The sequence below is a fragment of the Sesamum indicum genome, linkage group LG3 (assembly GCF_026168435.1).
Source record: "Sesamum indicum cultivar Baizhima isolate 11 linkage group LG3, ASM2616843v1, whole genome shotgun sequence".
In the NCBI taxonomy this organism is placed as follows: domain Eukaryota; kingdom Viridiplantae; phylum Streptophyta; class Magnoliopsida; order Lamiales; family Pedaliaceae; genus Sesamum; species Sesamum indicum.
Genome location: NC_142659.1, coordinates 5,845,541 through 5,977,685, shown reverse-complemented (window position 1 = coordinate 5,977,685; position 132,145 = coordinate 5,845,541). Strand labels below are relative to the sequence as shown.

Here is a 132,145-nt window from a genome sequence, read left to right as displayed (position 1 = left end):
AAATGATGTTTTTCTTTTTTTTTTTTTTAATAAAAAAATAACAATAAATTATAATTTGAAAATAGGGTTGCATACATACACGAATGTGTGTGACATTAAGGTGTAGAAGTCGCATTTTACTTTCATGCTTTTGTTAGTTAGCCTATTACGTTTTATATTAGTAGGCCAATTAGTTGAGTTAGTTAGTATACAGTTATTTTGCTGAGATATTGGAGCACTCCTACTCGCTATATTTAATTATCACTGTTTCATTCTTTCTTTAATTAGAACTCTTTCTATAAGAAATTTCTTTTCAACCCGTAAAATAAATTCTAATTTATTAATGTATTATATATATCACAAAAGATAATATATACTACCAAAAGTTTATATTACCCACACTAGATATCTTCATGTACATAACCTCAAGGAAAATAGTATCACAATTTTAACTACAACCGGATAAAAGATTAGAATACCTAACAACCAAACCGCCAAAACTCTGACTTCAGATATCACGGCTGACCCACCTTATAAAGACGACGACACCGCTAAAAATCCAATGTGGCTAATCAGTGTGACTTATTCCCTGAAAAGTACGTGGCAAGGAATGTGTTGCCTACTCAATAAGTATAGCTAATCAGTCTATATATATATATATACACAGGCAACGATTTACGTACATGCAGTCACATCGACAAACAGTCATTCGTCATATAGCAACATCAGATATAAGTAGTAATACATACTCACAACTGTAAATCAATCCACGACATAATATTTGACGTTATTGTTTATTAGCTAACGGCCCTACTTACTGTAATTGGAGTAGTCATTAGTTAATGGTTTTGGCGGCCATCATCTTCTCATCGTCATATCATATACAACACAGGATACCCGTTGTATGTGATATCCCCACACTCTTTTACTTCAGCTGTGTAGCAATATCAGCAAAGGACATCACAACAAACATGGTACCCCCACACCACCCCAGTGTGTAGCTAACAGCACAGGATATTTCCCGCTGCCCGAAATACCCCAGTACCCTACACGCCATGGTACCTAGCTTAATTCAGATATTTTTCATATCACATCATCATCAAGCACATTTTCATAAACCATTGACTGCGTTCCCAACTAGGTAAGCATCATCTTTTATCTCAATCATGATCATCATTCTGTTCTTTATAATAATTACTCCCAATTTGATTTCATACAATAATCAATTATACAATCATCACATAATCATATCTCCTTACTTTACAATCATATAACACATAGTAACAATTTCATCAATGTTATGGTAATCTAACAAATAATTCACAACTAATTATATAAACAATCAATATAAGAAACCCACGTATATAAGTATAAAGCCAAGTTGACGATCACATCCAAGAACCAATATATAAATACAATACTACACATATAGCTATATATATAAATCCAATTAACTATACTTACCTTAAATTCCCAAAATGCTTCGATTTCACGAGGGACTGCTCAACCCTCTATTTTGTCGCCACGCCTATAATAGAATATTATACGTATAATCAATATATCTAGAATATCATAAACTCTAAATAAAATATTATATAATGTTCGTACATTTTATACCAATCTTTTAGTATTCCACTTATATTAAAGCCCAACCCCTGTTCCATTTCTTTTAAATAACTACCTTTTTAAGCTTCTCAAACATATATTTAATTTATCAACTAATTCATAAGAATTTATTTAATCAAACACCTTATATATTTATAACAGTCGTTAATAACATCCATAAAGGAGATTATCATTAAAACCTCATCTTCTCTTTTTGATAACATTATTCTTTAAATATAATTTTCGAAATATTTCTATGAATTTTCTATCAATTTATCGTTGCTGTATAATTTAATTAAATAATAATACATAAAATTAGATATTTGGTTAATCATTCCGATGGAATTGTGGAAATTAGCCATAATAATAGTTAAATCTAACAAATCTAATAATTTAATTAACCAACTATATCATTTTTATATCAAATGTGATATTTAATTCGACACTAATTTAAATAGCCAAAATCGTAAAGTATTCCGATTAAATAGTTCACCGTTCAATATAAACTATATTTAATAAAAGAACTAATTAAATAATAATTAAAATAAATTAATTAAAAATTAAAATATAAATTCTTACCTTTCTGTTTCTTCTTCGCCCGCAAGAAATTGCAAGTTTTTTTTTAAATTAAGAATTTACATATGTATAATGTTATATATGTGTAATGAGAGAGAGGAGAGAGAAGTGAGCTGGCCGCCACTCTCATCCACTCTCGTCTTCTCTCATCATTATATATACTATTATATATATGTATATATACATTATTATATATATATAATATTATTACTATTTTATTAATTTAATTTAATTTATCTCAAAATACCCATTACGTCCTTCCTAATATTCTTAATTAATATAATTTGTCCCTAAATATTATAAAAAACTCCAATTAATCCGTTCAAGTTTTATTATATCCCAAATTCAGTCTATAATTTATTTACTAATTAATTTAAATTTTCAACAATTATCAATTAGTCTCCCAATTACATAAAAACTCTACGGATGTCACAGATATAAATTCGTCCTCTGTACATTTGACCCACTTGATTTTTGCAATACAATCAGAGAAGATGAATTCTCCCTGTCACTCTCTAATGGATTTAGCAATTGTTTCAACAGAAAGCCAAGTTTGTATTTGGTATTAGAGCATATCGTGGCCGTTAAGGAGATACATTACAAGCAGTGTATCTGAAAATCTCGATAATAGCTACAATAGTGGATGCAATAGAAAGTAGTCGCCGACCACGCCAACGAGAACAAAGGAAGGTAATGAAAATCAATAGCAGATACCAAAAACCTTGTAATTGCACGGTTCAGATCACATTGCTATGATTCTTGTTAGTAGACTCTTAACTAAGCACAACTACCTTACTTAGAGCTATGCCATTAAGCGAGCCTTGCGTGTCAAGATGAAACTAGGATTTATCGACGGCACAACTTTGAAACTGAATGTAACTAATGCATATTTTGAATAATGGATCTGTGTTGATAGTGTGGTCACAACATGGATTTTGAATTGCATATCGAAGGAGATAGTTAGTGGATATATGTACGCGAAGTCAGCTAGAACTTTTTGGTTAGATCTGGAAGAACGATACGGACAATGTAATGACCTAATGTTGTATCAATTACAACGGGAGTTTGCCTCGCTTGAGCAAGGGAACATATCAGTCGTGGAATACTTCTCGCGATTACGCACAGTATGTGATGAATTAGATGTATTGTCTCTTACACCACAATGTACTTGTGGAGGCTATACCTGTAGAGTCTCTAAGGACATTGTAGAACAAACTGCTTTTACCAAGTTAATACAATTTCTTATGGGCTTAAGTGAGAGTTTTGATCATATGAGAGACCAATTATTAGTAATTGATCCAATCCCCTCAGTTAACAGAGCATATTCTATGATGTTGCGAGTTGAGAACCAAAAGTTAACATGGAAGGAACTGAAAATGTAGACAGTATGCATTGCAGGTTCAGGCAGGGGGAAAGAGAGATTGTGCATTAAAAGGAGGCAGCCAATGCAAGGGGTACATAGACAAGAGAGGACAACACTGCGATAATTGTGATAAATCAGGCCACACAAGGGAAACGTGCTTCAAGCTTCATGACCTGATCAATTCAATCAGCCACTCGCCATCTATTTTCATTGTTCAACTTTTTACAAACATGAAAAAACCAAAAGCTCTGCCCTCCCTCTCTATCTATCCATGGGATGGAAAGGCGGAGGCTTTTGCTGTCCCTTCCAGTCAATTATTGGAACCTCATAATCACTATCCAATATGTCTTTTCTTTTTCTCACAAGCCTTTCTTCGTTCATGGTTCGTATTCCTTCTATTAGTAGGGCTGCGTATCTGTAGTTTGAATCCACGTCTCAGCGGTCGACCCTTTCCCTTTTGATGTTTGATCAAATTATATAAATCTTGGATGCAGATCTGAAATTGTCAACTTTATTTTTGTAAAAAAGACTATCAACTTAGTTCCTAATTTTTTTTCAAAAAATTTTAAAAAATAAGTAAAATTATAATTTATAATATACAAGGCATTTTGGTCTATTTTAAAAAAAAAAAAAGAATGAAAATCATATTGAGTTAATTGTTAGATGAATATTAAAATTAAAAGAGTATTGATAGTTTTCTAAACAATAAAAGGGTATTTGTAATTATATCAAATATCAGGGGAGCTAATTATAATTTATCCTAAAAAAATAATGTTAGCAGAATAAAATTAATGTCCTTGAAAATTTACATATTTTTATGTTTTTTAATTTTAATTTTTATTTAAGGATAAAAGTCTGAAATTTACTTATTATTTATTTTTAAATTTTAATTTTAATTTATGGATAAAAGTCTGAAAATGGGTTCAAATAGAAAAGGGGGAAATTATTTAAAAAATATGAAAAAAAAAGAAAATTAAAAATTTAGTGGTGTTGTGAAAAGTTTAAAAATTTAAGTGGCACTGCGTTTACAAAACGCCGTGCCACAAATTTTGTTTAAAAAAAAAAAAAATTATTATGTCATCGCGGTGACACATTTTATAAAAAAAAAAAGGTAATGAGCCACCACGGTGGCCTATTATATTAAAAAAATAATAATAATATCATGAGCCACCGGGCGACCGCGGTGGCTCCTATATATAAAAAAAAGAAATTAATTTGACGTTAATTGCAATTCACAAATTGTGAATTGCAATTAACATTTGTGAATTGGGCCAGTTTGGCCCAATTCACAAATTATATATGTTTTTATTTTTTATAAATTAATTATATTTAATTATTTTTTAAAATTATATTAATTTTAAAAATACAATGAAACATACAAATGTAATAGTGTATATTTTTCTATACAATTCTGAAAAAATACAATGAACCATACTGATAAGTTTGCGACAGTGTTGGAACCAATCGATTAAAACCCGAGGCCAAATTCAAAATTTAGAAAAAAATACAAGTAATTCTTGTAATCTTACAAAAGTATAAATTATTATCTTATATAAACAAATTAGTAATTTACTTTTATTTATTTTTTAAAATATAATAATAAATAACGTAATTTATTTTATATATAAAAAATAAATTATTTTATTTTAAAAAATACCAAGAGATAAATTTCTATTTTATAAATAATAAATTTATTTATTTTAAATATAAAATAAATTGCTTCATTAATTATTGTATTTTAAAAAATAAATAAAAGTAAATTACTAATTTTTTTATAAGATAATAGTTTATACATTTATAGTATTACAAGAATTACTTGTATTTTTTTCTAAATTTTGAATCTAACCTCGGGTTTCAATCGAAGGGTTCCAACACTGTCGCAAACTTACCAGTATGGTTAATTGCATTTTTTAGAATTGTATAGAAAAATATACACTATTACATTTGTATGTTTTATTATATTTTTAAAATTAATATAATTTTAAAAAGTAATTAAATATAATTAATTTATAAAAAATTAAAAAAAATATAATTTGTGAATTGGGCCAAATTGGCCCACTTCACAAATGTTAATTGCAATTAACATCAAATTAATTTTTTTTTATATATATAGGAGCCACCGTGGCCCACGGTCAGTCACCGCGGTGGCTCATGATATTATTTTTTTTTTAAATATAATGGGCCACCGCAGTTAGCCACCGCGGTGGCTCATTATAAATTTTTTTTTTTTATAAAATGTGTCACCGTGGTGACACAATAAAAAAAAAATTTTAAAACAAAATTTCTGACACCGCATTTTGTAAACACGGTGCCACTTAAATCTTTAAACTTTTCATAACAACATTAAATTTCTAATTTTCTTTTTTTTTCATATTTTTTAAATAATTTCCCTATAGAAAAGGGCTCTGATGTTAGTGTGGAAAATTGCTGTCAGATTGCATATTTAAATGAACTGGGCCAACTTAGCCCAATTTGAATGTGGCCCAATACGACAACCAAACACAAGTTTTTTAGTTTCAACTAACTTATATAGTATAAAAAATTAATTTTACAATTTTAATGTTGGATTAAAACTTTTAGATCTTTTGACATTATTAAACAACCTTTTAGAAAAGAATATTAAATCATCATATTTTATTGTAGAAGGAAAATTAACATTGAGTGGCCCATGTCGCTAACAAAACTTCTTTTTTAAATATATAATAGTCGTGTTACGTTGTTTCTGCGTACATATTAAATAATATTTTATATTTTAAAATATATTAAGAATAAAAATAAAATATATAAATTAAAAAATTAAGTCTGAAAAAAATAGAGAAACTCATAAAATAATTTAACAATATTATGGACACAGTAAAAGAATTGGTGTAGTAACGTTAAAATAAGGTGGAGTTACTTTTGTAGAACACACAAAAAAAAAAATTATATCTAACATCAAATAAATTTTAAGTAGGATCAACTACAATTTTGGTCCTTGTATAACTACTTATTCGCTTTTGATCACTAATATTTACAAATATATGCAAATTTGGTTCAACTGTTAAATTGGGAGTTGAAACTAATAGAGCACTAGCACTAGAACACGATCATGTTGTGTAACTTACATGGTGTCAAGGGCCGCCCGCGTGCTCGGCACCCTTGACGTGCACTTCGACCATTCAACCGTTCTACATGGCCGACTAATCAACCTTCACCGACAGACGATGGACATTCGCAGTCTTAGAGTCATAGGCGTTGGTTTTACTGTTTTGTTATTTGCTTTCTGTTGTTTAGATTGCTCAGGGGGATGTTACGACTCCAGAGGTGCATTTTTCAGCTTTTTCAATATCTAGTGCTTACAGTAGGATTTATTTTTTTTAAACCTATTATAGGGGAAATGAGTTCAAGAAGCTTAGTTTAGTGACGTGTTAGAGTCCTCCTCAAGGCGATCCCCTTGCTCTAGCATCGTTGTCTACTGTATACGCACTTTTCAGCATTAATAAAAGCTCCTTTCTGAAATTGGGTGTGCAATTTGCTGTTGTGTGATTGTTCCTCCCTATTGTGATTCCTGTCGGCGCGCTGCGTTGGTGCCGAGCGAGAGTGTGTGTGGAGATTGGCGGACGTAGTCAGCGGACTACTAGCCACACGTTGCGCTTTGCGAAAGGCACCTCGTGAGACATGGCCACACCGTGTGATGTTTATTTTTATTTATTTATTTATTTTGAAATAAGAGCAATAAACTATCATTAATTGAAATAAACCGATTACGATTATAATTATTTATGTTGACATCAATATCTTTGATATCTAAAATTATGAGACCTCAAATTCGCGATGTGATGCTTAGATTGAAAGATAAAATTATAACACAGAAATATTGATTGACAATATATACAAAAGTTCCCACAAAAAGGAGATTCCACAAAAGTTGATTGTGAAAATAATCAATATGTGATGGAGATGTGCATGTGAACTGAAAATCCACCGACACCACGTTTTAAATTGTAATGGAAATTTTATATTTCACCCACATATTTATTCAAATTACAAAATTGGCCCTGCTGATTGTTATTTATTTTTTCCAATGAAAATCTCACCGGAAATTGTGCCAAGAATTCTGTATCTTGAAAATGCAAACTGCCAAGGTTTCGATTATTTTTCATTATTAAGTTGGATGAGTTATTCAATATATATTTACAAAGTATTTTTTTGTATTATAAATTTTGATTTTTATCGTCAATCCAATATAAATTACTATTTCTCTTAAATAAGGAATCGTTTTATTTTAATAATTAAAAAAAATGATCGATAGATCTCGATCGAATAAGATAATTGCGAAATTTTTTTTGAATTTCTGTAACTTTTATATGGTGTGTGGAAGTGTACAAAAATAATTTATAATTTTAAAATAATAGTTAATAAAATCTATTTTATATTCGATGAGGGATATAATAATCAAAATTACTGAGGATGCCATAATTGAGTAAGCAAGATAACTTCTCTTACCCTTTCTAGGCTTGGTAAGTTATCTTGATTTATCAATAGCTCAACAGAGTTTGATGAATGTAAAATCGTTCATGCTAAAAGACAATGCGAGATATTGTTAGATAAGAGATCTAATTCAATAATATTCAGCTGTATTTATTAAAATAATAGAGTTTGATGAATTCAAAATCGGTCATGGTCCTGAAAAAACAATGCGAGATATTGTTAGATAAGAGATTTAATTTAATAATATTCAATTGTATTTATTAAAATAAACGACGATTAATTCAACCATTTATTTAGGCGGATCGAATCATTCAATCCAAACAATTTAAATAAATATAATACAATTAATCAAATAACTCATATTATAAAATAAAGGACATTAAAGTAGAATTTTGAGGTGGGAAGAGTGAAATGAGCATAGTATGTGAATTAGGGTGTGAAAATTGCAGGAAGAAATGGGGCGGGGGCCATATCTATACCCATCACAACCCACAATTATTGATGAGGTGTGAGCATGTTGCAGGAGAAGTTACTATACATAGTAATTTCTTCCATCACCCGCGCTGCCGCTCACACTCCAACCATTTAACCAACAATTCAAGATCAAGAAACACACAGCGAAAATGGGGTCTCTTTCTCTCCCCTTTCCAGCCCCTGAAGACGAAGAAACGAATCTATCCAAAGCCAAATTGGATCAGACCCATTTGCTCAATCTCTTCAAATGCCAGCAGAAGTACCTCAACCATTTCTTCCAAAACCTCGATCTCTCCCAAACCCTAACGTTCACGCAGACCCTCTTGAATGCCAGGGGAACCATTTTCTTTTCTGGGGTCGGGAAATCCGGATTTGTGGCGCAGAAGATCTCGCAGACGCTGGTGTCGCTTGGTGTGAAGTCCGGGTTTTTATCCCCTGTCGACGCGCTTCATGGGGACATCGGCATTTTGTCGTCTAAGGATTTGTTGGTTCTGTTCAGCAAGAGTGGGAATTCGGAGGAATTGTTGAGGCTTGTGCCTTGCGCCAAGGCCAAGGGGGTTTATTTGATATCTGTGACGTCGGTGAAACCTAATGGGTTGGCGGGGTTGTGTGATCTGAATGTGCATTTGCCGCTGGAGCGAGAATTGTGTCCCTTTGATCTGGCGCCGGTGACCTCCACAGCGATCCAGATGGTTTTTGGGGATACGGTTGCCATCGCGCTTATGGGCGCTAGGAATTTGAGCAAGGAAGAGTATGCGGCGAACCACCCTGCTGGGAGGATCGGAAAGAGTTTGATTTTCAAGGTGAATTTCTGGGTTTTGGTTTTATTCTTCCTTTTTTCAAATCTTTACAATTTTATGCCATTATGGTTGCAGGTGAAGGATCTTATGAAAAAGAAAGAAGAGCTTCCAGTTTGCATGGAACATGATCTCATCATGGATCAGCTGGTCGAGCTGACAAGTAAAGGCTGTGGATGCCTTCTCGTTATAGACGACGATTATCATCTGCTAGGTACATTTACTGATGGTGATTTACGGCGCACACTGAAGGCCAGCGGTGAGGGAATTTTCAAGCTAACGGTTGGGAATATGTGTAATAGGTATATTTCTCTGCTCATTGTCCCTGAAACAATAGTTACAGCTCATTAAAGTATGCCTTTTCGTTACCGTGTTTGCATCTTCATTTAGGAAGATCAGATGAAGACAAGCCCTTGTCATGTCCTTTTGTGCGCACTAGTTCGAGTTTCCTCTGCTCTCTGTGCATTTATGAGAAGAATTACGGAGTTTTAAGTCAGCAGAATTGCCTTACTGAAGGATTAATCCGCGTAAACACTTTCTGAGTCTATGAACACCACTTAATTAACTGATTTCCAACTAGATTCTGAGACTCAAACAAGCCCCTTTTGTGCTACCTCAATGTGTATATGTAGCTTAACTACCATTTCTTCATGAAGCTGAAGTCCGCTATTTAATTGAGTGCATAATCATGATATGTAAGCAGGCGACCTATAATCACTTCTAAGCAATGGAGGGATCTTATATTTTCTTATGCTCTGGCGAGAACCGCAATTTGTTTGCCCCTTCTATTGACAAACTGGCTTTCTTTGTTCTAAGTTGAGTTGTAGTCCTGATTGGGCACAGAGCACTGGGGATTGCAATTAAGCTGCTTAATGGCATGATGAAGCAATTTTGGGTTAGAACCGGACTTTCATACAACACAATTTATGGTTTTTGGAGTCTATTGACCAAGCATGGCCAATTTCCATCACAAATCACTTTTTTTTTTCTTTTGCACCACATATATGTGCCTCTTCGAAATTGTTCAAGTAGATTCTGGAATGAGTTTCCACTCTGCTGATAATGATTTGTTGGTTTTCTATATTTTGTTGTCATGTCTTCTTTCCAAGTTTGTTTGTTGTATCTAATCTAAGTTCCTATAGATTTAATTTTACTTGATGTGTGGCTTGACACCCCAGACCGAATACCCAGATTGCTATTTGTCACTAGTCATATTTTTCCTATTTTCAATTTCACTCTACAGTTATAAGCAATAATTCCTCCTCCCTAATTAAAGAATCGTTAAGCCATTATCTTACTCCAAGCAACAGATACTGTTGCTTTATGGTTGGGTTTCTGATTGGACTTCTCCTCATTTATTGGCAACTCACTCTGATTTCATTGTTACAGATGTTCAGATTACTGTCTGAAAGATCAGTGATCTTAGTCAATTGTGTCTGCTGCATGTTGGGTGGGACTTGACTGGGAGACCAATCACATTGATCATATAGGATTTTTTTGGATAAGTAGGATTCACTTTTGAGTATGGGAAACAAGTGCATGTCCATGGAAGGAGAGTGTTCTGTTAAAGAGGCCTGGAAGAATGGAGAAGAGGGTGATGGTGGGTGGTGTTCGTTTTATGAAGCATGCTGGTTTTGCAGATCCTGTTCAAATGATACTAATTTCTGACAACATATTTTGTTGTTTATGAACTTGACAAACTTGTGTTGAATTATTGGAGAAGTCTTGTTAGTCTTCGTCCTTCATGGTCCCACATACATGCACATTTAGGTTTGATTTGAAACATGCAACATTCAATCACCTGCTGGAGACAAAATAGGCTTTCAAATTGTTTTAGCTGTGTGGTCATGGTCATCCAGCCTGTCATCAGTATTTGCTTGTCTCTTTGGAAAGAAAGTTAAAAAACTTTATACTATGTTCCAGGAAGCCAAGGACAATCGGTCCAGATGCAATGGCAGTGGAAGCAATGCAGAAGATGGAGTCTCCGCCATCACCGGTGCAGTTCTTGCCTGTCATTAATGATGATAATGTCTTGATTGGTATTGTAACGTTGCATGGGCTGGTCTCTGCCGGCTTGTGATGCTGCAGCAGGCATGCTGCACTCTGGCCTTCACGTCTGTTACATTTATTATTCTTTGTATTATTTCCATCTACCATATCTACATGATTCATTTGTTGGCACCGAAGAGAAAGCAAAATAGACTTGATGAGTAGACCTGAGTCATGCTTGGGTTTTCCAAGGTCGGATGTATTGTATGAAGATTTATGCATAGTATTGTGTATGGTTCAATCGTTAAGTAAAAGATGTTGTAAGGTTACAATATTTGATAGTCCTTCGACCCCATGGAATAGTATTAGTATTAGTAGATTTGCATTTGCATGTTATGTATCAGCAGTACTGCTCCTTGTGCCTAAGTAATGACACAACTCTTATTTCATAGTATCACATCACTGGTGGCAATCCAATTAATATTTCAATATTACCAAAAATAATAAATATATTATAATAATGTGATAAATATCTCCATATTTGCTGTTATTCATGAAATCCTGGCTTGAACTACTCGAAAAAAAATGCGCATTCAGATAGATTTTGGTTAAATACATAATATTTATCATGTGATTAGTTGTTTATATAAGAAAAATTAATTGACAGTAAAATAAAAAAAAGAGAAATTTCCCAGAATTTTTAAAAATCTCCTTTTCGGATAAACTTGTTGAAAATTAATATAAAAAGATAGATAATTTTTACACCAATAAATTCAAATTTATGTCTATTTTCATATTATAATAAATTGTAACTGCCAAAGTTTTTTGCACAAAAATCTGAGCAAGCCCACAATTATTCTTGTTTAATTTTAATTAGATTTAGGCCCGGCCCTGCACTGCCTTATGACTGCGTTAGACCGAACTCAGAGTGAGTGAGTGGTTTAGCTGCAAGCGCCGCCCACCACCACCCATGTCTCTGCCGGCAACTCCCACTGCGCCACCACTCTATTCTCTCTATCCCGCCTGTCAAACCCCTTTCTTCCACCATCACCACTCCCGATCACTTTCCCTCTCTCACACTCTTCCGGTAAGTATTCCATAAGATTTTAACTCCCACATTTACTACTCTGTATGTTAATTTGGGATTTTTTTTTTCTGCAGTTGTTTTTTAGTTCAAGTAGGATTAATTTGAATCATGGTGCATCCTCAACCTCAAGGCTCTTGTTAATTCCGCCTCTTGTTTCAATTTCAAGACACTCCAACGGTGATTATCACAGTGCTGCTAATAGTTTCTAAAGTCTTTTTCTTTTTTTACATTGAATAAGCTTTTGATTGGAAATTCTTCTGAGAAAAAAAAGGGTCTTTTTCGACTATTAATATCGTCTTCCTTTCTTGGTTTTGCTGCCAGAGGGCAGTGGAAGCAGTTCGTACGATCCGGAGCTTCGATCAGTGCTTGAACTTGCCACTGATTCCGAATTATATGAGCTTGAAAGAATTTTATTTGGGCCAAGGTGCTTCACTCTGTTCTTTAAATGGGTTACAAAAATGGATTCTTTTGGATTTTGTAGAGCAATTTTCTTGAAGAAGTAGGTTGACTATTTGGAAATTCACACATTTTACTTTTTGATGCTTGTAGATTTACGTTTTCCTCTCTCTCTTCCATTAGTTCGGACCTTTCTTTGATCATGTGTGTTTTACATATGATAAGTGTGCATTGAGTTTTTGAGATCTTCTTTTGCAGTATGAGTTCTTTTTCTATGCGGAATTATCTCCCTCTATATTGATTTTTCAGTTACTTCAGTCCAATGTTGAAATCAATAACGAAAAGGGCTGATGTTGATCACATTATGATCGGAGAAGACCCAGAGGAGAGGGACTATTTTATTTCAATGCTTGAATCTCGATTTTTGTACCTAGCAGCTGATGCACGGTCGACATTGAGGTTATTCTATAACTTTGCTAAGTGTAGTTGCTATGGTTTTATGCCGTCAATATAAAATGCTCAGAGAGACAGGTATATTTGGATATGTTACTGAAAAAGTATTGTCTTTATTGGTAAATAATTCTTTCCATACTTACAATGTATATATGTTAAAATTTTTCAATGTATCGGACAAAATTGAAAAATATTTGAACCAGTTACGATCTTTACCATATTGATTGATCATTTGTACATGAATATTAGATGTGTGCATATACCTGTTTCTCTTTTATAATTGAACCCCTTTAAAGACTTTCCAAAACGATAAGCATATAAGTTAATAATAGTATCACATTGATGGTCCTAAATGAACTTAGGCGCTAAAAGGACTTCTCATCGTCACGGCATCAATTAAGTAAATAGTTGTTTCTGAATCAGTGGCAATGCAATGCTTCAGTTGCTCAGGGATTGGTGTTGGCACATAGTATTATCTTTTCCCTTCTTTGGGAAGTCAAAGCTTTTCAGAATCTTCTTTCTAATCTGACATAGAAAATATATGGCGGTGACGAATCTGGAGCGAAAAAGGTCAAGTTGTTGTCTTGTTTCTTGCCAGGGGTTGGAGACCATCATACAGAAATGTGTTGCTTGGGATAAGGAAAAAGTTAAATGTATCTTGTTCAGCCAAATTGTCTGCTGAAGATCTAGAAGTAGAGATTTTCCTTCATCTCTTGCAAGAATACTCAAGGTAAAGAATTTCTCTTGATTCCTTTTCTTTCCCTATTAATCTCCAGCGCGATGAGTAATGCATTATCAAGAGAAGTATTCTGTAGAACCAGTGCCAGATAAAGATCGAAATGTGTTTTTCTTGTTTTAAATGTTATTCTGAGTGCCTGAATATGCACATCAGAAGTAAGACAAGCCATTGCTTAGTATACTCAAGAATATGTTTTCTTGATGTTTACTGTTATTACTTTCCATAGTGAAGAACCAGGAAGTTCTTCAAGCTCTAAGGGCAACTCAAAGAATTCTGATGGGTCCAATAACCTAGAACTGGGACTCAGCCAGTGGAAGGTACAAAAGCTTGCAGCTCTAGGGATTGGAGCGGCGGATCTACGCTCAATGGTTTTGAAGGTTTTGTGGTTTTCATTTGAGAACCTTTTCCTTTCTTCCTCTCTGTTGGGTTCACTTGAGTTATTTATTAACTGACTCTTTGTACTTAAGGGAGGTGGGATGCTTACATTGGAGAAATTGTTGGAATCGGTAAGAGATAATCCTTGATTTATCTTGAAATCTGGTTTTTAATTTTCATGCTGATGCAGTCCCCAAGTTGTTTCAGTTAGGAGGGAGATTATCAGGAAAGATGATTACAGAAGCTGCAAAATATCAGATGAAGAAAGAACTTATTAGGAAGGTCCTCAATCATATTCTTGTACTTAGATCGTAATTTTTAAAGGCTAGAACATAAAACTGTAACTTGGCATGGCTTTCCTCATGTGGGCCTTCTGAAATCTAGTATTTTCATTTCCAGGGTGGACAGTTAGCAACTATCAACCTGGAATCGGGAGTGGCATTGCTGGCTGCTAGACAGGTCTTTTTGTTGGGTCCTTCTATTTTATTTCCTTAAACGATATGGTTGCTTCAATATCAGTTTTGTCTTTCAGTTTATTGGTGCATATCTTTCAGAACAATGATGTTCACCATGCTCATATTTTTATACAAGCAGCCGCTATTCTTAATTTTTGAAGACATTTTGTTCCTTAAATTTCTTCACTCGCCCTCCATACACATATACAGGAGCATCCTTTTGTGCTTATTAACTATATCTAACTCGACACTTCCCAACTCAACATCCAAAAATAATACTAGGAGAAAAGAATTGAGATGCCTGAGCAGGCCATCAGAAAAGCAGCTTCCGTTCTCCTACTTATAACTTTAGTTTCAGTGTGAAGAACATTTCAAGTTTGGATTTGGAAGATAGTTACTTCCATATGGTTCATAGCTGCTGAATTTGTTCAAATGTTGCTATGAAGGTTTTCCTCACACCAAATACACTTGACAGGGTCTAAAAGCTGCTGCCACTCGGTATCTGGGGCTTAGGAGCGTGACTCAGTTACTTGGTCCAATGTAAGGACTCTGCTTTGCTTTGAAGTCAACGTTTATTGATGTTCATGTGTCAGAGGTGTCAATACTCTGCATCGTCTTGTCTATTCTCTCAGAGTAGTGAACTTCACCATCTCTGATCTTGTCTTATGCAGGATGTGGGGTACCTTGTTAGCAGATGTTGTCATTCAAATGCTTGGAACAGATTACGCCAGGATCTTGCGAGCCATATATGCTTTTGCTCAGGTAATGGAATGATATACAGTTCTGTAATTCACTAGCTGTTTGTTTTTGAGTCACCTACCTTATCAATTTTTGCACGATGGTCATAGTAATGCACTTGAATATCATCTCTCTTCTTTCAAGTTAAAATTTACAAACTTGAATCAATCCCATATAATCACTCTTCTCCTAATTTTCTCTAAAATATGTTTCCTTTTTGTCATTGCAACTTCATTTGCCTCAGATTCGAATCTATCGCTCTCACAAAACAGCATCAGATATTATGTGAGAAGATCGGTGTTCTCAACTTGATTAGAGGCATTTCTTGTTAGCGATTGATTATTTGTGGAAAAGAATCACGTCAATGGAAACTCTGTAAAGATAACCTCTGATTGTACATAAACTTTTTGAACCTCTATATGAAAGTGTCAGCATACAGATTTCGCGAGTTGCTGTTCTTGGTTTTGAAAGTTGATTGTTTCTGGAAATATAACATACTCAATCTCCGTGGATGTTCAGCCGTTCCACCAATACTTTTCCTTATCAAAATCTGATTTAGATTGGACCAAGAGCAAGAAAACTTGTACAGAAAGTGATATTCTTGCTATATTTCTCCATCCCAGAGTTGTTCCAGTGATTTGTATTGCCCCTCTGGGAAAACAAATCTTTCTCCTCTAAACCCTTTAGCCTGAGGAACCTTCTGAATCTTGCAGAGTTCATCAACAGTGAGTTCCCAGTCGAAAATTTGAAGGTTTTGTTTCATCCTCTCCTTGTTGAAACTCTTTACTATAGGAGTTCCTCCCTGCTCATGTATCCATCTCAATGCCACCTTCCACAGAGTTAAAACAAGTCATCAAGAAACTTGTCTTATATCAAGGTTGTAATGAAGTAATCGATGCAAGAACACACAGATTTTATGTGGTTTCTACACCAATTTTTCCCTATGTTCATAATTTTTTGACATACTAGGATAAGGTCATCCGCATATACGTGATGAAATATATCACCTGAGCTATGGTCTTGTTTTTAGCAGCTGCAATTTCTTTGAGAATTGGACTGTCCATGACAGCAAGGGAACCCCAAATAGCACCATTTGCTGCAAGAGGCGACCATGCACATACATGAATCCTCTTCTCCTTGCAATACTCCAACATTTTCTGTTGTTGCCATCCCACATTCATCTCAACCTATAATAAAATTCATTACACACACACATTTGATCTAGTACAACAATAATGTTAGTTATCACCCATTGTCTCTACACAGACACACACACACACACACACACACCTGGTTGACTGCTGGTGGGATGGAGGCAAACTCCAAGAGCTTTGAGAGTTTTGCACAGCTGAAGTTGCTCACACCAATTGACTTAACCAAACCCAATCTGCAACACTCTTCCATCCCCTCCCAAACTCCCTTTGCATCAAATTCAAGCATGTCTTCTTCTCTCAGATTGAAAGGGTCAGCACTTTGCTTTATCCTTATTGGCCAGTGCACAAGGTACAGATCCACGTAATCCATCCCCAGCTTCCTACAAATCACACATACAACACTTCCATGTCAAACAAACCTAGTCTCCGTTTGGTTTCATTTTTTAGTTGTTCAAACGACAACCAAAAACATCACGAACGGCATTCTCATACGATTCCTTCCGACTTGAACGTACAATGATCACTTGGTCATTTTTGTAACAACAGCACATGTGTAATTGTACAGTTCAGACATATTTATAAATACTAGCCCTTCATACCCAAGTATAATTTTGGCTATCTTAATTACTTTTACAAGCACACATTATTTTCCTTACGGCTTCACTAACTTAAACATTTAACACCCTAAAACCTTACCATATTCAGAGATATACACAACAAAATCAAACATGCATATTTATTCTTATATTCCTATCTAAAAAAAATTTTTAAAAAAAAAATCAAACAAAGCAATAGTTACCGAAGTGTTTCCTTAAGGGCAGGCAAGACGAGGTCACGATGAGTGTCTTTTGTTGACAACTTTGACGTAACAAAAACCTCATTGCGGCTACCAATGAGGCCACGCTCCACTGCAGCTGCCACGGCCTGTCCAACGGTCTCCTCAGTGCCGTAGGAGGCAGCGGTGTCAATGTGGCGGTAGCCGGCGGCGATGGCGTCAATGAGGATGGAGGTGAGCTGGTGGGGTGTTGGCATGGGATATGTCGCAGTTCCTAAAGCTAGAGATGGCATTTTGTGGCCGGAATTCAAGAGTATTTCGGGGGCCAGCAATGATTTCTCCATCAAAATACTGAATTCTTGTATGTTTCTTGTAATAATCAGCAACGTTTATGTCTATATATAGAGACATAATTAATTCTTGAAAATAAATTAGGTTGATTTTATGGACATCTATTATCATGTACTCCATTGTGTCCGAATACCATATACACTTTCTTAGGACAGGTTCTTTTGAAAATTTCGAAGCTTGAATTTAGCCGGCTAGCTTACTACCCTACCAATTGAATTTTTTATTTCAAATTATACTATATATTTTACTTTATTAAATATGTATACGTATGATGTGTATGATTTTTTCTTTTTAAATTGTAATAAATAGCGGCATTGTTATGTATGTATATGTTAAATAAATTAGAAGATACAATGAAATTTAAAAGGGCGAATAGCAATTTATCCTCCTGTGATATTGAAAATGAGCACATTACCCCTTTATGAAAAAAATATAGCAATTTACCCCCTATACTTTTTAAAATGAAGCAATTTACCTCCTTATATAGGGAGGTAAATTGTTTCATTTTTAAAAATCATAGAGGGTAAATTGTTGTAATTTAAAAAATACAGGGAAGTAAATCGCTATTTATTTTTTCATAAGGGGGTAATTTGCTCATTTGCAATATCACAAGGGAGTTGCTTGTATTTTTTCTAAATTTAAAATAAAAAATGCAATTCGAATTTTGGTGAAAATCATATTTATATATATGTATAATATTGAAATAAATTTTTATTATTTTAAATATTATATTAGCTTTTTATCATGTTGTTATCGTTCTGCATCTTGCACTTAGAATTCAAGTTTATTTTTCAATGGCTCTCATAAAAGAGGGTTTGTAAGTACTTAAAATGGTGAATTAATTGGTTAAGTGCGACAAACACTTTGTTCCACACTTGCAAGAAGCAACAGAAGTAGTATAATTTAACAATGATGAATCCTAGATAGTATATAAATATTTGTCAATGAACTGTCGCGAAGGGTATTATGATCGTTAATTTGATAGGATAGAAACTAATTTAAAAGAATAAAAAAGATTTAAAATAAAAATTAAAAAAAAAATCATCGAGTATCCGACCAATAATATTTGAATCGGGATCGAACAGCTAAAATAGCTACTCAAAAATTCAGATAGCCTACTGAACTATCTTATTTATGGCTAAAAAGGTAATATCACCTCCAAATCTTTATGGTTATTATATTCTAGTAAACAAATTTAACTCTAAACAATATGATTATGAATATCTAAGTAAACATCATATTGTTGTTGCAATCCAAAATTCACCATTTTATGAACCCACAAATATGTATTATGAGCTAATTATGATGGAATCCACTAGAAAAAAATATCATTATTGACTATAATATTAATGGTTATGACTGAAAATTATAATTAAATATAATTGATTAAAAAAAATTCTCTTTTTCACTTTGAAAAAATTATTTGTCACAACTGAGAGCCATGAAAAAATTATTTGTCACAACAATTGTGCGGTCATGATCAATAGTTATTTGCTATGAGTCTATTACTATTTAATAATTAACTATATTAATTAATTATAGTTAAATATTATATATATATATATTTATTGTAATTTCATTAAAAACATACAACTTGTGATTTTATATCTAAGTGTATCATGGACTGACGCTAATCCAACCCGCCAAAAGTCTCATCACTTTGATCCATGTGTATTGTTGGGAATTTATCCCACAGTGACGAGTCCAAATCAAAGCCCTAAAAAACTATTATAGAGATAATGGTGGGTTTAAAAAATCCTTATACAATAATTTACAGATTAATGGATAAAGAAATATTAACATATAAAAATACACAATATGAAAAGCGGTAAAGTAAGTCAAATTCGCCAAAAGGAGGCCCAACCGCCAGCACCGGCCAGCAACCCTCACGATTGCAAAACCTACAAAGCCACCAAAACACAAAGACCCACAAAGCACAATTTAAGCTTAACTTAGAATTACTCAGAAATCCACTAAAAAATTTCTTTCCACATAGAAAATATTCTTACAAAGTATTTCACAAAAAAAGATTTTTATTATTGTCGTTCTGTATATAATACAGAAACCATAGGAAACCAAAATATATAAATAGAAGACAGAGATCAGAGAGACAAAGAGGTGAGATAGTGAGAGATTTCCAAGAACATCGAAAACGCGAGGAGAATAAAACCAGAGAGAGAAAAGAGGGAGATGAAGAGACACCGGCTAAAAAAAATAGAAGAATAGGGTTAAGTAGAAGAAGGGTCGGGTTTGTGGGCCGTGTTGGATAATGTGTCGGATAGCAAGTGGGCTGCCATCCAAGTAAGGGCTTTTGGTGGGTTGGGGCATAGGCCAAAAAAATCCAACATATATATTATGATATAATGATGATAATCCATCTGTAATGAAATGAAAATTTTGACTTAACATACATAATTTCTTGAAATCCTATATAAAATATGGTACACAGTCACATGGGATGAAATGATTGCTATACTAATTAATTAATTAATTAATTGTACGCAAATTTGCTTAGGTAGGTTGCGTGGAATCTTTGAATTGCCTCTCTATTTATGTACGGTGTATTAATATTTTGGGTTGACCAAAAAATGCCTTCAATCTCTTTAAATGTTCATCATGTGTTACTATTTTTTATTTATTTATTTATTTATTGTGTTTGTTTGACATTATATTATTACTTTTAATTCAATTCTATATGATAAATTTATTGAAATTCGAAACCCTATTTTGATTGTCATTCAATTTGATGTGTTTGCAAAAATATTAAAAATTTATAAATAATTAATATTTTTATTGATAAGTTCATTATTAATCGTGGATTAATGACTTCAAAATTGTAAAAGTGTCGGAAGTTGAAGAAGTTTGAGGGGTATTTTAGTAAATTCATTAAAAAAATTTAATCACTGTTATGACCAAATTTTATTGAAGATTATGAATGAGTTAAAAGATAAATTTAAATATTTAAAAATTGATACAATAACATAATTTTCTTTTATAACAGTATAAATACCTCAAAATTTCAACACAAAAACCCTAACATTTTGATAAGGTGGCAAAGTATATTAAATCAATTGTTTAAGGACAAGAAGTAGATGTTGCTAATTTGCTCATTTAGGGGATATTAGCAAAAACTACTGCTTTTCTAGAGAGAATAAATTGAAAAAAATAATTATAAGTTAAACAATAATGTAAAACTGAAAGTTGAGGATATTTGAAACTAAAAGAAAAAAAGTGCAAAACAAATCGAAGTTAGAATCATTTAAAAAATGACTTAGTATTTAAATTATATTCCATCTCATAGTTTTTCTAATATATAAATTATTAATATAAAATCAACCTTTGATCCTGCTTGAATTAAGCGACCTAGGTTGATCTTTCGGCTAATTGCTAACTCCGCCAAGATCGAGTATCGGGTTCTTGAGAATGAAACAAGAATGTGAAGCTCGTCGGGTGTGTTTCTGAAAACGACCCTCCGATGCTCAAGTTAGTGTGATCAAGGTAAAAATGTGCGATTAGAAGTAGTAGGTCGAAAAGTCAATGATTCAGTTACCTCGAAATATGACGTCTTGCGATATTTATAGGGCCCATGTGGATACTATTGCATGGGCCACATGGCGTTATCTTACTAGCCCTCGTCCTCAATCGGACGGTTCTTGTGTGGGGGTCTTCAAGTAGGATTCGGGTCCGGGTCTGGGTTAGTTCGACCCGCCTTATTATGGAGACGCAGATCTAAGGTGTATAATTGACTAAATTGCCCTTCATTAAGGGTATTTTAGATATCTCGTGCATAAAGTGGGTTTTACCCATCAACCTTAATTATCTATGTTCTTGATGCCGGTCAACCATTTTTCAAGATCCCAGAAATACTGGAAATGAGTCAATCTAATAGGTCTGACATTATTAGCCCATGAGCAAGGTAACACGCCTATAATATTTATATTTGTACTAACCTAGCACGCCTAAGAATAAATCCAACACAACATAATAACTCAATAGACAACATAGATATTACGTCATACATATTCCTGATACTTTGGGTAAGATTTATAACAGTCAACCTGGCAACAACAGGTAAAACAGAATCCGCAGAATCCAAACTAACTAGACATGACTCATTCAAACAGTCATATCTCCATCAAGATAACTAAGAATTTCAATTCATTTTTTTTGTTTGTTTACCTAACTCACGCAGCTTTCAAACGATGTATATATTAAATTGCAATCAGTTCTGAGTTTTGCTCTCAACTAGCCTATAAATAGAGGTCATCACGCATACATATATAGGGGTAACTAGTAACACTCAATCCCACATACTCTTTTCTCTCGATTTTTAGCAAGTTCTTTGTATATTTTCGCACTTCAAATGATCGTCAATTCATTCCACTTCAATTACTGCACCATTGTTCTTAAGCTATTCTAAGTTTTTCCATTATTTATTCGGTGATCAACTTATTGACTTCAGTATAAGATGCTGACTCTTGTTTTGTAAATTAGTCCTCTCTTGATTTTAAAATACTTCTAAAGATCCTTCGACTATTCTGATGCTGTTGGACTCCGATAAACATTAATACTTAAAAAAAAAATTACATATATAATGCTTGTGTACCAAATAAAATACAAAATAAACATCAATTTATAATAAAAGATTCCAATTATTAAAAGTTAGACTTGGTGTGTGAATATGGTGGACTTGGGAAAAAAAGCAGAAAATGTGGCAGACAAACAAGTTCCAAACCAGATAATATAATGGATTTGGATAAACTGATATATATATTTATCTAAATAAAATACTAAAATGAAATCGAATTAAATAAAAAAAATATTAAAATATCAGAACGAGCGGCACGTACGAAGCCTAAAGAAGAATTCCACGCAAGAAGTGACGCCAGAGTTCTGTGGTTCAAAATATAATAATCACAAAATTTTGGGGCCCTACTTTCGCTGGCCGAGAATGGGGACCAATTCTGCAATTCTTTTATTTATTTATTTAATTTTTGATCCTCCAATCACATGCCTTCTTATCTTTTTCTCCCACATGCACGTCCCTCTCACCCTTTCAATATTGCCTTGTTTGCATCAATTTATACCTTTCAAAATTGATGTATTCATTTAATAACATTATTGTTTATTTCATCCCCATGAATTATAGCATTTTATTACCATTATTATTAAAAAAATTTAAAATAAGTGGATAAATCGTAGAAAAAAGATTGCGATAGGTAATTTTTTAAGTACGTCGACATATAATTTGATCATAATGGAGATCGAAGTCTGCTTATGAATATTATATTATTGAAATTACGTGCATGCATCTTGCCTATGCTTATTGAAAATTAATTATGTAAACCTAATAGTGGAATCTTACAAAGTTTAATTAGGGAATTATTATTTTGTTTAAATAAATCTACAATTATTAAATTTTTAATTTGTCCCTTGTGAGGCATTAGATTCGCGAGGTGTATAAAAAAGTGTATTAAAAAGTTGAACCTAATAATATTTTAATTTTCTTTTTATAAAAATATTTAATTTTATTATACCTAATATTTGATATTTGTTATGTATTAATGTAATTGAGCCACCCATGTTTAGATAAAGATGTTAAAAAAACCAATATTAATATAAATAAGTATAATAATAATAATATATATTTAATATGACTATATATGTATTTTATTTTAAATAAAGGTGATGTATCTTTTTGACTAATTAAAGTCCACTATTTTAAAAACTTGGAGGACCACTAAATTGGACCCTTTTTAATTAGTTCATATTTTATGATATCCACATCATGCTTCACATGACTTTATATATATATATATATATACTTTAATTCATATTATTAATTTGGATTATTTATTTAATTTAATCAAATAAATATAATAAAAATTTAAATTATTCACAATCGATTGTGTATTATTTAGAGAAAATTACAACGAGCTTCTCTGAGATTTACTATAATTATAAATACTCCTCACAATTCGATAAATTACAAATACTTTTCTGAAAATTATAAAATATTTTAATTTTTAAAATAATAAAAAATATTTATAATTAATGCAAGTAGCAGAAGAGGCGTTCCATTGTGTATGTGATAATTAAAGGTGGGGCCACCCCACCATTGTCCGTTTTCATTAATAATACTTGTATTGCTTTACTATTAAGCTAAAGCAGGGGATGCAGTGCTAAAGCGTTTATTTTACGTCAAGGTCGAATAGTCATGCGCCACGTAGAAGATATTTGGGGAGTTTTCTGCGCACGTGGGCGTGACGCTATCAGGCCTCAGTATATTTTAAGGTGCGGCAGATAATCAGATGAATCTCGTGAGCTAAATTTGCACGAGAACTGTCACGTGTTTTGCCACGTAGCAGGCGAAGGAATCTGTCGGCTCCCCTGCATTTACTGCCTTAACCGGTTACCTGTTTCTTCCCTGATTTAATTACAAGATGCATCATACATCAGACTCGTGAGCTTTTTCTATTTTTTTATTTTTAAAATTTTATATATTTAATTTTATATTCAATAATTTATCAATTTTATACTCAAAATTGACCGTATATTATAATTATTAATCAATATCATATATTTTATTTTGAAATTATGGTACTTCTATTTATATATTTAATTTTTATACAAAAATAAATTTAATCAACAACTTAGTAAATTATAATATTTTTAATAAAATAATTATTTAATATCACACATATAAACTTTATGTTATATTTTAAATTGACAAGTAATTCACTTATGATTTTTTTTATATATTTATGAGTTTTATATTTATGTCAAGTTACATGCTTGCATTATGCAATCTTTTTTATTGCTTATAAATTTATGTCGAAACTTAGTGATTCCTATAAATTAATCTAAAAATAATGATAGTAATAATAATAATGATGATGGTTGAATAATTTTAATTATTTTTATTATATATATAATGAGATCAAAAAGTTTAATCAATAATTACAATATCTTAAAATTCGGGTACGCGATTCATACCAAATTCAAATATATATAAGACTGTACCCATTAAATCATATCAAACGATATGATTGAAAATCACATGGTCGATTCAATGATACACCATCTTGAATGATTACTCTGATATTTCGAGTAAGATATCTCGACATTTGTATATCCAGTAAGTTTAAAACTTTACCAAATATATTTTTTTGTAAGTTTGATCATATTTTAACGATTTGATCTGAATTTTGATGACCCAATTAACCCATGTTGTTCAACAATATAAGATGATAGTTACATCAATGTAATACTAACATTTATAAATATATAAACTTAGGCAAAATATCACTTTTGGTCCCACTAGATATGGCCCTTCTCACTTTTGGTCTCACGCTTTACGTGTTCAATATTTTTAGTCCCAAAATCCTATTTTTTTAGCAGTAATGATCCTGTTTTGTTAACAACTAACGGAAACAGTCACGTGCCGTTAGTCAGCTGGTAAATAGCAGGATAAGTCAACTGGTAAGTCACATTGGGCATTTTCAGAGGGGGGGGGGGGGGAACCTTTTCCCCCTTTTCCCCAAATACACAAAATAAAATCCCTAAATCCTTAATCCCCCAAATCCCTTTTCTCCAAATCCACAAAATAAAATCATCCCAGTTTTTGGAGCAAGAGCGGTAGAAGGAACATGAGATTGAGGCACCAAGTGCTCGTCGATTTTTCAGACCCTAAGTACGAGAAATATAGTTAGTAAACTTGCGAATTGTTTTACGAGAAATAAGATTTTCCAGTTTGGGTTTGTTTTTTTGTCAACTTGCAGTTGTTTGTATTGTTGTTTTGTAAAAAAATGGGTTTGTTTTTGTTTATATGTTGTTGTGTATGTTGTTTCTGAGACATACTTTTGGTTTCTGAGAATGTTGTTGTTTTCAGTTTTATCCTCAGAAATAGAAAGCAATGTTGTTTTTTGTGTGTTGCGTATGTTGTCCCTCGATGTTGTTGTGTTCGATTTCTGAGAACAAAGGCATGTGGTCCATGTTGCAACTTCTCAGTCAAATACCATTGGAATGGTAAAAATTATTTGATGTTCATCTCATCAAACTCATTTTTCTTAATCCATATTCATCTCATTATGCTGATTTTTTGTAGACAAGTGAACACATGCTCCACAACTTTACACAATGCTCAAAGGTGAGCCAATCTTCAGTTAGTGGAGTCCCTTGTCTCACAAAAGGAGGAAAGAATTTTGTCACAATGACAAACTTAAGTGCCGCATTGGACACAACTATAAAGAAGAAGAAGAAAATAGCTAAGAAGGCAAAATGAGATGCATTGGCAGTAAGTCTTTTGGCTTGTATAGCAACAGATTTTTGAATTCTGTTGGCGGCAGTTTTTAGCTTGTATAGCAGCAGGTTTTTGGCTTGCATTGGCAAGGAAAATTTGTGAAGTTTTAAGGAACAAAATGTTGTTAGTTACTGTAAAACTTTTGGCACATTTTTTGGGTTTGTAAAGTAGTAGTATTTGGCAGATTTTAAGCATGCAAAGTTGCACTTTACAACACATTTCATTAATGATCAAAATAAGTGCATTTGAGTATATTTCTGTCTTTTTGCAATTTAGTGCTTTTGTGCAATTTTAGTTTTCATTTTTATTATTTTCAGAATTTATGCTTACACATTTAAACACAACATAAACTACAATTACTTGTAAAAAAGGCATATCCATTAGTCCTTTTACACATAATTGACCATTGCTAAAAGGTCATCTAGTAATATATAAGAATATCAAATGAGCAGCTTTGTGACAATATCATTTAATATTTGAAGATTTTTGAGATGTTTGTGACATCTTTTGGTCTACGAGAAAAAAGATGAAAATGTTATGTGGTGTTTGTAGGTTATTTAGATGTATAAATAGCAAAAAAAAATATTTTTGGCGCCTTTATTTTCCTCCAAATCTGAACACAAGCCTAGTAGACTGTTTTCTTGGCCAGCAAGTCACGTGCCGTTTTCGTTAGTTGTTAACAGAACAGGACCATTACTGTTAAAAAAATAGGATTTTGAGACTAAAGGTATTGAACACGTAAAGCGTGAGACTAAAAGTGAGAAGGACCCTCTAGTGGGACCAAAAGTGATATTTTGCCATAAACTTATTGCAGATTGTGAACATATATTAATTTCAATTATAAATTATTTTTATGTATTTCAATTGCATTATTCCCAAACAATGGATACTTCTCTATAATTTTAAATTATTTAGTATGAATTTTTTTGTTATATTTTACTAATTATATTACTAATGAACTAATTAGTAGTTTATATTTATAACAATAAATTAAAATATCATACTATATTTTAGTATATTTATAACACAGTTGTATTATACAATCTATTTTATTACTTATAAATTTATGTAAAAATTTGGTGATTCTCGTTATTTAATATAATAATAACAAAAATAACAATAATAATGATAAAATTTAGCTCTAGCTCGAACTCGAGCCATACCAATAAAAGTCGAGCTCGACTCAATTACACCTCTAGGTGTAACTATCACTTACTTTTTCTTTTGATTTTTGAGGTTTAGATAATTTATTTATTTATTTATTCTTAATGCATATTAGCAATAAAATAATTATTTGAGGTAATTAAAAAATTATAATTTTTTATTTTGCCACAATAACGATTGTTATAGTTTAATAGTGACAATACCTATATAAAATTGTTTTTATTAAGAAACCAAAAAATATAATTATTAGGTTTCAATGGGGATGACCGGAACAGCCGGTTGCAAATTCCCACGAGAATAACAAAAGAAGAGAAAAATTGTAAAAAAGAATATGAAGAAGAGAAAAGTCATATCATGCACCTGTTTGTAGTACAGTTATTACATGTAATCTAAGTCCACACATTTTCTCTCTCTTCCATTTGAGTTTTTTGTCTCCTCAAATTCCCATTTCTCTCTCATCACCATCCATCCTCAACACCAGACAGGCACCTGTTTCCCTCCACTGCTCATCACCAAACTTGGATTTTTCACCCTTTATCTTTTTTCTTGATTTTTACATTTGTTTTCAAGAAAACACAGTTACACACTAGAATTTCTTGTTTCCTTTGCAGAAACTGCAGTACTTTTTACCCTCCTGAAAAAAGATTTGAGATTTTCTTGAGTTCTTTTTGAGCTGAAGATGGAGAGAGATTTCATGGGCTTGGCTGTGAAGCAGGAGACTACTGATGAAACCATGGATGCTGGTAATGATGCTTGCAAAACTTCTGTGTGTTTGTTAGTGTTTTTCTGTTTCTTGAATTCTTGGTGTTAATATGAGGAGGAAGATGAACTAAAGCATGAGTTATTATTGTGATTTTCTGGTTTCTTCCACACTTATTCTGACCAGAAGTTATGAATCTGTGTAAAAATGGTAACTTTATTATAGATTTGGGAAACTGAAGATGGGCTTTTAGATTTTCTTTTCATCTACTTATTTGGCAGCTGAGAGAACAGAAAAGGAAACTGGGGTTTCAAGAATTTTTGCTTTTTCGGTAATTTTTTGGGTTTTTGAAGGCTGAAAAGAACCAGAATAGAGCATATAATTTAAGTTTTTGCATACCAACAGCTGTCAACTAGAGCTTTAATGCATATGCTTCTCCTATTTAAATTGATTATATTGTACTGCACTTCATTATTTTTTCTTAGTAAATGATGGGTGAGGTGGATTCTACACGTTTTGTGAGAAACTTTCAAATGGGGTGTAAAATAATGTATTCTTTTTATTTACGATAATTCTTAAATAATGCATTCTCATTGGTTGTAGTGTCAGTTGTACAAGCATGAAGTTTGGTGTACTTTAAAGTCTTCCAACCCTTATTTTTTCAAATCTATGGCTTATGCTAGAACAATGGTTTGAATTTTATATTCCCTTTTCATGTTTCTTGTGTGCGTTAGTTTGTGCATGCTACCATGCACCTCCCATGAGTTCTTTTTTATATATATAGATATATATATGTATTTTCTAGTGTTTGTTAAAGGCAGCATTTTTAAATTGAAATGATTTGTGCCTTTCAAGCAGTCACCCGTCACCACCTCCACATTTTAGTCTTTTTTATTGCTGCCACCATCAAGAAAGAGGAATAAATTAGTGTGATGCCTTGTTTATATAAAATTAAGGATGTCCTGAAAATCCAAATAGTTTAATGCTATGCTTTAAACTGTTTTGACCAGATGGGCTTTCTATATTCTTCTTCTGCATTGATGAGTGCAATAATTATATATTATAATGTGCATGAGATGCTCGAGATTTAGTTTTTTAAAGTTTATTAACATGTTCACCCCTTTTTACAGCTAAACTATGAGGTCCCTTTGAGTTATTTTATTCAATTCTCTTGTGAAACTTGTCTGTAATTCATATTAAAGAAGTTGTATATTCTGATCTTTTTCTGCAGCTTTGTGAAACTAAACTTTACCAAATTACTGCCTAGTTGTTAATCATTAGGTAAATAGCCTTTAAATGAGCTTCTTTGGTAGTTGTAGTTGGAAATTTCTTGGCATTGATATTGTGACTAATTAGTCTGTCGTTTTTGAATCCTATTTTGATTCTGTAGCTCCGTTGAGAAGTTCAGCAATGCAGTGGTCATTCTCAAACAGTGGTTCAGCTCCTCAGCTGTTGTCTTTTCAGGCTGCTCAAGAAGAAAAGCCTAAGACTGGTTTTGATTCCCTCACGTCGACTGGATTGGTGACTGTAACTACGACAGAAGCTGCGCAGGTTGATTAGCGCTTCTTTTAGCATCTTTAGCACTTGTTTGGAAGAGTTATTGCACTACACAACTTATTTTTTTGTACAAATAACGATGAAACTTTATGGTCTAGAAGTAGCATTTTAAGTCTTGTGTAATAGATGTGATTGTTCTATATGTTCTCTTTCTTTATTTTTGCACTGAATCATTTGTTTTTCCCATTTGGGTATTCAGAAAAGCATTGTTCCTGAAAAGCAAGGTGGGGTTCGCTACATGGTTACGACTCACTCGGTTGCCAATCAAGCAAACCTGACAATTTCACCTGCTGTGACCACTGCTGTTCGCCAATTGTTCGTTGCTGGTTCGGGCCAAAATCTGATTGGTTCTGTCAGCTCACAACCTGTTGATGCAGTTACAGTGGCAAATCCTGTCCCGGCTATGCCTTCAAGCAGCCCCGTTGTTGGAACCACTGATTTAAGGTGTGTTTGTGTTTAGGAAACTGTATTTGGAATAAATGATAACTAAAGGCTGAATCAAAATGGATCTCATCTCATGTGCAGAAACACTTCCAAGGTCTCAGGAACTCCTGCTCAGCTGACCATCTTTTACAATGGTTCCGTGTGTGTCTACGACAACATTTCTCCAGAGAAGGTAGCCATCTGATTGCTTACGAGCTAGCCCCTACATTTTTTTTTTTATTTGTATTATTGGTTGTAATTTTATTCATCAATCCATATAGGCTCAGGCTATTATGTTATTGGCCGGAAATGGCCCTCCTCTGACTTCTAATGCAACACCGGCTGCAGCTCCAGTCCAGGCCTCCGTGCCGAGATCTTCTGTTCTCGACGGGTTTGTTATAAGCCAGCCTTACGGCACAACACCACACCATCCAAGCCCCGTTCCTGTGACCTCTATTAATGTATCTCAGTCTGCTGTCCGGTCCGGTAACAATAATGACGCAGCTGCTGCAAAACCAGCTGGGGTTATCATATCCTCATCAACCATTGCTCAGCCTCTGAAAGCAGCTAATTCGCTAGGATCTGTTTCTGCCACCTTTCTTTCATCAGGTATTTTCTGGCTCATTTCCAAATCATTTCGATTTCACACCATAGGCATCACATTTTTCATCTAATCTATGCATTTTTGTCATCTTTCAGACACTGTCCCTCAGTTTCGCAGAAAATCTTTGGCCCGATTTTTGGAGAAGCGCAAGGAAAGGTAATTTACGGTTGACTTAGTCTTCATTTACCATCCTTAACTAACAGTGGGCAACATGCTTATTTGAATTTAGTTCGAGTGTCGCAATAATTATGCTTTGAAAATATCATAAATTTCATGTCTTTGGTCCTCTTGGATTACCATGGCCGACAGGAGTCACCATCCTTGTAATAGTGGAGACCTAGGAGTTCTGCTGCTAATTTATGAGTCCTTTTTATGCTCTTTGACATGCATTTTCTGCTCGAAAACTCCATTAAAAGAAGCAAGAACTTTAGGCATCCGACACAGCACATCTATCTGTTTCCTTCACGTGATCGTTCTATTCTCATTCTAGTCAAGTATACATTCACAATGGCCTTCAACGCACTCTAAATGTCACTTTTCCAACTAGAGCGACCAGTATTTTAAAGCAGTGTGGTTCAATTCAGAGTAAAGTTACATTATTTCCTCAGAGATTGTCCATGATGTATGATCTCCATCTCAACAATTTCTAAGTAAAACTTGAACCAATGAACCTTTATAGGCATCAAACACCACCGACAACCCGTACTAACGGCTTGCTATTCTTGAGTGCAGGGTAATCACTGCATCACCATATGCTGACAAGCAGTCTCCAGACTGCAGCAATCCCAGAGGCGGCAGCGCTGGCTTATCTGTGAACTCCTCAGGCTCCTGCGCTGTTCCAGCAGTCAACTAATGGTGGATTTCAGCTAAGTTTGCACATGCGCAAATAGAGATTAGCTGTAGAGGCAAATCTCCTGATCTAAAATTGCAGTATACATTTGTGTTGTGACTTGCTACGTTTTAATCGTTTGGTAGACGTGGGGTGTAGTCTATTTTTGTCTTAATTCGTGATGGAAAGCCTCTTCTATAGATCAGACCAAGATTGTAGTATGCTTATAATCCCAAATTATTACACTGTATCATAAATATTAAGTTCTTATACATTAAGAACAGCAGTATTTACTATTTACTTCTTTTGTTCACCTCTGCATTCTGTAAGAAGAGAGCATTATGAGCTTAGTAATCTGGATATTCGATTCGAGATTGATAAATTAAAGCCCATTTTAGTTTAATTCTGTAACTCGGACATAATTTTTCTAAGACAAGTCTGAAAGTTTGACTTGAGTCTGATTCGATTAGTAAGGGAATAATTAAGCATATAAAAAAGAATGAAGCTGCTCGAGTTTGGATTAGTTTGAAACTTGTTTGAGTTTGAGTTTATTAATAATCAGACTAAGTTTCAATATTATTTGTAAAGTTAGATACATGAGCTTGAATATTAATGTACTCCACTCTGTTGGATTTATTTTTACATGTTGATATTTATTGTGTTTTCTTTTAAGGAGTAAGGAAAAAGAAATAAATATACTTTTTGGAGTAATAACATTAAATAAAGTTGCACTAACTCATCTACATACATTGAGTAGTACTTTTGATATATATACAGATGGGTTAGTCGAAAAGAGGCCCAAGTGAACCAAAAAGAAGAAAGGAATGCAAGCCAATGGTGCTTCCTAGGAGGCCTAGTTCGACTGTGGGCCCAAAATGCCCACAGGAAGCCTAGTCTAGATAGAGCATTCAAGGAGTCCGACATGCTCCTTCAAAAAATAAATTAACCAAAAGAAGCCCAATTGACCCAAATTCGAGAGAGTCCTAACCGAAGAAAGTCTCACATGCTTACAAAAGGTTTAGGGACTTAACCAAAGTCAAAACTCATCTCACATGGCATTCACGGTTGATTTAGGTGGCATCCACATGGGATCTTTGGAGGCATGCCTTACAGAATGGGATAAAGACCAACAGCCCTTTCGGGAACACGTTCGCTTCTTGAGAGAATTAATTTATGAATCATAAAAGGTTGGACTCCAGTAAGGAGAAGGAGTCTCCTCAACCACCTTCCCGAAATTCGAGAAGACATCCTTATCCCCAAATGATAATTTCGGCTATAGCAAACTCCAATTGCCTCCAAAGAATCATGGGTCTTCAACCTCCAAAAGATAAATCTCCACTGAATCCATGGAATCCTCCAACTGCTTGGGATTCTCATACGAATCCGATTGGATTCAATATCATCTAACAATTTTGAGATGATGCTTCCAAAATTTGTGATATTCTCCAATCAACTTAGAGTTGTTTATAAATAGAGAGCTCTCTTAGCGGGAGAAGATGTGTTTGTACACTTTGAGCATGTGGATTACCATTTTCACCTTCCTGCTACTACTTTGGTTCAAAGAAAATTTGTCCTTTTGTACTAAGATATTTTCTTTATATCAATATCTCATTTGTATACATAAAATGAGGAATAACACTCTCAATTCACTTATACAGATTCTTTCATCTTCTAGCATTTATTTTACTACTTATTGCTCCAAGTGGACCAAGCACCACTATTTTTTACTTGCATAAATTTCTATTAAACTAATATATTAATATGACTAACAACGATAAATAAATTATGATAACTTATATAAAATAAGATAAATGTCTATACATCTAATAAGAATCGTATCCATAAACTCAAATATAAATATAATCCTACCACTAAAAGACAAATATAATCAAACGTATCATGGAATTACATTCGGACAAACATTATTCATAGTATAGTTTTTCCAAGAATTAAAACAAAAAGAACAGTTTGTTACAAGAATTTCCTCAAGAGGCCCAACCCCAGTTGTTCAAGAGTTAATTATTTTTTTATTATAAAAAAAAATTATTTTATCATAATTATTTTTAAAATAATAACACAAATATGACGAGTCGCGATTTGAAATCGCGACTCGTCATTAAATAAAGGGGGAAAAATGCAGAATTCCCCAAGTCGGGAAACAAAATCCCGACTTGAAGTCGGGATTTTGAATCCCGACTTGGGAATTCTCCTTTTTTTTCTTTTCGTTTAAATTATTATTATATAATTTAATTTATATATAATTAATTTTAACAATATACTAAAATCCAAAATTAATAAAATTAACATTGCATTAACTTAAAAAATTAAAATTAAGGGTACAAATGTAATAGTTATTTATTTTGTACAATTGTAAAAAATTACATTAAATATATAAATGTAAAAGTGCATATTTTTGTACAATTGTAAAAAATACAAAAAATATACAATTAATCCTGGCTACCCGGTACTGGCACATCCAATTGTGTTGAAGAATTTCTTTGTTGTGCTTGTTGTCATGCACGCCTTTGCGCCCAATCCATCTCGTTGTGAATACGTGTTGTTTGATTTCGACCAGGGCGCGAAGAGATGCGAATAGTAGGATCGTGGACCAACTCAAATCCCGGTACATCCCAATAATCTTCGGAATGTACAGGTTCAAATGACTTAGAATATGTATTCTTATAAGTCATTATATCGTAATAATCCTTCACCATTGATGCAGCATTAATCATGAATGCAACGCATACCTTTTGAGCGTGACTGCAAGGTATACCAAATTGAGTCCATTTGCCGCAAGAACATTCTCGGTTCGCAATTTTGACAACATGGGTGTTGACTCCATGTCCACCGTGACGTCTTGTAACAACCGAGGCGGACTGTTGGAACTGATGGTATTTGGTGACGGTATGTTCAACAGAATTTTGATGCCAACGTGTGAACATCTTATATGCAAAATCCGTCCACAGTTGGTTGTTGGTCAACATTACAGTACTTCTTGCTAACCTCTCACAAAAATAATGGACACTTCGCTGAAACGTCATCTCAGCAATTGCTGTCAATGGTAGGCGGCGAGCCCCTTTCAATACTCCATTTATGCATTCCGACATATTTGTCGTCAGAATTCCGCATCGCCATCCACCGTCATGTGATGCTGTCCATTTTATCCTTGTCGATCCTATCTAACCACTGAAACGCCTCGAGGGACTGTTTCTTTATCTCCTCCATAGTGCGATTGAATTTTCTGATCTGATATTCAGAGCCAGCTCTCCAACAAAGATCATTCAATACAATATTTTTGTATTTACTGTTGAAATTGGAACACACGTGCCGCTAGCAATATCGGTGCACGCCGTTAGGTGGCACGAAATTCGGACATTCACGTACAGCTCTTGTGATACCAGCATGGCGGTCAGAAATAAGGCAGATACCCCGTCGCCCTCGTATAATGTGTCTGCTCAATTGTCTAAGAAACCACTTCCAAGATAAAAGTGATTCTTCATCGACAACAGCAAAAGCAAGAGGAAGTACCTGTTGATTTCCATCCATGGCAGCAGCAATCAACATCTTGTGCTTGTACTTTGTGTATAGATGGGTCCCATCTACACTGATAAGGTTGCGACAGTGTTGGAACCCTTCAATGCACGGCTTGAACGCCCAGAATACGTACCCTATCACATATGCACCGGTTGATGTGTCGCGGGCTTTATGTTGCCATTCAACAATCGTTCCTGGATTATATTTTTGGAGAGCTCCCAAGTATTTGGGTAGCTTTTGAACGGAGCTCTCCCATGTGCCATAAACCATCTCACGTGCCATTTTCAAACTGTACCATGCCTTTTGATATGCTATATCGTATCCGGTATGGTCTTTCACAGTCTGGATGACATGCTTGATTCCGTACGACGGGTTGCATTTTACATGTCCTAACAATAAAAAAGCAACATATACTCTATCTAAATTACCGTGTTCGAGGGACATTTGATTCAATATACATGTATGGTCCCCTCCGTATTTTGTTATTGTCCACCTTCCATTTTTGGTTTGTAAATGCCTCGCAGCTCCCATCTACACCGCATAGCTGCAAAAAATAAACACGAATCAGTCGAATAATTTTGTATGTTTAGACATATACGACAAATATATATATATATATACCTTCGGTGGTATGCCTACACAAAACTTTCCACTTGGTCTTTGAACTCTCAGGTACCCAATACTCGCGTCGGGCATATCGCATTGAGTGATCTTTCACCGCCTCGATTAAAGCTTCTTGATTTTTGAAAAGCATTCCCACATCAAGTCTGCCTTCGTTTTTGTTATAAAATTTTGCATACCTTAAGTTCGGTACATCAATGGAATCCACTGGTACCTCCGGGAATGTTTGTTCAAAAAATGGTATGGAGCGGTAAAATGTTTTCTGAGAAGTTCGTTGTGCCGTAACCGGCTGAGAGGATGTTGACGTACCTTGTGCAACATTTTCGGCGACAACATTTATGTCAACATCTTCTATTCCATCCTCAGGTGGAATTGGGTAATCCACTTCATCCGGTTCGGAACCTGCATCTGATTCATTAGCCAGGCTATCCGCAATAGGGTCTTCTGGCTCGGCAATATGTTGTGCAGAAGTTGGTATAAAATGGGAGGTGGATGGAGTATGTCAGTGGGTCGACTCTGTGTAATTAAGTTCAATATTATCGAGCCCTTGTGTGACAGACACCACATTCGGAGTATAACAATCTGTATCATAATTTGATGTGCCTGCACCAAAATCGGGGTTAGAAGTACCTGCATCGAAATTAGAGTTATAGGTACTTGTGAAATTTTTGTAGTTGGAGGATGACGGAAATCCTTGGCTCGATAACATCGCCATGTATTCCCCCAACTGTTGACTCATTTGTGAGTTGTTATCCACCAACTGCCGGGAATCGAAAGCTCTCCAACCTCGGCCAATTTGTGGAGCATCGTCGTGCTGGATTTCCACCGTTTCGACGAATATTTCCATTAGTGGAAATCCAGCTGTAGGATCAGTAAAGAATGACAATGTATCGTCATCCTTTATTGGTATCAGTGTTTCCTAAATTCGCCCTAGGTATTGGCACGAATGTTTTGCAGAAACATTCAATGAAAATTAGGAGCTATCAACACCAATTTTTTTGTAGATTTTTGACAAAAATTGATCATAACTGGATGAACGGGGGATCCTCATCGCTGCAATGGGCGTCTGATCATATGTAACAGACCATCCATCACTCGATAATTCACCACCAAAATACAAAAAAATCTCAATGCGAGAAGATGAAGTTGACATTTTTTTTTGCAAGTTTCTACGTAAAATTACTCTTCGTATTTGATATGGGATGAATTGGACGGATGAAGGTGGGTGGAAACTCACTTCATCCACCAGCAAAAATTTTCACCCACCTTCATCTTAGTCTTCAATTTTTTTTCCACACAAATGGATAGACGATCAGTCTACGGTCCTCGTGATAGTACTGTATTATCTCAACAAGCCTAACATAGGTCTGACGATATTCCAGATGGTGACCTAGACGCCGTACTCATTTCACGGCGTGCGGATGGTACCTTTTGGAGCTACTTTAACCAAAATAATATGTCCGAGCGTGTACAAGAAATCCTACACCAAATAGAATTTTATGGAGTTTACAGGTGCGGACGCCTTCAATTAAATCAACACCTCATCACTGCATTAGTGGGGAGGTGGCGATCGGAGACGCACACTTTTCATTTTCGTGTAGGGGAAGCCACAATTACCCTACAAGATGTACAAATAATTTGGGCACTCCCAATAGACGGCGAGCCGGTGATTGTAATTGATTTCGACCGCACAACACAACAATGGCAAGAATATTGCCTTACTTACATAGGCTTTAGCCCGGATGCAAATGTGTTGAAGGGCTCGAGATTACAGACATCGGCAATTACATCTCATTTGGCGGCGGTCGAAATTACTTATAATACTCCCCAGGCTGTCGTTGTCCAGTACGCACGTGCCGTTGCATTACTTTTATTTGGGGGATTGATGTGCCCAGATTCCTCAGGTAACTATGTCTCATTACTATATCTTTCAAAATTAGAAGATATAGAAACCGCGAGGAACTATAGTTGGGGGAGTGTTGTGCTGGCATTTTTATATCGCGAATTGTGCAATGCCAGCACAAAAGGCAAAGCGGCAATTGGTGGAGCGCTGCAATTGCTACAGGTAAAATTGACTTAAAAAGTCTTACACATTTTTTTTTTTGCTTTTGATATTCATTAATAACACATATTTGTATTGTTCGTGTAGATTTGGGCGTGGTCACGGATTACGCCACTTTGTCCTGGACTTGGTGCCCAACGGCTATTTATGGGCCAAGTGCAAATGGACAACAATCGCTGGCTCCCAGCAGCACCATATGGTGCTACTTGGAATTGTCAGCACACTTTCACCACTACAGTTCGGGGAACTGTACGAGTCGTACGAGAAATTTTGGATGAGATGCAGGCGGATCAGGTAACTAAATTTTAATATTATTCGTATATTTAGCCCGTGAATTAAATTCATATTAATTTACATTTTTGTTTTTATTACAGTTCATATGGCAGCCGTATGACATGGACTCGGATGTCATTATGGCTTACGCCGATGAATTGAACCCCCAGTTGTGGAGGTCATCTGTTCCGTTGATATTCTACGCAATAGTTGAAATGCATCGTCCCGAACGAGTTGTTCGCCAATTCGGGATGAGGCAGAATGTACCAGAATCGACGGATACCCGTGATATGAGCCTCCATCAGATTTCCCGTAAAAATCACGCGGGCGCAGATTGGTCTCTGCAACACATACAATACATCAATAGATGGCAAAGACGATATGACACGGTTGTACATAGGCCACTCATTTCTAATAGAAGGGAAACAGAACGAGGTTATTGGGAGTGGTACTACAACATAACAAGAAATTTCGTGTCGTCATCTACTGATAGACGTGTGGAAAGCGGGTACCAACCTGGAGAAGCACCTATATTGCAAGTTGTGGTACGTTATTATATAATATTATATGTTTTATTTTATATATATTTTTAACAACACAAGGCTAATTATTTTTCTACACTTTTCAGGCAAATGAGGTGAATGCCCTTGAAACTTTATGTCGATCTAGACCACCAAATATCGAAGGATATAGTCAATTGGTGGATAGATTTGAACATGGGTTACATATTATTAGGGAGGCTATAACCCAACAGCCACAACAAATTGCTTCTCCATCCGATGATGCTCCCACAACATCCCACAGGCAAAGAAGAAGTTCTAGCCGAATGTCAACTGGTTCAGTTGAACGTCGTGATTTTGGGGTGGATATAGCTGGTCCTTCTACAGTATATCCACCTCAAGATTATTACGTACCTCAACCGCCTCAAGATTATTATATGCCTCAACCATCTCAAGGTGATTGGTTTCAATCGACTCCATATATGTCAAATCAAACACAAGATTTTTTTTCTTGACCTTGGTCTTGGTTTTAATCAACCATATACACAAGGATATAATATTTCACCAATTTCATTTCCATCATTTGGTGCATATCGTGACAATGTGGAGTCAAGTTCTGAAACATCAAGTCGGTTTGTTGGTGAAGAAAATGAGGCGCAAAATGAGCCAGTTCAAAATGTGGGCGAGGAAATTAGAAGACCTCGACGTCAACGCCACAGACGACATTGTGGAACGGGTGGACATTTTTTATATTTGTAATTGTATAATTTAATGTAATTTTTTACAATTGTACAAAATAAATAACTATTACATTTGTACACTTAATTGTAATTTTTTAAGTTAATGCAATGTTAATTTTATTAATTTTGGATTTTAGTATATTGTTAAATTTGATTATATATAAATTAAATTATATAATAATAATTTAAACGAAAAAAAAAAAAAAGCAAATTTCCCAAGTCGGGAAACAAAATCCCGACTGCAAGTCGGGATCCAGGATCCCGACTTGCAGTCGGGATTTTGTTTCCCGACTTGGGGACTTTTGCATTATTTGCCATTAATTTAATGACAAAATAATTAATTTCGTCATGTTTTTATTATATATTTAAAAATAATTATGATAAAATAATTATTTTTTTTTTTATAATAAAAAAATAATTAACTCAGTTGTTCAACATCTATGAGCCAGCCTGGTTTTATCAACCCGTTTATGCCAACTATATGGGCCAACTCGGACTATCCGATTATCAGTAACCTCATTACGCGAATATTTCTAGAACTCGAATAATTGTTCTGGAAGTTGGACAAATACTCTACTTCATTTGACAAGAAAGTGATGCTCGGGAAAACGAGGTCGAGAAATGGATGCGGACAAGATTGAAGAACTGAAGGGCTTCGTGGAGCATTGCAAGCAAAACCCTTCTGTTTTGCACACTCCGTCTCTTGCTTTTTTCAAGAATTTTCTCCAAAGGTTGACTTCCTCAGTTTTCCTGTAGTCTGATTCTTTGGACATTGTTTTTTTGTCCTTAATTATGCCGTAAAAGTGATTCCTTCGATTGTTTTTTTTTTACCGGGTTGTTTTTGTTGCTGCAGCCTGGGTGCTCAAATTCCACCACCATCTGGAAAATCGGTGAGCAGCCCTTTTGATTTTCTCTACTGGCTGTGCTGGAGTTGATTAAGCACACGAGCGATAGTTGCCTCTTTGAGAAAAGAAATATATATATGTATATATATATATATATATATGTATATTTTAATGTTGTTCTCGCTATGGTTTGGTGATTGTTTGATTTAGTTTAAAGATAGAAATTTGTTGGTGGGTTCTGGCCATCTGGGGTAAGTTATGTGGTTTGTTCTTGGACTGAATCTGTTTTGATTGGATTTGAGCTTTGCAGCGGATTGTTTGAACTCTTTTTTGTCTGGCCTTGAAAAGATCTTAATTGTGCTGGCTCTGCTAGTTGCTTTATAGATGTAAAATCAAAATTGCTCAGGAATGTGAGGAAGCAGAGTGGGATTTTGATATTTCATTGGCGGGGCTACAGATTATAGTTTTTAGGGCGGGGGAAGTCTATCAATTTGTTACCCAGAATGATTCTTGAGGTTCGAGGTGGGACTGGGGATGGTCTGTTCCCTGTCGATACTCCATTATGAAGTTCATATGGATTATTTATGCGCTTGATTACGCCAAAAGTTTAGGAAAATGGGATTGTTTTAATTTGAATTGTTCTGAGGAAATGCTCAGTGTGTTTGGAAATTTTCTTTACTGTGACCATGCTTATGGTTTGAGAGCATTAGAGTTTGGTTGTGGAATGAAAGATCTTCAATGATTGAAGTTTTCTGGAAGGTAATGTCTACCAGAAAACTTTGACTGAAAAAAAAAATCTTCAATTTTCTTGTTTCTTTGGGTGATTTTTATTCCTTGAAGGTAATGTCTCTGAGTGGCCAGTTGCCGTGTTGCAAATGGCAGTTGAAGAATTGCATATCATTGACCACCTGCTGATCTCACAAGAACTTCATTAGAATATGAATGATTTTCTATCTAGAAACTTCGGTACTTGGCATAATTTTTTTTGTTATGCACTTTTGATCTTTCAAAACCATCTTCTTTATGTCGTAGAAAAATTAACTGGCAATGGCATTGGAGAGGAATACTTTTCCATTTCCAACTTCCAATTCGCTCTCTTTAATTATGTTTATCCAATAATTCCAAAAAGAGAATAATCCATGACAGGCGTGACATAGTTTACGAGTCTTAATTGTAACATTGTAATATAGGTTGCATTTGAAACGCAGAACTACTAGGCTATTTGTTTCATACTGATGACCAAAACTCTAATGCAGGGTAGAGACGGCGAGGAACATCAAGATGAGAAGCATTTTGAATCTAAAAACACTTACGTGTCAAGTGACGACATTTCAAATGAGGACATTGTCAAATCTGATGTTGAGTTGGATAATTCCGATGTTGTGGAGCCTGATAACGATCCTCCTGTAAAGGTGGGTTTCTGGAAAAAAGTTGATGAAAAACTGTATCTTGTTATGTGTCTTTTACTGTTTGTTTACTCTGGTATTGCAGATGGGGGATCCTTCCACTGAAGTAACTGAGGAAAATCAAGAAGCTGCTCAATTATCAAAAGCGAAAGCTATGGATGCAATGGCTGATGGTACTACTTCTTGGAATTTCTTGTAGCTAATATTTACATGCATTCTGTTCTTTGGAAAAATAACATGGGCAACCACAATTCTATGAGCTTCAGGTAAGTTAGATGAAGCCATAGATCTTCTAACGGAAGCAATCCTGTTGAATCCAAAGTCGGCAATATTATATGCAAATAGAGGTAATTACCTCGATTCATTTAGAATGTTGCCAACCTTGATGGTTAATATGTCACAGTTGTGGTGTTCAACTGAAAAGTTCTTTTGCAGCAAGTGTCTTTCTTAAACTGAAGAAACCAAATGCTGCAATCCGAGATGCTGATGTTGCTTTACAGGTAAATTGAGGAAACCTGACTACTGATGCTTGTATGAGTGATAGATCTTTTTGACCAAAATGACGATTAACTCAACGACATATTAGATCAACCCGGACTCGGCAAAAGGATATAAAGCACGAGGGATGGCAAGAGCAATGTTGGGCTTATGGGAAGAGGCGGCTAGTGATTTGCATGTGGCATCAAAATTGGATTTTGATGGGGAGATTCATTTGATGCTAAAAAAGGTTTCACTTCATATCTAGATGCCATTGTTACCTACTTTGTGGGCTTCATTTTTCATCTTTTGGTTGCTTTAAAAGAGATACCATAGCAGATTTTGCTAAAACTTTTCAGGTTGAACCCAATGCTAACAGAATAGAAGAGCATCGCCGAAAATATGAACGTCTGCGAAAAGAAAGGGAACTGAGAAAAATTGAGCTTGAAAAGCAGAGACGTCAAGCTAAATCCCAGGTATCTTCTAATTGTTGCCTTCAATTATTTATCATCAATGGCTTCCCTTTACTATAGACTAGGCTTCTCTTGTCGTTGTGTCCTTTTTTTTTTATGTTCTATCTAATCAGAAGTCTCAAGATTTATAATTCCATTTATAAAGCTTGTAATTCTGTATGTGGCTTACTTCCCTGGTTCCATTTACCCATTTTCTCGAGTTCAACTTGAGCAATCACTTCCTTTCGATTTTATTGCAGGATGCTGAAGCTGCTTATGTTTTAAAAGATGGTACTTTCATCCCTTCTTTCGAATTTTGTCCGCAGTCAATTTCATTTATTCAAATCCCTTGTCATAGCGGCTTAATAGCTCCTATCAGAGCTAGATAAGCAACATTGCACATGCTGGCACATGTAGCAGCACACATAATGCCTTTTTCATGCTGAAGTATGACTTGTGATGGTTTTTCTCTGTTTATTTTCATTCGGTTTACAGGAGAAGTAATCGGAATTCACTCTGCTAGCGAGCTGAAAACTAAGCTGAACGCCGCTTCAAAGACATCACGGCTTGCACTCATCTACTTCACTGCAACATGGTGTGGCCCGTGTCGTGTCATTTCTCCAGTGATCTCAAGCCTTGCAGGAAAGTACCCGAAAGTCGTGTTTCTGAAAGTTGATATAGACGAGGCAAGAGATGCAGCTGCTGAGTGGAATATCAGCAGTGTCCCAAGTTTCTTCTTTGTGAAAAATGGCAGAGAGGTTGATAAAATGGTTGGTGCTGACAAAAGTACACTTGAAAGGAAGATTGCCCAGCATGCTAACTAAGTCTTTTCACAGTGTAATAACAGAGACTTCCTCATGTAATCGAGCCATAGAATTCGTGTCCTAACTCTCATGAACTAAATCTATTTATATATCCCAAATGTGAATGTATTGTTCGGGGCGTATCTGCCCTTGTTTGGACTCTGAATTATATCTTAACTGTTTATGAATTACATAAATTACTTGACAAGTGGAATATATTTTTTTAATTAAAATTTCAAAAAAGGAATCTTAAAGATTAATTGATATTTTTTGGCAGTCGAGGATACATGTCTCGCCTTGGCTGGCACACGAATCTGTATCAGCCTGTTGATCAAGAAAGCTTGAAAATAATTTATAAACGTTCATGTTTACTAGTATTTTACGTTCTGTTACCATCTGAATATTTTTTTTCCTTCAGCTAGTGTCTTCGTAAAACTGAAGAAACCAAATGCTGCAATCCGAGATGCTGATGCTGCTTTACAGGTGCCTTTTTATATATGGGCTATTAACTGAATCCAACGCTCAATTGATGCATGGAAGATACTATATGTTATATATATTATCTTTTAAGCCAAAAATGTAATTTATGTGATGGCATGTTAGATCAACCCATGCTTAGCTAAAGGATTTAAAGCATGTGGAATGGCAAAGGCATTGTTGGGCTCATGGGAAGCTGCAAGAATTGATCTCCATGTAGCATCAGAGTTAGATTTTGATGTGGAGACCAGTATGATGCTCAAAGGGTAAGCTTAATCAGGTTTATTCATCAAAAGGAAAAAGAAAAAAAGGAAAAACGCCATCACTATTGCCAACTTACATGGGTTTAATTGTCATACTTGTTTTCTAGTTTTGGCAAGGTTTTCAATTTCCGTAGTTGAGATAATGTAATAGATGTTGCTTCAAACTCTTTAGGTTGAGCCTTTTGCTAACAAGATTGAAGAGCATAGGCAAAAATATGAACGCCTTCGCAAAGAAAGGGAGCTGCGGAAAATTGAGCTTGAAAAGCTGAGGCTGGCCCAGGTATCATTCTAATTTTAGCGTGCAGTTGCTTTATGGTCAATATATTATGTAGTGAAGATCTTTCGGCACTTTGAGATTGCTCTTCTAGTGAAAGAACTGGAAGTTTTCATGTTAGTAATTTGAATTATGATCTGGCCAAATTATGGTTGTTTCTTCCTCAATCATACTTATTTTTGTTCTGATTTTAATTTCCCATGCCTTAAGTGTTTCTAGTTGAGTAAAATTACTTTCTTTTCATATTTCAACAGAAAGCTGAAAATGCTGGCTTGTTGATGCACTGTACGTTTATCGGATTTCTCTTCTGACCAGTATGATATGATAAATCATTTCCATAGTTACAAATTCAATTATGCTGTCTAAAGTTAAAGCTTTGTAGTTGAAGCCTTTCACATAAAAAAGAACAGATAAAGGAGTAGAAATATATTGAAATAGTGCATGTCTTTGCAAGATCAAGTTCTTTTGTTTCGTTCTATGTTTGTGACCTATACGAGTGGAATCTTTCTACAGGAAAGGTAATTGAGATTAAGTCTTCAAGTGAAATTGGAATCAAGTTGAGGGCTGCTTCAAATTTGTCCCCACTTGCAGTTGTTTATTTTACTGCAACATGGTCCGGCCCCTGTCATTACATGGCTCCACTATGCAAGCTTGGCTGCAAAATATCCAAAAGTCGTGTTTCTGAAAGTTGATACCGACAAGGCAAAGTATGTAGCTATTGAGTGGAATGTCTACAGCATTCCAAGTTTCTTCTTGATTAACAGTAGCAGAGAAGCTGATATAATAATTGATGTCGATATGGCCCATGCGAACCTTGTTAAGAAAATGGGGATAAAGCAAATATTTTGCATTTGAAGAACTGAAGCATTATCACATGGCATCTGCACAATTGTTGCTTTATTCATGTTAGAGATCATGATCTTTCTGTGTAATTCACATTCTTTGCAGTTTTGCAAACTGAAGGGATTAAATGATTGACTTTCTGATAACATGCAGCGGTCTTGTTTTCTTCATGCTTTCCCTTGTGTGTTTGTTGTAGTATTATAGAATTTGTTCTCAAAGGCAACAATACAATGAAGTAGTGGATTAACCAAATTTTGTACTTATGAAGAATTTTATGCACTTCTACTTAAAAGTTGAGGGGGTAAGAGTATTGAAAATTGTTAAATAACTAACGACAAAACATGGAGATGGAGGACACACTGTGTCGAGCTTTTGTTGATTTGTAGTATTTCTGAGGGCTCCTTGATCTCTGCCCTTAGACATTGTGAAATGAAAGATTATGAGCATTTGTTGCCTGTCTGAAATCTTCAGTTCTGTTTAAGTACTTGAGTCAAACAAAATATGTTAGGATATGACATGGTTTAACCCTTGAAGTTTGTAGTGTGATGGATGCTCTAGAATAGAGCGAACACAAAAATCAAACATAATCTGAACTACTGCTACAAGATTACTCCTTTTGGGTACAAGAAAATTTTCATTTCCAAGCTGACGAAGATTATACCTCCTTCCGAGAATGCAATCTTCATACCTTGAGAAACTATGCTTTTAGATCTAAAATATTGGAATGAAGTCATTGTGGTACAATCTTTTATGTGCTTCCTGTCATAGAAATCTGAATTTTGGGAGATCTTCAAGTTAAAAGAAGGATACAAGTCGTCATTTTCGCTCATTCTTGGAATAAAACCTGAGAACCACATAGAAGAAAAGCCGGTAAAGAACTCCCCATGCCAGCAGAATGCCGATGTCAACCCAAATACTCTCGATGCTATGAATATCCATAGTGAATAGAACATCTTCACCAATCAACATGCACTTTGGATCCTGAGCTACAGCTGATGATGTATTATGCAGTTGGCTGATCCTTATCTCTCCAAGAGGGCCAGGTGAAAGGTCTTCAGGTTTGCCTTGATAACACTTCGTGCCCTTGAATTCATTTATCAGCAGTGCCTCAAAAGGGTACTTGATTGCAGATATGTAGTGCAGCCATCTCCAGTACCTGGGAATTTGTGATGATTTCAAGAAGAAGCCGCAAGTCAAGAAAAAGAGAGCTGTTGTGGCTATAACTACTGCATAACCGGTGATATAACTTGGAACCATTGCACTCACAAGCATCACATAAGCATTCGTGGTTATAAGTGAAGCATAGAGGATCAGCCAGAAGTATATGATGTTACACCTCAGGCGGAGAATGTATCGGGTAATTGCTGCAAATGTGATGCCCTGGACTGCAAAAAATGGGAGGTACACTATGAGGGAGGAGATGACATAAGATGAAGCTCGATAAGCATTGTGGGACGTTTCGCGTATGAAGATAAATCGTTCTTGGATGAAAGTTGGGACAGCATCATTGGAAGAGAAGAAGACGAGGCAGATGGCAAAGATGTAGAAGTTAAGAAGGCGGTTGATGGTTTTAAAGTCCTCTTTGTTAAGATTCTTGAAAAGGGATGACAGAACCAGAGCCATTACTGCCAAGACAATCTCGCGGGACAAGAATAGCTCTGGGGTACGGATCACGTTGAGGCCCGTACGCCATGACAGAACCGCCACTTCACGTAGCCAGGGGTTGGCGAATTTGTTCCTGTGCTCAGGCTCATCAAGTACTTCTTCTGCTATGTTCAATTCTTCATAAGAAGGTGCATATGAATCAGGTGCAGGGCTAAAGACTGTTGGAGTTTTTGTATGTGGAGGGTTCCTATGATTAGTGGGGTAATGGTTTGATATATGACTTCTTGAACTGGACATAGGAGTTTGCCTGGGGGTTCTTGCTGGAGTCCATGTTGGAGGCCGGCGGGGGGTCCCCCTGACACCCTGATAGATCCACACTGAGAAGTCTTTGTAGAACTGAGAAGCCAACCGAGGATGATAGACTCCACTATGCATGCTCATGGGCGTATGAGGTATCCTGCTTTTTCGTTCCAACGAAGCATCAAAGTCTTCTTCATCATCTTCTCCATCATCATTGTTAGAATCGAACTGCCTTGATTGTGCTCGAGGGGTCATGTTTCCATTTGAAAACTGGCTGCTATGGAGGCTGATAAATCTAGACCAGGGACTCTTTGTGAGTGGAGTCTTAGGCCTTCTCGGTGTTCTTCGAACTGGGGTCATAGCCACTCTGTCCGGTTTGATCCCATCACGTTGGTACAGAACGAGCGGGTCAAGTCCGATAGTTGATTCATCATACTCTTTGATCACATCCAGAAGATACTCAATGCTGTTTTCACCATCTGGAACTGGCCTTTTAAATCCAGAGAGGTAGGAAGGCAGCGCATCTGGACTTCCCATGTAAATCAGTCTACCTCTGTACTCATAAGTTAACACTTGCTTAGCCTAGAAAATGACATATGTCATGAATTGATTCACATAAAAAGATACACATACCTTGCAAGAACTACGATACGGTCCAGGAGCATTTGTATTCTGAAGGAAGGCTGGTGGATTGTCATGAGGACTATGCTGCCACCTCTTGCAATATCCTTCACCTTTTCAACGACACTAAAAGCGCTCGTCGAATCAAGACCTGATGTTGGCTCATCAAGAAACAAAAGTGATGGTTTGTGGATTATGTCAATCCCAATAGACACCCTTCGCCTTTCTCCCCCAGAGACTCCTCTATTACCTTCGTTGCCGATGTATGTATGCATTGTACTCTGCAAAAACACAAATAAATATCACCCAAGAAATCACATGAGGGGACAGAACGGAGGAGGAAGGAGTTTGGAGAGACTATGCATACTGTCAAACCAAGCTGATCAAGAAGTTCAATAACTCTTTTCTTTTTTTCAGCAGTGGAGATAGATGGAGAAAGCCGAACTTCTGCTGCAAACATGAATGTCTCCAAAACAGTTAACATGGGAAAGAGCTGATCATCTTGCATCACATAGGATGAAATCATCTTCATATAACTGGTTGTCACCTGCAAAAGGGAACCTTATTCATCCATAACAAAGAATATTTCTACTACACTACCTAGCTCTTTAGTTGAAAACATTTACTTGTTTCCCGTCGATTCTGACAGAGCCTTCAAGACTCCCCTGCGCTATCCGACCAGCCAAAGCATCAAGAAAAGTTGACTTGCCGGCTCCACTAGGCCCCATAATGGCCATAATTTCACCTCTCGTGGCCTGCCCTGAAATGTCATTGAGAAGATAAGTTTCCTTGGTGATCCACACACCATCTTTCTTTTGTTTCTTCAAGACGCTGTATGATAAGTTCTTGAATTCAAGGCCATGGCCTGGAATCAACTTCCGTGTAGGCTGCCTCGTAATATTTTTATTCCCTGGAGCAGTTTTATCCAAGTCCAACAATGTCTCAAGGTTCCTATTCGCGTCTGTACGTGCAAACTTTGCCATTTGTTTCCCTTTATTTGATTGAGAAAACACTCAGTTTCCAGCTACTAACTTTCCTCCTTAAGAGTAAGAACAGGGACATAAAGTATGTATAAATGCAGGGGCTGGAGATGGAGACGGTAGAAATGAATGAAATGGATTTGGAAGGTAGCTGAAGAATACTGTCAGCATAATCACATTGGTTTTACCGATGATACTTCGTTGTTGCAGACAACAAATTCTTATATTGTTTGCTTATGCAGTAAAGACAATCTTTTCTCTTTGTCTTGTTTGTGTTGTGCTTTAGTGATTTCTTGTTCCCTGTTGAGTGTCAACAGTAGGCGTTGCTTGATGATACTTCCGGAGGAAAGGGCAGTTGTTGAACTCTGGTAATTCAGTTGAAAGGACTGGATATCAGGCTCTCTTTCAGCTGCCCTCTCTTTTATGTGCTGCTTTTCTACAGTAGTAATTTCACTTTAGTGTTCTTACAATTTTGATGTCTTTTCCGCCTGCTTCAGTTCATTAATCCTTCATTACATTTCTTCCAATTTTCTGAATGTTAGTTTGATGGTTTCTTGCATCTGTCAATACTGTTCCTTATGTTACATTTCATTGATATTATTCGGCTTTTCTTTAATCACTTCTCTCTGCTTATTTCCTTCTGGGACAGCGAACTGTTTTTCTCAGTTACTATTACTTTCTAGGACAAGGAATTGATGATGAATGAAGAGATAGACAGCATTTTCCTGTGTCATATAAGTTTGCACCAAATAGATCCTTCTGTAATAGTGAAAGGTCCAACATGCCCCTAAACTCCTGTCTTCCACAAATTTTGTCGACCTGTGACAGGGAGAAATAATTAGAAAAAAAAAAAAAAAAGCCAAGAATACAAAATCAGCAAGAAAGAAAAAGATAAAAAAAAAGGAGGAAAAATCATGGTTGGTTTCTGTGTGTTGTGGAGATGAACATGAGGATAACTTTGGACACAAACAAAACAAAACAAAGGATCGTCGCATTTCAACCAAATCATACCTTAGCATAGGAACGAGAGGAGTAAAAAAAAAAAGAAGAAGAATTGCAATGGCATCAAAAGCCATCTCTCCTCCACCACTCACAGCTTCATGTTCATCAGCAAAAACCCAATTTTTTACCAAAAAGACTGTTCTTTTATCATCATCGTCATGTTCCAAGATACTAGGAGGTTCAAGATTAGCCAGCATAAGAATCAAGAAAAGAACTTTAAGCAGTGGGAGGGGGTTTGGAGTGGTGAAATGCATGGCTTCTGCTGCACCATCAGTTCTTCCCAAGGCTCTTTTGTTCGATTGTGATGGTGTGTTGGTTGACACTGAGAAAGATGGCCACCGCATTTCTTTCAATGAAACTTTCGCTGAAGTACTTTACTCTTGCGGTTCCTCAGCTGTTCTTGTCTTTTCTGTTCTTTGTTTGCCTTGGCTTTCATTATTTGTTGTAAAGAATTGCTTGTTTAATTTTTCTGTTTTTGCTGGTGCGAAGTGGGCTAATTTTGTTTTCATGATTCATTGAAAAATAGTTCTTGTTTAGTTCTGCTGTGTGTATATTTATTTTATGTGTCTAGATGAGTGGAGATAGTGTTGGTTGTTTATCTCGCTGAATGGGCTTCTTAAACTAGAGAAGTTTTGTCCTTTAGAATTAATGCTAATGTGTGATCGATTAAGATTTTGTTATGGGATTGAGTGAACATCTTCAATTGTTTCATTGTGCAGAAAGAATTGGGAGTTACTTGGGACGTGGATTTGTACGGTGAACTGCTCAAAATTGGGGGTGGAAAAGAAAGGTACATTCACCATTCTGGGAAATTTCTGCATAGTTCTTTGGGCTTGTTATGTGATTGCCTGATTCCTGAGGTACCTTTGCTTAATCAACTTTACATTGATTTTGCTCTAGCATGGAAGTGTGGATTTTGGATTTCGCGTTTTGAGAAAGAAAACAACTTGAATTCACAGTTCACATTAGTGAAATTATCTTGAATTGCTGAGGAATATATTTGCTGAAATTATATGATATGTTTATTGCTGGTCGGACTCCAGGATGACGGCCTACTTCAATAAGGCGGGGTGGCCGGACAAAGCCCCCAAGAGCGATGAAGAAAGAAAGGAATTCGTAGCATCACTTCATAAGAGAAAGACGGAACTGTTTATGGCACTTATCGAGAAAAAGTTGCTGCCTCTTCGACCAGGTGTTGCAAAGTAAGCTGCTGCTAAATCTATGTGCAATTTTCCTTTCTGAAGAATTTGCAGCGAAAACCTTCAATCCACTACTCTTACATGTGTTCTGAGAAAGCAAGGAGAACATTCATATCATCTGAACAGTATCCTTCGGACCAATATGCCATATAAATGATAAGGATTCTTGGAAATTAATGTTATTGCGTATTTGACCTATATTGTGGCCTTGTTGTAATAATTTTTTCTCCCATGTCTGAGTATATGCTTTCTGAATATATTATTCTCCAAAATTCAGAGCTCAAATCCCTTTTCTTTTGAACAGGTTAATAGATCAGGCTCTCGGAAATGGAGTCAATGTTGCTGTATGCAGCACTTCAAACGAGAAGGCGGTATGCATTATCAGGTTCTTAAGTTTTCTATTGTACTTATACTATTGCCCATGTGGATTATCCACTGCGGCATAAGGCATTTTACGGACAATACTGATAGGAGCAACTTCAGCGAGTGGTCTTTATTAACAGTTAAGCTGTCAGATCGTCACCATTGGAAATTAGAATGAATAGATTTACTTTATTTGATATTTGTCTGTACCATTACAGACTACTACTCGTCTTGATTGTAGAATCTGTTATGTGAAATATGATCTCATGTTTTACAGCTGATAGCCTACTGCTGATGAAACCTTGTGGTGAGTGTCAGGTCTCTGCTGTAGTTTCATTCTTGTTAGGACCCGAACGAGCAGAAAAAATCCAGATATTTGCTGGAGATGTGGTTCCTCGCAAGAAGCCTGATCCAGTAAGCTTCACACCCTTGTACCTGAACTTAAATGCCATAGCTTCTGCAGCAAGATCACCTTACCTTATATGGTTTATGAACAAGAACCATAAAAGTACAACTTTGTTTTGCACACGCATTTGGGAACATAAATGTAGTCATGTTGGTATCATCTGTCGAAGTCTTAACTGATGCCTTGCGTTGCAGGCAATTTATCTGTTAGCTGCAGAAACACTGGGAGTCGAACCTTCAAGGTACATCCTCATTACTAAAATCAGACAACCTTTTACATCTACAAGACTGTCATACCTAAAGGTTCAGTGATTAGTTACAGACATTTCATGGTACCAAAGAAGAAACTTTGATGCTCGATAATCAACAACTCTACAAGAGTTTACTGTTTCTGTTAGAACGTTAAACCATCTAAACAGTGCTATTATTCTTTGTAGTTGCGTTGTTGTGGAAGACAGCGCAATCGGTCTTGCAGCTGCCAAGGCTGCAGGAATGACATGTATCGTAACAAAGAGCGGGTAAGTTGAGGTATCCTATTAATGCAGCCTCATTTTTCTGCTAAATTTCCACAGATGACTTCCAAACTGTGGAATTTCAGGTACACGGGCGATGAGGATTTTGTGAATGCTGATGCAGTTTTCGACTGCATCGGTGATCCTCCGGAGGAACGGTTCGACTTGGCATTCTGTGGGAGCCTTCTTGAGAAGCAATATGTTAGTTGATCCCACTCCACTTCATTTCCGTCTTCAACATGTGTTCTTCCCACCCATTCTGAGATTTTCAACTTATCTCATCCTCTTCTTTCACTGTATCAGATGACTGCAAAAATTCTTTGTTTGAAATAGTGCAGTAAAAAGATTTGTTTTTCTCTTTTTTTTGCATTTTTGCAGTACCAAAACATATAAAAATTTGGTTACTTATTTGTTTGTGAATTGGTACGAGAAATTATATTATTCAGTACATTTAAATATATTTTTGATTATTCAAAAACCAATTAAATACAATTTGAACCAAAACAAATTAGGTTAAATTATACTGAGCTCCCCTGAAATTTAATCTAATTACAAATATTTCTCCTTATTTGAAAAATATTAACAATACTGCAAATATGTAAGATAATTATGTAATCCTTGATAACAAGGTGGAAATGTCAACTTTACCCTTGTTGAATTTTTTTTTCTTTGAAAAAATAATAAATATAAAAAAAATCTGATAATAGATGGACGTTATTATACAAAAAATAAATAAATAAATAAAGTTTTAAAAAAATGTAAAAAAATTATAGTTCATGATCTAAAATAGCATTTTAGACAATTCAATATAAAATTGGGATGAGGCTCCAACAACAGCTAATAGAATGAATCAATTATTAGATGGACATTATTATTAGGACTATTTTCTCGAATAATAATTACCAAATAAATTAGGATAGTGGGCTCAAATTTAAAATATTTTTTTTTAGGGGTGAATGTAAGTTTCATTAATAAAATAAGATCGTACAGTACAACAGTGTTCAACTGGTGGTTGCTCCCTCGATAGGTCAAGGGATACGCCATAATCTATATAACACACATGAACTAACAGAACGAGATAAATTATCAAATTAAAAATATTTGTGGCTTAATTTTGTAGAGAAGAAATGCACCCTAACAATGTTTCAATAATTTGATTGAATGTGGAAGGGGAATTCAGAAGAAGGATTCTTTTCCAACATGAATTATTAATTATGTAATGACAATGATTTAGAAATATTATTTCTTTGTCCATAAATAGTCATGTTCTTGCCAACTTTCGACACGAGCAATTTTAATTATTTCTCGTTACTATTATTGGATCATGTCTGAATCAGGTTTGCGTACATGTTTTATTTTTTCATTTCATCAAAATAGATTTTTTCATCGGCCATTTAAATCGAAATTTTTTGTGCCAACTTACCTGAAAAAAAAAAAAAAAAAAGTTAGAGAATTCGATTTAAATATTTTACGTTCTAGCTTTTTTGATATATTGAATTTTGTATTTAGTAATAACAAGAGAATTAGTACAGTATTTAGTAGTGGGGGCTGATTAATTAAGGGGTAAATTACAATGACCTCTTCTAAAGTTTCGTATAATTATGAATACTCTCTCGTTATTCGAAAAATTACAAATACCCCTTAATGATTGATGAAATTATGTAATCTTTGGATGGATGGATGGATGGATGGATGAAATTGTCAATTTTGTCCTTATTGTATTTTTTAAAATTAAATTAAAATTTTTTGAAAAAATTGAATGGGGTGGATGAAAAAAATTTAAACTTATAAAAATAAATTATCAATTAAAAAAAGTAAAAAAAATTACAAAATAATTAAAAAGGGCATTTTCGTCTGTTCACCACAAAAAATGAACAAAAACCTAATGGATTGAGTTAATTGTTAGACAACCATTAGAACCAGAAATGTATTGATACTTTTTAAACAACGAGATTATTTGTAGTTATGTTAAATTTCAATTTGTAACTTATTCTTAATTAATATTACAATGATGTTTTATTCTTTGTCCCTTTTTGAAGAAAAAGAGGAGAAGAATTGTCGTGTAATGTAGTCTCCTAGTGGGACATATTCATGTTGTGGTCCATCCATCACCTCTTTTATCATCTTTAGCCGTTGCAAACATCATTTTCTCTTGACCTTTTCTCATTTCTGTTTTTTCTTTTTAATTTTATTATAATAAATAGCATAAAATTACAATAAACTCCTATAAAATTCGACATAACTACTATAATTTTTTATTATTCAAAAAATTATCAATACTTCTAATTTGAACCGCACTCTAACCTCAATTTATTAGCCTCCGTTATGTTTTCATCAATTTTTGCGGTGAATTGATCAAAATGTCTTTATGGACTATGGGTTATAATTTATTTATTTTTTTTAAAAAAAATTACAACAATGACAAAATTGGCATTTGCAAGTCTCCATTCAAAAATTACATACTTTCGTCAAACAACAAGGGGAATATTGATAATTTTTTAAATAACAGTGAAATATTTATAATTGCTCCAAACTTTATAAACTCATTGTAATTTTACCCTAATAAATAATAATAATCAAAAGAGCACAAGTTTGGAGTTATGTAGAAGAGAAGGGATGATATAAAGCATGTTCCTTTTGGACATAATTGATATCCCTTCTCACTCACACTTTATCATAATAACACATTATTATTTTCACTTTATTAGGTGTACCCTAAAGTAAGTGTATATAATTAATCAACAACATTATTTCAATTATTACTACATATATTATTGTTCATGCCTTTTTTTTTTTTTTGAATATTTAGGGTATTATTAAATGCTGGTTTTGCAAGTAATTTAAACAAGATTTAAAATAATCACATGATAATCATAATACTGTTATAATGTGATTGATTCAGTACAGTCAAGCTCGACTCCATTTAAAAGCAAGAAATAAATCAAAGTTGAAAGAAGAACCAATATAGTTGTACAAACATATATTTGAAACCTTGGATACAATAATCTTGAAAATATTAAAATTAAATCAAAGAATAATGAGTGTCAAATTTCAAGAATACCCTTCTATGAATTCTTTGTGATCATCAAATAACAGAAAATATATATATATATATATTTTTAATTTTAATTAATTTTTTTTCCTAAAGACAACCTCAGTGTCCAGCCCAAATCCATCAATACTTGTTACCTCAACCAGCTCCGAGTTCTTGAACAGTTCCTGTAATGGCTTCACACTGTACAGATCATTGGCCGAGTACTTATCCGCCCGTCGAGATAGCAACACGTGTAACACGCAAACCCCTCCCCGCTTCAACGTCCGTTCGATCTCCCCCACGAATTTCCATGGATAAAGCGCGTGGTCAAACACGTTTGAGAACTCGAAATCAAAGGTCTCATCATTGAACGGCTGATGATGGAAGTCGCCCTTCAGGACAAGTGGAGGATAGGGCACTAGATCGATTCCCACGGAGTCATGGACTCCCACCCGTTTCAGGGCAGCTACTTCTTGCCCCACCCGAGCGCCAATGCATAGAGATTTTGACCCGTTAAACAAGAGTTGTCTCTGCTTCAGACTCTCGAAAAACTGGGAGAAGACCTTGACCTTTCGGGTCCAGTCGCGGGTGGTCCATATTTGTCGGAGTTTGGGGTTGAGGGTCTTGTTGAGCTGGCGTTGGAGGTATTCATCGTAGGAGGAGTAGCCGGGTCGGATCTTGAGATCTGAAGGGAGGTTTTCGGGTGTGGTTGTGGTGGTTTTGTGGAGAGCTGGACGTGTGGTTTGGAGGGAGAGAAAGGCTAAGAAGGGTAGGGAGAGGAAGATGGAGAGGATGAAAGGTTTGAGGATGAAGGGTAGTTTTTGAAGATCCGTTTTCATGTCTGCATGAATGGATGTGTTTTTCTTCTGAGTAAACGACTGAGTTTTCTTTGTGTTTAGTGTGTGTGTGTGTGTGTGTGAGAGAGAGAGAGAGAGAGAAGGGAGGGCTAAATGCAAAGTGCAGAAGTGAACAGTGTGTGTTTGGGGAGAGTCTTGGAATAGATGTGTATATAGGAAAATACAAAAGTATTGTATACCACAATGAAAAGGACAGAAATGATCAAGAATACACACACACACGTAATTGAGGAGAATTCAACAAAGCAAACAAAAGGTGGAGAATATAGAAATTAAAGAATTATGAATGTGTGTGAGTTCAATAGTGTCATTGACTTTATAGTTCACATGCAATGCAAATCAAAGTAATAAAACAATAAATGAATGGGGAGTAGTGGGTTTGAATGCAATACAAATAATTTTATTCTTTTTCCTGTCCATATGCGTCCAACTATATCCCCTTCTAATTAATGCCCATTATCTCCCCACCCCACCCTAAACCACATCAATCCATCCTTTTGAGTGCGGGTCAGGTGTATAATCTTCTACTACACTGAAAGTTTTATTTAATTTAGGTTTGATCCAACATATCAATCATATAATAAATATAGTATAATTATCATGTGAATTAATTATACGATAATTATATTGCATTTTTTATATAATTAGTTTAGATACGACCAAACTCAATTTGAATTAGAATTCTTAGATCATCTATTGATAATGTTCATGTTAAAAGAAAAATGAGTGTTTTCAACTTATTGATGGTTCTAGAATCATAACCATTCATTTTGATCTAATGGGTTGTAAATGGATCAAGTGGAAACATTGTGTTAATTTGCTTAGTAAGCAACTAGGGAAGGTATATTTGGGCTGTGGGGGGTGAAGTAATCAAGAAAAACTGGCAATGGATGAAGTAGAGTATGACTAGTTTTATGGGCCAGTTGCAGTAGGTAGAATGTCCCCTTAATGCGCCCATAAATCTCTACTTCTGAAAATGGGAATTTGGAATGTCTTGGAATTCGTTTCACGCCCACGAACTCAGGATCTTGTCATCCTGTAACACCACCACAACTTCATCATTCACCACTCAAATTCTTTCTTTTTGCATTTCAGAGGGGAAAAGAGAAAATCTCTTTTTCAGCTGATTCGATGTTTAAATAGTTGCATACCTATTTTACACCAAAAGGTATGAGCTTAATTTCTGGGCATTCTCATAATATTTTCAAATAACTCGATATGTGCAATTTAACTCCAGTCACAGTTCTAAATGTCACATGAAATAGAACATCGATGTAATGAACAATTTGTACGTAAAAATACGTAGAGAAAAACCAAATGCCAGTTTGATGATACTATTCATAAACTCTCCAAACGTTCCACTTTCTATATATATAAATTAAAAACAAAAAAAAAAAAAAGAAACAGAAAATTCAAAGTTGACAATGCAGAACCTACAATTTACAAAATCACAAAACAAAACGAATATTACAATTGATTTCTGTAATTGCGAGTTTTCTGCAAATGTACACATACAATTGTGTCATTGTTATTATGCTTTACCTATTGACTTATCGGCTGCAGTGGTTGATAAAGAGCTAGAGAACACACATCTGACCTCTTCATGTGTCCTTGCCGAAGGTCAACCAAGCAGAGAGTTCTATGCAATTTGAAGATTTTGGACCGCACCAGAAAATACTGGTTTGGTTCAGTGTGATGTCTTTTCATCATATATACCATTTTTATCTGCCCAGATGCAGCATAGGATAAGATGATGCACCGGCATATGCCACCAATTAGACCACATGAATGCCAAATTTTTCCATGTCTTGGGACATGGAGATCCTTACTCTTCATTCTGCATTGAACTTAACACGAGCTGTGAACTTGGTTTGAACAGGTAATATGCAGCCACCAACAGCGGCAGCACTCCTGTGACCCAAACCTGCCTCCTAGGCACTGCCTTATCGTCCAATATGTGGAAGATTTTCTAACAATATGGCCCTCTTCTCAGATCAATAATCTTCCCTAATCAACATTAGCTGAATCTTCTTACCCTGTTTGTCATGATTGCCCTCAAGCCCAAAATAGCACAAATAACTCTTCTATAATATTCTACAGCTCATCAAATGAACCCTCATCTCAAAGAAGCGTATCTTGATCTCAAGGGACATCCTGAAAGGACTCCCAATTGTTCCCACACATCCTTGACAGCTGCAGCAGCAAGCCAAAACATGAACCTTGATAATGGGCTGATTAGTGGACCAACAACAGAAAAGGAACTTATGATAGCAGCAGGCAGATGCTGAAGTTAAAACGACAGCTTCCCTTGTGAATCGAAGTTGAATGATTATCTCATGCTGGTGCATATCATTAGATCCAGCAATGGCTCAATGATGCAAGACAAGGCATGAGCAACCATACCCTTCAGAAGTCAGGGACAATGCTTGATTTGCACAATTGGTAGAATCTGGAAATATAACTTAACCATTCGTTGCCCAATATCTCCATTGCCCTAACAACTGCATCAGAAGCACCTCAATTTGGAGAGATTCAACAAAGTGGAAACCAAGACATACACTAGTGATAATTTAAGAAAAGCTTTAACAGGTAACAACCACATAATCTTCTCTTATTACCTACGCATTTAAACATACTGAAACAAAGAATTCAGTTGACTATTAGTACATCTCATGATATTTTGACCAGTTAACAATGTGCACTATAAATTTGACGCCACCATCAAATCAATTCAACCAGAAATACTACTACTATAATTCGGGGTATGGACTTTATAATGTAGTATTGAGGAACAGATGTCATAAAACTGAAAGTACCGTGGACTGAGGTTGCAGATGGCCTAATGCATGCTTAACTCCTACTATTAGGATATGTATGATAGGTGCTACTCAAATACTACATTACCTTCAGTTTCACCTTAACGAATCAAAAATGAGGCATGAACACAAGCTAGTATCTGTTTTTGCACATGGTAGCCACTTTAATCACGTTGGATTTGGCTGCATCCAAGAATGGATCCGATTCAATCGCCTTTTTGAAGCAAAACTTGGCTTCTTCAAAGTGACCCTCAGCTACAAACACGAGACCGAGATTATTATATGCGGGAGCATAACCTGGCTGCAGTTCGAGAGCCTTGCTAAACATTGCTTTTGCACTTGCATATTTTCTTAACTGCCGATAGAAGTTCCCAAGGTTGGAAAAAATAGCATGTGCCTGTCGGGATGTAGCTAATGACAGAGCATGTTTATACACTTCTTCAGCTTGTGAAGACTCCTCCAGAAGCTGAAGTGAAATACCTAATACCATCAAAAGCAACTTAACCAAAGGAAACATTATTATTTAAACACACATTTCTATGGAAAATCTAAAAGTTGCAAATTACCAAGATTTGACCATGTGTACGCACAGTCATTAAAACGAGCAACTGCTGCCTTGAGATATGTCTCAGACATTTTAAGCTGCTGCGTACAAAGACAATGAAGGCCAATTTGGTGCCAGTGTACAGCATCATCAGGATCTTCACCTATCGCCTAATCAATGTCCACGACAATAAACGTTAGCATTGTGCTTCTACTAAGCTTTCTTTTCTTCAATGCAGCTTTGACAGCCCATTCACCTCCTCAACCCATCAAACAAATGTGGATTTCACAAATTCATTAAGAGCGGAGAAGTTCAGGCTCTGGGTGACTAATGAATTAAGTTACATAAGAAGTTGTAATTCAACCTATCTTTTCTCAAACCTTTTTGATAATTCTATTAAGAAGAGCTCAGCTAAAGTTGAGATAAATAACTTATCATGGAGTAGACAAATGAGAACACAAATTTCAGAACCAAGATACAGAACTCAAATACTGTGTGTTAAAATAAGCAGACCATACACCATGCTCGATCAAGGTCTTCAAATAAACTCAGTTTGTTTAAAACCATTGAATGCACCTTAACCTCAGAAAGAAGAGAAAAACCACAAATTGAAGCACAAAAAGTTTGTCTACAGTCTACTTTCTTTAAATTGAGCCTTCAAACAATCTTGTAGAAATGGTTAAAATCCTACTTCAGATCTAAACAAGAGGATCCAATCTGAACCCAGTTCTCCTATGTTCTGTTTCGTCAATTCTTAATAGGCCCTCTGGGTATGATTGCACACTAACTGAAAAAAGAAATCCATGTGAGGAAACATGGAAAACAAAGGATAAGTTAGCACTATAAGATTACAAATCAAGTATTCCATGCAATTTTTCTCTAGAAGTGGAAATATATGAGAATATTCCAAATTATATAACAAACTCACTTCTCTATGCGTCAAAATTGATGTGACATGCTTAAACAATTTAATTTTGTTTTGCAAGAACCCTTCAAGAGTTTTGAGCTTTTCCGTTTTCACTCTTCTAGAAACATGTCATGAAAGGAAACATCAAACCACATTAATGAGTTACGATAAAACTAATAACCTGCTTTAGACTGTACATAGCACGTTCTTTAACTTCTAGCAGTTCCGTTGGATCAATGTCAAATACTGCTGCAATCTCGTGTTGAGCCTTGTGCGCCATAGCAAGACCTGCCCATGCTATTGGGGGCTCAATGAGGATGGAATCTCCTTCCCTTATCACTGAGGCCATCTCATTTCCTGCCCAAGTGAGCTGTTCATTGGGATTTTGGGACCTTTCCGCCTCTCTAATACGGTGAACACCAACAGCATACCGTGTAGCCAAACAATTTGGATCCAGTTTTCCAGCCTAGAAAATAACAAGGACAGCCATAATAATTAGGGTTGTTAACAAAGTTCACAGATCAAAGCCCCAGAGGTTTGACAATCATGAGGCACTAAAGAAAACATCTGGAGAAAAGGATAAAAGTTTTATTATTCGAATGATAATACTTCACTCACCAGAAAGCAAATTATGGTATTTTCCCAATAAAGGAAGTACGAAACAGAAAATTGAAAATACTAAGTAAACTATGTTTCAGAAACAATAACTAGAGCACAGAGCTAAAACACCTTCTCCAAGCATTTTCCAGAAGTTCTATGATCACCAATCAAATAATATGCATTGGCCAGATTGGTCCAAATATGAGCTGCTCTGGGGTCAGCTTTTGCAGCTGCTAATAAACATTCCTTGGCAACATCAACTGCTATAACTTCATCCCCAGAAGTCTGAGCATCAGCATTAGCCCCCGCGCCTATGCATAGTGGGTTTGAATTAGTGATATCTCTTTGTATAAAAAGCTTACAAGAGAAAGTTAGAAGCATTCAATGATACAGATTATGACATTTGTTTAAGACATCATAAATTTTGTAGTGATACCTGCAATAACTGATCCATATTTACATAAAAGTAAAGCAGCATAGTTGATTAAAGCTGCAGGATGATTCTGATCCTTCAGAACCAAATCTTGCAAACACTTCTCTGAAAGTTCCAAATACCCACTGAAAAACAAGTTGTTAAAATCAACAGTCAAATTAGCAATCATGAATTAAGCAAAAGAATTTGATATACAAACAGCTGCGAGAGTGGTGTGATACTTGTCAAAACATGTCAAATAGCACTATAGGAAACAGACGCTAATTGGAAAACCAAAAAGAATCATAATCTGGCGGTCCTGGATCACTCTTGAGAAAATAATAATTTGCTGAGGAGGAGGCGTTGCACATCAAAATCATGTTGAAATACTTTGCTACTCTATGGCATACAACCTCCCCAACCCTAGTAGACTTTGGTCAAGTTGGAACAACTAATAAACTTTGAGGACTGCAAGTTCACAAAATTTTGTTTGTTTATGGATCATATCAGTAGTACAACATATACCACAATATTGCAACATATCCTTCTTACCCTTGAAGATAGGCAATTCCAAGGTTTCCAAGGCCATCCAAGTTGTCAGGGGCAATCTCCAACAAAGAAGAAAATACAGATATAGCACTCTAGGAAGACCAGAAGTCATGTTAGATAAAACCTTATTATATACATATATACTCTTGCTATCTACACAAAGTATATTACTATTTGTACCTGCAAGCGACCAGTTCTAAGAAGTATTAAACCAAGTGTATTCCAAACAGATGCCTGTCTAACATCTGACTCCATAGACTCCCTCAACCTGGAACAAATTTCATCAAGTTCTTGAGGTTCAAGTTCTTTGTCTGAACTACAATTCTCCAAGCTTTCTAAGAGTATACACTGCATGAGCAATCAAACAAAATAAATATCAGCAAAAGAGGGAAAAAAAATTTACCAACCTGACTACTTATAAATAAGAATGATAGAAAATTTTATGCCATTGCATTTTCAGTATAGATTTTTTTCCCACCTGTACACAGTGATGCTGAACCAACCAAGTTTATTACTTCAACTAGGACTAGTGAGATTGCAAAATGCTACATATTTTGCCTTAAAACTTGATCATACCTGTGCATGGTGAAGTTGAACAACAGAAAGTAACTCTGGTCTGTCAATTTCTTCTTCAGAGCGAAGTAGTATCTCTGCTGCTTTTTCATATGCCAAAATTGCCTGTAAAAATTGAAGGTGAATGGTATCGAAGACATACGTACAACCAATTAACAGACATGACATAACTCAAAAAGTACCTTTTGAGGTTGACCCATTCTTTGGTACATCAAGCCAAGTACGAAATGTGCATGCATATTCTTTGGCATCTTTCGAGCAACATGTACCAATCCCTGAATATGATGCAAAAACAAGTCAGATTGAGCTAAGTCATGCAAGAGCCTTAGCCCAATCTCTATCTTGGGCTTGCTTTCAATAAGTGCTGCTGCATGAAAGGAGCAGACAGAGATTTAGCTCCAAAAGTATGTTCCATTTTACTTTTTGCCATCACCTAAATCTGAGTCATCTTAAATGTGACCTAAGTGATACATAACATTTTGCATGTGCCTAAACTAATGTTCATGTTCTGCAGAATTATCTAAAGTTCGCTTCTGAGATGTACAACAAGATAATATATACTCTTTTTTATGTTTTATGTCTCAAATCAACTAAGGTGGATAAAGACAGCACGTTCCCCTGCTGTGACAAAAACAGAATTTTAATAGAAGTCAACCTGAAAGCAAAATAAATTCCAATAGAATTCAACTGGAAGCTACAGAGTATTAGTTCCTGCGGCAATAATGTTAGAAGTTCTCTTCTGTATCTGTTGCTTTTAAAATCCCTCAAGCCACATTTTGGCTAGTTATTTACATACTTCCCCAGTCCAGAACTGAAAGGGCTCACTTGAGATGAGAACAAAATTTAGATGAGTTGAGAAAGTGAAATGTTTTGTGCATCTTTAGATTTTGAATAGGGTTGAAAATAAAGGCAGTCATATCTTAACCTTAAATGAAGATAATTTTGAATAGTGAATTACCATGTTAGAAGTGGAACATTATTTCCAGACATCCAAACTAGATATGGGGCTTCTAATTGCTATTTTGGGGAGTAGGACTACAGATAATTTGGTTCACAAACCCTTTAATAACTATAATGAGTGTTCCAAACTGGTAGATAGAACTAATGTTTAGAACCAAAATTTAGTGTCCTATTTCAGGTGCAAAATGAAGCAATTATGCAGCTAATAACTTAAACTTTTGCAGTCCTCCAAATATTGAGCATGAGAAGTTAACAGGCCATGAGGGAGACTTCATCAGTTCAAGGAGAATCTTTTTCTGGCGCGTCTGCCTAGGTTTTCATTTCCTTATTCCTTTGCTGGAAGGAGGTGTACTATCATATCAAAGATGTGAAAATAAACTCACAGTTTTAAGGCTGCTAACTTTTTCCTCACGAGAAGTGGCAACCCCATGACCATTTTGGTCAGCATCTGTTTCAGCTCCACCGCAATCAGGAGGATACTCCACTTTCATAAGTTTTGAACGGCATTTTCCAACTTTTTTTGACTGGGAAGTCTCTGCATCAAATGCCTCAGCGTCTTTACTTGTAAAGCTCATTTTTTCTAGAATTGTCTCATCAATATTTATCCTAGAAATTTGATCAAAAACCACCAGGAATCAATAGTGTGTGGAAAAGTTCTCAAAAATCTAACACAAAATTAAATGTTATTCCCAGCCTGGACTCAGAATCTGGATTTGCCATGACACCAACTTAGGTTGAAATAAAAGTTTGTTTTTATTTTTGGTAGTTTGTAAGTTATATTTGCGAATGTTTGCACAATGACGCAGCAGCAATCATGAACTTAGTAAGAGAGCAAAGAAACAGCTTAAAGTGATAAACAGAGAATAATAAAAAAAAGGAAAAATTACGTGCGCTTGGTACAAGAAATTAATTGCTTCAGGTGGAGTGGTATCAATAAATAGAAAAAAGTTGTATCATGCTTTTTGGTTTTGAATAGGCAACCAAAGGCATTAGAGACGAGCAATCCTTTCTTATTGAGCATTCACCGGATGGCTTGAGATACGTGACACGTCCAACGCTAAATGTTACTAGATAACTTTCCCTCAAAATAATCTATTGCACATGCAGAGCTGTTTACACTCAGAAAAACAGAACAAAGACTGAATTACTATCACATTAGGATTTAGTACCAAACAAGCCGATGCAAATGAATATCATGTTTGAATCTTTTTCTGTAATCACACTGTCAGCTACCAAAAGCCATTCTGCGGGTTCTTTTCTCATCTTCTATTTGTTATCGTTTAATACCCTACCACTAACTTCAGATATGTTCATGCACCTCTGTATCAATACACCAAAAGAACAAAAGTTGTTGAAAAGAATGAAATATGCAACATCTTACATCTGAAAACTACCTATATACTAGCCTGAGTAAGCTTCATGTTTCCGGCCTCTTAAAGGTGACTCGGCATCCCACGAACCAACTCAGAAATGCTCTAATGTTTATGTGAATTCCAAAACCAGTCATTTATTTCAGGATAAATTTAATGTGACGACACAGGCCAATGTCAAAACAGCTCAACTCGGCTTTCAAAAATACCTAATTCTGACAATCGCATAAACACAAATGAATTTCATACTTGGACAAACGTAAGACAAAGTAGAACAAGTCAGCCAAAGTCAGAATATCTCATTAAAGTTGAACCTCGGAAGAGGAACGGAAGGAGAAGAAGAAAAAGTGTAGGCGTCGGTTTCCGGTGGGTCAACGTTGAGGTCAGCCATAACAATCGGTCTCGGCGGTGGCTTCATGGAGGTATCTCCGGCGAGAATCTCGGCTTCGGCAGAAGGAACGGCGGCAGGCGGGTGCGGCCGAGACATTTTTCTTGGGCGGAGGTGGTTGGAAATTCAAAGACAGAAGAAGAAGAAGGGAAATGTGTGCTGAAAAATGCTCTGAACATATGTTGGAAGAAGAAATAGGTTTCGGTTTCGGAGAAGGGCTTTTTAGACCTTTCATTCTTCCACTTTCCTTTTTGCATTTTTTGAATTTCTAACTTGAATAGTTACAAGAGATGTAATTGGAGTTGCCCAAATAATATGATAAATTTGAAATTATTGCCAATTAATCATTTTCCCCTACTTTTCCTTTTCAGCTCAAAATAATAAAATATATTCTGGCAAAATTGCATCTTTAATCCATAACATCGAGGTTGCAATCTTAGTCTCGTACTTGAAGAAGTCATACAATTGAAAAATACTGTAAATGTAATCCCATGAACTAATCTTATGGAACCCAAGTTTAATAAATTTTAAAACCAAATCTATTAAACTTCGAGATCACATCTACAACATTTTGTCATCATTTGAGGTCAAAATATCAAACTCGTAACATATGAAACCAAAAGTGCAATACCTCTATCATATGATAAAAATACAATTTTGCCAGAATCCCTGTTTTAAATTGTATAAATAACTACATTGGTTGACCTGCATAAATTATAGAATGTCAAAAAAGTTATATATTAATTAATAGAGAAATGTCGGTGCTATTTATTCAAAATATTAAGACATACTACTGTAGTATACTACTAGCACAACAGAGGTTTGCAAGTTGAACATTTGAATGAGACATAACTCCCCTCTCGTATTCTAACCTCAAAATTAAAACAATTAAACATTCAAAAGCACATGTCTATAGCTAATCTTGAAACAAACCACAGACCTAATTTTGTACATTCAGAACCTTCATAGGCTGATGCAGGAAATGAAAGAGAGGACATAACAGAAGGGATTGAGATCATCACCGATCTATCCACTTCTGATGTGCCGGACAGAAAAAAGAAACAACGCAACAACAGCAGAGAGCAATAAGGTGTATTGTAACCACCATAAACTAAGCAAATGACGGCAGGAGCCAACCGTGCTCTCTAGCATGCTCAACATAGAACTTAAACTTATCCTTTGCGTTTGGGATATCAAGAGCCAGATCGTCGAGCCCGTCTTTGATCCTGTTGAAACCTTTGGTCATCTGATTGATGGTGATCAACCCCTCACTGAAGCATTCTTGCAACAATTCCAGCATCCTGTCATTTTTCTTCTCCATGGCCATAACTAATGCTTTCTTCACCACCTCATGATTGAAAAATGGCATGGCCAAATCGCGAATGCATTGGCAAGCTTCACTAACAACTCCACCGCTTTCATATTCCTCGAGAAGTTTCTGAACCTTGTCCTTTGCATCCTCAACAGCCCAGCCGGTGCCACCACCCCAGCACCTGAGGATCCGCTCCCCAGCATGACGTGCTGCTGTAAGTGTTCTGGCCATACATACCGTTTCACTACCACTGCTTTTTGGTGGCAGCATACTGGCAATTTCATCCAAATTCAGAGGAGCAAGGACATCGTCTATAACAGCCCTTGCGAGGAAAAATGCAAGTTCATTTGATGCGTCTAAAATGTCAAGTGCAGTGTCTTCTGCAGATTCCAACAACATAACAAAACCATTGACTATGTCTTCTGTTGAGAATATCTCTATGTGCAGAGCAGAGAGCAAAACAGATGCCATTTCTTTCTCTCTGTTTTTCCGGTCCATGGCTAGAGTGATGAGCTTCTTTAGAAAAATCGAGTTATATTCAGGCATCCCTAGATCTACCAGACTCCGAATCAGTTCAGGGATATCATCTGAGAGGAAGTATTCATGAATTATGGTAACAACTTCTTTCTTGTAGAGCATCAACTTCTCATCTTTCTCCTCTGATTTCCCCCCTTCCTTGCCTGAAGATTTTACAAAAGATGCATCAAGCCATCCTTCAGATATTGCCTTGGGAACAACGGATTGGAACATTTTTTTGGCAGAGGGAATATCAAGGGCAAGATCATCAAGGCTCTCAGCTAATCGAGTAAAACCTTTCACCATTTGACTTGAACTTATTAGACCCTCATCCGCGGCTTCCTTTAGCAGCCTCAGGATGAGAGGTTCTGCAGTTCGAATCTCCATTGCTAGAACCAAAGCTCTTTTCACAACTTCATGATGGAAAAATGACACACCTAATTGTCTAATACATCTACAGGCTTCGGAAGTATCTCCACTTTCGACATATTCTCTTAAAAGGTCAGCAATCTTCTTCTTCACCTCATCAACACTGAGATGGGTGCTACCACCCCATCGTCTCTCGACAAGCTCTGCATGATGAGGTGCTGAGAGGTAGCTTTTCTCAGCAGTTTGCAATACCTGAAAACCCTTAGATGATTCTGGGAGCATTTTGCTGGCCCTGGTGATGAAAGCTGGGGGTAGAATGTCATCTACCACTGCTCGAGCAATGAATAAAGCAAGCACGTCAACAGCATCCAAAATGTCCACAGCCAGGTCATCCGCAGACTCAAGTAGCATGAAAAAACCCTGACTAATCTGGGCTGCCATTATAACATCAGCATACAAGGCTGAGAGCAAGACTGAAGCCATCTCCTTCTCTTTATCATGTCTGTCCATGGCCATTGAAACAAGACGCTTAATGAAGTATGGATGATACTCACTTGATCCTAGTTCTCTAAGATCAGAGGCAGCCACTTCCACATCACCAGTGGTAAAGTATTCCTCTACAAGAGATACCACAGCTTTCTTATATTCATCCAAAGGATCAGAAACAGTTGATCCAACAAGCTCATAAGGCTCCTGTTCCAAGGCAGAGTGAAGGGAATTATTAAATGATATGCAGAAAGGACTATTCAAATACCAGACGATATAAAGATACTTAATACATAATTACCTCGCCACTGTCGTAGTTGGGATCATTTCGATCAATGAAAGATTCACCATCTGTGTCGAGTAATTTTCCCCAGGTTCCTTTGCCGCCAGCACCATCTATCATCAACATCAGGATAACCAATCACATGTGAGACATGGAGAACTGCCTAAGAGGTTTTAAGGGGAAAAAAAGAATAATAATTTCTAGCCAGAAGGAGACATTGAACCAAAATGAAAAATACCTGTTACTAACCCAATAATCAAGAAAGCAACAAACATAAACATAAAGTAGATTTGGAGCCTGGCTCCATGACATCATGTGGGAAAGCATGAAATACAACAAATTGAATTGATTCCAGGACCATGTATACAAAGCAACTAGAGCTTTGCTTTTGAGAGACAAACATAAAACTTGTCAGTGTTATCAAACATCTGGGATAAATATAACATGCAAATTAAGTTATAGGCAATTTTTTAATTTTATTTTTCAAGAGAGAATTTTGACCCAACTGTAACATATTACGCATGCGATCTGTCTCAACCAGCCAGATTTTTGCCAAATTGTAATCTGCACAACCATAATAAGAGTAAGTAATTTTTCATAGTTGCCCAATCATCTTTTGCAGCATATGTCCTGGTCCAAGAATGTGCTTGCATTCGTCACATATTTATAATCAAGCATCGACCTAAGCACATGTACACATCAACACTCTAGAGGATATACAAACTTCCAAAAAAATGGAAATAAAACAAGGATTAAAGCTTCCATACTCATAATTGTGAGAACACTAAAAGATGGCAGCACGTACCAGGAGGTCCAGATATAGTCATTGTGGTCATACTTCTCACTCCCTTGATTTTACTAAAATTTATCCCAACTAATTATACTAAATTGTTCTTAAGCATGAAGCTGACTCATACTGTAGATTTTTTATAATTCATTGCATGCCAAAAAGCACAAAGTGAAGGGGGATAAAAGCATACCAACAGTGAAAGGATGCCAACATAATAAACTCCTTCCATGTTATATGTTTTTTTGGCCACATATCAAAGAGATTTGGTAGGCATTGCAAAGCTTTCTACAACACATGTAAAAAAAATTCATTATCTATCCAGATGGAAATTCTGATGGCACTAGCACTTTGAACAACGGCAAAAGTCACATGTATGACAACATGCATAACCATTCTATTCTGGTTCATTTTCAGCTCCCCAATTCACATATATTTGGAAACAAGCTTGTCCACTCTCTGAAGGCAATACTTTTCTAATAAACGCAAAAGCTTAACAGGAGATGGCCATAATAGATGCTTCGGCAGAGTGACATGAAATTGAAAAGCAATATCTAGTTCCTCAAATATCTGGTGGAAAATTGAGGAAAGTAAATGTGTATTGCTATCCTTAAAAATAAGGCATCAGTAAAAGGTACCTTGTCATCTAATACCAGATTTCCTCATGAAGGAAAGAGTCATGTTCATTTCACACGGAAATCAAATGTTTCAGAAGAAAGTCACACTTCTAGCATTTACCTTTAGCTGCTCACAATCTAGTATCAGACATAGCATTTCGGTGACAATTACAGAATTGCTCCCTTTTTAGATGCCACATAAGGCAAAATGGCAGTTGAATGATTGCCACCACCAAAATCCGATCCTTGGATATAAACAAGGGAGACAACACGTTACAAGGGCTTCTTTGACTGGTTGAGGAATCCAGATTGTGTTTTAGACTTGACTGTTACCGGTCCAACATTCAGTCTGCCTCAAAGTAAAAGGGAGAAGTTGCAAAATACGAATCCTTTATCAAAGATGTTAACACTGTTTCATCTTTAACATTGATTAAGAAGAAGTAAAACATGTAAACACATTCTTGTATATCTCTTCTCACCACAAACTTTAAGTGTTCACCACCAATTTACATAAGGCAATCTTAGTCTATACCGAGTTAATCCCAACAACTAAATCAAAGAATATAACCTCCATCGGAAACATCTAGAAAAAGGTATCACCTTTCACACCAGAACGTCCAACAGCAACTAAACTACTGTACAGAATGGCTCAAATACCTTAACAGCTGAAAAATATAAGATATTGACTAATAACTTTTATCGGAAAATTACCCTTCTTAACTCTGATAAGTTTCCCAGAGTGCGACCGCCGCACATGCCTGACCGCCACGCCCCCAACCATAGCAGAATGTCCTCCACCCGGGGCCTTGACATGGTGGTGCTCGGACAGCACAGAAGAATTCTGACCGGGAGACTTCGGTCGGGGAGACCTCGGGCCAGGAGATTTCGGAGACGACGATAGCGACAATGATGACATCACCTCCGCATTCTGAGAAGCTATTTTCAGCATCTCCCTCTGCTCCTCCGTCAGAAACCCCTCGCTGCTAGCCATTTTCACCTCTTCTCAACAAAACCCTATCCACGAAAATAACAATACTGACATACAAAAAACAACACCGATTCATTTCAGATTCCATATCGGAAGCTATACACATTCACTACATAAGTTGCCGGATTTCATGCTTTTTACCTCTGGCAAGTCCAGCAAAATTCCTCTGGTCTTGGCTCGGATCTCGAGCCAAGCGAGGAGATAGTAACTGGAGAAGCAATCGAGACTCCGATCTTCGCAAACACGCACAACCACGCCCGAGTGCGTCTTCGAGTGCGTGCAGTCCGATTGAACCACTGTGTGTGCCGAAGCAGTGTGTGCGAGTGTGTGTTTATGCGCTTTCTTTCCTTCTGAGAGAAACTGTAGTTAGCGAGAGACAAAGAGGAAATGGATGAGAACGAAGCGAATAAATAGGGAGGCTACGGTTACATGTACACGTCATCACCTAAACAACAGCGTCCACGTGGCTTTGGCGCTTTAAGCGGATTTCTCCACTGCTCCACTCCGGTACCATTCCCTGCGCTGCTCTACAATTTCCTTTGAAATTGCTTCTCTTCCCGAGGCTGCATCAGTGCGGTGGGCGATGGGGTGCGGTTAGGGTTTCGGGATGTAGAGAGAGTGAATTACGTAAATACCCCTGGAATTAAGAACTGTAATTAATGAGAGGTAATTGAGATTAGAAGGAGGATTAAGGATAAAAGGCAAAGTTGCTCTATTTGAAATTAATGCGATTTTGAGGAATCTTAGGCGGAAAGAAAAGTTTGATTTAATGAGGTAATTAGGGAACAAATTATAATGGGGGAGGTGCCAATTTTGGACTTTTATGGATAAAACACACCAAAATCTTTTATTTATTTTTTATAATTAGAAATGGAGTGTCCAAAATATATGGGTTTATTTTTAATACACTTTGCCCCCTAAATTATTCGTCATATAACATTTATTCCCCTAAACAGATAAATATAACACTTACCTCCTTGGTTCGATAAAAATACCGCTCATGTCTTGAACAATTTTATTATTTACAATATATTTTAGTATTTTGCACATTAAATCATAACTATTTTAGTATTTTTTTTAATAAGTGAAGAATTTACATTAAATAGTGGAGTATAAATTAATATATACATATAGTAAATACACAATAAATATAATATAACCAACAACTCATATATGCTTTTTAAAAAACAATTGACAAGTATATATATATATATAAGCTTAACCAAAAATTAAATATTTTTAAAAAAATATATATGTTAAAAAAATATTAAATATTTATTTTTATCTAAAAAAATAAATAGTTAATAACTTAATTTTCATCACAGAATTAATAAAATCTTTTCATAAATTTTTTTTGTATATTTATTGTACTCATTTTTTAGTTGACTTTGAGTTCGTAAAAAAACTAAAATTCAAACTATTTAACTCACTAATTATATTTTACTTTATTGTAAATAAAAGATACTTTTTTTAATTATTTACATTTGTTAATTTAGGTGGATAATTGTCAATTTTTAAATTACGATGAGCTCCTGTCAGATTTTTGCATAATTTTAAATATCTTTTTGTTGTTTGAAAAATTATCAATATCAGTTTGATTTTAAAAGTCGTCTAATAATTAGCTCAATTCGTTAATAATTTATATATTATTGATTAATTTTAATTATTATTTAATTTTGATATATTTATTAAATTTTATTTATTTATAAAATATGTTAGCTAAATATTAAAATTCTTAAAATATATATAATTTTTAATTAAATTTTAAATTAACAAATCACAATACAAAAATTAATATATTAAAATTAACTTATTAAAATTCTTAAAATATATATAATTTTTAATTAAATTTTAAATTAACAAATCACAATACAAAAATTAATATATTAAAATTAACTTTTCAAGTTTAAATGTTTACATGAATATAAATAAAAATCAATCATAACAAATATATTAATAACAAAATTAAAATTAAATTATTATTTAATTTAAATCAAATAAATATCAAACACTAAAAAAGTATATAAATTATTTTAAGTTATATTATTTATAAATAATATTTAATTATAATTACCATATATTAAAAATAAAAATGTAATAGTTTTTTTATTATTTTTAAATTTTGAAAAATTAAATAATTTGTACTTATTTTTCAAAAAAATAAAATTTTTAAATTCAGATTTGTTTTCAAAATTTATATAAAATAGAAAAACAAAAACTATCTTCTTTCTCACCGCCAACGCCGCCGCCTTCCGTAATCGCTGTCCCCACGGAGTCGCTGCCCATAGAGGCGGTTGTTGTCGTCACCGTCTTATAATTTATATATATATTATGTATAACTATATATATACATGTAAATATATATATATATATATAAATCTATACATATATATAAGCATATGTATATAAAATATAAAATATATATTTAAAATAATTTAAAATTTGGACCATTCATTCTTATATAGTGAAGATCATGGCTCATCATAAGGGCATAACGGTCAATTTTTTGAAAAATATAACGACGTTAGCCTTAATTAACAAAAGGGGAGAGTATGCATTGTTTTAAAATATACATAAGTTTTTTTGCCTATAAAATTAACATAAGAGATTTTTAGCTAAAAAATTAAAACACAGGAGGAGTTTATGCAATTCACCCTATTATTTATACTAAATGAGCGACCGCGTCGGCCACGTATCCTCACCAGATCCAGTGTTTGGGCCTTGAGAATAGAAACACGAACGTGAAGCTCGACGAGTAGATCCTCGACTACGACCCTCCGACGCTCAAGGTAGGTTAATCGAGGTAAAAATGTGCGAACTCAGATAGTAGGTCGCAAGTAAATAGACAACAGTTACCTCTGAAAATGACGCGTCGGGGTATTTATAGTTTCAAATGTGTATGGTGGCTTGGGCCACATGTCATCATCTGGGTGCTTGCGTATCTAATCGAACGGTTATCATCGTGTCGGGCCCTCATTTTTCTGGACAGGTTCTATCCGACCCATTTCAGCGAGGTGCAGGTCAAGCATGGTCAGATTATTGAAATGCCCCTCATTAAGGGTATTTTTGTCAAATTTAGGCTTCCTCATCATTACTCCCCCACTTCTTTAAAAGTGAAATTTATTGCCTTTTGAAGAAGTTGATCCGTTGCGACCGTTGATCGTCTGACGAAGGTCTGTCTCCATGCCACTTGTCGGAATCCTGTCATTTCTGTCCGATCGCATTTTTCCATGGGTGTTCCTATATATATGCATTGCATTCAAATTTTTTTCCCTGTCTGCTCGCACTCCACGCCTACGATCTCAACCCACTCGTCTCCCAAGGTCGCTCCTCTTCTCAAGGTACGATGTCTTCCTCAAGCTTAAGTTCTAACTCTAGTTTTAGAGTTCGGGATCTGGGTCGTCAGCGACCTTGCTTGGATCTGGCGTTGCACGCTCATTTTCACCCCCAATAGTCCACCTACTAGGAAGATATCTAAATCTAAGCTTCCGCTAGCTCTACCTGTAGGTAATCCTGATAAGCCCACTATTCTTGAAAAATTTGAAGCTCTGCTAGAAAGAAAACCTTGGACTGCCATAGTGAGTCAAGTTAAAACTCCTATCAAGAAAATACGCGAACGCTTTTTCATTCCTTTAGAATTTGAAATTAGGATCCCCAAATCCTTGGAACGCATGCATCGCCCTCCCTTAGGATTTTGCGCTTTTTCCATCTCGCATTTCGCTGTTGGATTGAGGTTACCCATAGCCCTTCCAGTCGCAGCTATCCTTCAGCGTTTGAGGCTTTGCCCCATGCAATTGTCTCCCAATTCCTTTAGTTAGATAATCTTCTTTATCATAATAATGAAGGCTCTTCGCTTTGAGTCCAGTTTTGACAACTTCTGGTCGTTGTATACCTTCACGACCTCAAAGAGGTCGGCAGATAGAGGCTTCTTCTATCTATCTGCTAAAAAGGAGTGTAGATACTTAGAACCTCTGAAGTCCAATGTTGGCCCCTGGCGTTAGAAGTTCATTTTTGTTCAACCTCCCTCTGGTCATGGGTGGCATTTTCGTTGCAGTTGGAATAAACACAAACCCCATCCTAGGACTGAAGGAGGGGGCTGGAAGGCGACCAAATAAATAGCCTCACAGCTTATTGGTTTATCCGAAAATGCTCCTGACCGAAAAGGTTCTATGGCTCGCTCGCCTTACTCCAACGCCCCTCCAAGTAGACGAGTCCTTAGTTGACGTTCTCATACTTACTTTAATCCATTTGCTTATAAACGTTCCTATTTTTTATTTTTCTTTCTGCTACAGTTGAGATCGTCATGAATTCTCAGATCACAGCACATCTTCAATCCTTGAATAACACTGCTGGTGCAAAACCGGTTACCCCTTCTGCAGAACTAACAGCGACCCCCTCTCATGCTCGAGATGTTGAGACAACTGCTCTCATTCCGATAGATAGCGAGGAGACCCCTGAAGTGCCAGTTGACATAGGTCAAGATCCTTCAGCAGAAGATGTAGAGCGACCAGAAATTAAGCGACCTGAAGATACCAATGTAAAGAAGCAATCTCGACCTGAGGATCTTCCTACTGGCAAGCACAAAAGGCATAAAAAGCATAGAAGGCATAAGAGCAGCAGTGGGAGCTCTAAAACTTCTAAATCTGCCAAAACTAAGAGTGGGGATGAAGCCCGGGATATCGGTGTGCTAACTGTGGCGGCTGCTGATGAACGCCTCAATTATCACCTTCTTAAGGAGGTGACCGATTGGTGGAAAGATGCTCGCAAAGAGCTGAAATGCAATCATCATAAGACGGAAAAGCTGGAGGGGGAGCGCTACGTCCCCAAGTGGAACATTTCGGGCAAGAGTTCTGTACTGTATGGGGGACGCTGGTCAAGCCTCTTGGGAGATATACAAGAATATCATCCTCCCTCGCGATCAGGCATCCGTGCTGACACTGTCCCACACTCGCATTGAGGAACATTTGGCCCACGCTTTAATGCAGGTATGTATTTCTGACTTACACGTGTAATGCATTCCTCACACATATCTGATGTGATTTCTATTGCAGGCTGCGACCCTCTCTCACAACATGGCTTTGAAATGCACTAGCCACCGGAAAAATCACTTGATCGCTAACAGAAAGCTAGAGGACCTCCGAAAAGAGTTTGTTGAGAAGGAGTCTAAAGAGGTAACCTTGGTCACAGAAAATGAGGGCCTCAAGAGCCAGATATCCGAGCTTCAGGCAGAAATGGAAAGGGTTAGGGGCAAAGCCTTTTCTGACGGTCGTAGGGAGGGTGTGCTCGCTGGTCGTGAGGAAGGATCGGAAGAAAGCTACGAGGCTGGACGCCTTGACGGCATTGAAGAGGGTAAGTTTGATCGAATTCATATTGAAGAGCACAAGAGGCTGCTTGCTGAAGCGCGACTGCACGCTGCTCGTGATTTTCTCAAATCTACCACTTTCCAAACGACAGTAGAAATGAAGCTGCAAACTTCTTCAACGACGGCTTCAACACTTGCAAAGCCCAATCAAACACCCTTGGTGCCTTCTCTGAAGGCTTCGATCAAGACTGCTTGGACCCTGCTCTGGATAAGAACCTCCAACCTTACAAGGATGCCCCTGCTCTCTCAGATGAAGGAAGCAAGTTCGATATTCTGCTTAATGACTTGGTGATGTGACGATCTCAAACTCTTCTAACAGAATCCCTTTTGTGCAGATCAATTCTTTTTAGATCACTTTAGGATTGTTTTTTCATATGAGCTACAGCCAATGTAATCCTTAGAAGGAATCTTTTTGTAATTTCTAACCGCACCCGATACTCGTGGATTTTCTTATCCGTCTTTTAATGCAAGGCATTTTTTTCTCGCAATACCATGCATCTCTTTCGATGTGTATAGTCTTTTAGATCGCATATTCTTTCTCAGGCCCTTAATGCATAGTTCATCACTCTCAGATCGCACGTTTGAAACAGTTGGTCCTTTTTCTGGCACCTTAATATGCAGTGCATCTTTTTTAGATCGCACATTTAAAAGAATTGGCTTTTTTCAGGTACCTTAATATGTAGTGCATCTTTTTCCGATCGCACATTTAAAAGAGTTGGCCTATTTCAGGCACCTTAATATGCAGTGCATCTTTTTCAAACTGCACATTTAAAAGAATTGGCCTTTTTCAGGCACCTTAATATGCAATGCATCTTTTTCAGATCGCACATTTAAGAGAATTAGCCTTTTATAGGCACCTTAATATGCAGTGCATCTTTTTCAGATCGCACATTTGAAAGAATTGGCCTTTTTCAGGCACCTTAATATGTAGTGCATCTTTTTTAGATCGCACGTTTAAAAGAGTTAGCCTTTTTTAGGCACCATAATATTTAATGCGTCTTTTTCAAAACGCACATCTTAAAGAGTTGGCCTTTTTCAGGCACCATAATATAGAGTACGTCTTTTCAGATCGCACATATAAAAGAGTTGGCTTTTTTCAAGCACAATAATATACAATGCATCTTTTTCAGATCGCACATTTAAAAGAGTTGGCCTTTTTCAGGCACCATAATATATAGTGCATCTTTTTCAGATTGCACATCTTAACGAGTTGGCCTTTTCCAGGGACCATAATATACAAAAATTTGAGGAGATCCTATCTAAGTTAATTTACAAATAAGCTAGCCTTTTCCAGGCTTAAGACAAGAGTTGATGGCCTTTCACAGGCTCAAGACAAGAGTTGATGGCCTTTCATAGACACCCAAAATTGCTTCACGCATAATACTTCTTCAAGTCTGTATGTTCCACGATCGCGGAAGATCCTTCCCTTGCATGTCTTGTAATTTGTAAGTTCCTTTCTTTTTTATCTCCACCACTTTGTACGGACCATCCCAAGCAGGATCGAGCTTTTCCACATGCTTCGATGCTTCGACCTTCTTTAGTACCAAGTCTCCTACCTGCAGCTGACGTGGTTTTAGCCATTGGTCGTGGTTCTTCATGATCATCCCTTTGTGATGTAGTATTCTGGCGTAGGTTGCGTTCCTCTTCTCTTCAATGACCATAAGGTCGAACTCCCTCTCATGGAGATTTGTTTCTGGATCGTATGCTAAGATCCTCTGCGATTCCTTGCCAATTTCTGCAGGAATAATGGCTTCAGTTCCATAGACTAAGCAGAAAGGGGACTCACATGTCGCGGTTCTTGTGGTCATTCAATAGGCCCATAGGACTCCTGGAAACTCTTCGGTCCACGATCCCTTTACTTCAATTCGCCTCTTCAAGTATTGGAGTATGGTTCAATTGGTCATCTCTGTTTGTCCATTTGCCTGAGGGTGAGCTACAGTAGTGAAGTGTTGCGCGATCTTCAGCTCCTTGCACCATTCCACGATCCGTTTTCCTTGGAACTGAGTTCCATTATCGGAGATCAACACCCTAGGGACCCCAAACCTACAAATGATGTTTTTCCATATAAAGTTGATCATCTCCTTCTTAGAAATCTTTGCGACTGCTTCTGCCTTCACCCATTTAGAGAAATATTCGACTGCTACAATGATAAATTTCTTCTGACCCTGGGCAGGGGGAAATAGCCCCACTATATCTATCCCCCATTGATTGAATGGACAAACTATCTTAATCGGCTCTAAGGGAGAAGCTGGTCGATCTATCAGTGACGCATACCTTTGGCAACTGTCGCACTTCTTAACAAACTCCTTTGCGTGTTTCACCATAAAAGGCCAAAAATACCCTTGCTTCATGACCTTTTGCACCAGGAACCTTACTCCAGAATAATTGCCGCAGCTGCCTGTATTTCCCTCAATACATATTCTGCTCGCTCAGGATTCAAGCACTTCAGCAATGGTCCATCCACAGTTCTCTTGTATAGCTGTCCTGAAATAATGGTGAAACAAATCGCATAAAATTTGATTCTCTTTGCTCGAACAGGGTCGGAAGGCAAGGTACCATCCTGCAAATATCCCACGATCTCGTCCTTCCAAGATTTGGACTCCTCGACTAAGTTCACGTACACGCTCTTTCCGATCGCAGCTCTCTCTCGCACCAACGCTGTGATTTTGCGATCTCTAATCCCAGACATGGTTGCTCCAAACTTCGATAATGCATCTGCCTCATCATTTTCATTGCGGGGGATTTGCTGGATCGTGCAGCTATAGAACCTGCCCATCCACCCTTGCACGATCTCTTTGTAAGAGACCATCGTCCTTTCTCGCGTTTCATAAGTTCCCTCTACTTGCATAGCGACCAATTGGAAATCTGTGAATACCTCTAAGTCCTTGGCTCCTGTCTCATGCGCTAGCTCCAGTCCTAAGATCATGGCCTCATATTCTGCTTCGTTGTTGGTGACTGAAAAGAATAGCTTCGCTACAACTTCGATCTCGATTCTTTCAGGACCTTGAATCCAAATTCCTGCTCCTCTGTTACTAGCGTTTGAAGACCCATCTACATGCAGCATCCACTTTCCCTTAGATTCCTCGGCTGGATCCCCCATTAATTCGACCATGAAATCTGCCACTACTTGTGCTTTTTGTGCGACCCTGGCTCGGTAGTCTATGTCATATTTCCCCAACTCTATTGCCCATTTCACTAACCTTCCAGAACCCTCGGGACGTGTCATGACGTGCTTCAATGGATGATTTGTAAGCACAACGATCTTGTGGGACTGAAAGTAAGGTCGAAGTTTCCTTGCGGTAACGACCAACGCAAGTGCCAATCTCTCCATCTCGAAGTATCGTTTCTCCGCTCCTTGCAGCATCTTGCTAACATAGTATATAGGATTCTGGCTTCGTCCTTCCTCTCGAACCAGGACTGAACTCACCGTATTCTCCGACACTGCCATATATAAAAGCAGTTCCTCTCCTTCCCTTGGGTTAGCCAACAACCGGGGTTTTACCAAATAATATTTTAGATCTTGTAAAGTTTTTTCACATTCATCATCCGATTGGAAATCCTTTCTTTTTCTCAACACTTTGAAAAATGGTAAACTTCTATCAGCAGACCGCGAAATAAACCGATTCTGGGATGCGAATCTTACTTGTTAGTTTTTGGACTTCTTTGATTGTGGTCGGGGATCGCAACTTCTGGATAGCCTCAATCTTCTCCGGGTTGGCTTCGATCCCACGCTTGCTGACCATGTATCCCAAAAATTTTCCTCCTCCTACCCCAAAGGTGTATTTGTCTGGATTCAACTTCATCCCGAAAGACCTCATTATGTCAAAGGCTTGCTTCAGGTGCTCGAGGTAGCTATTTGCTTTCTTGCTCTTTACGAGCATATCATTAACATACACTTCCATTGACTTCCCTATCAATTGGTTGAACATCTTGTTTACTAACCGTTGGTAGGTAGCCCCAGCGTTCTTCAATCTGAATGGCATCACATTGTAACAGTAGATTCCACCTTCCGTTATGAAAGAAGTTTTATCGCGATCTTCTTTTGCCATAAAAATTTGATGGTACCCTTGATAGGCATCCATCATCGAGAACATTTCAAACCCGGCTGTGGAGTCCACTAGGGTGTCTATTCGAGGTAGGGGGTAAGGATCCCTTAGACATGCCTTGTTTAAATCCGTGAAGTCCGTGCACATGCGCCATTTCCCAGAAGCTTTTGGGACTACAACCACGTCCGAAAGCCACTCGGTGTATTGAATCTTTGATACATATCCGGCCTTCAACAACTTGTTGACCTCCTGCTCAATGATCTGGTTCTTCACTACTCCAAACGACCTTTTCTTCTGTCGGACGCGTCGCGCAGCTAGATCGACGTTGAGCCTGTGTACGATCAGCTCAAGGTTGATACCTTTGAAATCAGATGAACTCCAAGCGAACATATCCATGTTCTCCCTTAAGAATTCGATCATTGTTGTTTCTAGCCCTCCTATATGGACTCCTATCTTGATGGTTTTCATTTGGTCCCCGATCACGAGCTCGACCGCCTTGTATTCCTCGCTTGGTTTCATGCGCTCTGCCTCATATGGTCGCGGTTCCGGATTTCCCTCGCCTTTTTGTTTCTTCCCCTTGGTGCCTATCACAGACAGATTGTAGCACCTTTTGGCCTCCTGACGATCGCACACGACCTCGCCCACACCATTCTTTGTTGGGAACTTCATTTTCATGTGGTAAGTTGATACGACAGACCTGAAGAGGTTCAAACCTGGCCTTCTTAGTATCACATTGTAGGCAAATGGTGTATCCACCACTAGGAATTTTACCATCACTGTCTGGCGCCTTGGCTCGACTCCTAAGGAAACCGGCAGGTTTAGGGTCCCTAAAGATGCGACCTCGCCGCCTCCAAAACCCACCAATGGCGTCCTCACAGGCTCTAACTCAACATTGTCTAACCCCATTTTCCTCACGATATCTAAAAATATTATATCCGCTGAGCTTCCATTATCTACTAACACCTTATGTACTGTGAAATTTGCGACATCCATTTTTTATGACCATAGGGTCATTCTGCTGATCCACCTCATGGGGCCTATCCTTGCTGTTGAATGATATCTCTTCCTCCTCGCACACATTCAGGACAAACTCGCGACCTCGACCCGAGTAACTTGCTCTCTCGCATTGCTTTCTCTTCCTTTTGGAATCCCTTGCACTTGGTCCCCCGGCTATCGTATTTATTACTCCTTTCACAGGGGCATTATCCCTGTTAGCGAGCGCATCTGTTCGCGGGTTATTTGGATAGCGATCCCTACTCCTTGACCGGCTCCTTTGCTCATTATGCTTGGCCTTGCTTTCATTTGTAACATAATCCCTGAAGTATCCCTGCCTGACCAGCCTTTCGATTTCATCCTTCAATTGGAAACAATCTTCCGTGTCGTGACCTTTCTCCCAATAAAACCTGCAATACTTGTTAGAGAATTTTTTAGAAGGTGTATAACTGGTATGACGAGGCCACTTTAACACATCCGCGTTCTCCACCAACATTAATGCTTTAGATCGAGTCATTCCCAGCGGAGTGTAATTGTGGAACTTCGGCTTATAAAGTGGTTCCTTCCCTTTATCTGGTTTACTACTACCGCCCTCTTTGCGCTCCCTCGTTCTTGAAAAACCTCGATCTTGGAGTCTGGTTCTCCATTCCCCGTCTTTCATCGCATTCATTTCCTCTTCATCTATGTATTTTTGTGCCATAGCCATCAACTGCTCTACATCTGTGGGCGGGTTGCGCGCTAACGCCGACGCTAATGGTCCTTTCTTTAATCCATGAATCAATATGCTTACCATCATGTCTATTCTCAGGTCTTGGACCTCCAGCGTTTCATTGTTAAATGTACCCATAAATTTCTTAAGCGGCTCGCTCTCTCCTTGACGGATGGTAAATAAATGAGTAGCTGACCTTTTTTGCTTCCTCTTGCTCGCAAAATGAAAGCTGAATTTTTGCGTCAATTGCTCGTAAGTTTCTATGCTTCCACTTGGGAGGCTAGTGAACCATTCCTGCGCTTTACCTGCAAGAGTGGTTACGAATAATTTAGCCATAATTGGACCAGACTGTCCATATAAGTTCATCACCAACTCGAATGCTGCCATGTGCTCCAACGGGTCCTTCGTCCCATCATATTTCTAAGATTCGGCATCCTGAAACCAAGCTCGACCACCTGGGTGAGTATTTTGTTGTTGAATGGAGAACTTCGGTTATGTGCAACTATCTCCCCACGCGTCTTGAGTTCCTCGATCTGCTTTTCTAGAAGTCGTATTTGCTCACATTATCGACCTCGGCTTTCGATATAGCTGGCTCTCGTGCCTTAATCTTTCCTCTATTGCTAGATCCCGCCTCTGAGGTTGCAAGTCCTCGTGTCTGCTCTTGATCCCTTCGGCTCGCCACCTCTATCGTTCTTTCGACCTTTTCACGAAACAGTTGCCTCCTCACTGCTTCATTTACCATCGGAATCGCAGTTCGCCTTTCGTATGCGACGATCGCATTCCTTTCAGCTTCCTCCATCATCCTTTGTAACTCTCCTTTTGTTATTTGTATCATAGGACTTCCTTGTTCCGCCACTTTCTCCCTGGTGTACACATTCCTCCTCGAAGATCCTTCCATCTCCAAACTGGCGATCCTCAGGTTCCCATAGACGGCGCCAACTGATCGAGCTCGAAATAAGCGACCGCGGTTGTTGATCGTATTCGGCCACATATCCTCACCAGATCCAGTGTTTTGGCCCTGAGAATTGAAGCACGAACGTGAAGCTCGTCGGGTGGGTCCCCGACTATGACCCTCCAGTGCTCAAGTTAGGTTAATCAAGGTAAAAATGTGCGAATTCAGATAGTAGGTCGCAAGTAAATAGACAACAGTTACCTCTGAAAATGACGAGTAGGGGTATTTATAGTTCCATGTGTGTACGGTGGGTTGGGCCACACGTCATCATCTGGGTGCTTGCATATCCAATTGGACGGTTATCATCGTGTCGGGTCCTCATTTTTTTGGGCGGGTTCTATCCGACCCATTTCAGCAGGGCACGGGTCAAGCATGGTCAGATTACTGAAATGCCCCTCATTAAGGGTATTTTTGTCAAATTTGGGCTTCCCCCATCACTATACAAGCGTATTTATGAAGGCTAATATTGAAATTATAATTTTGTCCTCGAATTAATTATCAACACGTGTTTATGGTGTTGTGGTTATGGGCAACTTGGTAATTTGCTGGGTAGGCTAAAAATATATGCTTCCTTTGGTCCTTTTTTATTATGAAAAGCCTGTTTTGCCCTTTTATGTCCTTTCGTCTTCTGTCCCCGATAAAAGAAAGTAACCGTATGAATTTCTAACTTAGATTAGATTTAATTGGTACTCATTATATGACGTGTGTTATGTTATACACAGAAGATTATTTTAAAATATATGTAGATGGTTTCATGCATATCACTGCCAAACTAATTCTTTTGTAAATACAGAATTGTGTAATTAATTTTTTGAGATAGACCATAAAACGTACAAATAACTTCAAGACTAATTTTAAAGTAAAAAAAAGAATTGTCTTGATAAGGTGAAATGAGTGAAAAATATCAATGATGATCAAAAGAGATTATTAAATTTAATTTTTTAAGGGCTCATTATAAATAATACGTCATATAGTTAGGGTTAATCACACTTAAATCTCTTTCTGAAAATATGAGATTATATTTTTCTGCAAAAAGAAAAATCAAAATTATATTTACACCCCGTCTAAAAATTCTCTATTTACACATGAGCAATTTCCGTTAGTGTTTTGACATAAAATATTAAAGTCAACAACAAAAGTTACATAAATTTTTAATTTTGCCCTTTATTTAAGAGAATGATGTATTTTATATTTATAAGGGGATAAATGTAATATATATATATGTAGAGTGATGTTGATATTATTACATTTTTCTTTATAAATACAAAATTATTATATGAAAATGCTAAATGAGAGATGAAATTAAAAATTTATGTATATTTTTTTTTTTTTTGTAACGACAATATCTTTTTATCAAATCTTTACAAAAAAGGAGCCAAGTGTAAATAAAAATTTTTAGAGGGGGTGTAAGTATAATTTTAAATTTTTTTAGAAAAAAGTATAATTTTATATTTTTAAAAGGGTCTAGATGTAATTAACCCTATACTAATATAAAAGAAAACCCTTTTATTGTACCAACTTTTGAATACTCAAATTTATTCTTTTGATTCATCTCTTTCTTATAAAAAAAAAATTGGGTCAGAATAGTAATTTTATTTTTTTTAATAATTTCACAATTATAATTTTTTTCTCTCACCAACTCCATTGTTTCTCACACATAAAACTTCTTCATATTTCTTTTCTTTACAATTTTTTTAATTTTTATTAAGTTGATGATTATAATATTTTTTTTTTCTCTTACCTCACGTGTTTTTCTCTTAACATACTTTTTTTCTTTTTAATTCTCGGGCCATGATTGTTGTTTTTACAAAAGAAATTCTCTGTATCTCACATCATAATTCTTTTTTATATTATCGAGGGTACAACGACATCGAATATGTTAAATAGAATAAAATTACAATAAGATATAGAATAGAAAATCCAATCCATACTTGTTCCTTCATGACCTATAATTTGCCCTCAACTGAATTTAATGTCTTACGCAGTTACCGGAGAGGTGTAGAGTGAATTTTCTTATAGCATTCATTGAGAAAGAAATGAAGGAGACAAAGCAGACAAACATGAATTCAGAGACCAGAGTTTCAGGAAATCTCAACACTTTCTATAGATGAACTTCATTTACTGGTAATGAGAAACAGCAGTTTCTTGCTACAAAAACAGATGATTACCCCGTTGTTTGTGTACGGGCGAACGAAAATGTATCTTGACAATTGTTGGAATAGTCAGTTTCGTCCACAACGTCGGCTGATGAGCTAGTTTGCAGCAGCACAATGTAGGGCGTATTCGACCAAGCACTCGCTCCGGGGCTGATGATGCCTCAGTTGCCATGCCTGCAGATTCATTGGATTTTGGTTTCACTCAAGTATTAATCATCAATGTTGGAGTTCCCTCATCAAAACTATGCGGAGAAGTTCCGTATTACCTTGCGGAAAGGAAACATGGCAGTTCTCCAACAATGAAATTTTGAGTGCTCCTTTCGACTCCTAACAACAGAGAACAATGCAGAGAACAGTCGTTTCAAGCATAAATAGATGATGATTGTCATTTCTAAACATAGTACGTTCAAGTAATCAAGATTCTCATTAAGGATGTAAGTTTTGTATTCAAGATTCTTAAAACATACCCCGGTTTACTTTCGGGCTTGAAGGAGACTGAATTTGGACAACCTTTGTCAATTTGCTTGGTCAATGGATAAGCTCCTGACTGATCCCCTCTTGCGGTGCTATCTTGCAAGAAGTCATTGCGTGTACTCACTCCAATGCTTAAAGCATTTCCATTGTTGCTTCTTATGGTCCTGAAAAGCTCCTTTCCACGGCAACATGTATGTGAGACTTGAGACGTCCAATCAGAGGAACACGTTTCAACATATTTGTCCCTTGTTATGACTGCTGTTGGAGTTGAGTCAGAGGTTTCTGAAGCATTGCTTGTACTTTCTGCAGAAAACTGTGACCTCAGATGCACTCTGCGTGAGCAACTGAAAAGACTGAAATACGGTTTCTTGAACTTCACGTCTTTGTTTGACGCATTACATGCAAGGTTTATTCTTAGTTCCACGTTATGACCGAGCATATGTTGAAGTGCACCAGCAATCATTTTCCACGACTTTTCTGCTTTAGATACATAGTCAGGATGATCAAACTCCAATTCAGCCACTGCTATACCTGCATATAGAGCAAGAATCCGTCACATTCCAGAACCATAGATGCAACGTGTATGCATAATGAAGACGATCAAACTTCAATTACACATCTAAGCTATTCTAACAGTGAATTTTATTTTTGCTAAAGCAAATGGTGTTACAGACACGTCCTTCAAACTTAGATCGCCTTTACTTTGTAAACCATTTTCAAGTTTTACCGAAGTGGGATGCTAGATATGCAAGTGGAATCAAGTTCGACCACAGTTAGGTTACCTTGGGAGAGATGAATAGACACCAACTTTCCCCGTTTTAGAAGGAATTTCTTGAGAGAACTTGATGTGCACATTCCAATAGCTCTCATCCAGATCAACTCCAAGATTTCCTTATCATCCTGTGTTCCTATTTTCCGAGATCCAACATCCTCACAAGCAAATGCGATAGGGAGCTTCAAACTCTCGCCGGTTGATGATCTGCTGTGAAAGTCACCATCTGCAAAGTAGAACTTGCCTGAGGTAGTACAATAAAGAATTTTGTACAACCGACCAGCAGTTATGTCCTAAAAATTACGACTAAAAGAGTTTCCAGGGTTGTTCTAACCTTGTGGGTGTAATGTTTTCATGCTCAACCTCGCATCACTCACATCACGCAAAGATCCTGGAGAGCTTAGCTGGAGAAGAGCTACGGTGAGCCATGTTGTCTGATTCTTTGACATTCTCAACTGTTTCTCAGTATCTGAGAGTACTTTCAGCGCGTGACTTAGTTGCTGCATGTCAGCTTCAGCTGCAGGCATGATAAAAAATATTTGTGAAGCAAGCCACTGAAAAGAATGCTTGGAAAACTTCACATGTTATCAATTTAAGCACCAGTTGGAATGAATCATCCTATCACCAAAAATTGCAAAGAACCAGAAAGCAAAGGCGTTAAGTTGCAAGCACTTATATAAACCAAGGACAGTTATTTGGAACATACAATTATCTGTTCCGAAAAGCTTCCTTCTGACCTCAGAAACACCGTCTGGACATTTCCCAGCAAGAATGTCCATTATGAGATTTGCCAATTGTGCTATCAGCTGCAAAGGATCTATTCTTGATCTCATTAGCTCTCTGGCCCTTTTTACTGTATTTGAAGCGTCGGAAGACAACGCAAGATATAGTAAATCAAGCAATTCATCATCAGAAACAACTCCGTTCTGCAACAATTAACATCAAGTGAGACTTGGGATCAGAATGGTTTTGCAAGTTAAAATGAATCAGAAGAATTATTTAAAACTTACTACTTCATAAACCAATGGCACAGTTATCTTCTTTCCAAGCAGACTCAGCTGATCAAGCATCATATCTGCATCCCGAAGTGAACCATTCGATTTATTTGCTATGAAGTTTAAAGCATCCTCATCAAAGTCAAGACCTTCTTGAACACATATTTTCCGCAACCTGCTGCTGATATCAGCTTCTTTGACCTTTTGGAAAAGATATCTTTGAGACTTTGATACAGCACTATGGGGAAGCTTATCAAGGTAAGGAGTGACCATTATGAAGACAACATGTTGAGGAAGCCCCTCAAGGCCGTTCAATATAATTGCCCATGTTTCTCGGTGCAACAGGTGGCACTCCTCAAAAACATAAACCTTAAATCGAGAGGAAACTGGAGAAGCCCCTGCATTCTTAATAAACGATCCACACCTTTGAATTCTATTGATTCTCACTGAGTCCACTTCTTTAACATCCCTACTCTTTCCAGAGAAGAACGAAATACATTCTTGGCACAAGCCACACTGTCCTGTAATCTCAGGAGAAAGACAATTTAACGCAGCAGCAAATATTCTTGAAGCAGATGTTTTTCCAGTTCCACGGGGCCCATGGAAGAGATATAAGGAACTTATCTGCCTACTAGAGATTGCACTCAACAGAGAGGTTGCTACTGTATTCTGCCCAACTAATTCGCCGAATGATTTTGGCATAAACTTTTGGCAGAGATTTCTAGGACTTCCCATGTATGGACTAACTCCTTCACGATTGTGCTTCCAGTCCATGCTCTCCCTAGTTGCCAGTACTTGGCCAGCATTCTCTAACAAAAGAGGCTGTTCCTCAACATCAGCAAGAATACTTGGTTCTCTAAATTTGGCAGTTCTTGACCAGCAGCTACCTATTCCGCATCCTTGATGACAAGACTCCATCAAACTAACGTCTTCATTTCTATACAATGACATTCCCTGACTTGAACGTTCCTTTGTAGCTTCAGGAATAGACAAGCATGGACTTGATGCACGGCTCGAAACATCACCAGCTGTTACTCTAGACAATCCTTCAAGCTTCCGATGCCAGATTTTGCATTTTGACCCACCACGACGCCTCTTTTCAGCTAGCTTTGGTATCTCATCTGGTTCGTTGCAGGAACCTGAACCCTCGATGCAGTCACCCGAAGCTGTCACACGGGTGAATTCCAATCCTTTATCATCATAATCTTTGCAATGTCGCTCACTCAATGTTTTCTCATTACACCCCATGTCCAGGTTAACGGGATGTGAACCCGAGCCTCCAACATGAAATGACCTTTGAGGTGTAGAACCTGCGTTTCCAACCGTGCCCCCAATTGTTTCAGGAGAAACCAACCTTGGATTACAATGTCTTGAACCATAATATAATTCGTGGTCACTCACATGTTGCTCCTCCTCCCTTCTACATCCTGGGACATTGTTATCAGTTGTGCCTCTGCGGAAACTATTTTCAAATCCTAAAGTGATCCCATTGATGGAATTTGTTTCCCAGTTCACATTGTCAACCAAGGCAGAAAATTTGCTCATAGAGTTGGTAGATGGATCCCTAAGAGACCTCACTCTCCTGAGTGCTACCAGTGTTCTTGATATAGGAACATCAACAGAATGCCGCCGGCCATCCATTTCTTTGAGTAACAAAATGAAAACTATCACAGACTTAAGAACATTTGATAGCTAGGAACCATCAAGGTGAACTGCAATATCAACCTGGAAAACACCAAAACTAGGCATTCAGAAGGACATTGTGTAATTTGAACCTCATTCTTTCCACCCAAAAACAAGATTCCCAAGAGAAATAAAGAAAAAGTATGGAAAATATAATCTTCAAATCTTTCAAGATTGGAATTTTGAGCATGCATATCCAGACTACTGAAGAAGTTGGCTGTAAAACTGTAGGAAAGTAGAAAGAAAAACAAGTGAAACTTCAAAAATTATATTCCTCCAGAAAATGGGATTTTCATGGCAAACCAAAACTGTGCTCATTCAGTTTTCAAAAAGCCTTTATTAGTCACCCAGTAGCATCACAATGGCAATGTACTACTTTCTGGGATTTCTTTAGGAGCACCTGAAACTCACCAAAAAGGGGAAAAATCAAAAGCAAACATGAAAGGCACGTACAAGAGGTACAGCACAACGTATCACCTTTTTTTCTCAGAGAACAACACTACAAAAAGTTGAAAACACCAGAAGTCACCATTTTCACCAGAACACACACAAACACACAAAACGGTACGCCATCACTCACCAAATACTACAAACACGCACAAAGAGATAAAAACTCAAACATAAACAAATGTTAGCATACATTAAACAACCCCCTCTCAGTCAAAAGAAAAGGAAAAAAAGAAAAGATTCTTGAAATTCGAAAACTCACACAATAATAAACAAATAGTAGACTAATATTTCTTCATTAAAATCCATACTCTAGTACCATATTATACTACTCCCTACATTGTAAGAAACAAGGTGGAAAAACGACAACTTTGAAAACAATGGAAGCAAAAAAACAACGCACAAAACCAGTGGATTGAAGAAGCAGCTACACAAACGTCGTCTCCATCCCCTTGAGATCCACAAGAAGCAAAAATTTTCAAATGGGTACGAGAATTTCGGTAGACCCACAAAGAAAAGATTGTTTTGTCTCCTGAAAAAAATCGTACTTTACCTCTATACACACACTATACACGCACTATACACACAGCCCTCGGCCTCAAGAACAGAGGTCAAGTCACGTTCTTGGAGGTGGTAATGAGTGGCGACGCAGTAAATGTCATTAATGGGGCAAAGGGTGAAATGCATGCCATCTCATTGAATTCAAACAGCTCAGTTTATTTACTTTGATTCAAATTGAAAATGAAGTGAGAGGATTATTCCAAATAGGGATTTTATTTTCAGATAAGTTTTCTTTTTTCTTTTTCTGCAGATATTCTCTTGTCATGTGTGTGATGTTTGTTTCTCTTTCTTCTGCGCTTTTGCAGAGTTTTGTTGCAGGGACTTTGGATTTTTTTTCGTATATAGTCATGGGCCTAAGTCTTGACAACTAGTACACCTATGTGGTCTTGAGGGGTAGTATGGGAATTTAATTTCTGACAGTTGCTGGTAGTTTTGGTTGGGAAAAGAGATTAATACTCTCTGTGGTGGCGCGTGCAGACACGCTCGCCGTGTCCAATGGTGTTTGATTCTTTTGGGTTCCGAACAGTAATTACTATATTAAATTAGCTGTGCAGCACGTTATTTTTTATCTATAAAATAAATAATTTTATGTTTTTAAAATTTTTAAAATATATAAACTAATATATTACATTTAAAAAAATAATAATAATTTATCATGTAAAATTTGAAAAATTGAATAAGTTAATTATCTTATCAATTGAAGAACAATTTCGGCTTCACCAGAAAATGGTGGGCCGGTGTCATTAATTGCCGTATGAATGAAGGTAGAAGGTCTTTCATTTTATATTGACTAGCTGTTACGGCACGTCGTTCTTATGTGCATATAATAAATTTTTTATGTTTTAAAATATATTATAAATAAGAAAAAAAATTATATAGATTAATACATTATATTGATAAAAGAAAGAAAGAAAAAAATAATTTATCAATTAATGTAAATTTTGAAAAGTTGAATTAGTTATTTTATCATGAAGGGCACTTTTTACTTCACAAACAAGTTGGTGCAACGATATTATTAACCGCATTTGTAAGTGTGGAACGCCTTTTCTTTTTATTTTATTATAAATATAGATAAATGTAGGAGCTCATTTATTTAATTTTCTATTAAAAAAATATGATTTTTTCTCATATTTTTGCTCCGTTTCTAATAAAAATAAAATATTTACTTTTAAAATATTAGAAGTTAAAAATTGAAAATGTTGATTTCTAAATTTGTAGATGTTAGTTCAAACAAATGTTTGATGAAATGTTCTATTTTTCATTTAAAAACAGTTATGTACTAACAAATTAAAGAATCCTTGGAATTACTTTATTAAATACAGTAAAACCTCTATAAATTAATAAACTCTCTAAAATAATAAAATCTTCCGATCCCGACTTGAGCCTTGTAAAAAATCATCAAATTCGATAAGATAATAAGATAATAATTTTTCGAAAAATTCCTTTATAAATATTAGGTCCCATTAAAACTCTAAATTAATAATTCATAAATATTATAATTATAAATATTATGGTAATTTGCTCAATTATGAAGTCCGTAATGCTTTACACATTGGATCATTCATGGATGATTTTGCGATGCCTTTTAGATGAGAAGACATAGTTGGGTGTTATGAATTATTTTATTTTCATATTGAGATTTATATAGTATATGTTTCATTCATCATAACATGAATATATTTAATTGGCTATAATAGTTATTTAAGTGCAACGAATTAATGTAAACATGTATGTTTAAGTAATTCCAATGAATTGATACATGCGTCTATGTATATAATAGTTAATTGTATAAAATGAATTGATATTATACATGAATATATTTAATTAGTTACAAAAAAATGATTGTTGCATGAATATAATCAATGGAACATATATGAATTCATTTATTTTCAGTACATATGTACTAAATTTGCTGAATTTAAAAAGTCTCTCTTTTAATTAATAAAATATTAATTTATCGATAAATTAACATCTCTCTAAATTAATAAAATTTCATGGCCCTAAGATTATTAATTTATAGACGTTTTACTGTATAGGTATATAGGTGTGAGAATGTTGAATATAGGTATATGTATTTTTTATGTGACAGATGACAACATTGATTGAATATGTGAAATTATAAAATAATCAAAGTGTATCTTGCCATTTGAAACAAGTTTAATTGATTTGAAATAAGAAAAAACATGCTGACAAGATAAGAAAAGTATGACAAACCTATGTGACCTATAATTTCAAGAAATTGAAAATTAAAATAGGAATGCATTTTCAATGAAAATGGCTTGATCAAATAAAATCCCAAATACCCAAATAGTAAAAAATGAAAAAGATCTCATTGAAAACACAACCAAACGGGCTCTTATATTTTAATATAAGTGGAATAAATTGCTATTTAAATATAACATATAATGGTAAGATGCATTTTGCCCTAAATAAAAAGTAAGATGAGTTGAATAGAAAAGTTGTCCCCTCTTATTAAAATCCACATTTTCAAGCACTCTATTACATACCTTATATTTTCCAAAAAAATATATATTTATTTTTGTTTTTCTTTATACAATTATGATTAGCTATAGATAATTTTAATTTACATTTTATTCAAAAATAATTTACATCATCAATTAATTCAATAAGTGATATTATTTTTATTTGTTATAATTATATTCTATACGTACACACATTAATTGTGCAGACACAGATACTAAATTGCTAAAAAATATTAGCGTAATTACAACGTGCTCTTATGAGGTTTGTTGTAATTACAAACACTATCGTTGTTAGAAAAATTATAAAAAAAAAATCATTTGAAATTAACGATCGTATAACAAATACCACACTATAATAGGCTGTTATGATGGAGCATTTGTTAGACGACTATAAATTTTAGGAGACTATTTATAATTTTATAAATAATGAAAGAATATTTATAATTATGATAAATTTTAGAGAGTCGATTATAATTTAATCAAAATATTAAGGTCCCATCATTATTAGTCCCGTAAATGTATCACTTTTAAAACAAAAAGCCCAACATTTACTCCAATTGGGCCTTCAACAATCTTTCTTTTGAAACTGGGCTTCAACTTAAACATCTCATCTGCATTTCTTGAGTTTTTATGCATTTTGTTCATTTGCAGTTATTTCCAAGATTTTCTAACTTTTCTACAAACACTGCTTCACATTTTTGGGTCACATATAAATTACACAGTAATTACACTGTTTTGTTTTTTTTTTTAAAAAAAAAAATTAGTATAATTACATGTAAATTTTATATGATTTAAAAAATACATCTAATATTTTGATATTTGTTTTCATTCGATAAGTAGATCAAACGTTAGTTAAAATTCTGAAAATTAACTGATATTAGCAAAAAATAATTGAATAAAAATTTATATTTATTTTCTATTAATTTATTATAGGTTAAACAAATATTTTTTTTTTTCTGGGCATTGTTAATTACACACCTACAAATCAATCAATGCTAATATATAAGATATCAATCAACTAATCGCAGAATATTCCATATCAACACTCCCCCTCAAGTTGGCACATATACATTGTTTACGACCAACTTGTCAGGAAATAAAATTGTGGTCTAGCTAGTGCCTTGGTGAAATGTCTGCGGGTTGCAATTGTGAATGTATATGAATTGTAGAAATATTTTTTCTCTTGCACTAGCTAGCGAATACAATGACAATCTATTTTAATGTGTTATGTGTTTGATTCTCTCATAAAAGACCGCATTGGTCGCAATGTGAATTAGTAGCATGGTGGTCACAAAACAATTCCATCGGCCCCTCATGGTCTACTAAGAGATACATTAACAATTATTTTAGCCATACAAGTTCACTTGCAGTTGAAGCCATGGCTTGATACTCAGCCTCTGCTGATGATCTCGAAACAATGCACTAGTTTTTTGTCTTTCACGATTTTTCGAGCACAACAAAATATCCTGTGACGGAACGACGTGTAATTGGACAACTTGCCCAATCAAAATCACAATAAGCCCACAATTTAAACACAATGATTAATGTATAGTAACATTTTTGGTAAAATTACATTGACACACATTGAGGTTTGGCCAGTTTATACAAACACCTTCTACCTTTCGCAAAATACAGCTACACCCCCTTGAGGGGTGTTAGTGTGTTATTTTTGGCAAAATTACAGCTATACTCACTAGGGGTGTTAGTGTAATATTTTTTAAGAGGTGTTTGTGTAAATTTTGTATTTGAATAGGAGGTTTATTTGTAATTACAACTATAACCTCATTTTGCATTTGAACAGAGAGTTTAGTAGTAATTACAACTATAACTTCATTTTGCATTTGAATAGAGAGTTTGTTGTAATTACAACTATAATTGCATTTGAATAGAGAGTTTAGTTGTAATTACAACTATAACCTCTTGGGGTGTAGCTGTAATTTTATAAAAAGAAGAGAGAGTTGTGTATTTTTACCTTATTTCAAGAAGTGTTAATATTATTTACCCAAATATTTTTATCGTAATTTTTTTTATTTATCCACGCATCGCGTGTGCATGGACTACTAGCATATATACAGAGCAAAATATTTTTTTTGTCCCATAAAATAAGGACATAATTTTTTTTGGTACTACAATTATGGTAGTGTGACACTTTTGGTCCTATAAAACTCAAAATCACGTCTTTTTAATTCCAAAAGATATGTGATTTTGGGTCTTTTTAGTCACAAGCAACGCCATTTTAGTTTCAAAACCACAACGCACGTGACTTTTTGAGACCAAAAGTACGTGATCATGAGTTTTATGGGACTAAAAGCGACACCTATCATAATTGTGGTACCAAAGTAAATTTTGCCTTATTTTATAAAATTAAAAAAATATTTACCCTATATATATATATATACTTTTTTCACAAAATTAATATCAAAACAAGTTTCCTCTTATCAAAGCACAAGGAAATCGATATTTCAATCTCATAGAAATTAAAGAATATGGTGATATATATATATATATATATCTTTCCTATATAAAAGAAAAAATAAGATTTCATTTTTATTTATAAATAACGGTTACTTGCATAGCGATATCAATTTTTTAAATTATAAATAATATTTTTATATATTTTCAACCACTCCTACTTAAATTCTTATCTCATCTATACTATCTACCCACGCTAATATGAAAATTTTACAGAATCAATTCTTTGTTTTGGTCGACAATATTCTTAAATTAGTTTTATTTTATTTATTTCTTTTTCTTTGAATTAATATGTTGATTTATATATTTTATTTTTATTTATAATATATTTTAAAATATAAATAATTATTTATTATATACACACAAAAATCTCATACCATAACAGCAATATAAATAAATAAAGGTTTCTAATTAATTATTAGAGAAGTATGTTTGTGACCAACAAACAATTTCATATTATATTATGTAATATAATGTGGAACATGGTCTAATCATTATGTGATCTAACCTATATCACCTTTACCTATCATTACCAAAGATTTAGCCATCATTTAATATCTTTATCCAGTTTGGGAAAACAATTAAAAAAATGAAAAACAATCCATATTTGAGAAAAATAAAAAATAATTATCCTAGCTTTTGAGTTTAAACATTTTAAAGTTTTGAACTTTTTCAAGAATAATAATTTTATTCTCCTACATGCATTAGCCCATTATTTTATTATATTATATGGCCAAATTTTTCATGAAAAACAGTAGTTATCATGCACATGATAGTTAAATATATGATTCTTGGAGCAATTTGGATATGTCACAAAAAGAAATTAATATGACTTTATGTTATGATCAATTGTCAATATTAAAATAAAAAATGATCGATGAATATTAATTGATCACTACTGTTCAATTAATTAATTATTTTTGGGAGTAAAACCAAAATATCGAACCATAACTAAAATTCACGACAAATAAATAACCAAGTATAGAATTTTGTTTATTTTTCTTACTGTCGATGCAAAAATTGCAATGAAAGAGTAGCTAATATATTAGACTACAATTCGGCTATTTCCCCCCTAAATAAATGTATATAGTACTAAAATTGTAACTCTGCTAGTATGCTATATATTATGCAAATTATATATGACGTAAATTAGAATATTTTCTGCTCAGATTTGATATATTAATTATGATTCGGCTCGAATTCAGCGATCTCGAGTCACGAACTCGTCACAGACAGCTAACTACTCCAAGATCAGATTTTGGGTTTCCTGAGAATAAGACAAGAACAATGAGCTCGTCGGACATGTCCCCAGCAATGACCCTCCGACGCTCAAGTTAGGTTGATTGAGAGAAAAGTGTGCGATCTCAAGGTTTGATTTCAATAAATGCAGAACAATTACCTTTAAATACGCCGTTGCGAGTCTATTTATAGGGCACAACAAGTAACCGTTGACCAGCCACGTGGCCCCATCCTACTGGCCGGCGTCCATGATCGGACGGTATATAATTGTCCGGGTCTTCAAGGGCAGACGGATCCATTCGGGTCTTTTCGACCCCGCCGATAGAAAAGGCGCGGATCTTTGCTTAAATGACTATAATACCCTTAATGAAGGGCCTTTTGGCATTTTCCTAGCATCTCTTCTTAATCACACATCAAATTATAAATATTTTTTTGTTGTTTAGAGAATTATAAATACCTCTTGATTTTAATGGTTGTTTAACCACTAGCCCAATTCATTTGTCTCTATTAGTTTTTATCTATTTTAATGATAAATTAGCCAAAATATCCTTGTGGATTATAAATTTTATTTTTTTTAATAAAAATTATTGACTAGGTGAATATATATATATATATATATATTTATTTATTTATCTCGTCGGAATTCTTTAAATATTCAATTTTTCTCTAAAACAAATACAATAAGAGCAAAACTGACAATTTTAGGCCTTTATCCAAAGATTACATATATAATTCCATCAAATGTCAGGACGGTATTCAATAATTTTTTAAACAATAGGAGGATATTTATAATTATAGTAAATTTTAGAAAAGCTCGTTGTAATTTATCTTATATATAAAATATAAATCCCATTTCAAGAAAAAAAAGTTTCTAAATAAAATTTATAATATTATATTTATACACATTGCATGTATATATTAATTGAGGTAAAAAATTCAACATGATCTGAAATAAGAAAAATCTAATCCAATTTCTTTTCGCTAGGGTTTATTGTTTTTCACAATAAAACCCAACGTATCCTTATGTTACGGGAACTTTCTATTCTATTCATCAATAATTTTATTTAATCTCTTGATATATATATATATATATATAAGTTATATTTATTTTTGGAACCCAATTTCTATAGTATAGTCATTTTTTATTCTCATTATTCATTCCAATTAATAAGACATGTGTCAACCAGTGAATCATCAAATTGTTGAATATTAAAAGTATGTACATTAAATCATTGTAATAGCTTATCATATAGCATCCCCAAAAGTCAAAATTGATCATCAGTAATAAGATTTCAACAAGATTTTTGAGAAATTAATAAAAAAATGATTTTTAAACAAGAGCCCCATTATTAAATATAGCATTTTCTTGAACAAAAAATTAATATTAATTTTATTTTTATTTCTTTACAAAGAGTTAAATGATTCTGACTAATCACAATCATGGGCCAAAGCATATTAGGGACCATTTATAAATTATTCACCTAACGTAATACCTTTCGTTCTAAGAGTCATGGAGTTCAGACCTTCGCCCAAGCCCCATGGCCAACCCTCCGCTTGGAGCGGGTGGGCTAAAATTATGCCACTGCAATCGAGCTAGCCGAATCACCCCCAACGTCTAGTTATCTTGATGCCCCACTTGGGTTACAAGTACGAGTTTACCAAGCTCGACTATGTAGTCGATGCAACCTTCGTATTACTAGAGGGAGGCAGACACCTCCGCATTTTGTACCCATAGAGGCCAAAACACCATCTACGTGATGAATTCTTGGGAAGAAATTGACCTTTTGCCACTACATTAGGCACAAAAATCAGGAACACTTTGATTTTCTGGGTACCAACTTGTGTAATTGGACAAAAAATTTGGAATTAAAAATGCATTCTAGATTTAAAAATGATATTTTATTGCAATGTGGTTATTCTTCCACGTCAATAAATGTTTTTTAATAGTTAAGTTATCGAGAACGAAAAAGCATATTGTTAGGATCAAAAATTAAATGAAATATGACTTTTGATTATGATTAATTATCATAGTCAGAAGCAAAAAAATAATTGCGAATATTAATTAATCAAGGTTATGCAACAAATATTAACTGTTGTTTTTATAAGCAAGGCCAAAACATTTGCAACAGTAAAAAAATATGGCAAATATTTTGACATAGCCAAAATCATTACAAATATTGATTAATCGTGGTCAAAATTTAAATTTTTATATTGATTTTGTTTGATTGTAATACATAATATTGACCCGTACTAATTTATACTGTAGAGAATAATTAGTTATTTTGGTAGTGTGGAGGGCCAACAAATTCATCAGGCTAGCTCTCTTGACGATTAAGGCAGATAGATTGTAAACTCTTAAAATGAATAAGAGTTGGGCAAAATATTTTTTTAGTCCTATAAATTAAGAGTAGAATTTATTTTGGTATCACAACTATGACGGTGACGCTTTTAGTTCCATAAAATTCAAAATCACGTCTTTTTTATCCCAAAAAATGTGATTTTGAAATTTTTTAATCCCAAAATCGCAACACTTTTTTAGTCACAAACAACAACTTTTTAGTTTCAAAATCACAACGGATAGGATTTTTTGGGACTAAAAATGCACGATTTTAAATTTTATGGGATTAAAAGCGGCACTTACCATAATTGTGGTATCAAAATAAATTCTACTCTTATTTTATGGGATTGAAAAAATATTTTGCCAAGCTTGACCTTTTAAGTGTTGAAAAATATAAATTGGTTATATTTAGAGAACGAATAGAGATATATAATTTTGTGGTGGGATTAAAATGATATTTTCTCAATTCTTCATTATTGATAAAATAACTGTTATGTTCTTATAAGCAACACTTTCTGTCTCGTCCACGTCCTGAATCCATCAATTCGCATATACATATCATATTTTTATGGGGAGAATTTGAGATAAAGGCTTTTTAAGTGAATTTGACTTATTATTATTCGAAAAGCCAGAAATTAATACTCTATCATTTCAGGTATGAGTCTACAAAACACACCATCGTTAGAACCACATCAGGAAGGTCCCAATTATAGCCTGATGGTTAGCTAAGGTTGCAGGAGAATAATAATCACGAAGGTTGTAAGAATATTATGGCAGCAAAAGTTACACCTGCTGCATGAAGGATGGCTATTTATATATCTCCCTAAATTGTATGACTTTATACAAATTACAGATGTTAAAATGATCGAATAGTCATGATAAATCCATACATTTTAGGATTAGAGATGGATCGAGTTGTAAAAATTTATTGAATCAATCAACCGATCTAAATTTGCAAGAAGACGTCTGATGAGGGCGAAATTAGGAAAAGACTAATATACCCTTGATAAGGGGTAAAAGTAACCTTATGTACCATAAAGTCAGACACAATTCTGTGTAAGGTAAAGAAATCATCCCGAGGCATCATTAATGGACAGAATCGCGGATCTCTGGCCATAAGCGCGATCCAGGCGCATAATCTGAGGAAAGCTGCTTGATTGCAGGCTCCTAAGGCCCAGGATCTTGACACGTGGCAGCCTCCCATGGAAAGTTCAAATTGTATAAATATGAGGAAAATCACGCCGAAAAAGATAATTTTTGAGGTTTTACAAAAACAACATAATTTTTCTTTATTACATACTTTCGACCCAAGGAACGTTGGAGTGTCTTCGTCAGGGACCGACCCGACTAGCTTAACGTATTTTTTGATCCACAGTTCCTCAAGATCGGGAGCAAGACGTGATCATGATCGTGATCAAAGATCTATATCGCCGATTTCGTGCATGATCAACGTCATAGTATATATATAATCTACATGAAATTATCTATAAAAGAGTATGTTATATATATAAAATTAAGATACATATATGAAAATTTGGAATATAATATATTGATGAATACCATCCACAGTTTTGATAAATGGGGAGTTGATGTGAAAATACGAAAGGGTTGCATGTGCAAATGGGCTCAAAAAATTGACCTAGAATTGGTGAACATGCATGTGGGCATGATGGATAATGTAAACATGAATTGAAGAGGTTTCCAAGTCACAATCCAATTAGCAGCAGCAGCTTTCAAGCACTCTACTTCTAATAACATGCCTCATGACTATACCCCTTTATTTTGAACCTACACCTCAACTTCCCTTAATTAATACTTTCTTTTCTCCCACACCATTCTTCCCACCACCTAATCTACACACAACAATTATTTCTTCACTAGGGTTTTCATGTCTATCTGTTCTCGGCTCGTGAGTCTGTCGGACGTGAGAATGTATTATGAAATTTAACTTTAGAATAACTCGTCGAGAGGAAATATTCAATCAACATACTTGAATTGCTCGACCAAAACTTATATGTATTGTTCACTTCATCAATCTGTAATCGATCGAGAATCGAGCATGGCATTAAAAACTCATACCACGTCGATGCATGTGTATATCTATATGTATATATACACGGATCTTGGTACACATTGAAGATGATAAAATTTCCAATATATGCATACTCGTGTGTATAGATCAATCAACTCTTATTCATAAAATGTTTATTTTTTCAACTTTCGTCTAAAACGTTGTGTCTAACTCAAACAGATATATACTGTATAATTAAGCCATATGAGTCAAATATTTATCAAAAGCAAATATAAATAAACACCTCTAATTACGACCAAAATACTACCCATAAAATTAGAAAACAAAAATACATAAATTATGAAACAAAAAATGCATATAATCCTATATGTATCCTTACCACAGCATGAAACGCTTGACATCCTTAATCAATGGCAACCATTGGTTCCAAGAGACAAGAGAGGGAGGGGGCAAATGCAAATCTCCATGTGGGAGAGTAGCTTTCAAGAGGAATAAGGTGGTCACTAATCTCTAAGGGCCATGTGTCGGTATGACAAGTGGCGCAACAAGAGGTGCTGCTTTTGCCATGTTAGTTTGAGTGTCGCTTGTTGCGCCGTGGTTTGCGGTCTAGGAAAAAAATAGATTTAAAAGTTGTTATTGCGATTTTATTTATGAGTTTGAAAAGTAGAAGCAGAAATTGGATGGAAAAGTAGGGCAAGTTTGAATCCATGAGGTTTGATTTTTGGAGCCAAAGCATGTGCTGCTGTCTTTTGCCAAAATTTTGGGGGGTTTTTGATGATATGTCACCATCATTATTCAATATCAAAACACACACACACACACATGTATATATGGATAAATCTTGAAAATACATAATTAAATAAATATAAACACACACACATATATATATATTTTTTTCAATTCACGTACCCAATACACACCCAAAATTCGAACGAAAAATTCTCTATAATTATTTTTTTTAAATATCCGAACCACTTACCTATTTCCTTAAGGTTATTAAGTTGAAATTAGGGTATCAAAGTAACTAGAATTGGTTTCCATGCAACATTTTAAAACTCCGGACATTATCGAGTTGGAATAATTTATTTTTCTATTTAAATTCAATGTCCGAAAACTTCCCATTGTTAAAAATTGGTCTGTTTATCGAACCGTGCCTACCTCTATCTAGTTAGACACAGTTAAACCCTACTATATTCTAGTTTCAATAACAAAATGGTAAATTACATAGTTTTCTCAAGATTTTTAAATAAAAAAAAATCACAATTTTAGTTCTGTAAGTATGCAAGTTGGCAAGTTTTGCTCCATACAAATCTAATTTGTCCTGTAATTTGAAATAATTGGGATATTGGGGACAAAATAATAAAAAAAGTGCATGTGATTGTGATCAGCTTAATTAGGTGTAATTTTCCATCAGTTTTGTCCTTAATATACAAAATTATTAAAAATACATAATAAAAATGCCGAACTTGATTCGTATAGAAGTAAAACTGTCACTCCCTTATACTTATAGGACTAACATTGCAATTTTTTATTTTAAATACATATAGATACTCAATTTCTTTTATACTATATATACATGTATTTATAACCTTCGTGCTACCCTGTCACATAATGTAAACAACAACAAATTTTTGAGGTCCCATGAGATCAAATATAGTTCGTTTTGTTCATCAACAGGTTATATATGTCCAATGAATATATAATATAATTAACTATTTTACTATATAAATATAAATATATATTTATAATTAGGTATTACATCCACTTGCAAAAAAAATACAAATAAAGGGTTTTTCAAAGTGATTAATGAGAAAATAAATAAATAAATAAATATGAGTAAAAAAGGGAAGATGAAGACAATGATGTCACCACCAAATCCAAATAAATATGAATTAGTATGAAATAAAAAAATATTATATAGTTAGAAAAGATGTCATCCACAACCACAACCACATCGCTGTATAAATTCTGTCGGTGAAGAGTAAATGAAATCATGACTATTTTCTTGTATTTTCTCCAAACCCAAAATTAATTTGGCCTACTTAATTTGGTGGTTCAATTTAATGCACATCAAGAAAATAGAAAATTAAGGACGGAAAAATTTACGATATTTTTTATATATATTCAATGATTCGAATTTTTATTTTGTTATAATAATAAATTTTAAATTTTTAATAGTAATAATTATCTGTAAAAATTATAAATAGCATGAATTAGTGAAAATATTATTCACTAAATTGTCACTAAAAACAATCAGTGACACAAAGTATGTACAGTGACAATCTAATGACAATAATCACTTATTGTCGCTATAAGATGCTATTATAGACACTAACGGAAAAATTGCAATTTACGTCCCACAACTCACCCTCTTTGCAATTCTGGTTCTAATATTTTATAACTTATTATATTTAGTTCTGTAAGTCACGAAAACTTATAATTTTAATTCTAATCACAATTTTTCTTAAATACTTAACGGGGTGCGTGAAAGTGACATTTTGGTGTGTAGATGTGGAATTCCCAAAATATTCTTACACTTTTAACAATTTACTCACACTGAGTTGTCGTACTAATTAATTGTGTAATTTCTATGAGATTTGATATTATTACAAATACCTCATCATTGTTTGAAAAAATATAAATATCCTCCTAATTTTGACATCTGTCTAACAACAAGCCCATTTTGTTAGGTTTTTATTCAAGTTTTATGGTGAATTGATCAAAATTATAATTTTATATATTTTATAATTTTTTAAATTATTTTTATGAAATAATGTTTCCTCTAGATTTATTTTATCCACCCTCAAACTTTTTATATTTTTTAAAAAAATTAATAAGGATAAAATAGTAATGTCCACTTTACCCGCATTACTTTAAGTAAATAGCTTTATTAATTAATTTTGATTTACGCACATTTAAAATTATTTCTTTAGTAGTTTTGATTAGTTATTCAATTTATACTTTTAAATTCTTAAATAAATATAATTAAAATTTAGAATATACGCAAACGTCGAGTACGCCCCGACTACTAAGTATATATTAAGTGTATATACAAAAATATAAGTATTCATTCTATATTAACATTAAAGGTAAATTACAACGAGTTTTCCTAAAGTTTAATATAGTTACAAATATTTACTTATTGTTTAAAAAATTATGAAGGCCTCATGTTTGATGAACTTATGTGATCCTTAAATGGGGCCTGAAATTCTCAACTTTGTCTTTGTTGTATATTTTTTTTCTTAAAAAACACATAATTGCAAAAATATAAAAAAACATCTAATGAGGTGAATGAAAAAATCTGAAAATCATAAAAAGTTATCTATTTCGTTCATAAAAAAATTTAAATAAATAAATAAAATTATAATTTATAGATCATAAAGACATTTTGATCTATTTATCAAAAGAAATGGATGAAAATTCAATAAAAATTAATAAATTGTGCTAGTTATTGCACGACTGTTAAAGTTAGATAAATATAAAAAATATATAAATTTCAAAAAAGTTGGTTCTAATTTACCCAACATTGATGGTAGGTAAAATTTGAAGTCTCCACCAATGATATCAAGAAGGGAAAATTACGTTAAAAATACAAAAGTACGTACGTAGTACGTCCAAAAATCTCATCAAATTCTTTAAGCTATACGAATGAAGTGTTTTTCTCTTTTAGATATTATTATTTTTTTGAATATTATTATTTTTTAATGTGAGAAAAAGATGTGGAATTACTTAAATAAAGGGATCAGACAAAGCCCTCTTTTCTTTTGCCAAAGTCAAAAAATACCATCATTATCTACCTCTCTACTTCCCATTAATTAAACTTACAGCACAGTAACTTTTCTTTTGGTTCCTCTTTTTTTTTTTTTTTCCGTATTGTGTTTAATAAATGCTAATTATTTTAATTAAAAAATTATACACATATATAATTTTGTATATATTAAATGAAATACAAAATACAAGACTATTTTACGTTAGAAAATTCAAGTTGTTTTCTTAAAAGATTTCTTATTCTAAGCTTAAGTAAAATAAAGATATAATTAGCTCAATTAAATTAATCTCATATTTCAAAATAAATAATTTAAATTAAGAATAAATTACAATGACTTCCCTTGAGTTTTTCCTTAATTATAAATACCTCTCGTTGTTTGAAAAATTATAAAGATCTTCCTGAAATTATAAATACCCTAATAAATATATTCCAACAATGAGGTGTCACAAGAGGAATATTTGTCAACGTATTTATAATTTTAATAGAGTATTTATAATTTTTTAAATAATAAAAAATATTTATAATGATAACAAACATCATAAGAATCCGTTGTAATTTACCTTAAATTAAAAAAAAGAGATGCATGCAGATGCAGGCTTAAATGATGGAGTCTTGAAACAAGCTTCAAATCCAAGATGTCTTATGAATAAAGGCAAAAGCATTTGTTGAGTGGTTGTATGCATGCGTTAGGAAGTGTGTATTTTTAGGAATATGTGCTCATTGCACGTAAAAAAAGACACCATCTCCAAACATATATATATATATATAATTTAATACAAGGTATAAATCAAAAGTAGTACATATATATAAAGGGTTTTCATGTCCAATTTCTTTCTCTCTTTCTTTGTAATAATATGGACCAACTTAACTGCCAAAACTACCATAGGTGGGGCGTGGGGGGGTGGGGTGTAGGGGGGTGGGTAGAGGAATCTCCGTAAAACCAGTAATCACGAAGTAGCCCAAGGCCAAAGGGCCCTACGTGTTTAGTTAATTCACGCCATCTCGTCCGGCTTTTATCCCCTTTATAAACTCCATTCCATTCCCTCTCTTACTCCCACTCACAATTGGCAATGGCATCATCATCACTTCCATTCCTTCTCCTTCTACTCTCTTTCTTGCTCCCTTCTCTCATTGCCTCCTCTCCAACATTACAAGACCCTGAATTAGTTGTCCAAGAAGTTCATAGGTATTTACATATGTACAAACAAAAGTACACTTGTTAGTACTAGGTACATGTATGTATGTGTGTGTTTTTCGAGTTGCATTGAGTTTAACTGACAATGTTTTTGCACTTTCTCCACTACAGCAAGTTGAATGCCTCGAGGAGGAAACTGGGGTTCCTGTCCTGCAATACAGGCAACCCCATTGACGACTGCTGGCGTTGCGACCCCAATTGGGAGCAAAATCGTCAGAAGTTAGCTGATTGTGCCATTGGGTTCGGCAAGAATGCAGTTGGCGGTAGGGATGGGAAGATTTATGTGGTGACGGACTCAGGGGATGACGACCCTGTTAACCCTAAGCCGGGGACGCTCCGTTATGCTGTTATTCAGGAGGAGCCGTTGTGGATCATATTCGCTCGTGACATGGTTATCCAATTGAAGGAGGAATTGATCATGAACTCGTTCAAGACGATTGATGGTAGGGGTGCTAGTGTGCACATTGCTAATGGTCCTTGCATTACCATACAATATGTGACCAACATCATCATCCATGGCATTCACATACATGATTGCAAGCAAGGGGGGAACGCTATGGTGCGGGACTCCCCCCGGCACTACGGGTGGAGGACTATATCGGACGGTGACGGTGTCTCAATTTTCGGTGGGAGCCACGTGTGGGTGGACCATTGTTCATTGTCTAACTGCCATGACGGCTTGATTGATGCCATTCATGGGTCCACGGCCATCACCATCTCAAATAACTACATGACTCATCATGATAAGGTCATGCTTTTAGGACATAGCGACTCATACACCCAAGACAAGGGCATGCAAGTTACTATTGCCTTTAATCACTTCGGAGAAGGGCTTGTCCAAAGAATGCCAAGGTATGTAAAATGTTGTTGCATATCATACATCATGACTTATTATGTATGTATATATGTTACATGTAAGATACAATATCCTCATATCATACATATGTATGTATGTTATACATGCAGATGTAGACATGGTTATTTCCATGTGGTGAACAATGACTACACCCATTGGGAGATGTATGCGATTGGAGGGAGTGCATCCCCCACCATCAATAGTCAAGGCAATAGATTTCTTGCACCAAATGACAGATTCAGCAAAGAGGTCAGAAATTTATAGTTGCTACCTATTATATATACATATTAGGTAGCTATTATTATAGTATTTCAAGAGGTAGGAGAAAAATTGATACATATACCATTTTTTCATAAAAAGAATAATAATAATAATTCAAAAAATTACACTTTTAGTCATATAGAATAAAGGCATTCAATGTTGTTAGTCTTACACTTTACAAAATTTTAAATTGGTCACAAAATTTAAAAAATTCAGGACATTTAGTCCAATAAATTTAAATATGTCGAGCCCCATAAATCCGTAAATAAGATGACTAAACGTGTCGAGTTTTTTCAATTCCGAGGCCGTTTTAAAAATTCCGTAAAACAGATAATTAAATATGCCGAATTTTTGCAACTTTGAGACCATTTTGAAAATTTCGTAAAATAGATGATTAAATGTGTCGAGTCCCATAAATCTCATAAAACTGATGATTAAAAATGTCGAACGTATAATTTTAGGGTAGATATATTTACTAAATAAAATAGGAAACACAAGACTATTTTAGGATGAATGTGATTCTTGGTAGGTGAAATAATATTTCATCTACAACTAATTGATGATGAGCAGTTGGAAATAAAAGTAGCTTTTTTCTACTTTTTCAAGCACTAATTAATTAGCTTTCTCTCTACTACATCAAGCCCTTATGATGCAGACAACCTACTTCACAATCAATAGAATTGCCCAAACATTTCATTACTTTGACTAACAAACCAATTCAATTTCGGTGCAGGTGACCAAACACGAAGATGCACCCGAAACTGAGTGGAAGAACTGGAACTGGAGATCGGAAGGGGACCTAATGCTAAACGGTGCCTACTTTACCCCGTCGGGAGCCGGTGCCTCATCCAGCTATGCCAAGGCCTCAAGCCTTGGCGCTCGGCCGTCGTCCCTCGTCAGCTCCATCACCTCTGGATCCGGTGCCCTAAACTGCCGGAAGGGGTCACGTTGCTGATGATCGAATTTTCTATTATGACTGTATAACAAGGCTCCATTATTTTGATTTTGGTCTTGTTTTGAAATTCTAGGTGGGAATTATTACATTAAATGTGTGCTCCTAGTAAGAAAGTCACAAAGGACCACCTAAATGGTCCAAAGCTGGGGCACTAGGGTTTCTTTAAGACAACTTTTTGTGTTTTATCTTTACTTTGGTGGCTCTTTGTCTCCACCAATTTTCTCTCTTTTTTTTTTTTTAACTTTTTGACTGTGTTGTCGGATTACAACCTCGGCCTGCTGATCTGAACCATTGGGAGTTCTGTTATCTTGGACTTGTAATTGGATTATGAGGAAGCAAGGGCTGCAGTGTTGGTATACTAAAGTTATAATATATATATATATGTTCTCTCTCTCTCTCTCTCTCTCTCTCTCTCTCTCTCTCTCTCTCTCTCTCTCTCTCTCTCTCTCTCGTAAACACACACAAACACAAACACAAACACAAACACACACTATGAATGTAAAAGTTAAGGTAGAAAAGACAAATGTAAAGGGTTTAAAATGATCCCGCCAAATAAATGCATTAACACGGACAAAGACACCAGAGCAACTCCAACTACAACCATTCTAGCTCATAAATATTAGCCAAAAGGTTTAGAGTAAATTACAACGTTTAATTTGAAAAAATTATAAATACTTTATAATTATTGTTTGAAAAATTGTAAATATATTTGATAAAATTACGTAATTCTTGGATGAAGGTTCGAAATTGTTAATTTCACCCTTCTTGTAATTTTTTTTAAGAAAATTATAAAATAATAGAATTAGGTGAATGAAAAAATTTAAAATAGTATAAAAAATATTTCACTTAGTCCAACAAAAATTTAAAAAAAGTAATAAATTATAATTCAAAATTCACCAGGACATTTTGGTTATAGTTTACTATAAAAAGTGAATAAAAACTAATAGATTAAACTAATTATTAGACGATCGTTAGAACTAAAGGAACAGTGATGTATAATTTTTTTAAACAACAAGAAAATAATTATAAATACGTAAATCTTAAAGGAGGTTGCAATTTACTCAAAAACTCACTAGCATTGTACTATAGTATAATAATAACGACAACAATAATTAATAATAATGTAATGTAATGAACATTCCAATTCCATTAGGGAGGTGGGAGTGATTTGTGCTGATTTTAACTGAAAAGGAAAGGAATCAGATGCTAATTAACTTTATCGATAATGCCAATGCAATTAAATCTCATCTTATTCATTTTCTTTTTATTTATTTACCCTTTTTCTTTAATTTATTTTTTATTTTTATTGTCGACTTTTAGGAGAGAGGTATAATTTGTAATTTTAATTACATTGTTTACTGAGTTTTAGCCTTAAATCGTTTGTTCTCAAATTCTACAAATTTTTTTTAATGAATTATAATTGTGATAGGGAAAACCCTAACGAAGGGTATTTCCATCATTTGGAAGCTCAAGATCCGCACATCAATGAAAACGGGTCAGATAGACCTGTTTTATGATTGAAAACCCGACTCAAGGAGGATCGTCCAATTGAGGATGCTTATCACTCAGATGGTGACGCGTGGCCCAAGCAATAATATCCACATAGACCCCATAAATACTCTAATGCATTACTTTTTTAGGTAATTTGACATTTGCTATTTTCGACCTATATTTTTCAGTTCGCATATTTTACCTCAAACATTCTAACTTGAGCGTCGGAGGGTCGTTGTCGGGAACGAACCTGACGAGCCTCACGTTCGTGTTTTATCCGCAGAATCCAATCACTAGATCTTGGGAGAGTACGTGGCAGTGATCGAAATAACTAATCGAGGTTGCATATTTCGAGCGAGATCAAGTTTCGTTAGGGAAGTTAAGGTTTCAAAATCAATGAGACATGAGTTCAAATCCCATCAATATATAATTTTTGTCTTTTTTCATAATAGTTGTTGGTCTACTATAACAATGAAACTTATCTTAATTGGTGAAATTGAGATCCCCATGACTAATAGGGCATGGATTCGAGTCCGAACTATATGTGGGTATTAGTCTACATCGGTAGCGCTTGTTAATCTAATGTAATAATATTTATTGATTAATCCCACATACTTTTGATATTGGTATAACTGTTTCTCATATATTAATTATTGATGATTAAAATTTATAATGTAATCGTATCATATTCGTGAAAAAAAAAAAAAGAATCTACTAATATTTGAGATCTATGAATACCCGAAGAAATTTATCATTCGGTATGAACTAAAATTATAGTAAATAACTATTATTTACTATAATTAAATAAAAATCGATGCGAAAATTTAAATGATCTAAAATAAAAATTATATTTTTCATAGTTTTTAGTTATAATAAATATTATAGCCGGGCTCGTAAAAACCACGGCCACCACTATTGCGCGATCAAGATTAATAATTATTTACTAATAATTGATTAGTTTTAACTATAATAATTAAGAATAATTACATTATAGCTGTTTTTAATTAATTGGAAATCAACCCTAATGTATTGGGGCCAGGCAGTGATGGTGATGCCTTAACTTTCTTTTGGAAATTAAGAGGATTTTGATGGGACAAAAGCAGCAAAAGCACATGTCTTTCATCTTCTTTAATGGCTTACAACTGCATCTTTGACAAAAATCTCTCACCCTTTCATTCCTCAACATCTACCATTACTTTCAACCCCTATATTACATCCTCAATTTTCATAAAAATAATGTTTGAATTTTTACATCCTTAGATCAAGGAAGTTGTCTACGATGCAATAAATACTTGCACTTAAATTTATTATTGACTATTAAATTATATCGTACGAGCTGAATTTTTTTTTCATTGGATATACTTTATGATCTAACAATTTTAGTACCACTACTGAAATTTGTCATATGTATTGCGTGTTATTCGCTCTAGAATTTCACTTAATGAACATGGTTTACTGTATTTGTTTTGGTATCAGTTGTGCGTAAAATATCAATGTTGCATTGGAACTTTCGGAACCACAATAATTCCAACTCTACATCTTATCAAAGATCAGAATGTTCAACAGTAGCTTCTTGTTCCTCTGAAAGATGAGTCACAGATTCAAGTCCGAGGATTTGATCCTGAAAAGATTTACTTTTTGACGAGCACCTGATAACGAGCGGAGATAACTTGCTGTAATAAGATTAATCTGAAAAATCCCAGATATAAATCATGCCATATAAGTAATGGGATTTAAATAATGCTTAGATTATATAGTTTATATCATTTGACATTTTTGAATATATTCATATAAAAGAAGTTTGTAATTTTTTTTAAGCAAGAAGAGGGAAAAAATAAAGAAAGAAAAGTAGAGATCATCAGACCCAATTGAATCATCACACATGGGATAGAAGATACGAATGATTGTCCTATCAGAGATGCTCAATCAATTTCGGTCCACGTGCACCAAAGAAAAAACGTCCAACAATATGATTTTGACTAGTCATGTCAATTTTATTTTTACTTGATAGTTCACACACTTTTTCTAGAATAAAGGGACTAATTTTAATTTTACATTTCTAACTCTTTTTAATTTTTTCAATTAAAAAGGTTAAAAAAAATCATTAATTTTCGTATTCTTTTTAAAATTTTATTTAAATATCTTTTTGTGGTATATTTATTTTTATTTTATTTTCTAAAACCCAATGTTGAGTGTGCTACAAGAATTTAACATTATATTTACATATTATAGTATTATTTTTTTAATTTTTGAAAACCCAATTTTGATTTTGGGCCTACAATTAGGTATGGCCCAATTTTGCTACCACAAAATACATCCAAGTAACCCAACCCAAGTGCAGTTTATTGGGCTACAAGTTAGCCTTATAAACCTAAAAATAAAGAACTTATTTGAGCCCAAAACTTAACTTTGAAGCCCATAGTCACATATGGGCCTAAGTTGTAGCCCAAAATTTGAAGGACAAAAACCAAATCCCTCACAAAATTATTCGATTGGGCCTAAAGGGTCGGGACAAGGCCATCGATCGAGTCGAAAGCATAGTTCGATAATATTAATGTGGGCAGCGGATTATCATCCTTTTATTCATAATAATATCGATATTTCATTTTATAATAACCCCTCCGTCAACCTCACATTGCTATTTTTGTGTTGTTATTACAATCGATTGTTTCTTTCTTTCTTTCTTTGTTTTTTTTTTTCTTTCAGAACGTTCGTGAATAATATTTTATTATTATATATATATATATGAAAGAAAATAGCAAAAGAATACAATTTATAGGTCATAATTGAGAGATAGTTCAATTGCGTAGTCACTCAAAATTGATTTCCTTATGAAAATCAATTGGTCCAATATTATAGGTCCAAATGTGTTGGTGGGCAATATATACAATGAATGTCCAGAGTCATATCAATTTGAAAAGGATGTAGATAAGGAGGAAAGGGTTGAGATGTCAAGTGCACAATGTCATAATTGCATGCATCTACTATTTACCCCCAACAACCAGATATTTTTATTTCTACCCAAATCAACTTCAAACAATTTCTATGCCATATTGGTTTATAAAAATATCTTAAAAATTTAATTCATAATTCAAAAAGACATTTTGACGATTTAACACAAAAAAATGAATGAAAATCTAATAGAGGCTAATGGGATGGGCTCGTTGTTAAACGAACGTTAAAATAGGGTGTATTTATAAATTTTTTTTAAACAACGAGGAGGTACTTATAATCATGCCAAACCTCAGGGGAGGTGGTTGTAATTTATATTTTTTTAAATATGGATGTGGGTTAATTTTTTTTTAATGTGTATACATATAGATTTTTTTTTATTTAAAATTGATACTTTATTAATTCATTTGAATATATATACACTATATTAGTTATAAAATATTAAGTGATAATAATTTTCATCTTGTGATAATATAGTCATTGATAATAAGAATTGCACATAAAGTTGTCACTATAAATAACTAGTGCCATATTTATACGATAATATATGATATAATAACAACATTTATTTATTGTTAACAAGTTGTTGCTATACATGAGTTGTTAATTATTTTTAAATAATAACTTTATTCACATTTTTATTACTAGTTTTTGCTGATGACAATTTTTACAAAGCAAATTTTACTATTAGGGTCATGACACTCATTACTGTGAGTAAAATACATATAAGGATTAAAGGCAATTTTCGTCCCTTACTTCAGGTCATTCTTGTTTTAGTCCCCTAAGTTTAGTGGGTTCTATATTGGTCCCATAAAATTGAAAAAATCTCAATTTTAATACAAATTTGATCAGAAAATTGAGTCACTCGCCGATATGTCAGGTATGTAACTTTTTAAATTGGGGCATGCATTGTGATTGGCTGAAAATAAAAGGCTTAAAGACAATTTTCATCCCCTAACTTCAGGTCATTCTCGTTTTAGTGACACAGAAATGCCATATTTAATGGAAAAGCAGTAGAAGAGTCCAAGAAATAGAACACGATGAAAGCTAAAAATATCTAAGAAAAATGATTGAGTAGAAGTTGTGAAATTAGGAGAGGATAGCTGTACACATGACATGATGGAGGGGTTTGGACATTTGCTTTGCTTTTGTCAATTCCATCACCAATCAAAAATTGGAGTGGTTTTGGACACTTTCTCATTACACAAAACTTGGAAGTATGAGCTGTCTAAATCATGCCATCTGAGGTTTAATTTTAACTCAATTCAAATGCAACTCTAGTGTTCAAACTCCTACTTGCAAGATTTCTACAAAAAATACTTATGATCATGGCAACAATCAATTTGTCTAAGTCATGAACTCTTAGGTATCTGATTGACCATAACATTGATTTGTCCCCCAAAAATGTATAAGAAAATCCAACAGGATGAGAGTTCATGTTGTTTTATTTTCAGATCAAAAAATATTCATGTATTCGAACAGAGCACAACAAGATTCCGATCCAATTTGAGGACCTAGAATATCAACTATTCATACATCATCATTCGACGACCAGGATTCAACTATATGTTTTAAGGCATAGAATCATAGTTCTGTAACGTCCCTCCACCTAATTAGGAACCGATAATATAATTGATACAAGGAGAGCCCTGTAATTAGATTTGATCTAAACCGCATCATTTGGCATCGTATGTGGAGACGAAATCTTGTGCCCGTACCCAAGCCTTCATCTGATAATGTAGGCATTGCAGATGAGGAATAAAAGCAACATATAAGGTTCAAGAGCTGTTTTTCATAGTAAGGTACTTTTTTATGACAGAATCACGAGACTCATACAAAGTCAGAGTGTTCTACAAACCCTGCCCTTATTTTGATACAAAAATAGTTGTTGAATTAATGTGGTGACGACAGTGATGAACTCAATTATTTCTTGCAAAGTGGTCTGCCGCCAACTAAAACTAAAAGAGAAAGAAAGAAAGCAAATCAAAACAGAAAACCCCATCCTTGAAGTAGTGCATGTCAAACTTTTTCATTTTAATTTGGTTGGCAAATACTTAAATTTCTACCAAATATGATTGGGATGTCAATAAATAAATAGAAATTCAATTATAAGGGGCGCATGAAATGATAAGGTACATTTGTTTTCAACCAACCAAACATGTAATAAGATAATGCAAGAACTAGTTATTAGCTACCCCGAAAGAGACATCCATCCATCACCCCTTATATAAGTTTTCATGTTTATACACTTCCTCCCACATTTATTAATCTCAAGATATTTTTCTCTCTCCTTTAGCCCTTTTTTTTTTTTTTTTTTTTTCTTGTACCGTATCATGATTGAAGAATCCTCGATGTGGAGGGTAAAAGTATAATTATTATTTTTGTGCCTAGCTAATAAAAAAAGTTAGGTATATATATCATTTAAATTTGCTCGAACTCTCGACTCCTTAATATATTAGAGTTGTGTGTGTGGTGTATCCGTTTTTTTTTTTTTTTGTGAAATAAGTACTGATTTGAGTTCGATTCGATGAATTAAATTCTTACGACGAACCCAATTTAACTATTATTTTAGTACTTAATAATTATAAAGAGAAAATTGGCCTACTATTCCCAAACCTAGATAGTCTAAATATGCTCAAAATTTCTATAGTTGGACTTCCAATTTAGTCCGAATACCCCAAAAGGACAAGAGTCACTCTCCTTAATATATGTAATAGAAATAGGGTTTTGCGTGTTTCTTTTATTTGGTAGTATGATCGTAATTAAAATCGTATGACAATGTATAAGACTCAATTCGTATGTATTTTGATGCACAATATCAATTAAATATACTTTTCAAAACTACTCATTTAGAAAACCATATATAATAAATTTAAATCTAAATTTTGAACGTATTCAACTCAAACTCGAAATCCGAGCAATTAATAGTTTCACTTGAAACTCACCTCAATAATTTTTTTTTTATATTTTCTTAATCACTATAAGAAAATAACTGAATGGAAAAATGCAAGTAACACTTTATGATATTGCAAATGAACAAATTATCCAATTATAGGAAAAAAATAGCATTTTACCTATTTGTATTTTTTAAAATACAACAATTCACCCCTCTTTATTATTTAAATTGAAGCTCCTTAGATATGGAGATAAATTACTTTATTTTAAAAAGTACAGGGAGTAAATTGCTATTTTTTTTTTCATAATTGGTAATTTGCTCATTTTCAATATCACGGAAGGTAAATTATATTAAACCCAATAGCTAAATAACAACGAAAACAGCTGATTAGCAAGAAAAAATAGAAATTAGCTAAGTAGCAAGTAAAAGTTTTATTCTTGGTCAACATTATTTAATATAAAAAATTCATTTACTAGTCAATTTAACAACAAAAATTTATTTATTAATAAATTTAATGAATGAATTATTTAAAATATATAACAAATAATATAAATTAATAATAAAAATTTTATTTATTAATTAAATCAACGTTGATTTTATCATCAAAATTTTTATCATTATGCTGTATTGAATTACATAAATCAACAATCATTTGACGACAAGACCACATAGCACGACTATTTTTTATTCGTCACAACATCTGTGCAATCTCCTAATTACTTCATTAAAAAATATTGATCCCAATGCATAAACCCTTCGCGGCAGACCACCGCCGGCGATGGGGTTAGGTACAACCGGGAGAAGCACAGCGATCCGCCGCGTATGCAATTACATCAGCTTCCCCACTCCGTACAAACATTTCCAATTAACTAAATTCTTTTTTATTTTTTCTTATTTTAAATGGTGCGGAGTTATTCTATCGAAAACGTACATATAATAAATAATATTTTATATTTTAAAATATATTATAAATAACAATATATATAACCAACATATTATATTTTTAAAAAAAAATTTAAAGAAAAATAAACTTAGGGGTATTATTGGTATAAAAAATAAAATTGGTGTTATAGTGTAATAGCCGTCGTTTGTGAGAGAAAAATGTATTTTCTTTTTATATAGTATAGATATACAACACACATAAGAAAAAAAAAATTCCAAAAAAATCTAAACCAAGTAAAATAAACAATCTTAGTTTGTGTACATGGCTAAGATCTTATCCAACCAAGTGTTTCATTACTGATTATTAGGATACACGTACGCACGAAAACCGACTATTTTAGGATTTTCCATTTTAATATTTTATTTTTAATGATTAAATAGTTTAACTTGGTCAAGAAAGTTAATTAAATTAAAAAATAAATGTTATTTTGGCTTCTTTACTTTAGAATATTTATTAGTTACTATGTTTACGTAAATGACTATGATTGAAAATTATTGACCGTAATTATGCAAAAATTTCAATTAATATTTTAACTACGATCAGAACATCAATCACGGTCTGTAACTATGATTAATGTTTTAACATCGTTTGTGAAAAATAATAATTAATAACCGTTCTGAAACCATACATGATGTACTAATTAAAATTTTTCATGAGAATTTTACTTTTAATTGATAATTAATCATAACAAAAAATCATATCGCTTTCTAGGATTGTTTTAAACAATATAATACTTTAAAAATCAAAAGAATTAATTATTTTTAGACTTTATCCAAAATAACGTATTATATTTTATCTCCTCAGATTTTTGAAAATTATATTTAGACCCCTTATTTAAAAGCTCTTTTCCTACTAATTATCTATACCAATATAAAAAGAAAAACCTTTTTAAACTCACAAACGGTGATTATTGATATCACCGCACCAATATTTTGTGAAGTCAAAAATATTATTCATGATATAATAACTAATTTATTTAACTTTTCAAGATTTACATTACTCGATAAATTTTTCTTTCTTTCTTTTCATTAATGTAATGTATTAATTTATATATTTTTTATTTATAATATATTTTAAAACGTGAAAAATTACTTATTATATGCATATAAAAACTACGTGCCACAACGACTAATTGTTATTATAAACCTTGAAAAATTACTCTAGAAGAGAAATTAGAGGCATAACTGGGGACCAGAGTAAGTGTGTGTGTATATATATTTGGAAAAAGTATTATTTTAATCCGCTAAATATGCCTAATTTTAATTTTAGTTCGATAACTATGTCCATTTTTGTTTTAGGTCCAGTAACTTACGAAATTGCTTACTTTTAGTCCTCTGGCAGGTTTTCGGACAATTTTATCCCTATGCAATTTTTGAAAGGCAGTTTTAGTCCATATGCACTCATAGGGGTAAAATTATCCGAAAATCTGCCAGAGGACTAAAAGTAAGCAATTTCGTAACTTACTGGATCTAAATAAAAATGGATATAGTTATCGAACTAAAATTAAAATTAGGCATACTTAGCGGACTAAAATAATACTTTTTCCTATATATTTTGTTGTTAGTTAGGAGTAGAAAAGTAGCTTTTGGAGTTGCAATGTGTGGTCTTGACTCTTGAATAGCAGTTTGAAAGTCCTTATTGGTGGCTTTATCACAACTACTGTAAACCCCAAATATAGTAATCACTAGTAGCAAATATTAAATAAACATGTTAATTAAAAATTGTCTTTATATAACCAAAAATTTGATTTTACCCACCATATGCTAATATTATGAATTTGATTGTCACGATAATTGTGTTCAACTTGTCACTGTTAATAATTAATAATACCTCAATAATAACAACTCCATGATCACACAAATTCTACGATGCATACTCGTCATGATACTGCACTACAAGAATATGGCTGAATAGCTACGAAAAATTTTGATACTAAAATCAACATTGAGCTAATTAACAGGTAAAATTTTCATTGCATTATTTAATATACATATATATACATTTTAACCAATTCGTTGCTAAATTTGTTAGCAAGAAAATTTTCATTGCTAAATTCATTAGCAAATGAGTTTCTTGTATTACATAGCGTATACAGCAACGGAAATTTTACTTTTTAATTAGCTCGACGCTTATTTTTAGTGTTTATTATTTAAGAGCAATCCCTATATATAATAGGGCTTGGCGATGCTGTCTATGTAAATTTGTATCCACATCAACTATGAATGATTATATTATTTGTTTCGTATACAATGCCAACGCTAAAACTCAATTCAATTCTCCTTAATTTTTTAATAGTATTTTTTTTTTCTTTAAGAAAAAGTGAATAAACCATTCAAGAACCAACCAATAGATGCAAGGAACTTTCCCTCTTCCACTTCACACCCAAGAAAGCAACAAGAAAAGAACCAAAATTCAATTTGACAGTTGCTTCACTCTTCTGTTCATTATATACTTTTGAAATTTTTTTGATATACTAAACCACTAAATTAAGACATTATTAACCAATCCTTTTATTGTTACCACATGACTTGTACAAATCCAATGCAAGATTTTATGTTTTTTAATATTAACAAGTGGGGGGAAGTGGGCTTGCGCCACGTGGATCATGTTCCGACATGGCTCAAATTTGTTTGGAAAATGTAAAGAAATGGTGACAAGTTGGAAAAGTGAAGGGGAAAGGGATTAGGATGACATGTAGGATGAAAGGCAAGGTCAAGAGTTTTATGAGTCGCTTCTGACCTCAAAAGGCCGTTTTTGCAAAAATGACCCCTTGCCCCCTTCCCTTTCCTCCTCCCCCTCCTTATCCATTCTCCCTGTCACTGTTCTCCACCTTAAAAAATCTTTCCTAGGACTTACTTGTCCAAGTGGGAAATCCCACAAGCCCATTTTAGACCTTTTACCATCTAATATATTGTGGTTGCTAATTTAATAATTTCTTGTGTTTTGGACATTTTTTTGTGACAAATAAAAAACCCTTTTCTTATTTCATTATTTATATTATAAGTTACTCAATATTTTTTATAATACATCATATGTGAAAAATATCAGCATCATGTCCAGTCAGTACAATAAGAACTTTTGCTACTTATGTGATATGATCAACATTGCTTGATATTTTTACGTTCGATTCATATAAAGAAATCACAGAATGCATAATTCAATAACAATTGATAAGTTAAGTAGGCCTATAGTTTTGATGCACATGACTAGAGCTGGAACATAACTCAAACTAATCGATATTCATTTGAAATAAGTCGATAAAGTCTTGTTTGAATTTGATTTGTTAAACTTATGAATTAAATTTGAACAAAATTCTTTGCTCGATAAGTTTTCAAGCTCAGTTCGAACTTTATTTGATCAGTGTAAAATTAATAAAATATACTTAAAAATATCAAGTTATTCGAGCTCGACTCGTATGTAATATAATTAAAAGTCGTTTGAGCTCGATTAAATCGATAATTAAATAAAAATCAAATTTAAAATATTAAACTCGATATTGATTCAAATAAATTTAAATAATAAAGTATTCGGATGGAGCTGAATCCTTCACAGCCTTATATTTTATATAAATTAAAATGTATCTCCAACAAATATGAATTACAATAATTGTAAAATAAAATTTCCAAAGTACATTTAGTCTTTGACCAAATTGCCAACCAGAGACTGCAGCACACGCACTGAAGAGCGCGTGATAGGTCCTTGCTTTTGGTCCGAGTTCGGGCTTTCGGGTCGGACTACCCGTCTACTACGGTAATCACATTTTCGTGGGGTCTATAAATACAGGGCCTGACTGCAAATTTCTCCACCACAATCAACTCTGATCGTTCATCGTTTCCCAACTCCCACGCTTCTACACAATCGCCGGACATCAATATACTGAATAAGCATTGCCGAAGAGATTTATCAATTATGGTTCAGTTGAAGAAGAAGCTTTCCGGCCAAATGAGAGTGAAATCGATTCCTCCGTTCGCCGGATCAGGGGACCTGCCGGAACCCGACGTCTACGTTATCGCCTCCGGCGGAGTGCGCATCCCGGCGCATTCTAAGATATTGGTATTGCCTCTGTTTCGAGACTGATTCAAATTCATATAGGTTTTGCTTTTTTTTATTTGACGTTTATGTTTGTAAAACCTCTCCAAGTTCTTCGGATTTTTTCGCAGATTCCTCAAAAATATTTCATAAAATTTCATTTAAATCCCTTCATTTTGATTGTCTCAACTATGTCTGTTGATTCAAAAGCTCTGTTCTGGTTTTTAGAAAGAATGATTCTTTTGCATTTTTTCCTGATGTTTTGGGAAAATATATGCAGGCTTCGGCATCGTCGGTGATGGAGAACATAATAGAGAGGGCGCAAAAGCACCGGAGCACCGAACGGAAAGTTCCAATGCTCGGCGTTCCATACGACGCCGTCGCCGTTTTCATCCAGTTTCTTTATTCCTCCAGGTGAGTTTCTTCGAAGCCAAACACGGCAACGCCAACCGTATTTTTGTTTCATTTTTTATTCTCATTAGTTTAAGAAAAAAAACATTTGCGCTTCTTCGGCGAATCCGAATTCCAAATCCCACGCAACAAAAGTTGAACTTCTTGAATTTGACCAATTAAGAAAAAGCAAAATAGATCTCGGTTTTTTTATTTGAATTCCAGCCGTCTGTTCCGAATTCCCCACACACGTGGCATCTCTTCCACCGCCGCTCAATCATTGAGGATTTTTCTATTAGGGACTGTTTTGGTAGGCGCGGCGAATTACCTGGATTCCAAGATCATAGGAACAGAAATTCTTGTATAGCCAAATGACTACACTACCCTCATTTGAATCCTTCTGCTGGCAATGACAAAAATGCCCTTTTGTCCCTCGCAGGTGCAGCGAGGAGCAACTGGAGAAATACGGTATTCACCTGCTGGCGTTATCGCACGTCTACTTGATACCACAGCTGAAGCAGAGATGTACAAAAGGATTAGCGAAAAGAGTGACCGTTGAGAATGTGGTGGATGTAATTCAGCTGGCGAGACTGTGCGACGCGCCCGATCTCTACCTCAAGTGCATAAAGTTGTTGTCCAACAACTACAAGGCTGTTGAGGCTACCGAGGGATGGAAGTTCTTACAAAACCACGACCCCCATTTGGAGCTCGAGATTTTGCAATTCATCGATGAAGCTGAATCGGTATTGTATTTAATATGGTCTCATGGTGTTTATGAACTGTATTGACAATCGAATATTATGATCGTCAACGTGTTAATAATTTAATTCTTTCTGATGTTATAGAGGAAAAAGAGGGCGAGGAGGCATAGGGAAGAGCAGAGGTTGTATGCACAACTAAGTGAAGCAATGGATTGTCTTGAGCATATATGCTCGGAAGGGTGCACGACTGTCGGGCCGTATGATATGGATCTGAGCAAGCATAAGGGCCCTTGTAGCAAGTATTCGACGTGCCATGGAATTCAGCTTCTGATTAAGCATTTCGGAACTTGTGAGAAGAGGGTTAACGGTGGATGCTCGCGTTGTAAGCGGATGTGGCAGCTTTTCAGGCTGCACTCGTCCATCTGTGACCAACCTGATGAATGCAGAGTTCCCCTGTGCAGGTAGATTCCATTGTTTTGTTTTTTTCAAAAAACAGTTTAAAATTGATTATTCAAGTTGTGTTTTTTTGTCCGATGCGATTCATTAGATTAACTTCTGATCTATTGCAAGAGACATGAAACAAGCTGTCATCGTGGGCTCATGTCTTCTTCATTTGGTCGAGTTATGGTCATTTATGATGTCCCTTCTAGATACTTCCACAATAGACCGAAAAAGCAGAGTGGGGTGTGTTTTTGTTGTTTTGGGGAAAAGATTAAAAGCTTAAAAGCTACTTCCATAATTCACCGTTTAGTTCTACCTCTGGAGCATGTAAACATAAGTCGAAATAGGCAATCGAAAACGTTAAATTTCGGGTTTTTATACAAGGATCATAAACTAAAAACGAGGATCACGATGTACAGTTGTTTATGAATTCTTCCATTGACTTGAGTATATTGTCTAAAACTCTATATGGTTGGTGTTTGATCGCAGACAATTCAAGTTGAAGGCACAACAAGACCGACGAGTTAATGACTCCCGGTGGAGATTGCTAGTGAGAAAGGTGGTGCGAGCCAAAACCTTCTCTTCATTGTCTATCCTCAAGAGGAAGAGAGGAGAGGAAGCAAGAATGGGAACGTATCGTCAAGGAGTCAGAAGCTTCCCTTTAGCTCGATGAACATGAATGCATCTTTTTCGTGTGCTAAACTAGACTTGTGGTGAAATGAGTAAATTAAAATATGTAAAAAGTGCTAGTTGTTATTATTGTGCTTGTACCATAGTCGCATTTTCTCCCCTCCTTTTTGTTTATGGGTTGGTAGCAAGCAATGAGATAGGAAGCCAACTATGCGATGGGGACCAAAATCATAGTAATAGTGTTGTGGATATTGATGAACGGCTTTGTCAATCTACTTTACTTTATTTTGTTAATACAAGTTTCTTTCTTACTTTTTCTTTTCCGGTTAAAATTATATCGACACTCTTATTATTAGATCAAAATACACAAATAATTTATATTTTTTTTAAAAAAAATACGTTATACCATTTAAGGGGTGTTAGTATAATATTTTTCAAATGGTGTATTTGTCAAATTTTGTCTTTAAATAGAAGATGTAACTGTAATTATAACTATAGTATTAAGAGTGTACCTGTTATTTTACAAAAAATAGAAAATATGTGTGTATTTTAGTCTAACTTTAACTATGACAGTATAATTTGCTTAGCTCTTGAAAATGGTTTTCAGTAACTTAGGACAAGGTGCCGTACAATTGGCCAAATGTTAACATAGTGTTTAAATTTGTATTTTGAGTATTTTGTTTTGATATTTTGGGGAAAAGGAGAAAAAAATAAAGATAAATAAATGTGTGTTAGAGATAGATGGTATGTTTGAATTTGTGTTCTGAGGTAATTTAAAATATTTTAAAATAAGTGGTGTAAGTTTGATGTTGAGAGTTGTAAGACAAAAATCACTGTTCATTGTCAAATCATATCTCTTATATATATATATTTATATATAAATATTGTATGTTTAATGGTATATTTTTTAGAAATAAAAAATACTGTTTATTATCAAATTATATCTCTTTTATATTGTATATATATATATATTATATAAAATGTTGAAAAATGAAAAAAACGCACCCATGAAATATAAAAACATAAAAATAAAATCTTGTTTGAAGAAATACCAAAACATGATGTAACTAATCAAAGAATATCTGTCTCTTACCCATGACTTCGCTTGGAGACATTATTTTATTTTGGGTAGTTGAGGAAGATCGTTTTTGATTTCTTCCTTGATCTAATCTAAATTTTCCATAATTAACTTGAAACTTGTGGTACTAACCAGATCTTTTTTAATTACAAATTGACATTTGATATCATATTCGAGTTTATACCTAATATATAGAATAACAAAAATATGTAAATATAATTTGAAATACAATAAAAATTTACAATAATAAAAGAGATGTTTTTATTAATATCTATATCGATGAACACAAGCCTTTTGTACCGTATGAACCTGATGGGGATATTATGAGAAAAAGAAGATTATACAAAGTTTTACCAGTTGATCGCATGATAGGTCGTTGATCGAAGAACAAAAGAACATTTACGAGGTCGCATGCTGAGGTCGTTGGATCATATGTGGCACATTGCGGCTTGGTGACGTCTCAATCGGACGGGCTCGGGCTTTTTTATGGACCATTTAAGGGTAAAAGGCCATTTTTTACCAGGTGGAGGTCGCACAAAGACGAACCTATCTTTCCAAGGGCTGACATTAGACTTGAGGGGCTCTAAGTATCTACATTGTTTACGGGAGGTAAGATAGAAAAAACCTCTATTGGTCGACCTAGTAGAGGTAGTGAAAGAATAAAGCGACCAGAAATTGTCGAAGCTGGGATCGAGATGGAGGGCTCGCATTATTATGAAAAAAAGAATAATGTGACTAATGGAGTTAGGGGATAGTTGCATAGGATTCAATCTCAATCCTTTAAGTATATGAGCTACAGGGGGAGCCAGGGGTAATCTCAGACCAGCCTCGAAAAGGCTAGTAGATAGTGTATAGAAGCCTCTAGGAGGTATGTGCATGCGATCAAAGGAGCGAGGAATCAGAACTTCAAAATCATGAGGGATAAAGTATTTTTCTTTTATTTGAGAAATGGTTTGTTTCACTTTGCTACTGATACCTATCCAAGGACTATTATCTAAAGCTTGTTGAACCTAACATGCCTGGGGGTCTCATCATCGGATGAATTATTGGAGGGATTCGACCTAGATCTAGACCTAGACCCAGACATAACCCCAGAAGATCCCTCTGGCTGTTCCTCATGCAAAGGGGATGTCGCAGAAATAGAAAAGGAAAAACTTGAATTAATGGAAGACATGGTACCTTGTTGAGGTCGAGAGAGCAGGTCGCTGGGATTCTGGTAGCGATCTCGAAAGCAGGCAAGCGGCGTAGACGGGTTTTAAAAATGGGGGGTTTATATAGGCCACTGTATGGAGAGACGCGCTCTGACAAAGCACGCGGATGAAGGGCACGTGACGCCTCGACGATTGAGCCACCCATTGGATTCCTAACACGTGGCACCCTAATTAATGCGACGATTGGGATCACGAAATGATGCGAGGTGACTCTTCAGCTCCAAACCTTGGATAGAGGCGCGACTGTCAAGTCTCCCAACTCCAAACTTCGAATGATGATACATTTACCAAGAAATTTCAGCCCCGAACCTTGAAACAGGATCAAGCACGTGACCTCGCAAAATTTCATTTGACCCAGTTTAAGGCAGATCTACAACTTCTTCCAAATGTAATGAATTACATTTGGAAGAAGTGGGGGAATTATGATGGAGATATCATGAGAAAAAGAAGATTATACAAAGTGTTACTAGTTGATCGCATGATAGATCGTTGATCGAAGAACAAAAGAACATTTACGAGGTCGCATGCTGAGGTCGTTGGATCATATGTGGCACGTTGTGCTTGATGACGTCTCTATCGGACCAAGCGGACCCGGATCCCACCCATAATGCTCCTCGGACAGGTGTCCATTGGAGAAACAGTTTAGTCATTGCATGGGTGAACATGAAGGTGACACATGTTCCAAAGATGGGCCCCAACCTCCATTGTCTATAAATACTCCAGTCTTCAAAGAGGGAAGGTATTAATTACACACATTTCACTTACTTAGATCGCAATATTTTTCCTTCGACCCAAGTGTCTGACTTAAGCATCAGAGTATCACCGTCGGGACGAACCCGACTGGCTTTTTATTTTATTTCCAGATAACAGATTCGGATCGGTGATGTGGAAAGATCGTGGTCGTTGATCGTGATCAAACGTAATCGAGGCGAATCAGAACCCATTCATCATTCAAAAGATGGGGGCTTGTAAATGAACAAACCTAATAATTATGAAAACTTGGAAATAATAATAGGGTGATGATGGTGCAGTTTCGGTTTTTCTAATCTATTTTTCACATCAAATTTAAATGAAAAAAACATTAGAATAATTAAAGTTAAATACACAATAATTTAAGAATTATAAAAAATTTTAAGTGGCAAAAAATGACATGTTTTTTAAATAATTGAAGAACAAAGATATATTAATTCAGGAACATATATATAGCAAAACGTCTTCAAAAGGCATCTCAAAAAAGTTAATATTATTGGAAATTTATGGCTTATGTCTCCTAGGCCCAGCCTAACACCCCTCACTTGGATGGCTAAGCCCACCTGACACACCTTGCCTATCTACCCGACCCGATTGCATCTATTTATATATAATTTACTCGGATAGATCATTTCTCTAACCCTAACCCTAATTTATCCTGACTCCTCGTCTCTTCCCCTTCCTTCTCTTCTTTGATTTCTTCCTCTGCTGTTTTTCTTCTCTCTTTGTATTTAATGGCTTCCTCCTTTAAATATATCTGGTGTTTTCTAAACAAGATAAGAGAGAAATAAGAAAAAAGAAAAGAAGAAGAAAAAGAATCAGTAATACTTTCTCCTTCCCCTTTTCTCCCGATCATAAAGTTCTCAGTAAACTTTCTCAGTGGTTTTTCTGGATTCTCTGTGAACATTCCTTTTGTGGAATACTTGTATCCCTTTGTGGATGGTATTTTAGTGGTTTCGGTGAAAAACTGAGTGATTCTGGTTTGTGCGTTTATTGAAGCGTTGTGTTCTGATTTTCTCTGGATGCGTCATATTATTTAGGTTAAAATTGCTTGGTGCTATAATTTTTCTACTTTGTGCATTTATTGAAGCGCTGTGTCCGAAATTTTTTTTTTGGAACTGTTGTGTGCGAGTTCATTTTCGCTGAGATTGCTTAGTGCATAAATATTGATTTGTGGAATATTCTTCTTTTTTGTGCGATTTCTGTTTATCGTTCTTTCTATTTTATGCGATTAATCACTGTTTACTGATTATTCCTCCTAACAGAGGCCAAACTCCTTGCTAATCCCTCACTTGGCTGGGCCCTTGAGGCTATCGGGTATCTGATTGAGATTTACTTAAGGATCCCCTGTTAAATCTAATGGAAATATTCTGTATTATGTGTTACCTTCTGCTTTGATTAATATTGTTTCTATATTTGTTGCAGATTCTCCTATTTATCTGTTAATATTATTTTTTGCATCTGTTGCTACTATTGGATCTGTTCAACATTTTGGTTTTACTGCACTGATAGTAATTTTTACTGAAAACTGGTATTCTACATTTTCTGCAAAAAGTTTTTTCATAAATAATGGCTGGTTATAAGTTGCAACCTTTTGATGGTAAATCTGACTATTCTATTTAGCAACAGAAAATGAAAAGTATTTTAATTTAGCAAAAAGTTTTCAAAGCTATTGACATAAAATATCTTGAAAATTTTGAAGAAAAGAAAATTGAAAATAATGAATATGCTTATTTTTCTATAATTCTAAACCTTTCGGACACTGTTTTAAGAAAAGTTGGAAAACAAAATTCAACAAAAGATTTATGGAATAAATTAGAAGAACTATATACTGAAACCTCTTTGCCTAGTAAACTAGTTTTACTTGAAAATTTTTTCCATTATAAATTAGATTTGTCTAAAAATATTGAAGAAAATTTGGATGACTTTACAAAATTAATTCTGGATATTTGTAACTGGCGGGAGATAAAAATATCAATGATTATTCTTCCATTATTTTATTAAATGCCATTCCTAAATTCTATAGTGATGTTAAAGCTGCAATAAAATATGGCAGAGATAAGGCCAGTCTAGACACTGTAGTATAGATTAAAAAGTAAAGAAATAGATATTAAAACTAGTAAACCTAGCTAGAACCAGAATGAGGTTATTTATTCTTTGGGGAGATATAAAAACAGAGATTTTGACTATAAACATAGATAATATAGTCAAGGTAGAAGTAGGTCTAAAACTAGGGGTGAAAAATCTTGGGATAGAAGATGTTACAATTGTGGAGCAAAAGGCAGTTTATTAAATGTAAAAAAAATCCAAAAGAGATAACAAAAATAAAAAAGATGCAAATGTAATAACTGATAGATTTTTGAAAAAGATTGGAGAAGTGTTTTGAAAATTTTTATAACTTGCGTTATTATCTTTAACTTAATTTTATTTTCCTGTACCACAGTAACCCTTGTAAACAAGGAGCTTTCTCTGTTTCTCTTGCAGGTCCTTTTCTGTTCCCCCAAGCGAACTACGATGATGATGTCAGATTCTGCTTGATGGACTTGACCCTTTTTGTTAGGGCCCATGGTCCAAAGGGGAGTATGTTGAAAATTTATGTCCTGTGTCCCCTAGACCTAGCCTAACACTCCTCACTTGGATGGTTAAGCCCACTTGACACACCCAACCCATCTAACCTTCATTTCTCCCGACTCCTCGTCTTTTCTCCTTCTCTCTCTTCTTGTATTTCTTCCTCTGCCGTTTTTCTTGTCCTCTGTATTCAATGGCTTTCTCCTTTAAATATCTGTGGTGGTTTCTAAACAAGATAAGAAAGAAATAAGGAAAAGAAAAGAGAAGAAGAAAGAGAATCAATAGTTCTTTCTCTTCCCCCTTTCTCCTAGTCATAAAGTTCTCTATGAACTTTTTAAATGGTTTTTCTCAGTTCTTTGTGAACATTCCTTTTGTTGAATCTTTATGGTCCTTTGTGGATAGTATCTTAATGGTTTTGATGAAAAATTGAGTGGTTCTAGTTTGTCCTTTGTGGACTAAGCCTTGGTGGCTTTGGGTTTAGCAACCATGAGGGGTTGCCGGCCGTGGTGATGTTTGGGCCTCCTCCTTATCGAATCTGGCTCGTGAACCAATTTTATATTGAGATCTATTGCTTTTATATGTTGTATATTCACATATGTTCTTTATTCTTTATTTATTCGGTAATCCGTAATTATATTGTATAAGGGTTTCTGAACCCCATCATCATCTCTATAATAGTTTGATAGGATTCTTTTTTGACTCACTATTGATGGATAACACCCAATAAATATATTTGGCTTTTCTATTCTCAATATCTTTCTAGTTTTAAATTATGGTAAATTTAACGATCTACCCTAAGATTTGGCATAATTATGAATATCTTTTCGTTATTTGAAAAATTATCAATACTCCCCTAATTTTAGCAGCCTTCTAACAAATAGTCCAATCCATTGTATTTTCATCCATTTTTTATGTTGAACTGACCAAAATACTCTTGTGGATTAAAAATTATAATTTTATTTATTTTTTAAAATAAATTTATTTTTTTATGGACTAATTGGATAATATTTTTAAAATTTTTTATCCATCCCGTTAGATTTTTTTATAATTTTTTAATTTTAATATACAACAAGGGCAAAGTTGACAATTTCATACTCCATCCAAGGATTACATAACATAATTTCATCAAATATGGAGGGGATATTTGTAATTTTTCAAACAATGAGGGGGTATTTATAATTATACCCAGCCTTAAAGGAGGTCGTTGTAATTTACCCCTTAAATTAATATGAAATTAATAAGTGTAGTACGATTTTACTCTAACTTTAGAGCTATGATTTGTTCAATAAAATATAATAAATAATTTAACTTAAATTGCTTTAGGGTTTATTTAGATTGATGGATTTGAATTTGAAAGCAGGATTTGGGAAAAGAAATTTAAAATCCACCCATATTCATTAAAATTTAGTGCAAAATTAAAATAAAAAGATATAAAACACTTTACATTTAGAATTATCCAAATATATCTAAAGAATTTGTTATTAAATACTTCAATCCAAATGCAACCTTAGGTACTTTGAGCAGTTTTAAAATATATGATATGTTGTACACTAATCCAAATATTCAAACATAAATTCTTTTTTCAATTTTTATCTCTTGCAAGATTTAATATTTGAATAAATATAAATATATAATTAAAATGCAATTTTGAGACTGACTCGTGCTACTCTCGTGGAATTGCTGTTCAGTTCTTAATTTTTCTTTGCTTAATCTTTTTTTTTTTAAATAATTTTCAAATGAATGTTCAAATAGGCGTGGCTAATTAATTATTACAACTAAACATCGTGATTACATTTGTTGTTTGAATAATTTGGGCCAAACACGTGGATCCCGTTTCCCACATAACTATTACTTAGATCAGCACATAATTACGTTAAAAACGTGCTTTTGAATTACTACAAACGATTATTCAAGTATTGTCGTAAAATGAAGAGGAGAAGCTTCTTGGAAAATATGGGTAGGAAGTCAATGGAAGGCAATTGTCGGTAGGCATGAATTCTATTAAGTCCTAGAAAGGCTGCTTTTGTTAGAACTGGAAAATTATTAATTATTATTATTGTTCTTATTACAAAGATTGACTGTCGCCGTGCGTATATAAGTAAGAATCGTAATGTGACATACTAAAAAAAATAAAAATAAATTGTAATTATTACAAATATGGAGAAATAAGATAAGAGAGAAACGTGGAATCGTGAGTTGAGAGGAAAAAAATATATAATTATGAGACTATTAAAAAAAAAATGAAGGGAAGAAATAAATTAAAAAATAAATTTGAGTATTCAAATTAGTTCAAGAGTACATAATAACTATAGTAAAAAATCATATTTATTCTAATGATAATACATCAGATTCATCATATATTATTACAATAAAAAATAATTATACATATACATCCAAATTCGAACACGAGAAATGTCGTAAAAAAGTTTTGTGCTTGATCATTGTGCTGTTACTCTGGGACTTAAGACATCATTGTTTCTTACTTTGAGGGAATTGATGAGCAAAAAGACACACTTGAAAAGCTATCCAACGACTTGTCCACCTGGTAGTTTTCGTGCACAAAAAAAAAACCAATATATATATATTTTTATGAAATTTTATTATTATATTTAATTAATTATTTATTTTTAGCATCCCATGTGGAGATTAATGAACGTATTTTATAATATATGATAGTACGCGTACTTATTCTTTCATAGAGAAATAATAATATTTATTGTTTTGCTCGACGGTTATAATAATTTCACATTTTAATTAATTAATTTAGCATTGATAAGACTTCAAATCAAACAAAAAAAAAAAAAATAGATTTTTTGACGCTCATGATATCGTTCTTGATCTTCCGTAATAAAATATCTTTTAATCATCATTAATTTGATTGAATTTGTGACAGTTGTCCATCTTTACCCCTTGATTTGTGTAGAAGGGACCCTCTTTCATCTCTTGATATCTAAAATGGTGTGGCAATGAGGAAGTTCTCAATTTCATCAAACACATATTGATGTAACGTTGTAAAAATTGAAAGAAATTTCCTTTCGGACAAGAACCGAAGTCCTAACATATCAACTTCAGGTACAAGGAATCACAAACGCCCACACAAAGTAGTTGAAAATAAATGCCAAAAACATACAACTGAAGATCCCCAATGGCTCTTCCTCTCCTCAAATAATTACAATTTTGATTAACGTTTACCAATTTTTCTTGTATGAACTGAGTGTAAAAGTAGCAAATTTTTTTAAAATTTGTTATAACGATAAATAGTATTTATTGTTTGAAAATTACAAATATCCCCTATAATTAATAACGTCTAACAAATACCCCATTGTAGAAAGTATTTGTGACGACCGTTAATTTCAAGGGATAATTGTAATTTTTTAAATAACGAAGGGTATTTGTAATTTATTGAATAAATTATTAATGTAATATAATTTATATTATTTGATATTTTGACATTCAATTTATATAGAAGCAGTTTAAAAGAAAAAACACCATCATGAATCTCTGTCATTTCACTTAAAAACATCCAACAGTTTTGGTAACACTAAATGAAAGTGGTTGTCACCATTCATGATATAAATTCTTGGACAAGATGTATGGGGGCCAAAACCTTGGTATTGTCCAAACCCAAAGTTAAAAAGGGCATCCCACCAACATTGGAATCTTCCTAGGTAATGGTCCTACAATGTTGGCAAAGACTATTGTTTGTTTGTGAATTAAGGGCACAAAAGGGACACCAAAGGTGGCATACCAAGAGGGACACAACATGATCCTACCAAAAAAAAAAAAAAGTCACCCACTCATAACATTATGGTCCGAACATTGTAGAGCTGACCATCTTTACTAATATTTTTGTGTATTAAATTGAGCTTTAATTCGGTTAAATTTTCCATTATATATAGTATTAAACTTCAATTATCATTTAAATTTTTAAATTTTAATAAACTATTTTTCCTTGAGAAAGAATTCAATAATATGATGTTCTTGATATTACAGATTTTTTTTTTTTTTTTTGAAAACATAATATTTGTAACTCATGATTATATTATCATTATTTCAACAATTTTGATAGAGTTACATAGATAGTAGTATTTTAAATTTGTTCTATTTTATTAGTTCACGTCATGTTACTTACATAGATATCTGAACGATGTAAGTAAATGTCTCACATTGATTGCAAATAAGGAGCTTAACCGATTTGAAAGCCTTAAAGCCTCCTCTCAAGCCGTTTGCCTTTGCAGGATAAAACTATTAGGCGCATACGAAGTTGCAAACTGGGTGTTGTCTATATATCTAGATAATACCATGCGCAATGGGGGAGTCAATCGAGTTGCAAGTTGTGCCATTTGATGTTGTTTACGACAACGAGACTATTTACCCGTCTTAGGCTCCTTATTTGGAGGTTGATGATGTAGACAAGCGTCATATTGATTGCAAACAAATAATTTTAGTAGCTTATAAGCTCCAAGATCTCATATCCTAATGATGCACTTTTTCATACTTTTTCGTGACAAAATTGAGTCGAATAATACCTTGCGCAACAAGACAATGATCAAACCACATGCTACATTTGCTGAATAATAAAATTTTATACGACGATAAAAGAAGTTTACTTTATGATGTAAGATTATCATCATGTTTCCCCTTATAAATATATGTATGTACTTGCTAAATACTATACATAAGACAAGTTGGTAAGCAATGATGATGTGTTTTTATGATCATGAGTAGATGTTTTTCAATGTGCAATTACATTCTTGAGTAGCTTTTTCTCCTTTTGTCTTCCCTACCACACTACACTTTCGGCGTTCGTGCACCATGTTGGTTACTCTCACCATTGCCATTGATTTTGATCAGTTGAGACTGCAAAAGTTGGCACTTTTCATCATGACTTCTCTTCTTCCATCTTCTTTCCTTTAGTCTTCTCCTTCTTCACTTGTTTCTCTTTTGGGCTTATAGTGGGGACTTGATCTCCAAAATAATTCAATTATTAGGTAAATCACATCCATATTTCTTTAGATTTGGTTTAATTATGAGA

The 132,145-nt window shown here is 34.7% G+C and overlaps 17 protein-coding genes and 1 pseudogene across 23 annotated transcripts; 8 read left to right on the top strand and 10 right to left on the bottom strand.

The window, feature by feature from the left end:
• Positions 1 to 8,434: 8,434 nt before the first annotated feature.
• On the top strand, positions 8,435 to 11,710 carry SETH3 (Sugar isomerase (SIS) family protein). Of its 2 annotated transcripts, none has more exons than XM_011073722.3 (3): positions 8,435 to 9,270; positions 9,343 to 9,566; positions 10,654 to 11,160. In XM_011073722.3, exons 1-3 carry the CDS (start codon positions 8,617 to 8,619, stop codon positions 10,682 to 10,684), a joined length of 909 nt encoding a protein of 302 aa, XP_011072024.1. In that variant the 5' UTR covers positions 8,435 to 8,616; the 3' UTR covers positions 10,685 to 11,160. The 2 variants fall into 2 exon arrangements, with proteins under 2 accessions (XP_011072024.1, XP_011072023.1); XM_011073721.3 differs by lacking the exon at positions 10,654 to 11,160 and adding an exon at positions 11,188 to 11,710 and having other exon boundaries at positions 8,441 to 9,270.
• A 386-nt stretch (positions 11,711 to 12,096) lies between these two features.
• Positions 12,097 to 15,944, top strand: LOC105157326 (uncharacterized). Of its 2 annotated transcripts, XM_011073719.3 has the most exons (12): positions 12,097 to 12,340; positions 12,415 to 12,517; positions 12,662 to 12,764; positions 13,046 to 13,195; positions 13,788 to 13,919; positions 14,155 to 14,305; positions 14,396 to 14,434; positions 14,511 to 14,585; positions 14,703 to 14,762; positions 15,234 to 15,298; positions 15,430 to 15,520; positions 15,741 to 15,944. In XM_011073719.3, the coding sequence occupies exons 1-12, from the start codon at positions 12,224 to 12,226 to the stop codon at positions 15,783 to 15,785; spliced, it is 1,131 nt and encodes a 376-aa protein (XP_011072021.1). In that variant the 5' UTR covers positions 12,097 to 12,223; the 3' UTR covers positions 15,786 to 15,944. The 2 variants fall into 2 exon arrangements, with proteins under 2 accessions (XP_011072021.1, XP_020547942.1); XM_020692283.2 differs by lacking the exons at positions 12,415 to 12,517; positions 12,662 to 12,764 and having other exon boundaries at positions 12,192 to 12,340.
• Positions 15,945 to 16,070: 126 nt separating this feature from the next.
• LOC105157325 (rhazimal reductase 1-like) lies at positions 16,071 to 17,801 on the bottom strand. The gene is made up of 4 exons (XM_011073717.3): positions 17,450 to 17,801; positions 16,787 to 17,030; positions 16,504 to 16,683; positions 16,071 to 16,325 (listed from the first exon to the last, which is right to left on the bottom strand). Exons 1-4 carry the CDS (start codon positions 17,767 to 17,769, stop codon positions 16,101 to 16,103), a joined length of 969 nt encoding a protein of 322 aa, XP_011072019.1. The 5' UTR covers positions 17,770 to 17,801; the 3' UTR covers positions 16,071 to 16,100.
• Positions 17,802 to 27,609: 9,808 nt separating this feature from the next.
• LOC105157324 (protein TIFY 6B) lies at positions 27,610 to 31,655 on the top strand. Its single transcript, XM_011073716.3, has 7 exons — positions 27,610 to 27,985; positions 29,333 to 29,493; positions 29,699 to 29,943; positions 30,025 to 30,115; positions 30,204 to 30,531; positions 30,622 to 30,682; positions 31,259 to 31,655. Exons 1-7 carry the CDS (start codon positions 27,922 to 27,924, stop codon positions 31,377 to 31,379), a joined length of 1,071 nt encoding a protein of 356 aa, XP_011072018.1. The 5' UTR covers positions 27,610 to 27,921; the 3' UTR covers positions 31,380 to 31,655.
• A 2,213-nt stretch (positions 31,656 to 33,868) lies between these two features.
• Positions 33,869 to 36,357, bottom strand: LOC148788624 (uncharacterized; annotated as a pseudogene).
• A 3,231-nt stretch (positions 36,358 to 39,588) lies between these two features.
• Positions 39,589 to 43,276, top strand: LOC105157323 (TPR repeat-containing thioredoxin TDX). Its single transcript, XM_011073715.3, has 10 exons — positions 39,589 to 39,816; positions 39,939 to 39,975; positions 41,187 to 41,342; positions 41,422 to 41,509; positions 41,603 to 41,683; positions 41,772 to 41,836; positions 41,923 to 42,063; positions 42,173 to 42,289; positions 42,526 to 42,556; positions 42,761 to 43,276. Exons 1-10 carry the CDS (start codon positions 39,707 to 39,709, stop codon positions 43,087 to 43,089), a joined length of 1,155 nt encoding a protein of 384 aa, XP_011072017.1. The 5' UTR covers positions 39,589 to 39,706; the 3' UTR covers positions 43,090 to 43,276.
• Positions 43,277 to 43,710: 434 nt separating this feature from the next.
• Positions 43,711 to 44,937, top strand: LOC105157322 (TPR repeat-containing thioredoxin TDX-like). Its single transcript, XM_020692477.1, has 4 exons — positions 43,711 to 43,811; positions 43,916 to 43,925; positions 43,981 to 44,088; positions 44,674 to 44,937. Exons 1-4 carry the CDS (start codon positions 43,711 to 43,713, stop codon positions 44,935 to 44,937), a joined length of 483 nt encoding a protein of 160 aa, XP_020548136.1.
• Positions 44,938 to 45,741: 804 nt separating this feature from the next.
• Positions 45,742 to 48,499, bottom strand: LOC105157321 (ABC transporter G family member STR-like). Its single transcript, XM_011073714.3, has 4 exons — positions 48,078 to 48,499; positions 47,819 to 47,998; positions 47,464 to 47,732; positions 45,742 to 47,383 (listed from the first exon to the last, which is right to left on the bottom strand). Exons 1-4 carry the CDS (start codon positions 48,432 to 48,434, stop codon positions 45,742 to 45,744), a joined length of 2,448 nt encoding a protein of 815 aa, XP_011072016.1. The 5' UTR covers positions 48,435 to 48,499.
• Positions 48,500 to 49,354: 855 nt separating this feature from the next.
• On the top strand, positions 49,355 to 52,353 carry LOC105157320 (Haloacid dehalogenase-like hydrolase (HAD) superfamily protein). Its single transcript, XM_011073713.3, has 8 exons — positions 49,355 to 49,802; positions 50,153 to 50,223; positions 50,477 to 50,635; positions 50,937 to 51,003; positions 51,314 to 51,409; positions 51,596 to 51,642; positions 51,838 to 51,918; positions 51,999 to 52,353. The coding sequence occupies exons 1-8, from the start codon at positions 49,491 to 49,493 to the stop codon at positions 52,120 to 52,122; spliced, it is 957 nt and encodes a 318-aa protein (XP_011072015.1). The 5' UTR covers positions 49,355 to 49,490; the 3' UTR covers positions 52,123 to 52,353.
• A 2,506-nt stretch (positions 52,354 to 54,859) lies between these two features.
• LOC105157319 (uncharacterized) lies at positions 54,860 to 55,961 on the bottom strand. The gene has a single exon (XM_011073712.3). The coding sequence runs from the start codon at positions 55,783 to 55,785 to the stop codon at positions 55,042 to 55,044; it is 744 nt and encodes a 247-aa protein (XP_011072014.1). The 5' UTR covers positions 55,786 to 55,961; the 3' UTR covers positions 54,860 to 55,041.
• Positions 55,962 to 58,715: 2,754 nt separating this feature from the next.
• Positions 58,716 to 65,116, bottom strand: LOC105157318 (tetratricopeptide repeat (TPR)-containing protein). Its single transcript, XM_011073711.3, is given in 12 exon segments — positions 58,716 to 58,766; positions 58,768 to 59,099; positions 59,186 to 59,333; positions 60,252 to 60,536; positions 60,800 to 60,981; positions 61,107 to 61,228; positions 61,635 to 61,723; positions 61,812 to 61,979; positions 62,208 to 62,309; positions 62,387 to 62,479; positions 63,548 to 63,770; positions 64,849 to 65,116. Coding segments are annotated over 12 exon segments (1,968 nt in total). The 5' UTR covers positions 65,022 to 65,116.
• Positions 65,117 to 65,764: 648 nt separating this feature from the next.
• LOC105157317 (MA3 DOMAIN-CONTAINING TRANSLATION REGULATORY FACTOR 1) lies at positions 65,765 to 70,667 on the bottom strand. 2 transcript variants are annotated; one of them, XM_011073709.3, is made up of 4 exons: positions 70,422 to 70,667; positions 70,004 to 70,327; positions 67,907 to 68,001; positions 65,765 to 67,812 (listed from the first exon to the last, which is right to left on the bottom strand). In XM_011073709.3, exons 2-4 carry the CDS (start codon positions 70,281 to 70,283, stop codon positions 66,034 to 66,036), a joined length of 2,154 nt encoding a protein of 717 aa, XP_011072011.1. In that variant the 5' UTR covers positions 70,284 to 70,327; positions 70,422 to 70,667; the 3' UTR covers positions 65,765 to 66,033. The 2 variants fall into 2 exon arrangements, with proteins under 2 accessions (XP_011072011.1, XP_011072012.1); XM_011073710.3 differs by having other exon boundaries at positions 70,004 to 70,306.
• A 6,363-nt stretch (positions 70,668 to 77,030) lies between these two features.
• On the bottom strand, positions 77,031 to 77,450 carry LOC148788623 (uncharacterized). The gene has a single exon (XM_088878062.1). It carries the CDS (start codon positions 77,448 to 77,450, stop codon positions 77,031 to 77,033), a length of 420 nt encoding a protein of 139 aa, XP_088734188.1.
• Positions 77,451 to 78,013: 563 nt separating this feature from the next.
• LOC105157489 (uncharacterized) lies at positions 78,014 to 79,090 on the bottom strand. Its single transcript, XM_011073894.1, has one exon. It carries the CDS (start codon positions 79,088 to 79,090, stop codon positions 78,014 to 78,016), a length of 1,077 nt encoding a protein of 358 aa, XP_011072196.1.
• A 1,562-nt stretch (positions 79,091 to 80,652) lies between these two features.
• Positions 80,653 to 81,777, bottom strand: LOC105157488 (uncharacterized). The gene has a single exon (XM_011073893.1). The coding sequence runs from the start codon at positions 81,775 to 81,777 to the stop codon at positions 80,653 to 80,655; it is 1,125 nt and encodes a 374-aa protein (XP_011072195.1).
• A 2,644-nt stretch (positions 81,778 to 84,421) lies between these two features.
• LOC105157316 (AAA-type ATPase family protein) lies at positions 84,422 to 89,708 on the bottom strand. 3 transcript variants are annotated; one of them, XM_011073707.3, is made up of 8 exons: positions 89,273 to 89,708; positions 86,755 to 88,464; positions 86,451 to 86,670; positions 86,079 to 86,261; positions 85,755 to 85,970; positions 84,966 to 85,503; positions 84,765 to 84,825; positions 84,422 to 84,672 (listed from the first exon to the last, which is right to left on the bottom strand). In XM_011073707.3, exons 2-8 carry the CDS (start codon positions 88,378 to 88,380, stop codon positions 84,595 to 84,597), a joined length of 2,922 nt encoding a protein of 973 aa, XP_011072009.1. In that variant the 5' UTR covers positions 88,381 to 88,464; positions 89,273 to 89,708; the 3' UTR covers positions 84,422 to 84,594. The 3 variants fall into 3 exon arrangements, with proteins under 3 accessions (XP_011072009.1, XP_011072010.1, XP_020547957.1); XM_011073708.3 differs by having other exon boundaries at positions 89,423 to 89,708; XM_020692298.2 differs by lacking the exon at positions 89,273 to 89,708 and adding an exon at positions 88,900 to 89,225.
• Positions 89,709 to 104,789: 15,081 nt separating this feature from the next.
• Positions 104,790 to 107,423, top strand: LOC105157315 (putative pectate lyase 18). The gene is made up of 4 exons (XM_011073706.3): positions 104,790 to 104,949; positions 105,070 to 105,810; positions 105,925 to 106,063; positions 106,809 to 107,423. Exons 1-4 carry the CDS (start codon positions 104,834 to 104,836, stop codon positions 107,028 to 107,030), a joined length of 1,218 nt encoding a protein of 405 aa, XP_011072008.1. The 5' UTR covers positions 104,790 to 104,833; the 3' UTR covers positions 107,031 to 107,423.
• An 11,687-nt stretch (positions 107,424 to 119,110) lies between these two features.
• LOC105157314 (BTB/POZ and TAZ domain-containing protein 1) lies at positions 119,111 to 121,814 on the top strand. 2 transcript variants are annotated; one of them, XM_011073705.3, is made up of 5 exons: positions 119,112 to 119,365; positions 119,622 to 119,755; positions 120,171 to 120,474; positions 120,577 to 120,893; positions 121,363 to 121,814. In XM_011073705.3, the coding sequence occupies exons 1-5, from the start codon at positions 119,222 to 119,224 to the stop codon at positions 121,544 to 121,546; spliced, it is 1,083 nt and encodes a 360-aa protein (XP_011072007.1). In that variant the 5' UTR covers positions 119,112 to 119,221; the 3' UTR covers positions 121,547 to 121,814. The 2 variants fall into 2 exon arrangements, with proteins under 2 accessions (XP_088735413.1, XP_011072007.1); XM_088879287.1 differs by lacking the exon at positions 121,363 to 121,814 and having other exon boundaries at positions 119,111 to 119,365; positions 120,577 to 120,897.
• Positions 121,815 to 132,145: the final 10,331 nt, after the last annotated feature.

What these genes read in the sequence shown, in the direction of transcription:
- SETH3 (XM_011073721.3), top strand. Translation starts at nt 8,617, where the DNA reads ATGGGGTCTCTTTCTCTCCCCTTTCCAGCCCCTGAAGACGAAGAAACG. An exon ending in GAAAGAGTTTGATTTTCAAG is followed by an intron (nt 9,271 to 9,342) that starts GTGAATTTCTGG and finishes TTATGGTTGCAG; the next exon opens with GTGAAGGATCTTATGAAAAA. An exon ending in GTTGGGAATATGTGTAATAG is followed by an intron (nt 9,567 to 11,187) that starts GTATATTTCTCT and finishes ACTATGTTCCAG; the next exon opens with GAAGCCAAGGACAATCGGTC.
- LOC105157326 (XM_011073719.3), top strand. Translation starts at nt 12,224, where the DNA reads ATGTCTCTGCCGGCAACTCCCACTGCGCCACCACTCTATTCTCTCTAT. An exon ending in GATGCACGGTCGACATTGAG is followed by an intron (nt 13,196 to 13,787) that starts GTTATTCTATAA and finishes GTTTCTTGCCAG; the next exon opens with GGGTTGGAGACCATCATACA. An exon ending in CATTGCTGGCTGCTAGACAG is followed by an intron (nt 14,763 to 15,233) that starts GTCTTTTTGTTG and finishes TACACTTGACAG; the next exon opens with GGTCTAAAAGCTGCTGCCAC.
- LOC105157325 (XM_011073717.3), bottom strand. Translation starts at nt 17,769, where the DNA reads ATGGAGAAATCATTGCTGGCCCCCGAAATACTCTTGAATTCCGGCCAC. An exon ending in GCCCTTAAGGAAACACTTCG is followed by an intron (nt 17,031 to 17,449) that starts GTAACTATTGCT and finishes TGTGATTTGTAG; the next exon opens with GAAGCTGGGGATGGATTACG. An exon ending in TCCCACCAGCAGTCAACCAG is followed by an intron (nt 16,684 to 16,786) that starts GTGTGTGTGTGT and finishes ATTTTATTATAG; the next exon opens with GTTGAGATGAATGTGGGATG.
- LOC105157324 (XM_011073716.3), top strand. Translation starts at nt 27,922, where the DNA reads ATGGAGAGAGATTTCATGGGCTTGGCTGTGAAGCAGGAGACTACTGAT. An exon ending in CTACGACAGAAGCTGCGCAG is followed by an intron (nt 29,494 to 29,698) that starts GTTGATTAGCGC and finishes TTGGGTATTCAG; the next exon opens with AAAAGCATTGTTCCTGAAAA. An exon ending in GTTGGAACCACTGATTTAAG is followed by an intron (nt 29,944 to 30,024) that starts GTGTGTTTGTGT and finishes TCTCATGTGCAG; the next exon opens with AAACACTTCCAAGGTCTCAG.
- LOC105157323 (XM_011073715.3), top strand. Translation starts at nt 39,707, where the DNA reads ATGGATGCGGACAAGATTGAAGAACTGAAGGGCTTCGTGGAGCATTGC. An exon ending in GACGTCAAGCTAAATCCCAG is followed by an intron (nt 42,290 to 42,525) that starts GTATCTTCTAAT and finishes ATTTTATTGCAG; the next exon opens with GATGCTGAAGCTGCTTATGT. An exon ending in TGCTTATGTTTTAAAAGATG is followed by an intron (nt 42,557 to 42,760) that starts GTACTTTCATCC and finishes TTCGGTTTACAG; the next exon opens with GAGAAGTAATCGGAATTCAC.
- LOC105157322 (XM_020692477.1), top strand. Translation starts at nt 43,711, where the DNA reads ATGGCAAAGGCATTGTTGGGCTCATGGGAAGCTGCAAGAATTGATCTC. An exon ending in AAAAGCTGAGGCTGGCCCAG is followed by an intron (nt 44,089 to 44,673) that starts GTATCATTCTAA and finishes CCCCACTTGCAG; the next exon opens with TTGTTTATTTTACTGCAACA.
- LOC105157321 (XM_011073714.3), bottom strand. Translation starts at nt 48,434, where the DNA reads ATGGCAAAGTTTGCACGTACAGACGCGAATAGGAACCTTGAGACATTG. An exon ending in TCAGAATCGACGGGAAACAA is followed by an intron (nt 47,999 to 48,077) that starts GTAAATGTTTTC and finishes TCCCTTTTGCAG; the next exon opens with GTGACAACCAGTTATATGAA. An exon ending in TTGATCAGCTTGGTTTGACA is followed by an intron (nt 47,733 to 47,818) that starts GTATGCATAGTC and finishes GTGTTTTTGCAG; the next exon opens with AGTACAATGCATACATACAT.
- LOC105157320 (XM_011073713.3), top strand. Translation starts at nt 49,491, where the DNA reads ATGGCATCAAAAGCCATCTCTCCTCCACCACTCACAGCTTCATGTTCA. An exon ending in CTTCGACCAGGTGTTGCAAA is followed by an intron (nt 50,636 to 50,936) that starts GTAAGCTGCTGC and finishes TCTTTTGAACAG; the next exon opens with GTTAATAGATCAGGCTCTCG. An exon ending in TGTATCGTAACAAAGAGCGG is followed by an intron (nt 51,919 to 51,998) that starts GTAAGTTGAGGT and finishes GTGGAATTTCAG; the next exon opens with GTACACGGGCGATGAGGATT.
- LOC105157319 (XM_011073712.3), bottom strand. Translation starts at nt 55,785, where the DNA reads ATGAAAACGGATCTTCAAAAACTACCCTTCATCCTCAAACCTTTCATC.
- LOC105157317 (XM_011073709.3), bottom strand. Translation starts at nt 70,283, where the DNA reads ATGGCTAGCAGCGAGGGGTTTCTGACGGAGGAGCAGAGGGAGATGCTG. An exon ending in ACTTATCAGAGTTAAGAAGG is followed by an intron (nt 68,002 to 70,003) that starts GTAATTTTCCGA and finishes TGTTGATGATAG; the next exon opens with ATGGTGCTGGCGGCAAAGGA. An exon ending in CCAACTACGACAGTGGCGAG is followed by an intron (nt 67,813 to 67,906) that starts GTAATTATGTAT and finishes GCCTTGGAACAG; the next exon opens with GAGCCTTATGAGCTTGTTGG.
- LOC148788623 (XM_088878062.1), bottom strand. Translation starts at nt 77,450, where the DNA reads ATGACCACAAGAACCGCGACATGTGAGTCCCCTTTCTGCTTAGTCTAT.
- LOC105157489 (XM_011073894.1), bottom strand. Translation starts at nt 79,090, where the DNA reads ATGGCAGTGTCGGAGAATACGGTGAGTTCAGTCCTGGTTCGAGAGGAA.
- LOC105157488 (XM_011073893.1), bottom strand. Translation starts at nt 81,777, where the DNA reads ATGGCAGCATTCGAGTTGGTGATGAACTTATATGGACAGTCTGGTCCA.
- LOC105157316 (XM_011073707.3), bottom strand. Translation starts at nt 88,380, where the DNA reads ATGGATGGCCGGCGGCATTCTGTTGATGTTCCTATATCAAGAACACTG. An exon ending in TGCCATTGGTTTATGAAGTA is followed by an intron (nt 86,671 to 86,754) that starts GTAAGTTTTAAA and finishes TAATTGTTGCAG; the next exon opens with AACGGAGTTGTTTCTGATGA. An exon ending in GTCTATTCATCTCTCCCAAG is followed by an intron (nt 85,504 to 85,754) that starts GTAACCTAACTG and finishes CTCTATATGCAG; the next exon opens with GTATAGCAGTGGCTGAATTG.
- LOC105157315 (XM_011073706.3), top strand. Translation starts at nt 104,834, where the DNA reads ATGGCATCATCATCACTTCCATTCCTTCTCCTTCTACTCTCTTTCTTG. An exon ending in GTTGTCCAAGAAGTTCATAG is followed by an intron (nt 104,950 to 105,069) that starts GTATTTACATAT and finishes TCTCCACTACAG; the next exon opens with CAAGTTGAATGCCTCGAGGA. An exon ending in CTTGTCCAAAGAATGCCAAG is followed by an intron (nt 105,811 to 105,924) that starts GTATGTAAAATG and finishes TTATACATGCAG; the next exon opens with ATGTAGACATGGTTATTTCC.
- LOC105157314 (XM_011073705.3), top strand. Translation starts at nt 119,222, where the DNA reads ATGGTTCAGTTGAAGAAGAAGCTTTCCGGCCAAATGAGAGTGAAATCG. An exon ending in CGGCGCATTCTAAGATATTG is followed by an intron (nt 119,366 to 119,621) that starts GTATTGCCTCTG and finishes AAATATATGCAG; the next exon opens with GCTTCGGCATCGTCGGTGAT. An exon ending in TGCAGAGTTCCCCTGTGCAG is followed by an intron (nt 120,894 to 121,362) that starts GTAGATTCCATT and finishes GTTTGATCGCAG; the next exon opens with ACAATTCAAGTTGAAGGCAC.